General features: G+C 43.1%; 1 protein-coding gene across 1 annotated transcript; it reads right to left on the reverse strand.

Annotated features, from left to right (window-relative positions):
• Nucleotides 1–29,078: 29,078 nt before the first annotated feature.
• On the reverse strand, nucleotides 29,079–99,224 carry LOC311171445 (A disintegrin and metalloproteinase with thrombospondin motifs 12-like; the record flags this gene model as incomplete). Its single annotated transcript, XM_084234297.1, has 3 exons — nucleotides 29,079–29,261; nucleotides 87,728–88,089; nucleotides 99,098–99,224. The coding sequence occupies 3 exons, from the start codon at nucleotides 99,222–99,224 to the stop codon at nucleotides 29,079–29,081; spliced, it is 672 nt and encodes a 223-aa protein (XP_084090423.1).
• Between the last annotated feature and the right edge of the window lie 4,776 nt (nucleotides 99,225–104,000).

Genomic DNA, 104,000 nt, shown 5'->3' on the forward strand with positions numbered 1-104,000 from the left:
GGAGCAAAGGAGGAATGATTTTCTCTAAGTAAGAAGCCAGCCACTCTTCTATGACGGTATGTAGCTGGTAAAGATCAAAACTAAGAGCTACCATTTTCATTAAGGAAGTAGAAAGACATGAACCATAATGAGAGACATTGAACTTATTCAGTCGGATAAACATACTTCCTGTGGCAGAGGAAGGAGCACTGAGTGTGGACAAGTACAAGGCAATCACAGCATCAACCCCATGTGACCATCAAGCATTTGAAATGTGCTGTCCATGTAACATACATGCCTGGATTTCAACAAGCAACTATGAACCAGAGATATACTATGGGAGAGGGGGAGGGGTGGGCAGGGAAGAGGGATTAGGGTCAAAATAAGGGGTTGGGGTATTATATGGGGACTATAACCAAGATGAAAATACATATATTGGGCAAAAATGAAAAATGATGTAAAAATAAATAAAATAAATATATATAAACTATCACATTAGCAATTTACATTGATTATAGGTAAAGATAATCTGGATATCTTGAGTTAAATAAATTATGACAATTAATTTTCATAATTTTTTTGACATAAGGAATGTGGACTGGGAAGAGGATGGTGGGTTATAAAAGAGCAGCATAAGGATCCTTGTGAAATGAACTACTCAGTAACTTATGTGTGGGTTCACACATTCAACTGCCCATGTGATCAAACTCCTTCTTGCTGGGTTGATAGAAACTGAGGATTACATCTATGACTTGCATATCTGACTCACATGATACTTTTATTTTAGGCTCAAGGCCCTTGGCAATGAATTGAGGGTCTCCTAAATATTTGCAGTTTTGCCTAAAGTTTGACTCACAGAATTGCTGGAAGAAATAAATAAGAACAAGGGATGAGTGTCAAGCACAATACCTGCCACCAGCCAGAGTCTCAATTAAGTGTTGTTTTCCTCAAACCTATTTGCAACTAAAGATAAATGTTCCAGTAGGTCAAAACCCCAATTCTTCTCATTATCAGATAAGGTTAATGATAATTAACTTCCACTGATGGAATTCCACTGATCAGATTGGTGATGCCATGACTTCAACCAGCTTGTTGCCTCATCCCTGCCCTACTCTGGTAAAATGTCTTCGTTCTTCACTTCTTTTTATTTTGAGAGGGAGAATCACAAGTTCCAAGCAAGAGGTGACTTGTTTTCTACTGACAGAAGAATAAACAAAATCAGTATATACATACAATGGAGTCTTATTCATCCTTAAAAAGGAAAGAAACTCTCCACTTACCACATGAGTGAAACTTGAGGACATTAAGCTAGGTAAAATAAGCCCATCAGAAAAAGACAACAACTAGATGATTCCACTTACATGAAGCACCTAGAGTACAGCTGATGCTTCAACAACACAGGTTTGAATTCCAAGGGTCCACTTTTGTGCAGATTTTCTTAGAAAAAGATGATGTAAACTTACCATGATGATAACTCCAATAGTACTGTCAATGTCGTTTCTCTTCCTTACCGTTTTCTTAATATTATAACATTTTTGATTTGCATTTCCCTGATTGCAAGTGATGTTGAACATTTTTTCATATGCCTGTTGGCCATTTGTATTTCTTCTTTGGGGAAGTTTCTTTTTAGCTCTTCTGCCCATTTTTTGACTGGATTAATTTCTTTGTTTTTGTTGAGTCTCATCAGCTCTTTGTAGATTTTTGTGATCAGTCCTTTATCATAGTGTTGTGTGCAAAAATTTTCCGCCAGTCGCTGGGATTTCTCTTTGTTTTTGTTATTGTCTCTTTTGCTGTGCAGAAGCTCTTTAATTCGATGTAGTCCCAGCTGTTTATCTTTGCCTTCACTATCACTGCTCTGGGTGATGTGTCTGTAAAGATGTCTTTGAGGTGCAAATCACGTAGTGTTTCGCCTATATTTCCTTCTATATATTTTATGGTTTCAGGTCTTATGTAAAACTACAATGAGACACCATCTCACACCAGTGAGAATGGCACATATTAAAAAAACTAGCAACAACAAATGTTAGCGAGGATGTGGAGAAAAAGGAACTCTCCTCCTGCATTGCTGGTGGGAGTGCAAACTGGTCCAACCACTATGGAAAGCTGTGTGGAGATTCCTCAAACTACTAAAGATAGAGCTTCCATATGATCCAGCAATTCCACTCCTAGGTATTTAACCAAAGGACACAGAAACATTAATTCCAAAGAGCACCTGCACCCCTATGTTTATAGCAGCACTGTTTACAATAACTAACCCAAATGCCCAAAAATAGATGACTGGATCAAGAAGATGTGGTACATATACACCATGGAATATTACTCAGCATTCAAAAAAGATAAACACATGCAGTTTGCAGCAACATGGATGGAGCTGGAAGGGATCATGCTCAGCGAAATAAACCAGAAAGAAAAAGAAAAATACTGGATAGTCTCACTCATAGCAGGAATCTAGAAAACCTAAATAAGGGAGCAGGAAAAAGAATAGCTATAAGAAAGAAAAAAATCAACAAACAACTATGAACCAGAGACACACTAATGGGGGGTCGGGTGGGGAAAGGAGGGATGGGGTCAAAATAAGGGGGTTGCTATTTTATGGGGAATATAAAAATAAAATTAAAAAAATATATTATAACATTTTCTTTTCCCTAGTCTATTTTATCATAAAAATATAGTATATCATACATTTACACATATAAAATACGTGTTAACTGACTGTATATGTCATCAGTAAGATTTCTGGTCAACAGCAGGCTCTAGTAGCTAAGCTTGGAAAGACTCAAAAATTATTGTTGGATTTTTTGACAGTGCACTTGGAATTTAGCATCCTGAATTCAAGTGTTGTCCATAGACAGACATTATAGAATGGTGGTTGCCAAGGGCTGGCAGGGTGAGGGTAAGTTCTAGAAATCACTGTTTCAGTCACTGAAGTGTGCTGGTGGGAATGCAAATTGGAAGAATCGCTCTGAGAAACAACTTGGTAGTTTGTTATAAAATTATGCATGCAATTAACACAATGACCCACTCCTGGGCATTTACCCCACGAAGTAACAATATACCTTCACTTCAAAACCAACAGGAAAATGTCCACTGCAACTTTGTTTATAATAACTAAAAAATGGATATAACCCAGTTGTTCTTCAACAAGTGGATGGTTAAACAAATTCTGGCACATACACACCATGGAATACTACTCGGTGATATAAAAACAAACAAAAAGTCCAAGTTCTCAGTGTACACAACAAACATGGATGAGTATTTAGGAAATTACACCAAGTTAAAAAAAAAAAAGTCAGTCACAGAAGGTTACACATGTATGAGTCCATTTAGATAAAACTTGGAATGAAAAAAATTTTGACATTAGAAATGTGGAACAAGAAGGAGGATGGTGAGTTATAAAAGAGCAGAATGAAGAACCCTTGTGAAATGGAGCTACTCAGTATCTGGAGTGTGTGGGTACATGCATTCAACTGCCCACATGATAAAATTTTGTAGAAGTAATTAGACATGAGTACAAGTAATATTGGGGGTATTTGATTAAGATAAGTGGATAATTTCAAAGGCAATGACCTAATTATACTAGTATTCTGAAGAGGTTACTATCAGAGAAAACTGAGTAAAGGGACACATGATCCCTTTGCATTAGATCTTGCAACTGTTTGTGAATCTATAATCATCTCAATAAACTCTTAATTTTTTAAAGAAATAAATTATTTGTCCAAGCTCACACAGCAGTAACAAACACAAAAACTGACCCTAAATCTCCAAATTCCTAGTCCAGAGTCAGGGTATAAAATTTGAGATACAAACCCCATCTGACTATCAACATAATCTCTCTCCAGAGTCTGCCTAAGACATTTGAAATAAAGATGGAAAATCCCCCACAGCCACAAAATCCAAAACATCCCTGTCATTTTCCTTTCTCAGGTGTCCTATTAATGTCAGCTTAAACAGAGTGACAGCCACTACCAACAACCTTTAAAGGACTTCGGTGGTAGATGCAATGGATCAAATGGATTTTCTAGGTAATTAAAGGTGGTTGAAAACAGACAGATTAAAGTGTCCTATAACCAAGAACACAGAAGAAGTATTATGATTTTCAAGAAGCACAAAGTTGAATCTAAGACATAACTGGGACATTATCCTCCATTTCAACACTCTATTCAAGAGAAAGAGAATTGAGCAAATGATAAAGGCCTGGATCTCAATAATTTATATAAAGCAACTTCCAGGATTTATTCTAGAATCAGGCCAGTTTCACTACAGGATATTCTTTCTTTGACTACAGTATTGCATGGCATTGAGGGGGATCATGAGTCAGTAAAAATCTAAATGTCTTCTCAATTATCAAAGAAATTCTTGTGCCCATCTGAATTTCCTTTGAAACACATTTCATCATCTTCTCTATTTTTAAATATCAGCGATGCATGATGACATTAATAGAGTGTGAGCCAAACAGAAGGAAAAATTTTCCAGAACCCTCTATCACCTAATGGTTCTGTATAAAGAAGAGTCTTCTGTTGTCCAATGAGCTTCAAGGGAATTGGTTCACCCAGGGCAAATGCCAAGCTAAATGCTCTGAGTGGCAAAAGATAATCATGTATTTTTCAACTAATCAGCACAAGGTATTTTCTTCTATGAACTAAATATGCATGTCTTTTTTAATCACAGAGTTTCTGGAGGACCATCTGGTGGTACTTTTGAGATCTGAGAACTTGGTGGTATTGGTGGTAGTTCATAAGAACCAATGTGCTGAAACCACAGTTTCTCAATGATACTGGCATGTGACTTAAGTTTTCCATCTGCGAAAGAAGGCTAACAATAGCCTCAACGTCAAATCTGGGGTTAGCATGGAGCCTAGTCTATAATAAATGCTAAATAAACAGTAACTTTTCCCTCCTTGAAGCCCTTATCATCCTCTTGAAACCACTGCTATCTGTCTTTTTCCCTGCCTAATTTTCCAGTCCATCTCCTTCCTCTATTCATCATTCTCCAAATTCCATCCTATTAGCCTTATTTTGATTTCTTTGACTGTGCCCTGCTCTTTCCCACCTTAGAACCTTGATATATGCCATTTGCTCTGCCTGGAAAGCTCTTCCCTTCCCTTCCCAAGCCCAGCAATTCTGACAAACAATAAAGTTACTTAACCTACAGACCTCATCTCATCTACTCCCAATCTTCCTTCAGATCTCAGTTCAAATATCCCCTCTTCACTGACTTTTATCCAGCCTCCTAAAACTAGAATCAATCTTCCACAAACATATCCCATTATGTACTGCCTTTCGGAGCATTCTTACAGATGTAGTTTCACATGTAGTCAACAGTTTTTATGTTAATGTCAATCCCTACCACTAAAACATTGCAAATGTTATGAAGGAAGGGACTGTATCTGTTTCTAGCTTTTTTAACTTTCTATTTTGAAATAATTTCCGATTTATAAACATCTGCAAAAACAATATGAAGTATTTATTGTATCCCTCCATCGAGTCTCTCCAAATGTTAACATCATACCTAATCGTAATACGACTGTCAAAACCAAGCAATTCCACTGACATAAAATAAAGTTTCTTAACCTCGAGACTTCGTCACTTTCCCAAGGTCCAGAGAGTGCTCTTTATCTCTTCAGGCGTCAAAACAGAATTTCCAACCGAATTAAGTTATCATGTCTCCTTCACATCCTCAAACCTGGCACAGTTCCTCACTTTTTCTGTGTCATTTACAAACATGAAACTTCTGAAGAAATCAAGCCAATTATTTGTGCAAGAAATTCAGGAGACAGCAGTGGGCAATAAAGCTATAGTCTCTGGTCTCTTGGAGCTTGGAATCTAATGATGAAGAACCACCACAAACAAGTGAGGTGATAAAACAATAAAAAAAATTAGAGGTTGTGGGCCTCCCCTGGTGGCGCAGCGGTTGGGCGCTGGGCTGCAAAGCTGCCCGCAGCCTCTGCAGCACCGGTTCGATCCCCGGCTGCTTCCCGGCCACCGGAGGAGGGTCCCACATGGCGCACAGACCTCTCCTGCAGCGCCCGCTGTTCCCCTCAGCAGTGTACTTCGTCAGTCTGTCTGTTCTGTTCCCCGCTCTGGCTCTGGTGAATTCTCTCACCCTCCCGTACTTCTGACTGTACCCATGCTTGTGTAAATAAATAAATAAATAAATAAATAAATAAATAAATAAATAAATCTTTGGGGGAAAAAAATTAGAGGTTGTAATATTCTCTACAAAAGACACGCATAGACTGTTGGGTTCCTCAGCAGCATAGGGGAAGAGTGTATTTTACACAGGGTGGCCTGGACAATACCCTCTTGAGGGAGTGACATTTAATGGAGACTTAGGTGATGAGAAATTGATGTGCAGACAGAGAGAGAGAATACTTCAGACATAAAAAAGATCAAGTGTGAATACTATGACAGTAACAAGCTTAAGGGATGATAGAAATGATCAGAAAGATGGATGGGGACACCTATTCACCTAGTGAATTCACTAGGTGAATAGGTGGCAGGTGGATAAGAGACCCTGACCAGATAGAAGGGCCAGATGATACAAGGCTTTGAGAGAAAACACATGTTAGAAAATATATGCCATTCATTCATTCATTCATTCATTCATTTATTTTGGCTCTTCTCTCTCACCCTGAAGAATCCAATCACTTTTACCTGCACTATTTTCAAATACCATATTTTGCCCCCCCTGGGCTGACTTTCTCCCCAGCTCAGGATCAGACAATGTCCTTACACCCAAATGACAGCTTGGTGAGTAACTGACTTGCCCACTCAGTTCACTGGCAGAGCCAGAACATTCTCCCCCTTCCAGCCCCACCCCGCTCTCCCCATCCAAATTAACATGGAACTTTCCAAGGTACTTTGATTGCCCTCAGGAGGTGACCCTGTTGCTAGATGTCACACAATTTTTACAGCTGACTTAGTGTTTTTGCTTCCTTTTCAATATTATTTTGAAACATGTATGAAATACTTTGGATCCACAAGTGGCTCAGGAAATTCAAAATTCAAGCCCTTGCTGAGTTGCAGCTGGCCCAGCCAGGCCTCCAGGGCCTGGGGTCTGTGCTGCACAAACAGACTTTGGTGCCCTTCCAAACACTCGGCCAACACCACCCCCTCAGTCTCTGAAAGAAGGGATTAGATCAAGACTCACAAGCCATGTCTTCCCACAGAAGCAAAATGCAAAATGAATGTCCATAAGTGAATAGGATCGCTGCCTCCCTCACTGCTCCTCTCATCACCTCTTAGGCAAAGGTCTACAGGACCTCCCCAGGTGGTGCAGTGGTTGAGCGTTGGGCTGAGAAGCTGCCTGCAGCCTCTGCAGCACTGGTTCAATCCCCGGCCACCAGAGAGGGTCCCGCAAGGCACAACAGACCTCTCCTGCCACGCCCACTGCTCCCCTCAGCAGTGTACTTCATCAGTCTGCCTGTTCTGTTCCCCGCTCTGGCTCTGGTGAATCCTCTCACCCTCCCGTGGTTCTGACTGTACCCAGTGCTTGTATAAATAAATAAATAAATAAATCTTTAAAAAAAAAAAAGAAAGAAAAAGTCCTACAGTTAGAACTGCAGTATTTATTATCTTTTCAAATTCAGATGTGCAATGACAAGATGCACATGGAGAATACAATGAACCCGAGCAAGCAGAGTGGTCCTGAGGACATGCGCAGATGAGAGATCAGGATCTTAATCCCACTTTGGGGCACAGAATGATGTCTATGTGCAGTTTTTTTTTTTTAAATTTTATTTTATATATATTTTACATCGTTCTTCCTTTTTGTACAATGCATGCTTTCTCTTCTCAGGTGTAGTCCCTGTGCCAAATAAGCACTACTTCTTATTAACTCCTGAATGACTTTGGATTTTACTTGACTTCTCTCTGTCTCAGTTTCCTCATATATAAGCCGGGAACATAGCAGAATTCATTTTATGGAACTTTTATAAGCATTTAATGAGTAGATGCATACAAACACCTGTGACAATAACTGACACATTGTAAAAATTTAACAAATGTTATCTGTTATTATCAATAAGAGATCCAATAAATAAAAAGATGACTGGAAAAACCAAAAAAACTCAATCTCAATTAATGGCATCAGTGAGCTCAGGGCTTTAGATGGTGAAAGCATGTCTCAATCTACCCAGAGAGTTCAGAAGTTTTCATGTGGTCCTCAAAGGTGGGCTGCAAATATAAATGATGACATAGTGTGTGGGTAGGAAAGAACTACACAGACAGTAGGGAAAGCTAGTTGTGAGAAGAAAATCATAAAATCCTCATCTTTGCAATAAACCTGCCTCTTGCAGGGATGGGATATTGTAACACTGGGTCACAGGACTCAGTTGCGTGTGAGTGAAGAAGTTACTACTAGTTCTAGGGTAACAAAGTGGGGAAAAGAGTCAATGACAAGAAAAAGGAGAGAGGCAAGATCAACTCTAAGATCAGTGAAGTAGATGCAAAGCTATGATTGTTCATTATTCAACTGCAAAGATGAACTAGTTTGGCCTCTCAACCCAAACCTCACTCCCCTTGAACCTACTGAGTTCTTTTTGTAAAAAGAGGTGAATCCAGACAAGATAAGCTAATCAGTATTCTCTGGCTGGACACTGTTACTCTGGCTCACTCAACCCAACATCTGGCCATGGGATTGCCAAGTTGCCTGTGGGCCGCTGGCTGGGTCATGGCCTGGACCCAACCGAAATTAAGTCCATAGCAGAACACAGGGATATGGCAAGACTCCACAGATCTTGGCCTCATTTTAGAATAAATTTGGGGCTCAATTGGGATTCACATTTTGATTTCAAACAAATGCTAGTTGAATGCCCCAAATTTCATGGTGGATTTGTAATTGTGGAAGGTCCATCGTCTGGGGACTTAGGCTCTGAATTGGTAATTTTTGAAACTAAGGAGATGCTTCCCATTCAGTTCACAGAGTTTGATTCACAGTGTGAAATGCAACAAGGGAACAATCAGTATTATCAAAAGGTCCAATCAGGGAGCTATACTTACAGCCCATAGTGTATATTGTTTTATCAAGATTTATTGTATGTGGCTGTGTCCAGTCAGCAGCAGCAGCTAGTGCTATCATCTTGTTGCTGAGGAAACCAAATTCCAGAGAAGCAAAAACAGAACTAATAGGAGTCACCCACATAAAATCTAACATCCTTATTGGTTCTCATAAGAGGTTTTTGAAAAGGGCCTCCCTAGTGGTGCAAGGCGTTAAGCACTGCACTATGAAGCAATCCACAGCTTCTGCAGCCTGAGTTCCATCCCCAGCTGGCCAGAGAACAACCCACATGGCACAGCAGACCTCTCCTGTCTCACCCACTGCTCCCCTCAGCAGTTTATTTCAGTCAGTCTGCCTGTTCTGTTCCCTGCTCTGTCTCTGGTGGATCCTTTCACCCCCCGCATCTCTGGCCTGTACCCCAGCTCTTGAATGCATACATAAATAAATCTTTTTTTTCTAAAGAGCTTTTCAAAAATACAGATTTAAAGCTAGAAAACATTTTTCTTATCTGTTTAGTGTACCTTGATCGCCTAAGCTACACCACCACCACCGACAGGAATTTGGAAAGGGGCCCAGTTTGATTTATATATTGCCTGCTTTATGTCACAAAGGAGTTAATGTGGTTCCAAACTAGGCACTATAGCAAAAGAATTTAAATGAGAAGACAGCAGGAAAAAAGGAAACATAAGCAGAAAAAAGTAAAGGGAATGAAAAATAATGAGACTAATAAAAAAAGGTTACTCTAGTCTGCCTGTTTTCCCTTTGGTTGCACACAAAATTGGCTCCAGTTCTAGCTATTATTGAGAAAAGAGAAACATGATTAGTTAATTCAAGTCAGACTGTCTACATGACAAAAATCCACTGGTTAATAGAGGCAAAGCTATTTCTGTGACCTGAGAAAAGTTCAGGTTTTTATCATTCAGAGTGAGAGTCTTAAAAATCAAACCCTAGGGCCTCCCTGGTGGTGCAAGTGGTTGAGTCTCAGGACTATGAGGCTGTCGGCAGCCACTGCAGCATGAGATCGATCCCCAGCCAAGGAGATGACCCACATGGCACAGCAGACATCTCCTGTCTCATGCACTGCTCCACTTGGGAGTGTATCTCAGTACATCCGCCTGTTCTACTTCCCACTCTGTCTTTGGTGAATCCTCTCACCACCACCACACCCCTCTGGCCTGCACCCCAGCTCTTGTATGCATAAATAAATAAAATAAATCATTTTTTAAAAAACAAACCCGAGGGCATGCCTGGTGGCGCAGGGGGTTAAGACACAACCTATGAAGCTGTCCACAGCCACTGCAGCATGAGTTCAATCCCCAGTCAGGGACCTGCCCACATGGTGCAGCAGACCTCTCCTGACTGCCCGCTGCTTCCCTCAGCAGTGTATTTTGGTCAGTCTGCCTATTCTGTTCCCCACTGTCTCTGGTGAATCCTCTCGCCCCTCACACCTCTGACCTGTACCCCAGATCTTGTATGCATAAATAAATCTTAAAAAAAAAAAAAAAGAAACCGAAAACATCCTTTCCCAAGTGAGCGTGTGGCTATTCACTGGCACACCTGCCCTCCAGGTAGAGCCTAGAGCATTCTTGTGAGTGGTGTGGCTTTTGTGTGAGACTACCTGCTTCTATTGAATGTCTGAACAAGTCACAAAATGGTCTTCGAAGAATTGGTGTTTCTTTTATTTTTAAATTATGTTTATTGAGGTAACCCAGATTTATGACAATGTATGTTCTAAAGGTATGGAATGCACACCTCTAGGAATGCTTGTTTTTCTTTTAAAAACTTCCAGATGTGGTATAGACACATAATGGAATATGACTCAGCTACAAAAAAAAAAAAAAAAGATGAACTGTTGCCATTTGTAACAACATGGATGGAAGTGGACAGGATAATACCAAGTGAAATGTTAGAAGGAGAAAGACCAATGCTGATTATCTCATTCATATGTGGACTGTAAAGAAATAAAACAGAGGAACAGCAGAACGAAACCGAAACAAACCCTAGACATTGGACTGCAGAACTGAGACTACCAAAAGAGGGTGAGGCGAGCAGTGGTGGGAAGGCTAACGGACAACAGTGCAGGACTACGGGTGCTTGGCGGTACGTGTGTGGCGTGCGACCATTCATCTGAAGAGGGGTGAACCTACACCCTTAAATCTTAGTCAGTTTTACAAATTGTAATCTCAATAAAAATAATGCAATTTTTAAAAATTCACAGATTGGGGAACCGTAGATGGTAGATAAAGTAATGGCCCATGGTTGTACATATGTTATGTCTGAACGACAGGAAAAGGTAATTATCTGTCCTCCAGGTCTGCTGACTTGCGGAGGCTCTTATTTTTCTTTTTTTTTAACTTCAGGCAGGAATTGGCTGACAGGCTCGTCTGAATAAGTATGTGCTCTCTATTTGCATTTGAGGCAGCTGTGCATGAGTAAAAGAGATGTACGTGGTTATAGTATGTTTCATTACGTGTGTTCATGAACTTTCCTAGTATTTTATGGGTTTTTTTTGTAGCAAGGAGCTCTTAAATATTACCTCCTAGCTTTCACAGCTAAATAAAAAGGAGTTGCTTAAGTTAAAAGCTGTAAATAAGGTGAGTAGTGAGACTACACTACACATTATCTCAAGATAATGGATTTTTTTTATCAGAAAAAAAGGAAGTAATTCTGCCTTACAGTACAATAATCAGTGGTGTCAGAAGGTAAAAAACCCAACAAAAGCCAAATGCTGCATGGGAACAGGAGCAAAGGGCTTGAGAAAATATTGTATTTGCTTTAGTTTACAAAACCTGTAAATTTAAGACTCTGAAGAGAAAGAAATTATGAAAAACTTAGAAAAAGCTAGTTAAATTTTCATTTTTAAAAAAGCTCATTATTCTTTACTGTCAAATATTACAATAATGCAAAATGAAAATGTGGTCATGTTTCCATTAAAATGAAACATTAGTCTTCAGTTATCCAGTCTGCTCTTAACAAGAGGTTGTATAAGTTATTCTTTATCTTTTGTATAATCTGTACAAAGAACAGAGATCTGGCTTCTCACGAGTAATTTTGAGGCTTGGTGCTGACTTTGTATATCCTTGATTAAAAAATAAAAAAACAAATAACAGTGCGCTGAAAAAGCTAGCACCTAATGTTACTTTGGGCCATATTTATTTTTTGACTATTGGTTTATCATTTCAATAAATAAATAGCAAAGTCTTTCCTTATTATTGGCAGTTAGGCTTCTGTTTGAATAAAGAATCTGGTCTCCTCTGAGTGCTCTGTGAGTAAGACCCTAAATTCAGAGTAAACAATTATTGCCAAATTATTTTTAAGCATCAAATCATCTCTGGCACTGACTATATGGCAGAAATGTCAGTATTTGCTTCTCCAAGACACCCCTCTCCTGCGGGACCCACATCAGCCATGGGGAGGCTTGCTGGCAGGCTGTTTTTCCCAGTGCTTTGTGTTTTCTATTGTAAGAGCTGCCTGACTATGGGAATGTGATCAAATCATAAACACAAAAAACCAAACCAAGAACCCCATCTGTGTTTCTATCACTAGGGACTTGATGGCTCAAGGAGAGAGCTCTTGAGTCAGAGAGCAACTGAGGTGAGTGGCAATAACAGTAGCTCTGCTTTGAAAAGATCGCCTTGTTACCTACTCAAGTAGGATTGTGTGTTCCCTGTTATGTGTGCTGATCCCACTTGTAGTCAGTCTATCATCCTGGCTCTAGAATACAGGGAAACAAAAATTGAATGGAGAGACCCTGGAACTGACTTATGTAATGTATGACCCAAAAATTCCACTCCTCAGTATGAGGAAGAGAGTAAGTGTGTGTGTACATGCACACACACATCCCAAACATGTATGCAAACATATCTATCCCAAATGTGCAGGTGTTCACTGAAAGACATGTACTAGAACATTCATAGCAACACTAGTCATATACCCAGTGGAAAGCACCATATGCCTGGTAGTACTTACACTGCACAATTCTCTACAGCAAAGAATGATCTCCAACTACATGCAACACTGTGGATGCATCTCACCAAAGTCATGCTGAGAGTAAGGTCAGGTACACAAGAGTGCATATTCAACTATTTCATTTACATGAAGGACCAAAAGGGCAAAAGTAATCTGTTCGAAAGCAGAGTACAAGAAAGAGACACGGAAGGCTTTGTGGGGTTGGTCACATTCTGTCTCTTGATGGGGTATGAGATACATGGGTGCGGAATTTGTGAAAATTTACAAACTGTACACACATACTTGATAAGATTTTTTATTTATTTATTTATTTGTTTGTTTATTTATTTATTGCTGCTGAGGGGAGCAGCGGGCAGCAGGAGAGGCCCGCGCGCCATGTGGGACCCTCCTCCCGTGGCCGGGGAGCAGCCAGGGATCGAACCGGTGCTGCAGAGGCCGCGGGCAGCTTCGCAACCCAGCGCTCAACCGCTGCGCCACCGGGGAGGCCCCTTGATAAGATTTTTATGTTGAATTGATTAAAAAGTTTTGAAATTCCATATCCAATTAATTAGTTGAAATACAGTGGGAGGCAGGATGGACCGTGACAGGGATGGGCACCTTTTATCATTTCTGCACTTCCAAGGGAGCTGGAGCCAAAGACTCCGTGGTCTCCCAGTATGGAAATTTCCTCTTCCCTAAATCTGGATTTCCACCTGCAAACTCCTAAGTGTTGCTATTTTAAAGAAAAAGCCTGATAGTAACAGAGAAGAGAAGAGACCAGGAGAGACTGCTGAGATGAGTGAATCCTCGCTGCACCATTCCTGTCAATGCCCGGCAATATTTTAATCCAACATGCTGAGTTGGAATTCTCCCAGCTTTTTTAGGTTGCTTCCATGGCCATCCCTTCACCACCTGCACCTTCCTTTGTTTGTTTTCAAGTGAAACTCAGCCGCGCGGCTTACCATCTCATGAAATTAGTCCACTCTCTTTTCAGTGGTCCTCTGAGCCTCCCAGGGGCTAAACCCCAATGCTGCGGTCACGGCTCACTGTGATCAGAGGCTGAGATTTCTTTATATAAACACGTGGCTGGACCAGAATGTCAAGACTTTTCTTTTCATGCTGATGGCAGTGTGACAAGATTTCCCCCTGATCCTGGCTTCAATAAAAATTTTTCTTCTAACTTGAGATGAAAGGCCTCCTCTGGTCACGGTATTTCCTATGGCCAGGGGATGAAGCTGCCATATGCCGAACACAGCAACTACATTTCCATCAAACTCAGAAAACACATTTTAATATTTGAGCCTAAAAATACTGCTACAATCAAAATAACAATATGATCCACCAGTAATTATGTGCTACTAGAATAAAGCAAAGCAGTGGTAGAAAGTGCAGTGGCTATAAAACCATTCTTATTATTCTTGACCCCATATTGTGTTACTTATGTATTTAATAACAATGATGATGGTAAGCAGTTAGATTATCCATATATTGATCAAAGTGTTTTTCATATAATAACATATTTCAACACCGTTTTACTTATATTAGTACATTTTAGTGATCAAAAGCACCCTATGTGGAGCATCTGTGCACCCACAAATCCTGGGCAAGGCAGAGGTCTTCCGTGCTCACCTAGTGTCTGTGCTCCTGTGATCTGCAGTGCCCCCTGCAGACTGGCGGGTGGGGCAGTCCTGTGCCACCTCCTTTCCCTTCTTCCTCCAGGACATTTTAGAAACCACCACTCCCCTCCCTTTAACATTCTCGTTTAAATTCCAGTCCTGATTTCTCCCGGTGCATCCTCCAGCCTGGTTTTCTGGATACAGTTTATCTGATTATTTAAAATCAAGTATTAAAGGAAAGCATTTGGCACAAGAGCCAGCCCTATATCCCTGACTTGTCTTTTTTTCCAGCATACCTGAAGAATAGGGTTTGGCAGCACCCAGAACTTTCCCCTCTTATGTCAAGTTCTGTTGCCATTCCAAAGGTCAGAAACTGAAATATTTAAAGCCCTGTGTATAGAAGCTTGCCAAGTTAGAGATGGAAACAAAAGGGGCTAAGATGATAAAACATCTGAAAGTAGATCACACCCTTCAAATTAAAAAAAGGAGGAGGAATTGGGCATCATTTAGAGTCCCCAAGGCAATAGGCATATGAACTGCAGCTATGAATGACCTTGCCAAATAGATCAGTGAGGACTCTCACTTTTTGAAATTTGCAGTCACAGCTGTAACTCGGCAAAAGACACCTTACTAATACCATTTTTGAAGTAGACTCCCCGGATTGGCAGCATCAGCATCCCCTGGGAACTTGAGAGAAATGCAAATTCTTGGGCTCCACTCAACATGGATCCAACCAGAAATTCAAGGCAGGAACACCCAGTGATCTGTGCTTCAGCAAGCCGTCCAAGTGAGTCCAAAGCAGGCTCAAGTTCAATAACCACTGCTCTCTTATAAATCACATCCCTAGCTCTTTTTATTTTTTAAAAAGATTTATTTATTTATGCATGCAAGAGCTGAGGTCTAGGCCAGAGGTGCAGTGGGTGAGAGAATTCACCAGAGTCAGAGTGGGGAGCAGAACAGGCAGATCTACTGAGATACACTGCTGAGGGGAGCAGTGGGTGAGAGAGGAAAGGTCTGCTGTGCCCTGTGGGTTAACTCCCTGGTCGGGGATTGAACTCAGGCTGCAATGGCTGCTGATGGTTTCATAGTGCTGAAACTTAAGCCCTTGCACCACCATGGAAACCCCCCAACTCTTTTTATTTTATAGCCAAGGAAACAAAATAGAGGCCCAGAGAAGCCGAGTTACTTTCTCCATTCAACACAGTTCATTAGTGCCAGGTTCAGGCTGAGAACCCAGATAGCCTGTATCCTGTTCTAGATACCCTTCCACTCTATGACCTAAGCAATGGCCACCAAAGAGCCTCAGTGTACAGGAGTCACGAGGAAAGGTCTATAATCAAGGGGCTTAGGCAGCAATGTGGTTGAAGGTGGAGTCTCGGAGACTCATCTTGAGCTCTTTTACTGCCTTGCTTGGTGATACACTGACTTCTCCTACACAGAATGCTGACTTAAAGGAGCCCTGGGCTGTTTATGTGGGCGCTAAAGAAATTCAGTGGCCCCAAGTCTCTGGACTGTTGACCAACTAGAAGTCACTGACTTGTCTTTATGAGCCTACTAAAAATCATCCCTTATGTGAATTGATGCCCACAGTTTATGAAACTCCTTCACACTCTGAAGCCACGTGAATTCACTTTGGGGAAGGTCAGGTCTAGAAAACAACTTGTCAAGATGGTGCTTCCTTAAGATGGATCTTCGACAGCTGCAGTTTGCTGCTCAGTGCGCAGGGCAGCTCCCCAGTGGAATCAAGTGTCTCTCAAGTCAGTCCCCCACCCCCAGGACAGAGAGTCCCCTCTCCTCTCCCCTCCTTGGAGGGGTGTTTCCACCTACCTGCTGCCCATTGAGGAACAGGCTTGCAAAGCATGGGCGCAAGACAGGGGTGGGCTGGGGGCCATGAATCAGGCTGCCCTGGTCCCATAAGTCTGGGTCAAGTCATGCCTCACAGCCCTGAGGTCTGGTCTGGGATTATATCACCTTGGACCTGCGCTGGCTTTTCTGCAGGAATCCTCAGTTGTCCAAGAGTGGGTCACCCAGAGGCTTGGGCCTACTTTCTCTCTTCTTGGAGCCACCGTGCAGTTACTGGAGAAGGAAGTTCAGAGCCGTTTTTCTGACTGGGAGCAGCTCTGCTTTGAAGAGACAACCACCCCAAAGCCCATCAAACATGAATTTTAGAGACTGTCCCAAGCTTGTTTCTTGGCCATTTCCATGCCCAGTCTGTCCAAGGCCTTCGGTTATGACAGATAATTGAGTGTTAGCTGAGATTATTCTTGGGTCTTTCTCCAGGCTCGTTCTCTTAATTGCCTCTCTGGCCACCCTGGCCTCTTTCAGTTTCCCAAACTCATCAAGCTTTTCATGCTCAAGACCACTGTGCATTTGTTCTGGACCACACCCCTTCTTCCTGGGTTCCGAGAGGACGGCGCCTTCACCTTCCGTTTTTTTTTTTAATATATTTTTAGTATTAATTTGTTATATCATTGTTCATTTTTAAACAATATTTGCTTCCCCACCCCCTCAGGTATAGTCCCCATAGAGTTTCCTTCCCCAATGCACCCGTGCACCATCACCTCAGTCCCCTGTGTGCCTACCTCCCTCCCTCCCTGATCCCTCTCCCGCCTCCTCCCCTGCAGGATGTCTCTCATTTATAATTGTCCCTTTTTGCTTTGTTGTGTTTTGTACTGTTATTATTTTTTTTACACTGATGTCTTATTTGGTTCCCCTAGATTCCTGCTATAAGTGAAACCATCCGATATTTTTCTTTTTCCTTCTGGCTTATTTCCCTGAGCATAATTCCTTCTAGCTCCATCTACATTGCTGCAAATGGCATGAGTTTATCTTTTTTGATTGCTGAGTAATATTCCATTGTGTATCTATACCACATCTTCTTGATCCAGTCATCTATTTTTGGGCATTTGGATTGTTTCCAAGTTTTACCTATTGTAAATAGTGCTGCAATAAACATAGGGGTACAGGTGCTCTTTTGAATCAGTGTTTTTGTGTCCTTTGGGTAGATCCCTAGGAGTGGAATTGCTGGGTCGTATGAAAACTCCATTTTTAGCAGGTTGAGCAATCGCCACACAGCTCTCCATAGTAGTTGGACCAGTCACCTTCTGTTTTCAGCCTGAACATCCTCCAGGCTGTTCGATGCTTCTCTTTGTCCTCTGGTGCCTCAGGTAGTTAATTCCATTTCTGGTATTTACTGGTTTGCATTTATTTGTTTGATTTTTTAAAATAAATTTTTAATTATTGAAGCAACATTGGTTTATCACGTTACATGGGTTTTAGGTGTACAGCATTGCATCTGACATCTGAATACACTACATCAAGATCACCACCAAAAGTCTCATCTCTTTTGTCTATTACCTGTTTCTTCATCAGTCTTCCCAGGAGAGTGCAGACTCCCTGGGGCTCAGAGCTGTGTTTACCTTCTACCCGCCACATCTAGAACATGGGCATTTACCACATACCTACAGGCTGAGGGAAAGTACCCTCACTGCAGCCCCTCATGTTTTCTCAGGCAAAGAACAAACATGTAACATGACTCAACAAAAACAAAATAAACAATCCAGTCAAGAAATGGGCAGAAGAACTTGAAAGACATTTCTCCAAAGAGGAAATGCAAATGGCCAACAGGCATATGAAAAAATGTTCAACATCCCTTTTAATCAGGGAAATGCAAATCAAAACCACATTGAGATACCACCTTACACCAGTGAGAATGGCACATATCAAAAAAACAAGCAACAACAAATGTTGGCGAGGATGTGGTGAAAAAGGAACTCTCCTGCACTGCTGGTGGGAGTGCAAACTGGTCCAACCACTACGGAAAGCTGTCTGGAGGTTCCTCAGTCTACTGAAAATGGAGCTACCATACGATCTGGCAATTCCACTCCTAGGCATCTATCCAAAGGACACAAAAACATTGATTCAAAAGACAACCTGCAGCACTATTTACAATAGGTAAAACCTGGAAACAACCCAAATGCCCAAAAATAGATGACTGGATCAAGAAGATGTGGTACATATACACAATGGAATATTACTCAGCAATCAAAAAAGATAAACTCATGCCATTCGCAGCAACGTGGATGGAGCTAGAAGGAATTATGCTCCGGGAAATAAGCCAGAAGAAAAAAGAAAAATATCGGATGGTTTCACTTATTTTTCCTTTATCATTGTTTTCCTTTATGACTTCTGTCAGTTTTTTAATCACGGCAATTTTAAATTCTCTTTCTGGAAGGCTCAGAAGTTCTTCCAAGTTACTGTCGTTGCAATCTGGGGGCTGGTTTTCTTTTTGTGGTGTGCTTTTTCTCTGGAGAGTTGCTAGGTTGCGTGTGGTTCTTCTCCTCCCTACTGTCTGTTTTCTAATTTGCCGTATGCGTTGGGACACTGTGTAGTTGGGACTGGCCGGCATCTTGGGTGGGCTTCTCTGCTCCCCTCTGGTTCCTCCAGGAGTCATCTGTCAGTTTCAAGCAGTCTTTATTGGAGAAAGGTCCCTGTCCTAAAATGTCGATGTGGGGACACACTCCCCTGTGCGCCTGGTCTGCCCCGGCGGTGGGTTCCTGCTCCCCCTCTGGGCTTGGACTGCAGGCCAGAGGGGGTCTGGCGTGGGCGAACTTCCCTCGCTCACCTCTGGCTCCTGAGGAAGCCTTCTGCAGGTAGTCTTTACTGAAGAAATGTCCCTGTTCTAAAATGGTGATGTGGGGCACACTCCCTGCGCGTCCGGTGTCAGGCACACTCTTCTGCGTGCCTGCTCTTAACAATGTCCTTTACCAGCCATCCACCGCTAGAAGGGAGAGCCTCCTAGCAGAGGCTCTAACTGAATCTTTCCATATGAAATGGAATTATACCAGTTTTTGCCAAAAGTTGCAAAAACAGCCTACCTGTGATGTTCTGTAAATACTGATATTGCACAAGGCCACAAGATGGCGTCACGATGCTATCAACGCCGTGTGTGTATGTGTGTGTGTGTGTGTGTGTCTCAATTGTCTAGCAAGAGTTAATCACAAAAAGGTGGGAGGTGAGAAGGGCCACAGAACCTGTCTTTTTCTTGGGTCTCCTTCCCTTAATTTCCTACTCTTGTACTTGCTCATATAAATGGTTAAAAATGTAGCCTTTAAATGCCTATTTTTATTTTTCTTATAGAATTTTGATTCAGTATCTCAACTTCAGAGGATGGATAAAATGTGTAATTTCAATATTTTCAAAAATAACATGAAAATACATTAAAAATTGTCAGTAGTATTCCAAAGGCCAGTCCCCACCACTGATCTACAGGAAGCCAGTGTCAAAAGACAGCAAGGCCCCTCTGCCACCTAATGACTCAGCCAGGATTGTTTCATTGGGCACCCCCTCTTCACACACTGCTCCCCACAGTGGGATGACACCATTAACACCACTGATACACTTTACCAAATCCCTAAGTTGACCATGAAGCACACACAACTCACTGCATGTCCTTTACCTCGGCTCACTCAGCAGAGCCTAATCATTTCCCCGAAGCTCCTCAGCCATGAAGAGGTCTCTGCCTGAGTAGGCCATGGAAGGGTCAAGCATGGTGGATAACAGCTCAAGAGTCAGATAAACGTAGATACAAATCCCAGCTCAACACTTACGAGCTAGATCTCTGCCCTGCTGCAGTTTTCTCACTAGTTAAAAGGGCTTTCAAAATTGCCTGAAAGTATTATTGTAAAAATTAAGTACATGGTGCTTGTAGTATGTTTCCAATGTCCTACACACAACAAATGGAAATTCAATTTTAAGCACTGCCATTCTGCATACATTGCAGTAACAAGAAGAGGAAAACAGTCACTTGCTCAAGCTTAGCCAGTAGTGGGAATTCAAACCCTTGTGCTTTCACTGCTGAGGCTTCATCTTGACACCAGAGTACTGAAGACAAGACATGAGTGACAAATGGTGGAATCTGAAGGTATCCCTGGAAATTCAAATAAAGAATCCCAGAGACTTCATCCCGCTGAAGGTGTGTGAGATGTAGCCATTTGGGGGTTTTGATAATACCCCCCCTCCTTGGAAGGCCATGACCTGCTATCTCTCCAAGGCAGAATCATGAGAAGAGGAAAGCACTGCTCTGTCCCCAGGGACTGGACTTGGCTCTCTTGTTACTCAGGCCTAACATCTCCAATCAGTGAGCGCTGCTTCCCTTCTCCCACTGCCAAGGGTCTGCTTTCAGTTGGGGCTGTTCCCTAGAGATAGAAGGTGTGCAAACTGAAAGTTTGTTTGAGTCCCTCAACCTGACAGCATCCTGCAAATTCCCAGGAGAGATAAGACCAAAAGAGATCTCTGACAGAGCAAAAGGAGCAAAGATTTGGCCCTCACCTCTCCGGATGAGGTTACTGCCCAGTCACTGGTTATCGGCAGGGGGTGCCCCTAGCCTCCACTCCAGACCTGCCTGTCCTCTGCACACCAGCACAGACACTAGGGGAGTCACGGCGGCCAGTTGTGGCATCACCGTGCTGTCTAGCTAAGGAACAGTGGGGCAGGCTCAGAACCTTGGCGTCTGCCGATCTCACTGAAGAAAGAGCAGAAGGGCAAAGGTTTGTGCTTCAGAGGCATTTGGGGAAGGGCTCACACCTAACTAAATGTGTTCTGAGGAGAGGGAGTGAGGGAGGAAATGGCTTCCTAGGAAGTGATCCCCAGCCCCTTTCTGTGAGCCCCTTTCTGTGTGATTCCACAGCCCTGACTCCCTCAGAAGGGCAGCTGAGGTGCTGGCTAGCCACTGGCGGGGCGGCCATCATGCTCTTCTCACCACAGCTTCTCAGCAAGGGAAGGACTTTCTTCTGTGGGATTTGCACTCTCCCTTCCCACTTAAACAAAGAACTCCTCTGTCTCTTGACTGAGAGAATACACTGGGTTTCCAACATGGTATATTTAATGAGAATGAAAGAATTCCCATGAAACCCTGAGTCATCACAGCTGAGCAAACTGCCTCCGGGAGCCAAAAGTAATGCATGTGTTTAAACACACACGTCATACACACAAATACACACCACGCAAACACATACACACGTAAACATATACATAAACACATACCACACGCATAAACATATACTCATAAATATGCACATATACACACCACACAAATATGCATCACACATAACTATAAAGAAACACACACAAATATATACAGGAACACAAATAGATGCATAAATATACATGAATACACACTTATACAACCACAAACACACATACCACATAAACACACACTTATCACACAGTAAACATACACACATAAACACACACACCATATTAACACAAACATATATAATAAACACACAAAAACACAGCAACTCACAGTGCATTACTACACACAAGCATTAACACGTAACACACACACAAACATACACAAAGTCTAACATTTGGTTGAACTGAGAGAAAACATGAGCTTAGAATAACAGCCCACTTATCTGATATTACTCAAAAACGTGAATTCTTTTTAACTAAACACCACATTACAAGACAAATGTGGGGGATATGTCTGAATAAACAGGCTGTCTATTCTTGCTACATCACTCTCTCACCTCTCTCCCTTCTCAGAGATTGGGGATCTGGGTGCAGACTCAGTTGTGAACAGCTACTTCTTCCCTGTGATGCCCCAACTCATGAGGACAGACCACACACACCTGCTAACTCATGACCCTGAAGTTATGCTGCCTCAGTTTGGGGGCCTCAAAATGCTGGACTGGCTGACCCTTCTGGGTCAGATGTGGGTGAATGGCAAGTGGCTTGAGATCCCACATTTGGGGTGTAGCTATAGGGATGGGGGCAAGGGTGTGAAGGAGGCAGAGGCCTAGGAGGAGAACGCACTCGGAGCCATGTCCATCCTGATTCTGGAGTTGTGAGTCACGACCTTCATCTCTGTGTGTGAGACTCCAGTGTGTACAGATGCCCTTGACGGTGTAAAACCACACTGGCATAAATGAAGAATGCTAACACTGCTTTGTTTCCAGACACTACAGAATAAACATGGAAACAGACTTATAACACAGAGAATTAAAGGAATCCAGAAAGAACTTCCAACCCCTTAATCTACTGATGAAGAAACTCTATCCCTTGTCCAAGTCAGAGAATGACAAAGGTGGCACTGGAATGTGGCTCTTCCCATCACCATTCTATTTCTCTCAAAACCATTGTGAAAGAAAAATGCAAAATTTGTTTGCCTACCTACATGTAAAACCAAAAATAATGATTAATAAGAATTGCTTTCCATATTTGACTCATTATACGGCAATCCCATGCACACCATTCATATATAGCAAACTTATTTTAAATTTTCGCAAGCAAAGCAACTTCAAACCCAGGACCCACCATGTGATTTGCAGAGCCCCAACACAGGGGCAGGAAAGCCAGTCTTCCTTCTCAGGGTCTACTACCCCAACTCACAGCATGGAAGGGGACCCTGGAAAACTGCAAACACCACAACAGGATATGCTCAGTGGCTGGGTGGGAGGGAGATGCGCTGTCCCCCTCCAAGGCACCTGTCAAATGCCAGCATGGGGTGGGGAAGACCCATACTACCTTACCCCATGAGGCTGTGGGTCTCCTGAATCTCCCCACATATGCCCAGGCACAAGTTGCTGCCATCTGGATACTGTCCCAATAGTAACAGAAGCAGTGGGGTCAGCATGGAAAGTGGGACAGGGTCCAAGGAGTCAGGGGATTAGTGGGGTAGAATCCATGCGGGAAAGGCAGGAAGGTGGCAAGAGGGGGAGGCCATGTGTAAGGCGTTCCAGGTGCCTCCTGGCATATACCCCACCTCCACCATCCCATCTGATTTCATTTGCAGAGTCAAAGATAAAGCAATTAAGAGCTTCACAACAGCCACTGCACTGTCCCACACTATGTAGTCACCCTGATGATCCCTTAGTGGTGCATGTAGAAACTTCTGTTGCCTGTAGCTTGAAGGAACTAGAGGGTCACTGCACAGGTGGGCAAAGGAATGGACACCATATTATCACAAGAGCAACCACAGCAAAGTCCCACAGGCAGGTGGCTTAAACAATAGAAACTTCTCATAGTTCTACAAGCTGGAAGCACAAGATTAAGATGCCAAACAGGGCTGGTACCATCTGGGGGATGCTGAGGGGAAGGTCTGTTTCAAACCTCCCTTCTTTGCTTGGCCATGTTCTCCCTATGTCTCCACACATCTCCTCTGTTACGAACACCATACTACATCCTAATGAACGTATTTCAATTCAATTCCCTCTTTGAAGATTCTATCCACAATACAGTCACAATCTGGGGCAGATAGTTTGAACTGCAACATTTGCAGGGTGGGGGCGTGGCAGGGGTTACACAATACTGTCCACAACAGACGTCATTCCTCGATGATGGATGTTCTGTGCAGAGATCCCAGGAAAAATGGCTCCCTGTAAGCCTACACCCACACTTATGGCCTATTTCAAACAGGCCCTCTCTAACCCTCATCATTACGTGCAGTTCCTGTTATACACTATGACAGTATTGGTCACAATATTCATACAGACTATTTTTATCATTTTTGGGTAAGTTTTCCTCTCAATAGATCATAACTCCATGAGCTTAGGGTTCAACTTGGCATGTTCTTAGCTGTGTCCCTTAGTATCTGGCCCATAGAAGGCACCAAATTAGTATTTTTTAAGGAAGGAAAGTCAATCAATGACACACAAACTAACATAAATAAAATTCTGGAACTGTCTAGATTTTGGATTATTGCTCAATAAGTATTTGAGGGACCTACTTCTCTGCCTTTGGAGAGAGGATTTAGAACACAAAGTATATTGATGATTTCCTCAAATATTTGATTTCAAATCTAACAAACTTCCTTCCTCAAAAAGAAACAATTTTACAAGTGATTTATGAGACTTTCAGCTGCTGCACAGAAATGGGACTGTGTGGGGGTGGGAATGTTTGTTTTCCCAAACATGGTATTAATCAAGCTGTGGGACAAATACATAGTTAACATTAATTGCTCTCAAAAAGAACACATTTGCCTTGCCTCACTGATTCAGACTTGGAACCCTCAGACCCGGAGGCAGACAGGATGGGTATCTTTGTACATCAGCAAGACCCTAGTGGCTGCAAATACACACCATTCATTTGTTCAGTGAACAAGCATTTGTCAAAGGGGAATTATTACATATCCAATATCAGACTTGATATTTAGGACACAAATATCCTTGGGACTTAGAATACAAAGATGAGTTCAGTGAGAGAATACAAGTTCAGCAGTGTGAGGGCCCTTGCAGACCATGGTGGGATAGAAAGGAGACAGCCTGAAGTCTCTGCAGGTGGTAGGAAGAAGCCAGAAAAATCAACCAGAATAGGATATGCCTCCTTCTATACCACCCAAAGTACATGCAAGCACAGGAATGCCCCAGAGCAAAGCTGGCAGCTGCTACTCGTCAAAACTTCCCTACAGAGCTATGGAAAGTTCAGCAGAACTTAGGTAATAAACATCTCAAAAGTGTTTTTTCAGAATTAGGATTTTCTGTCCTCTAAGAGAACCATCTTTTTGTCAAAAGTGATCCTTTCCTCCTTTTGATCCAAATCTCCTTCCTGGTCTAGAATGATCCGAATTCCCTTCTCAACAAATTCCCCAGTGTTCTCCACCTGTTCAAGTTTCACCCACACTCCAGAACAGTCCTGGCCATTCTGTCAGCACAGAGCGTCCTGGAGCAGGTGAGAAAAACAGATGACAAGTTTCCCTGTGAAGCTGTTTCTGCTGGGACGTGGAAACCTACATACATGAAATGTTGAAGGAACAGGGCAGCAAGTGTCAACTGCTGAGGAAACGCAAAGAAAGGGCTTGCATGGTGCGGCCTGGCTCTGAATGAAGTCCCTTGACCAGATGATGAGTATTTCAGAGCATGAGCAGTTCTGCCTAGGTGTCGGATACTCGAGTTGTCAGGCTATTCAGCTTGCATTTTATTGAGCAAGCAAAACCAACAGGGTGGCCATTTTAACTTCCTGCACATTTACAATTCAAGTAGTATTTCCCCAAATTTTCTCAAAAGTCTTCTCAGCCCTTTCACTGGTATCGACTTGGAAGCACTTTACCAATCCTCCCACCAGTTCTGAAAACTGGTAATCAAAAACAATATGGCACTTCATTAAAATTAAAAAAGAAGCATGGAAGTATGAAACTGTTGTGCCACCTCATAGCAAAGCACAGCACAGAATGTTGCAGAGCTCTCTAATCAGGAGGCAATCAGGTAATCAAGAAACCGAAGCAAATCTCAGGCTGGTTGTTCCAAGAAATTTTGCTATTAGCCAAAGAGAACTAGCAGCACAGCTGAGACTCAATGCAGCTTATAATGGTTGTTGAGAATCTACTTTAGTTTCAATGGGTTTCCATGAAAGCTCCCCAGGTTATATCAGATTAGTGACCTGATCTACTAATTAGTTCTAATGTGCTTCCATTAGCATTATTGTATTTGGCATTTGCTAATATTTAATAATATCTCTGCCTGCCAGTTAAAAAGCAACTCAAAGATTTCCAAATGTCCTAGACAAGGAATCCACTAAAGGCTGAATTCTTACAATATGGTGGACTAAATATTCTGAAAAACTCTCCCAGTGTTAAGCTCCTAAAAACACTCAAAGCACAACAAAAGGGCCAATGCAGGAAATGGGCCAAATGTAGAAAAAAAGAAAACTTAAAAGCAAGTAAACAAAGGGGCGTCCCTGGCCTAGGGGGTTAAGCACTGCACTATGAAGCTATCCGCAGCCTCTGCAGCACAAGTTTGATCCCTGGCCAGCCAAGGAGCTACCCACATGGTGCAGCAGACCTCTCCTGTCTCACCCGCTGCTCCCCTCAGCAGTGTATTTCAGTCAGTCTGCCTGTTCTGCTCCCCACTCTGTCTCTAGTGAATCCTCTCTCACACACACCCCCACACCTCTGGCCTGTACTCCAGCTCTTGTATGCATAAATAAATAAATCTTTAAAAAAAAAAAAAAAAGGAAGTAAGCAGAAATTCAGAGAAAAACAGCAACAGATGCAGGGCAATGATCTTTTTTATGTCAACCAGATATTTAAACACTGATCTGGTTGTTGTTGTGAAGGTTATTTCGTAGCTGTGATGAAAGTCTATCCTTAGTTGACTTTAAGTAAATAAGATTATTAATAATCTGATGGACCTGATTCAAGCAGTTGAAAGACCTTCTTTGCAGCACTGAGGCTTCCCAGAAGTAATTCTGCTTCAGCAGAGCCTGGGAGTTCCAGCCTGCCCCTCCTAACAGCTTCCCCCTGGATTTCCAATTTGCCTAGCCAGCCTCCATGATCACATAAACCAATTCCTTGCACTAAATCTCTTTATATATATATATAATATTTATAATATATTACTAATATATTAGTATATAATAGTATTATATGTAATATTATTACATATAATATATATATTTAGTACAGGTTCTATTTCTCTGGGTGAACCCTGACTGACGCATGGAGCTAGCAGCTGATCTGGGGCATCTGGCTGCTGCCTACTTTTACTCTGGAGAAAGACAAAATTAGGACCCATCTGGGTAGAAAGTCAGATTAAAGACTTATTGAAAAAGTGAACTGGAAAACAAGCAAACACAAACTGGGTAGAGGGTACAGAGAGAAAAACTATCCATGAACAATTCAACAAAATGAGATACCACTTCAGAGCCACCAGATTGGTGACTAAGAATACCAAGTACTTGCACAGAATATGAACACGGGGAATGCTTGTTCACTGCTTTTGAACATCAACTTTGGAAAGCATTTTACCAATGCTTATCTGGTAAAATCATCTGGTAAAGTCACAGAAGTTATATTCTATGAGACATTGATTTCATTCCATTATTAGGTACATAATCTTGAAACCTCTATGAATCTTTGTTTGAAGAAACACATAAAATAATAGTTTTTGCAACACAGTTTATAATAACCCCAAACTGGAAGCAATCCAGATCTACTTACAGAAAACTGGATCAAGTGGAAGAGTCACATAATAGAGCACTATACAGCAGAGAAAATGAATGGATGATATAGTAAAGTACACTATGGCACAAACATAATGTGCAGTTACAAAAATCCCAATGTATGTATTCAGATTCCATTTCTCTTCATGGTCTTAACCACATATCATAAAGATAAAGCCAGAACTGGATCCCTATTATCCATATCCTATAACCAGAATGTCAGCTCTTCAGGCCAAGAATTACATCCTATCCTATCCACACAGCCTTGGAGAGACCCAGGCATAAAGATACCTAGTATATTGTTTGTTGAATGAGTGGTACAGCGGGGTGAACGAAATGTAAACCAGGTAGGGAAAGAAAACAAATATGCATTTTTTTGAGGAAGTATTATTTGTTCATATGTCAGTTGCCATCTCCCTCCCTAAGACAATAAATGTGAGCCAATGCTTAAATGGTAACCAGACAGTCAAGAATAATCTAAATGTGCCTGGGAGACTTCAAGTATATATGATATTTGGAGACTGACATCTTGGTATATTGAAATGTACTGGGTTTGCTGAAACCGGTCAGAGCGCGTTATACCATGTTACTCTGCAGAGATGATGGAATTAACTGACAGGGGCCATGTCATAAGCCAGCACTTAGGTGCACTTCATGCTTAGGTCAGTGGGTGTGATCATAAGCATGCCACAAACTAGACCCAGTGTTTCTAGCTGTGAGTCCTGATGTAGGAAATCCCAAACTCTGACCTTTCCTGTGTAGGCCCCTCTCTGCCATAGCTGACGCCTGTAACTGTTGTCATCTGACCTATCTGACTAGTGTCATCTAAAACCAAAGGCTCCAGGCACTTCCATCAAACAGCCTACTCCTTTTGAAGTCCTTAAGAGATGTAAGTAATATTACAGGTTCCTTTTGTTAACTGTTTCCTCTAGTCATTGTTTTCTTTTTTCCTCTGAAGAAAGGAGAAATTACACAAAAAAGAAAATGTGCCAATTTCCAGCGGCCCTTTGGTATATAGTCTATTATCTCCTACACGTTAAAGAGCATGTGGGAGATGCAAGGAAATAATTCAGGTCATTTTAGTTTTGACAACTACCTAAAACTGTTTTGTACAAGGCAGAAAGGAGCAGTTCAGCTCCTTCCGGGGTACAGAGCTAGGGAACAGGCCTCCAGGAACTAGGAACAGAACGCAGCCAAAAGCAGCTGAGTGCAATTCATCATCTGATATTATGTTGTATTTTTTTTCAGTTTCTCCTTACACATCATTATCATCAAACATTTAAATCTGTCTTCCATATGCAGATACAATGAGCTATCTGGTAATATTTCACACTAGTGAATTATGACACTGCTGATGCTGAAAATCATGTCTTCAATTTAACTTTCTCTAAAGGATTCAGAAGAGGTTAAAACAAATTTGCCACCACAAATGCCATGAGTATCATTGGTATATAATGGTGGCAAGGATACAGATTTTTTTTTTTTTTGCATCCCAGTATGAATACAGGAGACTTGAAGATGGAGAAATACAATGGGGAGGAGATTTGAATAAGAACAGGTCATGTTGTAATGAAACAACAAAAGAACAAAACAAAGCCCTCAATCCAGTGAAGAGATTTGAATCACAATACCTCTTAAACCACATGTTGGCGCCTTCATCTCTGGAACTTCCCGCCTCTGCCTCCTGTAAATGATGTGTGGGTGGTACTCTCCCTCAGCCAGTGGATGCTTTTTGACAGGCTCAATAAAAAAATCTCCATGTGGCAGATGGAAAACTCCAGTCTGTAATGTACGCAATACAAAGGTTAATTTGAATCAATTTTATAGCTATGCAAGGAAAATTAGGAAAGTGAAAACTATATAGATCATGAGTATCCCTGAAACCTGAAGACCTGTGCGCTCAGTGTCTGCCACTGGCTCACACAGGAGAGCTACACAGAAATAATTTCATGAAATATTTTTACAGTCACAGTTATCAAGTGTATGGGGCTCATGTATCTCTTTGAGACTGCAATGAAAAAAAGTGCACATAAGCACGTCTCTCCAAAGGTAATATACAATTTTGCAGGTGCATGGACACTCCCCCAAAGCCCATCACTGGATATCTATGATTCTTAAATTAAAAACCACTGCCTTCCAGTTGCTCTGCTATGGAGCTGGTGTCTATACACCAGAACTCCACTGACAACTTTGGAAACATCTGCCTGTAGCTCTGTAGCCCAGCTCCATGTACACACAGCTGTTTGACTTCAAAAGTTTAATGTCATTCTCCTTTCAAATGTTATCCTAAAATCCTAAAATTAATCTCCACTGCACCAGCATTAGAATTTGCTGCCCTTCCTCCCTGGTGGCGCAAGGGGTTAAGCACTGCACTATGAAGCAATCCACAGCCTCTGCAGCACGAGTTCGATCCCTGGCCAGGCAGCAACCCACATGGAGCAGCTGACCAATCCTGACTCACCTGCTGCTCCCCTCAGCAGTGTATTTCAGATGATCTGCCTGTTCTGTTTCCCACTCTGGTGAATCTTCTCACCTCCCACACCTCTGGCCTGTACCCCAGCTCTTGTATGCATAAATAATCTTTAAAAAAAAAGAAGAAGAAGAATTTGCTGCCCTTGTCCCAGGACAAGGGACATGTTCTCCTGGGTCAGTTCCATCCCAGCATCTGGGAACTTCTCCAGAGGAAAACTTTTGATCAAGGTGGAGGGGAATGATAAAGAAAAGAAAAACAAACATGGAGCCATTCAGAGTCGGGTACCAACCAGACAGATGGGGGAGGCTGTTGAGGGTCAGGTCCATGTAAATACTGTACCCACTATGCTGACAACCATGGTCTATGCTGACAGCCACGGTCCACAAGAAATGAAACTGCACCAGGAAGCCACTTGCAAGATTGAAATTCAACCAATCATTGCTTTATAAACTTTTCACCAATCAAAACTGCACTAACTGAAAATCTCATTGCATAAAGCTTACCTCTTGCCTCTGTAAGCACTCTCCCTTCAGAGCTCCTTGGGCTTTCCGCTCAAGTGCTCCTTGAGTTTGTACTCTCCCCCCCTCCACCCCCGAGAACTGCAGTCCTGAAGCCCCAAATAAACACTTGCTGTAATACTTGAGCTGTGACATTTCTGCTATAATACTCAAGCTGTAAAGTAGAGCTATAACTCCTGCTAAGACACAGGCGCTGTAGTTCTATAGCTACAACCCAATTGCTGTAACTTGACCAGACTTTGTTATCAAAGAAAACAAAGAAACATAAATATAAATCCCTAGCAGGCGACTGAAATGCCAGGAGTCCGCAGGGGAAAGCCCTTGGTTAGTTTCCAGGGAGAGAGGACACTCACTTCACAGCTCTGGGAACCCATCACATGCTAGACAACAGCGGTCAAGGAGATCAGGCCAAGAAGTGGTATCGCCAGCAACTCTCCTTTCCCTCTAGGAAATGTCTTAGTGTCCATTTGAGGTACTTAGCAAACTCCTCTGCCAATGATCTCCTAGGGTGGAAAAAGTGCCCAGGAACTGAATTCTGTACATATCTATGAAACAAAGAAGCAGTCCTAGGTGACCTTGAACTCTGGCATTAAACTGGGTTCAAACCCCAGGTCTTCCATTTATTAGTTTTGTGACCTTCTGCAAATGATAGTTTCAATTCTTTCAGCTGAAAAATGGGGATAACAAAGGGTGCCGTGAGGGTTAAATGAGTTAATAGAAGCAAAGCTCTTAGTAAAGGGTCTGCTTCATGGTTTTACCTAACAGAAGGCTCTTTGCAGCTCTCAGATTTTATGCCATTTCACTGAATTATGATGTGCAGAGTGAATGTGGCAGTTCAATGAGTATTAAGTGTGCAAAAATAAACCTGGAAACTTACTGAGGCTTACAGAGACCATGGAAGGCTTCCAAAGTTTAAGGTCCCCTCACACACCTCAGCATGCCTGGGCTAATCTCCTCTGCAGAGAAGCCTGAAGACTAGCTGTGCAGCCCCCACAGTCAGGAGGCAGAAGGGGCGCAGGAATAGAGGCTGCCAGCTTTTAAGTGGGTGTCTTTCCAGAATGTTTGCTTTGGACCAGTAATATAACCAGATCTTGACATAAATCATATCGCTGCCTTCCTATTTTGATCACTAACCTTAAAATATCATTAATAACAAAGATAATTTTTTAAAAGATTTTATTAATGCATACAAGAACTGGGGTACAGGCCAGATACATGGGAGGGTGAGAGGACTCACCAGAGACAGAGTGGGGAGCAGAACAGGCAGATCTACTGAAATACACTGCTGAGGGGATCAGCGGGCGAGACAAGAGAGGTCTGCCATGCCATGTGGGTATCTCACAGGCCAGCCGGGATCAAACCCGCCCTGCAGAGGCTGCAGACATCTTCACAGCACTGTGCTCAACCGCCTGCGCCACCAAGGAAGGCCCCAAGGATAAGTTTTAAAAAAGAAAAGCAACACTTTACTGCAAGACATAGAGCAGCCATGTGGCCTGGAACAGGCCCCACAAGCTGTAAAGCTGGGTGACACTGATTTCCTCCTAGAGCTATTAAGAGAATCAAGTGAATTCAAGTTTGTAAAAGTGGGGAAACAGGGTAAAAGGGCGACAGAAACTAGGCTCTTAGTGGTGAACCTGATGCAGCATATTAAATGTTTAGTATTAAAATGTTGTGCACCAAAAAAAAATGTTGTAAAAAATTAAAAATTAAATATTAAAAAAAACAAATACAATACAAACCAAAAATAAAAAAATAAAATGTTGTGCACCTGAAACCAATATAATCTTATACCCAATGTCATTCCAGCCTATGCAATCTGCTTTATAAATGCAAGGTGGTAATATTTTAACTGCCAACTCCGAGAGTGGCTACCTTTAACTTCAAATCTGCTTATGTTTCTTAGAAGATATGACATTTTTTGGGCCTCCCCGGTGGTGCAGTGGTTGAGCGCTGGGTTGCGAAGCTGCCTGCAGCCTCTGCAGCGCCAGTTCGATCCCCGGCCACGGGTCGAGGGTCCCACATGGTGCACAGACCTCTCCTGCCGCCCACTGCTCCCCTCAGCAGTGTACTTCATCAGTCTGCCTGCTCTGCTCGCCCCTCTAGTTCTGGTGGATTCTCTCAACTTCCTGCGCTTCTGACTGTACCCAGTGCTTGTATAAATAAAAAATAAATAAATAAATAAATAAAAATGAATTTAAAAAAAAAGAAGATATGAAATTTTTTTCTCAATAGCTTCCTCTGAGGAAAAGCCTCTGGGACAGGAGTCCTGACAAGGCTCATATGACAGTAAAATAGCAGGAGACAGACTCCGTCCAATGCTAAGATTTGGTTCTGTTTTCTACTCTGAGACAAAGACAAGGGGCACAAAGAGAATGTGGGCCTGTTGCTAACGAAGCTCATTTGTTCCATGGAAACAGCAGAATTGAAGGGCTCCTCGGGGATGGCCTGTGGGGGTAGGGGGGCCTTTGTGCAACTGCTATCAGTCAAATACTGACCTCTGAAGGAAAAAAATCACCAGTCAGAAGGTTGATGGTATCTCATCAGCCTCATATTTGGGACCCAGGTGGTGCAGAAGAAGCAGATGGGATTTCAGTTGAGAAGATAATGATGATCTTATGGGCAACATGAATGAGAACACCCAAAAGTGAAAGAAGCACTCTCTTCAAGGCTCACTTCCATTTTGCATTCCTCCACAAGGCCAGCCGGCCTGGAAACACCTATACCACCTAAACATTTCTCAGAAGTTGAATGGAAACCTGGGAGAGCAGGGGGTTCACCAGCTGGGGAGAAGGCAGATCTGCTCACATTCACATAGGCCTGTCAGCCCCAGGACTCCATGTGTGTGCCACAGAGAAGGGACGAGGCAGGATAAGGATGGAGAGACACCTGCTGAGCTACGAGCAATTTCCTAGCTCAGCTCTGCATCTCCGATCTCTACTGAATACAGGCACAGGGCTCAGGTGGCCGTGGTTTATTGGTCTCTGCCTGTGACGGGAGCAAGGCCGCGCTGGAAGAAACAATCCACTTTGCAAAGGAAGAACTGGCTCTATGCTTTCCGAAGCTAACTACCCAAGAGAAGCACCTTCTCCTATTACCAGCTTTGGAGTGGAACCAAAGAAGGCACTTTTCATTCCAATCTTCTCTACAGCCCATCTTTGAAAGAGAATGGGAATGCATTGTGGAAAAAGCATCCAATTCACCAGGAACTTGTATTCTGTATCCAGGAGAACCAGGGCAGAATGAGCTCCAGACAGAAGCTCAAGACAAAATTGCCCTTTTACCTCTTCTGTCGTTACTCTCCCTTCCCCAGTAGTCTCAGCATGATGCTAACTCTCTTTTGGAAATAAACTCACCTTCTGGCTTTAGCTAAGTTATAAATATCTATGAATGCTTCCCAAAGCTATGTTCTAAGAATTGCTTTATATAAACTTCATTTTGAAGCATTATAAACACACAGAAAATGGACAAATCATAACTGTAAAGCCCCACAAATATTTCGCAGTGGGAACTTCCAGAGGGAGAATGGGAACATTCCCAGGAGCCGAGCAATTCCCGTCCCCCTTCCAGGTAATGCTGTCCCCCAAGGGTAAACGTTACTCTGATTTCTAACACCAATAGTTTTCAGTCTACCCTTAATTCATTACAGGATGTATTAATTGACACAAAGAGGAAAAAAAAGTCTACTCGTCATTTAAGGCTGGTGGATTGGGTTCTGTGTTGCTTCCCACTCTTCAGGCAAACCCAGGTGGTGGGGATGAGACAGGTTGAGAAATCTTGGTGTGAGTCAGTTAGCACTGAACTTCTACTGCTCTCTGCTTAGGACAGGTAGGGAAGGACCTTCACAGACTCTTCAGAATGATTTTTTTTTCCTAGTCTCAGACTACTTCTTTTAAAGCATTAATTTAAGGGCCAGTAGGCAATAGGATGCATTTTACAAGGAATTGGTGACTAGAATGTTCTAGATGCACAGAGCCTAGAGTCCTTGAAGAGTCACCTAACCTATGCTGCCATGTCATCAGGAAGACGACAGGTAACACCTTCTATTGTTTCTTTTTTTCCTTTGTAACTTAAGTCCCAACCTCTCTGGGCTTCCCAGATCAAATAAGCTTTCTTTTAGTCTGCATCCACCCGTGTGCCTGATGGACACACTCTAAGGTGTTGTTCATTGGTCAGGAAACATGGGCTATTACTTGTCCCACTTCCCATCCTCTAGAAGGCGGTCAAAATCTCATATCCTAAGATGGCTCCTCTCTTAATGCTCTGATATTGTTAGGAAAGAGAGGAAATCTATTATTACATGTGTCACTTTTGAACTTTCAAATTTTTTGATGGTTTCAGGGACACTGAAAACACAAACAATTAAACATATGTGCATACCCCTATGATTTTCAGCTTAATCACAATAAGTTATTTTGCTACAAATCACAATTATGCCTTACTAATAGTTTTCTTTCAAAGGAGTTCATGTTTGGGAGTGGTGAGTAGTTGCTTTTTTTACAAAGTGATTGTCCATCTGATAAAATCTCTTCTATGTAAAGTAGGAGCTCATGGTTTGAATCAAGTCCTCATTTCAGTGTTCCAAAGAGACCTTCCCAGAACAGTCTGCTTGACCTCTGGGGCATAAAGGAGGAAATGGTTGCACAGGCTGAGCCCTCATTGTTTCCAACTATGAACAGAGTAGAGGAAAATCTGAAATCTTTGGGGAGTAAGAGATCCCATTAGGATCAAGTGTCACCCTTCCTGAGCCAACTGGGAAATTGTGTGGACAAGCTGGCTCCTCTCTCACTGTTTATTAATTTGTGAGTGTACACTGTGTGAGGAGAGAGGAATCTTCAACTGCCTATGATTTAGCTTCCCTCAGGACTTATTAGGAATCCCAAATAGGCCCAGCTCACATTGATTCTGTGTCCACAGCTCTATCTGGGGCTTTAGTGACAATATGCAGATGTTTTAAAAAGTACTTCCCAAAGCTGTCTGATATTAGCATTCAGAAAAAGTTAGGGATCGAAGCAAGCAGCCAGCCTTGCACTAGAGCTAGGCAGGGGTTGGGGATGATTAAATACTCTTTCAGGATCCCTGCCCTCCAATTCTGCCCTCATCTGCTCCCCCCAGACATGTGCACTTCTGACGACATCTTCTAGAAAGTCCTTCCCTGGCTACATAAGCAGAAATGAAAACAGTTCACACCCTGGTAACCGATCGACCTTGCCTCCTTCATTTTTCTTCATAATACTATCACATATAGTATACAGGCATATATTTACTACTTAATCTTATCTAATATCACCCTCAACACTAGAATGTCAATTCCACGATGGGAAGAGTTTTTATCTATTCTGCTCAATGTCAATGAACAGAATCAATTGTAACAACTGTATAATTCTGATGCGGGTGGGGGTGTTGAAAATGGAGAAGATCTGTGTATGGGTAGGGTATATGCGAAATCTCTGATTTTCCTCTTAATTTTGCTATGAAGCTTGAACTTCTCTAAAAAAAAAATCTTAAATAAGAAGGTATAGTTTATTAGGCAGAGTTTCTGTTCTGCAAGATGAGTGCTGTGGATGGATTCTGGGGTAGCACAACATGGGAATGCAAATAATGCTAGAGACCTATACACATAATGATGGTTAAGAGAGTAATTTTATATTGTGTTTTACTCTAATATAAAAATATTACAAAATATAAAAATAAGAAAGAGGCAGTCACTGAGCTGTGCATCAATACACAGTACAATCTTTTTTTTTTTGGCTTCTATATAAATTTGTTTTATTTTGAAGTTTCATCCATAAATTTCACTTTGACAGGTTAGTAGAATTTTGAGATGATCACTAATGCAAAAATTTTGTTTTTAATTTTAATTTTATTTTTATATTCCCCAAACAATTGCAACCCCCTTATTTTGACCCCAGCCCCTACTTTCCCCGCCCCCAGCCCCCCATAGAGTATCTCTGGTTCATAGTTGTTTGTTGATTTTGATTTTTGAAAGAATAACTTTCTTATAGTTATTCTTTTTCCTGGTCTCTTATTTAAGTTTTCTACACAGTACAATCTTAAAGCCAGTGCTGTAGTACTTTAAGAACTGAGCTAGTCCTGGACACTTTTTCACTAGATTCAAATCATTTTAAGCTCCTACTGTTTGAAGTGCATTCAGATAAGCACCATCACACGTGACATATATATAAAAAAATCTTGTGTTTTCCTTCCAGATACACACATGAATAACTCTAATACAAAGAAGGATATGGAAAAGAGCAGACACCACGCTGTGATTTTTCTAAAGAGAAATAAATTAATTCCATCTGAGAAGGGTTCATAAAGGAGGTATCTGTGATCTGGGCCTTGGAGAATGAGCGCTGCTTCCCAGTTTGGGAACAGAATCTTTCAGACAGCTGAAAAAAGACTTTGCACATAGCCCAGCCAGGGAAGGTACAGGGAGAGCCAGGTTGCCTGAATATGGGAGCTGTTCTTGATTGAATCTCCTGCTCCAATTCTTCTTTGTTCTTCTAAGAATAACACTTATTGCTTATCTTTTTACTTAAAGACATTCAGCCTCCAGGGCTTGTATCTCCTTGAAGTTAGACACAACACAGTAACTGTGTGGTCAATTTTCCAATATTCAGTCTGCTTAACTCTTAAAAAGGTCACATTCTTAATATTTTCACTGGAGTTTGGTGGATGGCAGGCAGTTTTCATAGCTTCTCAGGCTTGTTTTGGTTTAGTTTTGTCTGGTTCTTTGTTTTATTTCTCTAAATTCTACGTATGAGTGAAATCATCTGACATTGACGTCTAACTGTAGAACTGGGGGTACCAGAGGAGTAGGGGAGGGTGGGGAGCAGAAGTGAATGAGGTCCAGCAGACTATGGTGGAGGACTCTGGTGCTTGGTGGTGGGTGTGGTGTAGTAACAACATACATCTCAAGAGGTGTGAGCCTATACCTCTAAGTCACATATGATGTAACAAACCAATGTTCCCCCAATAAAAATAATACAATAATAAACAAAAGACCAAATCATTAAGAAAATTAGAAAAGAACCACACTCAGTTTTTAGTATCCTCATTTGGGTACTTCAAAGTGAGAACTGGCTGCTGATGGGTAAACTATGCACTATATCATGGAAATCTGCTGCCAAATAGCTACAGCCTGGGGTGTGCTCTGGGAGTACCTGTATCGTCCACACACCCTCCCTTCATGTCCTGTCCTAGCTCCACCGTGGTGCCATCTATGTGAAGTCTTAGTAACTGGACTCAGAATCATCCTGACCCCTGGAACAGCCCGGACTTATAATTAATATGCACCAACCTGGGAAGGAGAAGAATCATGTATATATCAGTTCTCTTTGGCCACCTCATACGTGTATCTGCCTAACCCCAAAGTATTTTTGATGTTGACTACTTTTTTCCCAGGAGTCCAACACAGCCCCCTACACACTGAGCTACTAAGTTTATTTAGGATGTTAATGATAATTGATTTTTTGGAAGAAGCAGTCCTTTATGTCGAGGAGGAAGAAGCAGGAGCTGAGTTGGCCCTCATGCAGAGAAGCCTGGCTAGGAAGCAGCTGACCATCAAGCATTGCCCTGGGTTCCTCAGAACTCACACTACTGGATTTCTGTTTCACTTCTGAGATCATTACTTTCATCTATCCATTCAAGAAGCATTTATTTGGTACTTCTTATTCAAAGCCCTGAGGATACCACAGTGAACAAAGTAGATACCCCCCACCCTCATGGAGTTTACTGTCTAGTAGAAAACAGAGAATTAAATGAGCCAAATAAATTGGAGTAAAAGTCCTGATAAGGGAAGTACAGGGCTCTATAAGAGTACATCAGAACTTTGGGGTTCCAAGATCCTCAGAGGAATTGACATTTAAGCCAATTTGGCACCAAATAACACATTTTGGGGTTGCTTCTACATGGGCGAACTGTGTAGTGTAGTATAAGCTGGCTGTACATAATGCTAAGAAAAATCATCCAAAACTTTGGATAATGCAAAATGATGACAGCATGTCCTTTGATTTCATACTGGCATCTTGTATAACAGGCCCACTTAAAGGTTGTCTAATTCTCTAATGGAAAGTACTCTTACTTAAGTTGCTATTTATCTTTAATGAGAGTGGTCTTGTGAAGTAAGAAATAATTAGTAGAAAACTGAAAAGCTGAAAATTATTATGGTCCCGTAGAAATGCAAATGGCTATTGTCCAGTAGAGAAGATAAGCCTAAACGTTAATTACTTAGACTTGCATAACATTAACGCATTTTGTATCTGACTTTGCATTCTTTTTCTAACATTCTTTCGATTAATGATAATTCATGTCTTTCTTTGGCTAGAACTTCATTATGTTGCTGGTTCCCTCTTTAATGAATTAATTAAACTTTTACCTACAAATAAGTGTGAGAAAATCAGGCTTGCAACTTCTTAAAAATGATGTTATAACCATGAAAACACTTAGGGAGCAAAGAGAAATGTAAAATACAGATTCTGACTCTCCAGGAAAACCTACTGCATAAGAATCTCTGGTTGAAAGAACCTAGGAATTTTGCCTTTTTAAAAAAGGTTCCCTGATGAGGCTGATGCTAAAAGTCAGTATGACAGTATTTGGAAACCAATAGAAAAAAATTTCCAAGAATGTCCCAATGCCCAGAGAAATGGTCTTTGGCATAAAAGCTGTCATTCCATCAAATGAGCCTCTCCCTTTTAACTCAGAGCATTGATCCTTGCAAAATGCAAACTCCTCTTGAAGAGCATAATTAAAGCTATTATCAGTCATTTATATTTTGAGGTAGAAGAAGAACAGGTCATAAAATGGAAGAATAGAATTTCTGAGGTGAATAAAGGACCCATGGGGTGGGGAGGGTTGAGAATGAGGATGGGGTGGGCAGGTTATTGAACAACAACATCATCATCATCACCACTATTTTTTTTACAACACTACAGAGCATAACTACTCTTAGAAACAAATTTCAATAATACACCACTAGCTACCAAAAATATTCAGGGTTTCCTCTAATCAAAAATACACAAAGGGCCTCCCTGGTGGTGCAAAGGGTTAGGTACAGGACTATGGGGCTGTCCGCAACCTCTGCAGCAAGAGCTTGATCCCCGCCCTGGCCAGGGAATTACCCACATGGCACAACAGACTTCTCCTGTCTTGCCCGCTGCTCCCCTCAGCAGTGTATTTCAGTAGATCCGCCTGTTCTGTTGCCCACTCTGTCTCTGGTGAATCCTCTCACCCCTGCACCTCTGGCCTGTACCCCAGTTCTTATATGCACAAATAAATAAATCTTTAAAAAAAAATACACAAAGCCATTTCATAAGCTAGAGAAGGAAAATCAAACACATGAAGAAGGGTAAAAGGTAAGTATATTAACACAAAGCCTGAATTTGAGCATTATTGTAATTGAAAACTAAATTTGCCCTGAGCTTCCTGTCAGCCAAGGTTAAAAAGAAACCAGATGATTTACATGAAGCTTGTTCTCTGAAAGAAGGAAATGTATGAATTTTCAGTAATGAAAGACTACTTTTGACCCTAGAAATATGCTATTTGCACAGGATATCTGGTGGATGCTTCAAAGATAATGGATACAATAATATTTGTACAGACAGAAAGCACAAATGAGTCACGGGACTACTTTATTTCTGCCATATTGCAATAAAAACTGAGGATGTTTCTGGGTGAGGTGACAGGAAGAGGTGAAAGAAGATGACGCCAAGGTGATTCAGGCAGATCGACGTGAAAAGAAACAGAGTTGAAAAGTTTCCCGTGGAAAGATCTTCTACAAAGGAGTCTCAACTTTTACTTTTACCACCAAATACTGATTCTGGGAATTTATAAGGCTAACATTACACTCAAATTGCTTTCCAAATCACTTCACTTCAAGAGGTGAAGAGTCAACCTCACCTCACTGGGAAGGCACCCTATGCTGCTTAGCTGGCTTTTTTCCTTTTATAGCTATCTACTGAGATGAGTCTAATTAATGTGAAATTAGCCGTTCCACTTCTCACGGTCAGCTACATTTCAGGAGTTACTAGAAGTCATGATCAAGAGCAGTATCATCAGGGAATCTCCTCTAATTGAAACAAACAGCGACTTGGGAGAGGCCTGGGTATCTCTCTCCTTTTGCCCATCCAATAAATAAAAACTAATACCAGGAGAGAAATTCAATTAAATTGGATAATGACTGACTGAAATGATACAGAAATGTATCAAGAATAGAGCACATAAGGTCAGAAGAGGTTGGGAAGGAAGGAGGGAGAAATAAGGGCTATTAGATACATATCAGTTAGAGGGACAGAGAATGAAATGCTGCCTTATTCTTCTTGATGGTCGCAGGGGATTTCATTTTCAGGGGAATTCAGGTGAGTTGGTGGGGAAAGGCATGGGGAGTGATTAGGAGAAAAATCAGCAATCAATGCTCCAGGCAGCCATTTTGAATTTCTTAAGTGGTGAGGGGCCTCATGGATTACAGCCTTAGAGAAAGAGGGTCTACTTAAGAGTAGGGAGAAACTCACCATAAACAAATCCACTACATAAAAACTCCACTACATTTACTGGAACAGTACAGTTTCTGAAGACTCTCCACACACATTCTCCTTTGCCTCCCATACTCTGTTAAGAGGCGGGCACCCCTCTCTTCTACAGATGTAGCAATTGAGTTCCCTCCAAATCCTTTGGCTGCCCCCACAGGGCTCTGCAGGGGATTCTTCACTCCCCAGAGGCCTAGAAACTCCAGTCGCTCAGAGCCATTTTCCCAGCTCAGAGAAAATGTGATTCAGGGCACAGAAATCTGACTCACAAGATCAGGATCTCACGGATCCTGTAAATCAAGGGTGGTTTTGCTTCATGAGTAATGACCTGGATCTGTGGGAACATTGGGAGGCTTAATAAACTGTGGCTATTGTGGAGTTCCCTACAGACTGGCCACACACACTCAGCCAGGGGATGGCCTGGCAGCTGCTTGTCTTGGACCCAGGGCCTCAGATCCCCAGAGGACCAGCTGCTGGGACACTGTGGGCATCAAGGGTCCAATGTGTCAATTGAATGTTCACAGGCTTTGTCCACACATCGGATCCCTCCCTCCCCCAGTGTGGGCCATGACCCAGGAGCCAGGAGAAGGTAATTGTCCCGCTGCCCACTGGCAGCTCGGGAGAGCCCTCCTTTATTCACCAGAGAAATTCAAGGTAAGTTTCTGTGGCTTCCCCCACTGGCCTCTCAGAGAGAAAAATTAAAACTAGTAATCTGGCCCACTGAGGTGGGAAATTGCTGGTGACTAAAGGGAGCACAAATTCCCAGCAGGTTTGAAAATAAATGATGAAGTGTTAGCAACAGCAGGATTTTGATAATTACTTAGAGACAAGGCTCCTGACATCCTGTCATTGGCATTTCAGAGCTATGGTTTACTTCCCCTTGTTCTAAATTACTTGGTGTTCCTGACAAATGGACTGGCTCAGGGGAAAGCACATTTTTCCCATGAGTATTCTCTACTTGGGTCTTGGAGGGACGGTGTGCAGAGCTCTTGTGGCCTTGTCCTGCCTGCTGGACACGTTGGGCCTGCCCATCGGGTCTTCTCTGTGGCTGAGGATATGTCAGCGTTGGCTCCTGAAGTATTTTTAAGCAAATCCCAGGCCTGTCATTTCACCCCAATACCACACTAAATTTATTAAGATTATAGACATTTTCAAACATAACCACAATGCCTTTATCACAACTAATAAGGTTAAGAAGTCAATGCTGCGTGCTATAAAAATACACACTTTGCATTTTTCTCAAAACCATCTCTTCACAGTTCACCTGCTCACATTAGATGCAGAATATGTCCACACTTATCATGAGGTTGTCCTTTCTCTTATGTCCCTTTATTCTAGAGAAGCTCCACCTCTCCTTCCCCCTAGCTGGTTGCAGAAACCAGGTCAGTTGTCCCAAAGAATGTCCCACATTCTAGATTTGTCTATCCTTGTGGTTTCCTTTAATGCCCTGTTGTTCTGTAAAACAGTAAATGGAACTAGAAACTTGATTCAAACTAGATTCAAGTATGCAGTATGTGTGTATGCATAATCATGTGTGGGTGCACAGACATATTATGCATATATATATATATATATATATATATCTGAATCAGATAAGTGATTGTCCAACTCGATATACAATATACTTATACACATACAACTAAGCAGTGGATATATACTGGCAAGATCTATATATAACCATGAGTATCTCCCAGGGGATGCTGTTTTCTTCCTATTCTTTCACATGTACTATCCCTCACAGCGTGTTCTCCCACATTCAGTAATAACACCCTTGTCAGAGGTTACCTGGAGTGTTGGGAGCCTTCTCTTGTAAAGTGTGCCCAGTGAGTGCTGAGTCACTTCAACAGAAACTCTCTAGAGAAAATGCCCACAAGCACTTGTGACTTTGATTCCTGAAATTTCTGAGAAATAGTTGTTTGAGTCATCTATAGTTCTCTGAGACACTTTAGATATCCTTTTAAAAACCCCTATAAATTAACGTGGACTAATGCGGCCCTGATGGAAAAGAGTGTGGCAGTTTCTCAAAAATATTAAAAATGGATTTATCATACAATTCAGTAATTCCACTTCTAGGTATCTATTCAAAGAATACAAAAACACTAATTCTAAGGGATACAAGCACTCCTGTGTTCATTGCAGCACTCTTTACAATAGCCGAGCTAAGGAAACAGACTAAGTACCCAAGGACAGATGAGTATATTAAGAAGCTATGGTAGGGCCTGCGTGGTGGTGCAAGGGGTTAAGTACCACACTATGAAGCAATCCACAGCCTCTGTATCACGAGTTCGATCCCCAGCTGGCCAGAGAGCAACCCACATGGCGCGGCAGACCTCTCCTGTCTTGCCCGCTACTCCCCTCAGTGGTGTATTTCAGTCAGTCTGCCTGTTCTGCTCCCCACTCTGTCTGGTGAATCCTCTCACCTTCCCACACCTCTGGCCTGTACACCAGCTATTGTATAAATAAAAAATAAATCTTTAGAAAAAAAAAGCTATGGTAATTATACACAATGGACTACTACTACTCAGTGATAAGACAAGATAGGCTGGGCTAGCCTACAACTCTTGTCATTTGCAACACCATGGATAGAACAGGAGGGGATTATACTATATGAAGTAAGCCAGAAGGAGAAAAACAAACACTGAATGATTTTACTCACATGTGGAATAAGAGAGGGAAAAAAAACAAAGGGACTAAAAAAACTAAACCAGAACAAACCCTAGAGATATGTCTGCAGAATTAACATTGCCAGAGGAGGAGGGAGTGGGAACAAAGGTGGAGGGGACCAGTGACCTATGGGTGCTTTGATCATGGGGTCAGGTACAGACATCTGAGGAGATCTGTCTGAACCTATTCCCCTAAATCATGCACAGCGTTGTAAACCAATGCCACCTCAATAAAGAAAAAATAATGATTGGAGACACACAATGAGGCCAGAGACGTGAGGGCCTTATTAACTGGTTGATGTAGGTCAGACATTATACGGAGGGCATGGAGCCATTAACGGGTTTTAAATAAGGGAATGACGTGTGCAGACGTACATTTTCAAAATATGAGGCAGGAAGGTAGAGAATGGATTGTGGGTTCAGAGAGCAGAGTAACCCAGAAACTGCAGCAGCTTTCAGTGGCTGCAGAGGGAGGACAGTGACAGGGCTGCATGGCAGTGCTTGTGCAGAGAAGTGTAGACTCAGCGGCACGTGATGACTCACTGGCTGTGGAAGATAACAGGATGGAGATAACAGGATCCTGGCTCCCACCAGACACCTGGCAGTGTTGGTTCCACTCACAGGAAGGAAGATTAGAAAGGAAAATGAATTTCAGTTTTGAACAAACTGAATTTGACAAGCCTGTATGATGACATCTACTGTCATACTGGAGATTATCAGTCTTGGAGACAAAGATTGGGTGCAAATTTAGAAATTAAAATTTTGCTTTATATGAGTGGAAGTGGGAGAAAATGGCATGGAAAAATGAAATGCAAGACATGGGACTAAACCATGAGAAAGAGTAAAACCAGCAGGAGGCGAAGAGATGAACTGACCTGTGTAATAAGAAGCAATGTAAGAAAGCGTGAAACTGGAGACTGCATCCCAGACCTTGCAGATGTATACTCCTCTCCTCCCTGGCCAAGGTCTGCCCCACAACCATGCTCTACAGAGCCTCGGTCAGACCAAGAAACATCCTGGCTTGATCCTCTGCTTTGTACTTAAGAGAGCGGGAGTTCCTGGGGAACAGCACTGTAGTTTCTGTTCAATCCAGATGGCACTTGAGACAGAATAAACCACCCAGAACGCTGGAACTAGCTGGGTCTCAATGATCAACACAAGCTACTCAGTGAATGGAGATCCACAAGCTGAAGAAAGACTGCCCGGACTTGGAAATATTTCGCTACAAAGCTGCTTAAAATGAAGGTCTTCCAGAGCCATCCACAATTTTCCACTTAACCAGGAAAATAGTTCCCATTTAAATAGTTCACATTTAACAAAATCATGTTGGGTGTATTGTGTTGGGGTTTACATGACTAATATCTAAAACTTGAAGGAAAAAAGAGTGTGAAATTACTAGAAATCCAAGGGAAGAGCTTTACAGAAAGGGCAGAGGTGACAGCACCAAGTGCTGTTCTGAGTTTAAGCAGGTTTGGCAATAGAAGATACCCACTGAATTCAACCATCCAGGAGACATGGGTGATCTCGACAAAAGCAGTTTTGCTAAGAGGAGGTGTGGAAGGCAGAAGGCAGCTTGTGGCTGAGCGGCTGGCGCTGGTGACGCAGCATAAACCTGCACAGCCCTGCTCACTTTGGTCTCACTGTGAAAGAGGAGAGAGGTGAGGTGGGGTAAGCTACTTTCTCAGGTGATTAGAATCTTTTAAAATGTCCTTGGGGGGCCTCCCTGGTGGCGCAAGGGGTTAAGCACCGCACTATGAAGCAATCCGCAGCCTCTGCAGCACGAGTTCTATCCCTGGCCGGCCAGGGAGAAATCCACATGGTGCAGCAGACCTCTCCTGACTCGCCCGCTGCTCCCCTCAGCAGTGTATTTCTGTCAGTCTGCCTGTTCTGTTCCCTACTCTGTCTCTGGTGAATCCTCTCACCCCCTGCATCTCTGGCCTGTACCCCAGCTCTTGTATGCATAAATAAATAAATCTTTAAAAAAAAAAAGTAAAATGTCCTTGGGACAGCAGGACAGAGCTAATCAGAGAGAGGACAAGGTGAAGTGCAGGACAGAGAGGTGATAACTGATTCTAGCATGTTCCCAAGGAAGTGAGGCTGACAAGATTTAGTTTATGAAGCTATCCGCAGCCACTGAAGCATGAGTTCGATCCCAGCCAGGAAGCTACCCACATGGCGCAGCAGACCTCTCCTGTCTCACCTGCTGCTCCCCTCAACAGTGTATTTCAATCGATCTGCCTGTTCTTCTCCTCAACTCTGTCTCTGGTGAATCCTCTCACCTCTGGACCTCTGGCCTGTACCCCAGTTCTTGTATGCATAAATAAATAAATCTTTTTTTTAAAAAGCTAGAGTTTAAGAGGAAGGCAAGCGTGAACTTTAGACACAAGAAAGGACTCCTCTTATGTGTAGCCAGAAGGAATTAGAGAAGTGTGTGGCTTTTGTACATAGTGTAGTATTCTGTGGGGAGCTACCAAAAAGCATAGCCTGCAAATGCCATTTCCATTTGAAGCAGAAATGCTTTGGGCTCAGGGCAGTCTCTGCAGCAGTGGTTCTCAAACTTGGCTAAGCCATGAACTCGCTGAGAAGTTTTTAAAAATCCTGACCCTGAGTTACGCATGATACCAATTAAATCTGTACCTCTGAGGTGGCACACAAATATCAGTAGTTGGGAAGAAACAACATCCTAAGAGATTCGAATGTGCAGTCAAGTTTGAGAAGCAGTTCTCAAGAGACATTATATGATTTAATATTTACAGTAAGAACCAATTATAGATGGTTAGAAGCAAAAAGAACACTAGTGAGCCTCCAGCTTTGTCTCTTCTCAAATCAACAGCATACTAGTAAATTTAAAGAGGCAACGGAACAGAAAATATCATTAGCTCAGTGCAAAGGCGCACGGATGGGAAAAGCAGAATTCTGATCAACACTTAAATTGCATAGGTCCATATGAATGGAGTGGGTCAAGATGTAAAATGTACTTCTTGTTGAGGCTCAGGGTCAAAAAAGTTTGAAAACCAATGATCTAAATAAACTCCTTGCATAGATGAGAAAACTGAGGCTCAGAGAAATAGTTTTCTATGAAGTAACACACGAAGATACACTTAAATGACAGCAAATTCCAGACTAGACTCTAGTTTCCCTGACAACTGCTTCCAGGACAACTACTGATCCTCCACTTCCTGTGTCTGCTGGTTTCCCCTCTCACCACTATTGTAAGTTCCTGAGGCTAAGGTTCACCCACATGTGCCAATTTCTTTGCTTCCCACATCCTTCTTCTTTCCTATTGGTTTAATTTTCTTTTATTGAAGTAATTTTGAAGCAATTCTCTTGAATTCTTCCTTTGAAAATGTTCTGAATGACAATTTAGCTCAAGGAGTCTCATATTGTGGTGTACATAAAACACCTGGGGAGCTTGTAAAACTGCTATAACTCAGGCAGTCTGGGGTGGGTTCTGCATTTCTCACATGCTCCCAAGGTAATTCTGGAGCTGCTGGCCCTTGGATCAGATTCAGAATTCTATGTTAACAGCTATTTCCACCCAGTGCTCTGAAGATATTTTACTGTCTTCTGACATCTACTGTCACAAGTGAAAAATTCTTTATCAATTTAATATTTGTTTCAAAGAAACCTCTTCTTTCCCTTGGTTACTTTAATTTTCCCCCCTCTACCTTTGATGTAATACAATGTTATTACAATGCACCAAGGTTTATAGTTATTTTTTCCAACTTGAGCCTTGGGATGCTTCTTTAATCCAAGGACTGAGTCTTCAATTTTGGAAGGATTATGTCATTACTTCTTCCAATAAAGCTTCATGGATCTTACATTCTAACTGAAGGAGACACAAAATAAGCAACAGACATTAATAAGTAAATGGTGACAGTTTTGATAAGAAAAAGGTGTTATTTAGGGATATGCGGGGGTGCAATTTCAAGTCTGACGGATAGCATGGACCCCATGGGGAATGTGACATTTTAATGAAGATGTGGAGAATGTCAAAGGGAGAGTGTGGCAGGCTGAGGGAGAGCCAATACAAATCCTCCTGTGGAGATGGTTTGGGAATGAGGATCATGTAGGACTTGTCCTGACAGACCACTGTAGGCAGGTTTGGGTTCCATTTGGCATGGGATGATAACCCCATGGGTATCAAGCAGAAAATGGCATACAGTGACTTAAATTTTCAAAGGATCATTTTGACAGTCATGTAGCAGAGAAAAGACAGGAGCAAGGAGGAGAATTCAGAAATGTTTTCACAATAATCCTCATAAGAAATTACAGAGGGATGTTAGCATGGAGTGTTAGCGTGGCACTGAAATTGGCAGAGTGAAGTTGAAGTCTGGATATTCCAAATATCAGCAATCCTCCTGAACCAATACAAGCCAGTGGGATTCCCAAAGGGTTGCAGAGAAAAAGAGAAAGACAGAGGTATCAGGGATGGGTCCAAGATTTATGACCTGAGCAACCAAAAGGACAAAGTATTTATCAACTGAGTGGGATAAGCTATGGGTAGAGCCAAGTTTAAGGAGTGGGGAGGAAGTGGTATTGAGTAATCAGAGGTATTGAATAATCAGTTAGATGAACACAGCCTGAAGTCTGAGGGAGAGAAATGTATCAGCCTGATTTGTAATTGGGTGAGTTTCACTATAGGAATGAGTAAGGAGAGGGAATAAAAGTTCACTATGGGACAAACCTACTTTAAGTCAAAGAAGAGTCAGCAAATAAAACTGACACACAGTGACCAATGACAGAGGAAGGAATCTGAGAGAGTTTGATTCCCTGGAAACTATGTGAACACAGGAAAAAGGGATCATTTGTCTCAAAAATGTAGCTGATAGATTAATTAAGACTAAAACTGAAAATTGACCTCCAAATTTATCACAGTGCAGGTCATATAAGATACAGGTTTCCCCTGCTTTCTGAAAGTAGAAACTTCTTATCTAGTATACTTTGATAGGTTATTGTTTGGGCCTGGGAATGTTCAAAAATTTTTTCCATATAAACTAATGATAATAATGTTCCCAGGCTCAAAAAGAAACTTTCCAAATCCTATCACATAGGAACTTCTACTTTCAGATATCAGAGGAAACCGCTGTGAATCACCTTTCCATTCTATGAAAGGGGGAAACTTAGGTTCATGATTTGTAAATGTTGGAGCCAAGAGACAAGCCAAGGTTTCTTGGCTCCAAATATCTTACCCAGAACAATCCTAGCTGAGAATCCAGGATCAAATCTTAACATTGATCTGACTCCACAGTCAAACTCAGTGAAGAGATGCCTGAAGACTCTTGCAACTTTTAAATACCTTGGGTCTGGCACTGAGTGACACATAGAAAGAAATGGAATTTCAACTCATTCAATCTGAAGAAGTTTAAATTTAACTGGGAAGAAGTAATGAAGACAGTGATGTACTAGAAAACATTTAATTATGGGATGCTGACTAAGAGGGCCTAGAATCTGGACTGTCATCCTCACAGTGCAAATCTCTCCTCTCTGAACCTGAGCATTCTAATCTCTAGCAAATGCTACTGAGTAAATGCAACACTGATCTGGTAGCTGAAGAAATGCTGTAAGAATAAAATGCTACAAAAATAGGACCTCCCCGGTGGCACAGCGGTTGAGCGCTGGGTTGCGAAGCTGCCTGCAGCCTCTGCAGCGCCGGTTCGATCCCCGGCTGCTCCCCGGCCACCAGAGGAGGGTCCCACATGGCGCACAGACCTCTCCTGCCGCCCGCTGCTCCCCTCAGCAGTGTACTTCGGTCCTTCTGCCTGCTCTGCTCCCCGCTCTGGCTCTGGTGAATTCTCTCACCCTCCCGCGCTTCTGACTGTACCCAGTGCTTGTATAAATAAATTAAAAAATAAATAAATCTTTTTTAAAAAATAAGATCAACAAATGAATTCAATATCCCTTACACAGGACTTGTGTGATGGACTCCTTAGATTATATCTCCCTAAAAATTCACTGTTGCTGTAACCAACTGTGGAACAAGATTTAATCATTCAATAACTGCTACTTTTCAGTTTCTCTCCAGCTTTCGGAATGATCAAAACCAAATGTTCTTATTGCACTAATTGACTAGTAAGAATCTTTGGCTCGGAACATCCTCACCCCCACATGAGCTGCTTATCTTTCATGTTTATGCTGTCAGCCCTATTGGCTAGTAAGCTGCCCCAAATCTGTTGAGAGCAGTCGGCAGGGAAAAGTATAAAAAACATGAGCAAAATGATCTTTAGAAACATAGACCTGGTCCTCATGTGAAAGCCCTGGAATATCTGAAACTCGTAAGCGGTCTGTGGGCACCAGCTAACCCAAAAGTATAACATCATAATCCAGGAACTTCGTCCTGCATTGAGGATATGGGCGCTAAAGGATCTGCCTTTCTCCTGCTCCACTTCCAGCCTCTGGACATGGAATAAAGCCAGGACTGTCCTTACTTGACTCCACACAGGCCCTGGGGGCGAAGGACTGGTTATCGCCTAGCCGGGCTCTGTCATCTTTACGTCTGTCCGTACACTCCTCACCACAGTCACTCCCCTTGCTCTTTGGCCCACCTCTTGGCTGGGCGCTCTCCCAGGCCTCATCTGCCTTCTAGATACAGCTGTTAGCCATAGGGGACGATGTATTACGGTAGAAAGAACATTGGCCTCACAGTCAATTCCTTGAAGATGAAAGTACAAGTTTTGGCTCTGCCACTTTCTAGCACCCTGATTTTGGTCTGCAAGCCTTAATTTCTTATCTACTAACAGCAACAAAAAGGCAGAAGCAAACAGGACTTGTTCTGCAACTCACAGGGTCAAATCAAATTCAATAATGATGCAAAGAACACTTGGCAAGCAGGAAGATCAAAATGAGAATTTTCAAATTTTAAATGCTTCAAAATCTCCCAGAGGGTGGTGATAAAAGGGAAAGACAAATAATAAATAAGGAAAATATACCGTTTGTTAGAATGTGGTAAGTACAAAGGTAAAATTTGCAGCACAGCAGAGGGTGCAGGGGAAGGGAAAGGCTAAGTCAGTCTCACTGAGAAGCTGGTAACTGGAAAAGGCTTTAAAGAGGTGAGCTCCACGCAGTTATCTGGGGGAGAAGTGCCTGGAAAGAGGGAATGGGAAGTACAAAGGTCCTGGGGCAAAGGTGTGCAGACTGTGTTCAAGGCCCAGCAAGGAGGCCAGAGTGTCTGGGAGAGAAAAGAGGCAAGAGAAACAGATTGAAAAGTGTCACACCCCCAGAGCCCCACTAGCTAGTTAGGGTCTTTGACTTTTACTCTGTGTCAGTCGGGAGCCCTGAAGGAATGCTGGATAGTGACCAATGTACTAGTGGGTGACCGGGCCGTGGTGTTGGGAACAGAGCCTTCCTTCCTCTCAAATCCCTGCTCCTCAAGGAGCTTGACCTCCTCCTCTTCCCAGGATTTTTTTTTAAGATTTTTATTTATTTATTTTTATAAGAACTGGGGTATAGGCCAGATGCGCAGGAGGGTGAGTGGATTCACCAGAGACAGAGTGGGGAACAGAACAGGCAGACTGATGAAATACACTGCTGAGGGGAGCAGCGGACGCGACAGGAGAGGTCTGCTGCACCATGTAGGACCCTCGCTGGCCAGCCAGGATCAACCAGCACTGCAGAGGCTACGGACAGCTTCACAGTGCACCACTCAACCGCCTGCGCCACAAGGGGAGGCCCTCTTCCCAGGATTCTAACAGGGATTCTTTAACTTGTTATGGGAACTATCAAACCTAACAAAATGCAACAACATAATGAACCCCCACATACTCATCACCCACTTTCAACAATTACCAATTTGTGGACTATTCTAATTAATCTACTCTCTAGCCACGTCTCCCACCCCCTGGATTATTTGGTACAAACACTAGACACCAGAAAACTTCACCAGTAAATATTACAGTATGCATTTGTAAAAATACAGATTTTATGAAAAAATAGAACTATGATACTGCCATCACATGTAAAGAAAGAAATCAGAATTCTTTAATGTTATCAACTACTCATTTGGTCTTCAGATACCCTTGGCTGTCTCATTAGTTTTTAGTGAGACTCCCCTTGTTGCTTTGTTTTCAGTTATCATCACATCACGGATATCAGTCCATGGTACTATGTAGAGATGTTTTAAAGCTCTGATAATAGAATAAAACACCATTTTACCCCATGAAAGAAAGTCGTGTTAGCAAGAGGGATTTATTTGTCTCATAGATGTTCCACTAAAAAGCATCTGAGCACCCCATAGTGGGGCCATTAGTGATGTCCTCCTATTCTCCACCTGGATAGGAAGGGTAGAGGGGCCAAAAAGAGAAGCAGGAGGGAAGCCAGAGAAAGAATAAGCAACCAATGCTTTTAGAAAGATAAAAGTGGCCCAGCTGGGAAGGAAAAGGGACTATTGACCATTCCCCAACTTCCATTTTGTGTTTGTGATTATCTAGTAAAATTATCACATCCTTTCTGTTGGTGAGCAAACACGCAGGCTCCTCAAAATGTGGTTGGGCCCACATTTAGGTATCTGGTTGGGCTGAAATTTAGGTATCTCTGATACTGACTATGACCTTGAGAAAATCATTTATATCTCTGGGTCTCAGCTGTATTATCTGTGAATGCTGAGAATCGGTTATATAATCTCAAATGTTCCTTCAAACTCTAGCATGGTGTCTTCTTTAAAAAAAAAAAAAGAAAGAAAAGAGGGAAAAAATTGAAATCACTAGAATTATTTGTGGATATTTAAAGTAGAAAAATTAGGACTTCGCTCTTTACAGGGAAAACTTCACTCCTGGAAACCAGCAGCAGTACGTTTAGATTAATCATAGTGCAGACGGCTAATAACAAGCCTGCTGTTATCATGGGGCAACATAATGAAAGAACCACAAGGACTGTCTGCTTCTAAGATGCTTTACATGTGACCTGTCCCGGACCCCTGAGAGACAGACTTTATAAAAGCTTTTAAAATCTAAGTAGTAGATCATTGTAGCATTTGTACAAGATCTTAAAGATAACTGCAGAACAGTTAATGAGTAGAGGAGAGACATTATAATAGAGCCAGTAGAATCAAAGCCAATTTCAACTGAGAGGAAATTTCAGTTCTGTTATAGGTTTAGGCTTTGTTTTTATTACTAGTCTATAAATTTTTATTGCTAAAGTATAAAGAAAATTTGGAATCTGTAGGTTAAAGCATGATGTCCACGGGTTATAGCACCAGCAATGACGACTGATGGGATTCTCACATCTGTGCTAACAGCTGTAATCGTCACCCTTTAAATTTCTGAATCAAGTTATGTGTTGTTTTCTACATTTAGTGGCATTGTGTATATTTCTCTTTGTCATCAAATAATCTTCCAGAATATGGAGAATGCCTATATAATTTTCCATTGTATGAAGAAACTGAGTATTTCCAGACTCTTAGGCGTTTGGCTTGTTTCCAGTTTCTGTTCTTTGTGGCCAGTGTTTCTGTAAACCTTGTGAGTATGGCTGCATTTTTGAGAATATACAGAAATAAAATCCTGGAAATGGAATCACTGGGTCATAAGTCATACAAAGGTTTGTTCTGATCTGTAGTAACATCCTCCCTTCAGAATGCCTATGCCATAATCCATTCCAACCCATCACTCCCAGGCATGCCCTCTCCCTTCCATAGCCAACAGCCCTTTAACTTCAAAGTAATCGAAATCTGACAGGCAACAAATATATTTTACTTAAAATTTCAAATGAAAAAAGACTTAGCTACTTTGTCATAGTGTTATGAAACCCATCAAGATGCTTCCTTCCTGGGCCTCCCCACGTGGCGCAGCAGTTGAGCGCTGGGTTGCGAAGCTGCCCGCAGCCTCTGCAGCACTGGTTAGATCCCCAGCCACCGGTGAGGGTCCCACATGGTGCGCAGACCTCTCCTGCCACCCACTGCGCCCCTCAGCACTGTATTTCATCAGTCTGCCTGTTCTGTTCCCTGCTCTGGCTCTGGTGAATTCTCTCATCCTCCCGCGCTTCTGGCTGTACCCAGTGCTTGTATAAATGAATAAATAAATCTTAAAAAAAAAAAAATGCTTCCTTCCTTTCTCTAGTCTGAATTTACCCTGTGGATTCTAATTTCCCAACTGCATCCCATGAATCCCTTTATTGAAAAGTCTCCAGTATAATAATCAAATAAGACAACCAAATCATTGATTACTCACTTCCCGCGCTTCACTAGGATTTGCTCAGTTTTGCATTTTGTAAGCTCTAACGTTTATTCATTTTTTTAATTCAATATACTTTAAACTATATCATATATAATAGGGAATTAATGGGCATTTTGTACAATAATTCTAAGAAATAGGCATAGTCAAAATAATGACCAAAAAATTAGATGTTAAAAAAGTTGTGATATATTCAGTTGTTTTGACCTTTTTTTCCAAATTATATTTATTGAGGTAAACTGTGTTGGGGTTTATAGGTTTTTTAAACCTCTACAAATGTGTATTTTCACACCTTGCCCACCACCCGTGCCCCATTTGCTGAAACCATCTACTTCCTGTCTAGACTGAAATAGTAAAAGTTTCTATTCCAAATGTGTTTGATCAAGATTTAGGAGTCCTCACGCCATGTTCTGTTTTGTTTTTGCAAATGTCTCGGATACTGTCTATGAAAAATAAGTATAATATATTTTCCTTCACCCCGGCCCCCTCTGCTCCTGGAATCTGTATTTATGATGAAATGTTCCATCTCCCACAATTACAGAGCTTGTGTTTCTCTCTCCCAGGGCTGACTGGGGAAATGCCCTAACCCTTGATCTCTTTCAGTTTAATGCCTGGACAATGAAAAGCCATGAGATGCTCCACATGATCTCTAACCCTGTGTAGCAAATCCACTTCTGGAAACTCTCCAAGTGACAAACCTCATCCGGGGAGCTGCTACTTGAAAAGCCAGAACAAGAGGCAGATCTGAGTTGTGTGATATTACTCATACGCACTTGCTCTCTACGCCTCAGTTTTTCTCATGTGAAAATGAGGGAACAAGAATATATACGTGTGGACACACACACGTAAGACCTCCTTTATCTCTCTCCAGTCTTCCCCTGAAGTCCCAATGAAAAGGGAATTTCTAGACATCAATAATTAAGAAATGTTACTGCCTAGCAATTAAATTCAATCAAAAAAAATGCAATGCCCTCCTTCAGACTACCCACAATAATTACTGCACTATCTATTCTGTCAGTTAATTATATTCAATTAAGAGCTTTTCTCCCCAGTGGCAAGCTCAATTGCTTTCAGCGGCCAAAGCGGTCATCTAAGCAAGTGGAACATACCGGGCTGTATTCTGTCAGAACTGCGGTGGCCTGGACAGGACCCCCCTGGGGAAAGAGAATGACTCAGACCCCGGCCCCCACCTCCCTTGACTCGGGCCTCACTGGCAAGTAGGGGCATCCTATCACTGAGAGAGCTTCAGGTCTTTTGAGAAATAGGAACTTCACATTTTGGGCAGAAACTCCTGCTATTTTACCTATCAGTTTTGGTTTCTTTATAGTATTATGCGAGCCCGATAGAATAGGTTATGTATCTTTGTGCAGTCAGACCAGGTCATACCTTCCCCAAAAAAACAATCAGAAGGAACCTCTGATGAGACGAAGGTCACATTGTAGAATGGAAAAAAAAAAAAAAAAAAAAAAACGGAGGGAATTGAGGTATAAAGGGAGGAGAATGGAAAAAACCAATCTCTAAAGTTGGCAATTATGCAAGATTGCAAAGCACATCATGGAGAGGGGCCTCTTCCTTCTCAATAATAATAGAAAATAATAACATGGCCTATGATATACTAAGAGCCATATTCCAGATACTGTGCTAGAGCTTTATATGATTAAATTCACTGAACCCTCAAGATCCCAGAGCTTTAAATGTTGAACCCAAGATACTACCCCAGGACCATGTTCTTACCATCTCTGCCTCACCCCATGAAGCTGCTTGCCATGGAAGGGGGCAGTGTGGGGAGACCCGTGGGTTGTAGCAGCCCCATTATAACTATGGACCTCAACTGCCCCAGAAGGCATGCCCCTCTACAGTAAAAGACCACTTGTCCCTTCATTGTAAAAGAGGAAACTGCCCCCCAAGTCAGTTTTACAAGCTTTATCAGGCAGTTTAATCCACATAAAAATAAAAATAAAGAACAATAACAACATAATCATTATTGAAAAAAACTGATTTCTCCACTCCAAGTTATTCAGTCTTCAACCAGAGGAGCAGTAAATGAGGAGGGAGAGAGCTCTGCGAGTTGCCTAAGAGTGGCATCCGTCAGCGAGGTCTCTTTGAATTGATCCAACAAGAAGGCTGTCGGACTAAGAAGGCTCTAAATGCAAAGGTGACTGACCTAAGCAAACTGATATCTAAGTCAATGTAGAAGGAAAATGAAGGGAAAGCTCCTGTGACAGCAGCTGTAGCTGAATCCATCTAGATGTCCACCAATCCCAATTTCTGTTTCTGGGCACACAAGTCACTCTTAGTTCCCAGCATCACTTGCCCTGTGAAGTTATGCAATTATGGCTAGGCTGATAACTTCCTGACCTGTCCCTACAAATCTAGGAGATCCTCGGCTCGCTCTTGATAGCTTTGCATGGGCTGGGAAGTGAAGGACTCCAACCTGGCAAAGCCACATGATGGACTGGAACCTGGGCCATGGAGCCAGTACTGGAGGGAACTATTACTTAGAGGACAGCCACCCACAAGAGAGGCCAACCCAGACGGGCCATCATGTGAACGAGAAACGTTTATGGTGATTGGCCACGGAGATGTGGGAGTTATGTGTTAAAGTCACAAGCAAGCATATCTTAATAGAGTTCCCTGGAAAACTTGAGGGCTTTCTAGGGCTAACCAAGAATCCACTCTGCACAACTTCTACCACCCTTCAAGTGATTGGGGAGCTTACGCTTTAGGAGATCCCCAGAGATGACCTCCCAGAGCCTGCTGAAGATCTCCCCATGTGTGTGAAGAGTGGCACAGATACAATCTCCCGGCCACACTTAAGAGCAACAGAGAATCTGAAGGAAATGAGTAGGAGGCCAGAAGGGCAGAGATACCTGTGGATAAACTGGGCCCAAACTCTTCAGGGAGGGAAACTGGGGTGGACATTATCATTTCACTGGTCAAAGCTTAATGACTTCCTGCTGATAGACCAACAAGTGTGGCAGGATTTCCTGCTAAGAGGAACATCTGCTCACCAAGAATTTGTGTTTCAAATGCCTCACAAAACCAAAAAGAGTTTACAAGAAAAATAAACACGGGAAGCTCTTACCTAGTTTTTTAAAACCACATGATCGGAATTGTTTTAAATTTTACAAAGAAAGGATTCATTTCCAGTGGACGATTCTAAAATGTATGGATTTCACTCATCAAATTGTGATTGAGAAGGAGCACTGATTACATGAAAATTCTCTGCAAATGGGAGATAAAGTTGGATCAAACTGCAAGCAATTCTCCACCCTAGTTTTTGCTCAACACTTCTGGCGTGCTGTCCTTAATGACACGCTCCCCTCTAGAAGCAGGCTCAGGCTGCTCCAGAGAATGTGGCTCTCCAAGTCCCTTCTGTAAACTGAATTTAAAAATTGCACCCTGGGGTTAATCCTTCCCTTGCACGGATGTATGGGCAGCTGTGGCGTGTCTTTTATTCAGTTGTCTGACTTCTGTTCAGGGTGGGTGTTAAAAAAAAAAAAAACACCCTCTTAAGAACAAAGAAGATGAAAATACATGATATTTCCAGCTGTATATTCCTAGATGAGTTGATGGTGTTAAGAGTTAGCAACATTTCCAAAGGGAGTCAAGAAATAAAATTGGTTCTTCTATTTCTTCTTTTCTTGAAGTTCCTTTTCAATTTATGCCTTTTGATAGAGTCCATAATAGTGTGCTCTGAAATGAAGAACTTTTCCTCTTTAGTCACGGAATTGAAACTTTTTTTTAAATGTCAGTCTACTCTGTGGTGACAAAAAAAGTCATAGCTCATGAATCACACATTTTAAAAACTCATTAATGGAAAAATAGTGAGAAGAGCACTAGCAAATTTGGGAGAGATCACACACAAAGGTTGGAACAATAGGGTTGTATATCGACATATACATACATATGTAGACACACAAATATATGCAAATGTGTCCTACATGCATTATTTGATTAGCTATGTAACAAATAACAAATTAAATTGATAGAAATAAGCATAATGTGTATTTAAAAAGCAAGGGTGGTAGCAAATACACAAAATCAGTTAAAAAATACCTGGGTGGTAAACTTGTAAGAGTTTTTGTCCAAAACCTGCAGAGCTATGGTCACCCATGTGTTTGGATGGCAGTGGGCATTACAGGAAAACAGGGCTACCTAGTAAATTACCAAGTTGTAAAAAAAATTTAAAAAATTAAAAAATTTAATTTAATTTAAAAAAATTTTAAAATTTTAAAAAATTTTAAAAAATAAAATAAAATAAAATCACCAAGTTGGAGTCCCTCATAAGCTCATATAACATGCACTATTTTTGGTTCGTGGATGCTAGCATGTAATAACCCCTAGTAACTCATATGATTGTTGCCGTTAAATAGCTCTCGTCAAGCACAGAAATTAAAGTCTGTGGACCTGGCTTTCCTCTCAGAAAGGCCAGGCCCCTTATCAGCCCATCAGGAGGCTGCTCAAGGCTAACAAGTAAATCAGGCAGCACGTTCTGAATCAACCCTGAGGAGTCCCCAGCCTTGACCACCATCAACCAGGATTAAGTCAGGAGCAGAGAGGGTCAGAATTGTTTGTTTTGATGAAATGGAGGAAAAGATAATGGTAAAACTTTGTGCAGGTAGCTCAGGAAGATTACATTTTCTTGTCAATGCCCATGACAGAACATGAGACCCAAGTGTTTTTTGCTGTATTATTTTTTAGTGGTAGGCAGGAGAATTGATAACTCAAGGAATAAGTGCTGAGTCCTGAATCACACTGAAAAAGCCAATCCTAGCTTTGCTGTGTGATATTAGACATATTAACTCTTCTGTAAAGTGGGGGAAAGAACACTATTTTCTACCCAACCGGATCTTAGGAGGATTGAACTATATAATTCCTAAGTTGGCATAGCATGGTCCACGAGACAAACTCAGCCCACTTGTTTTTCATAATAAAGTTTCGCAGTCATGCCCAGGCATTCACCTACCTTGTGTGGTTGCCTTCACGCCTGATAGGAGAACTGAGTAGCTGTGATGAAGACTGCATGACTGCAAGGACAGCAATATTTTCTAGTTGACCCTTACAAAAAATTGTATGACCCCTGACACCATTTTGCACAATGCTTAGCATATAAACACTTAGTTATTGTTTTATGTTTAGTGTTTTGCATATCACCACTTAGAAAAATTAACTTGTAAATTTTAAGCTGCTACGAAGCAAAAGAGAACACTTAAAGATGAAGAGTAGATCTGGCAGCAGATCCTCAGAACATGTGATTTCAAGGGAAAGTCACCCAGACACATAAAATAGTTAAACCCAGAGGGGCTGTGATGGAAGCCATGGGAAGGGCCCTGGGAAAATGTTATGTCGCACACACAGAGTGACGTGGGCTTTCCTTAAAAACTACAGAAATTAATTTAAAAATGTGAGGTCCAAAGTCTGAATAGCAAAGGGCTTTTCTTTGATTCTCATGCATTCTCATGCACTTTGTTCTCATTTATTACTCAAGAAGGTGCAAAAGCAACTCACAGCAACAGCATAAGGTAACTAAATTCCTGATACTCCTCCTAGAATATCTGGAAGGAACGCTGGCACTCTGGCTGCATCAGTCATCCATCCTTACTTCTCATTTTCTACTCTGCATTTCCAAAGGGATTGTTCTGCAGAAAAAGATAAGCAGGTGTTGCACTCGGTTGACTACTTTTGAGAGTGGACTTAAGAGGAAACCTTGACATTTCAGGCAAATCTCTCTTTCACACAGCCATTTCTCACACCAAGCCAAGCAGAGCACTAGGAGAAGATGGTGTAGAAAAGGCCCAGGGAGACAGAAGAACATCCCAGGTGAGAAAGACCTGGAACTCCAAAGCTATTCTTGAAAGCCTGTGGGGAAGAACATCACTCCCCAGCTCAAGGGGATGCACCTGCTCCACTTGGCAGGCTGCTGGGAACAGATGAGGCAGCGTGACCAAGTCAAATCTCTCACAAGAACATGGTGTTTTTATGGTATTTGGAACACTGACTTAAGCTAGATAAGCCTAAATTGGCTTCCTTTACTGCAAGACTGCACGCAGCTCATTATATCCATGCCAGATGATGTCCCTGTGGTGCACTGCATGATACGCTCACTCCCAGACCAAGATTTCAGATGAGGATGAGGTCTTTGCAGGCTACATATTGTTAAATGAACAAATTAATAAACAAATAAATATGACGCTCTTTCCTGGAGATTAAGAGCCCTGAAGGGAAGAAATCTGATCCCTGGGTCAATGCAGCAGGCAGAGCCAGCCCTGGACCCAGTCACTGTTGCAAGCACAGCTTCTCAGAGTCAGAGAATGACTGCTGTGCTGGGTTTTGTTGATGTAATTAAGGCCCAAATCAGATGACCTTAAAATTGTGAGATTATCAGAGCAGCCATGATGGAATCACATGAACCCTTTAAAAGCAGATTTTCCTGGCTCATCAAAGGGGAAGACAGAGATTGGAAACACAAGAGGATCTATGCGGGGCTGCTGGCTTGAAGATGGAGGGCAGCCAGGTGGCAAGGAATGCAAGAAGTGGATCCTGCTGGCGGTGACCCTGGTTTATGGCCGGGAAGGAAACAGAAACCTCAGTCCTACAACCAGGAGGAGCCTGGTTTAAGCCTCTAGGACTTAAGACTAGGGGCCTGTAAGACAAGAGGGCTTAAAGAGAGACTTTTCTCCAGAGCCTCCAGAGGGGGGTTCAACCTAGTGACACCTTGTTTTCAGTCCTTGCTGCCCCCAGCAGAGAACCCAGCCCTGCTGTCACAGACATCTCCCCTACAGAACTGTGGACATTACAATACATGGGTATTGCTCCAAAGTCATTTCATTTACAGCAGAAAGCCAATATCTCTGCAAATCTCCTTTTAAATCTACTCCTCTCCTTATCACCCTCTATCTCCAGGCAAACTGCTCTGCTTGTGGTTGACAAATATCCTTGAATTTGTATCTGACTCTGAAAAATGTAATTTTTTAGTACATAATTTAATCTACATCAACAGTATTGCACCACGTGTACGAAATGTTATTTACTGATTTTTTTTTTTTTACACTCATCTATCTCCTCAGGATTCCCTAGCTGCTGTGGCTCTAACACATTTCTTTGCACTGCTGCAAGGCATTCCATAATGTGTCTCTACTACATTTTTCTTTGCACATATTTCTCAGCAGGCTTCAATTTCCTCCGATCAGCACCATAAGCATCCCTCACAAATGTTTCCTTATGATCTTATCTAAGAATTCCTCCAATGTGTATATTCAGAACTGGGAGGGGCAGCCCCAGGGTATATGAACACTTCATTAAGAGCTTTCAGATGGTTCTCTCGAATAGTCACACCAGGCAAGCGTTCCTGCTTTCTGTCTCTTTTAAGACACATTTGACATTATTTACTAACATCCACATCTTTGATAGGCATAACCATGTCCTCCAGTTCTTTAAAATTGCACTTCAAGGACTCTGAAGGTCACTTCATACACATTAAACTTGGGTTTCTCCTTTTGTGAGTTGCCTGCTCATAGGCACTGCCAATATTTCTACTAGGTTTCCTGTCTTTTTCTTATTTATTTCTGGACAGTCCTATTAGATTCTTCTGATATCTCCCAATGTGGTATTTTTCTGTTAATGCAAAATCTGTCATTTGCTGTGATCAAATTCATCAATATTTTGCTTTGTAATTTGCATTTTATTTCTTTAAGAAATATTTTCCACTATAAAGTAACTAAGTTATTATCCACTTTTCCCCCAATGACATCTTTACACTTACTTTTCTCACTTCAGTCCTTACTCTATGTGAAGTTCAGATATGGATGGCACTGTCTGGTTTTATTTTTCTAATATTGTGAGCCACTTTTCTTAACACCATCTCTCCAGCAGTTTACCCTGTAGTGAGAAACATGGGGGTGGGCTGGGAAGGAGGCCACAGTGACCCCAATTAGTCTGGAGGAGGGAAGATGCAGTGACTCAAGATGTTACTGACGGGAAGGGTCAGAGGAAGGGTCTGTCTCAGCAGAACTGTCCTGAACATTGGCCTGGGTTTACTGTGACTAATCTTAATTTATCTGCTTCTTTTAAAACCCAGAGTCCATTTTCCCTTGGGAGATGGCAGGGAAAAGCCTGGTGACCTCAGCAGCTGGAATTGACCACACTGCTCTGAATGTGTTCTCTTCCAACATATGCCAGTTCCCTCTTAAAATCTTTTTCATCACAAAACTGTCCAGTGAGATAAACAAATGGCTCCTCAGCCTAGAGCACTCCAGGGGAAGAACCCGCTAAAAGAATCAGACTCATGAGCGGTGCCTCCTCCTCAATGGCCCCCCCTTGAGCATAACCAGGGAAGACCCCCCAGGCCTGCTGCAGAAACCGGCCTCAGGAATCAGGCATCCGCATCTGCCTGGCTAACACAGCCTTAGCCGGTTACAATCTCTCACTACATACTTCAAATTCAGCCACTCTTTTCTAAAACTTTGAGGGCTAATTTTCCATCCCTCGTCTCATTAGCCAGAACCTCCCTTCCCCAACGTTCCAAAGCAACCCACAACTAACTTTCTGCTATGTCTGCTCTCCTCCCGATGCACAGCCTGGAAGTTCAGCAGTGGTTTCCCAGGCATTGCATGGAAGGATGGTCTGACCCCTGACCTTCGGGCTGCCCTGCCTCCTTCAACCCCCATGAGCCTTAATAATTAATTCCTCCCAGGGCCTCTCTGTTGTCATGAACTCATTCCCTGGAAACAATTCCCCTATACAACTATGAGCACATTCCGCTAAGCAACTATGGTCAGTAAATACAAAGCCTCCCTTAAGAATGGCCCTTCCAGTCCTGCTCTAATGTCAACCAGCTTTTCTCAAAGAATTCAGCCTTGCTTTGGCACCAGTGATGGATAGGGAAGACCAACAGCCTCACGTCCTCAGGGGCATTCAAAGAGCCCCTTCATAACCTTCCTGGTCAACTTAAACTTCTGATGCTGTAAAATAATTGAGTCCTGAGCACCACCATAAGAAGGAATACAGGCAAGATATCCCAGACTGGAAGAGGGGCCAGGGGCCAGGAAGCAGAGGCAATCGGGAAAAATTGTCCCATAGCCAATGTTTCTGCGGGAGCTAGAAGCAGAAAGAAAGGTCTTCTCAAGTAGCTCCTGAACCCAGGGGAGTCTTGCCAAGCGGGATAAAACAAGGTCCCCATTAGAAGGGGAGCCACAGGCCCGGCGTGGGACCGAACACAGTGGCTCCCCTTCTGGAGAATGCAGCCCTTTGCTGGTTTCAGCTTCATGGTGATCACCAAGACTGCCACGTGTAACCTGTTGCCAAAAATTATCTGGAAAAGTTCCAGTGGAAGAGGGAGAAACAGTAGGAGCAATTCGTTTTTTATAGGCAAAGTCTGGGCCTCTGTGGGAGAGCATGTAGGCTGGTGGCTAGAGTAATTAAAGAGGAAACAGAGTCTTTTATTCATTTCTAAACTGTGCCTCTGAGTCACTGCAGGAGCTTCATCAAAATCCAACCTACCCTGCCTTAGTTTCCTCATTTGTACTGTAGGAACGGGTCCCATCTGACTGTTTTTCAAAGTCAGTGACCTAACGAATAAATGAACATTTAACAAAAAGAAGAGTGGGGGGGGAACCTTTGGGCAAGGATACTGTATATGTTTTGCAGTTACAATATGAAAACCAAAAATAATCAATGCATTTGGGAATTTTCTCAAATACAACAGAATTTCGTTGTTTCAATTAAGGTCTGTTCAACTGATATGCAGGCAAATGTGTCATACATGAACAATTCTGCAATACACATAGTATGCACAATTTCTCCCACTTGGCACATGCTTGGGAAGAAAATTTCCACTAGCATTTGGGGAGTTTCCTCTTGGTCTATTTTGATTTGGGGGACAATGATATCCTGTTTGTTCATGTGAAGTAATGATTTATGAAAGAGCTAGACTTACTCCTTCTTTAAATATATTCCATGTTCTGCCTTCATTCTTTCTAATATAAATATAAGACTCACTCCTGACTCTCCCACATGCACCAGAGACAACAGTGGGAAGCAGAGACTGTGGGACAATTGGCTTGACATCAAAAAGTAAAGGGGGAAAAGCTACTTGCTTACTCTCCGTCATCCTTTGATGAACCTTTTCCTCTTCCTTTCTTTAAATTCAGTCAATATAATCCTCACATCAGCACAGGTTCCAGGAACACATTTGCTTCTCTCTAATAATAGACCTCCCAAGAGTACAACATCTGTGAATAAGTCACCACAAAAAAGACATGAGTCACTGTCCCCATAATTTATAAAGACACACAGTAATTAGTGTGAGATGATAAAGATGAATAACCAGGTTGCGGGTGGAATGGGGGATGAGAGAAAATAAATTTCCACTCAAATTTCTCTACTTGTTCCAGAAAGTTCCAAGTATGTCTCTGACACATAGCAGTGTTTGCTTTTATAGTTCATGCATCGATGCACAAATTAGCTTCACTGGGCTTAAAATGAAAAGGTTAAGCTCTGATAAATGTTTCTGGATCCATGGCACTAACAAGCGCACACACAAGATCACAGGCATTGTACTGTGGGTTCTCCCAGATGTCTCATTAGAGGAGCCCAGGAATTTTGTCCTCTGTATCATTCCTCTTTTCTTTTCAGAAACAAAGAGTGAGTGGTTCATCTTTCAAGGACCAGCCCCAAATCTGACTTATTTTATCTCCTAAAGGTTCCTGATTACATTCCCTCTTCTGCTTCCATTGTCATTGCCTTGGTTCAAACCTAAAAATTCCTTTCCTAAACTACCACAATAGGCTCCCAGTTTGTGTCACTGAGTCTGGTCTCCTAGGACACCAGTCCAATTGGCTTAAGGCTCCCTTCAGGGCTCATTTTAACTCAACTCTAAAAGGATTCTACCTCTAAATGCAGTCATATTGTGAAGGGGGTTAGGTCTGGGGGTTAGGTCTTCAACATATGAATATGGGGGAGGGGCACAGGCAACCCCACCTAGACATTACCTAAATACACAATAGTGCCTGAGTGATGGGATCAGCAGCAAATTTCATTTTTCTCCTTAGTAATCTTATGAAAATTTCAAATATTATACAATAAGATGTTAATTTTATATTTAGAAAAAATAATAAAGGTTATTTTTAAAACACGTTCTTAGCATTCTTGAGAAACACAAGACTTTCCTGCAAAGCTGCATACTTAACAATGAACCAGCTGCCAGGCATGTGTCAAGCATGGCTTACCCCTCATTCAGGAACCCCTGACCACCTTTGCACTCCTGGCTTTCATTCCTGGAGGCCAGTAGCCCTGCCCTACTCCACAAGCCCCATTGGAGGAGCACAAAAGGCAAAGACCACCCACCAAAGTCAGATCAGCCCCTCCTAACCATCTTCCTCCTTCACACATATATGTGTCACCCATATTGCCAGAGAGAAATTTAAGACAGATGTCACCAGGTCCCTGGAGGATTAAGGCACTGCTCCAGCTGTGCACACGCACGACACTGTTGGCTAAGGATGCTTCTTTCAAATGCCTGCTTCAAGCACATATGTAGGTCACAAGTGAAAGGCTGAGTCTTTACTGAGATGCAGGAAGACCAGACAAATTCCAACCCAGCTAACATCCTTGGCAACAGTTAAGTCCCAGGTGGTATTTGGCACAGAGAGAGGCAAGAAGCAAAAAAAAAGCAGCTGCACCTGTGGGGACACCTGTGCAGGCCATCAATGAGTTACAAGTATCAGTCACCCTCTCACAGGACCCCTCATTACCCATGAACACTCTAAAGGGCTTCAAATGTTATCCCCATAATTCTCAGAACAGTCTATGATGTCCATTCTGATGTCCATATTCCTTTTTGCCAATGAGGAAGCTGAAACTTAGAGAAGTTACCTTTCCTAGGGCTGCACTGTTAATACATGGCTGAGTCAGGATTGGCCATCTCCAAAGCCCCCACTCATCACCCTCAGGAGCACGGGCTCCACAAAGGCAGACCTTGTCTAGTCTGTTATATGCACAGTAGAAGCCACAATAAGTACTCAACGAGGAAGACAATACACCCTGGCCCCCAAGTTAGCGTCCTCTGCTGAGAACCTCCAGTACCAGTCAAGGGCTTGTCAAACATTTTCCCTCATCCTTACAGCATCTTTGGAAAAGCAGCATTATTATCTCCATGCTGGAGCTGAGGTAACTGAGACTTGGAGAAATTAAATGCGTGATATTCTCAGGACTGGAAAATACAGAGCAGTACAAGATTCTCTCCTGCCTAAACAGACTGAAGAATCAAGTTGAGGATAACATCCATCCACTGTCTTGACTGCCCATAGACAATTTCCACTGAGACCCAAATGAGAGTTAAGTGCTGCACAAGCTCTGTTCACCTATCAGTATCCCTGGTTTTCTTTTTGTTTTCTTGACATCTACATGCTCAGCACATTAAGTTATCACAAAGCATTCTCCCAAGTAAGCAAGCCGAGTGAATGTGAGTGCAGAATCTGGAAGCCATTTGGCCAGGCCCACTGTGGTTTGGTTGGGTGGAGGGAGAAGGGGGTTCACCAGTCACAAAAAAATTCCCTCCGCCTAGAGGAACAGGTGGTGCCAATTTGGAAAGGCTTGAAAGAAGCCAGGCAGTCCCTCCACCCCTGGAAAAATGTCCCTCCCCCAAGCCCGACATTCTCCAATGGGTGACTCACTCCCTGTATTGGCACCAGCCTTTTCCAAATATCCTCTTTTAAAATGCAAATGCCAAGACGGGGTGCACATTAAATTTCTGGAAGGGGAGGATACAAGTCAGCTAGACAACCTGGGACACTAAAAACAAATTCACTCAATAAAATTTTCCTTCCTATTCATGAAATATAAAGAATAGAGAACAAGAATGAACAAAATGGGAATCCTCTACTCTTGAGGGAGGCTCCATTCCAGTGGAGGAGGCAGATAATGGGTTTAAGGCAACATAGAACACAAATTATGTTTTGTGGAAATTGCTGGGAAGCAAAGAAATGGGTAAACAGTGATGAATAATGAAGTGGGGCAGAGACTGAGTTGGCGCATTCTGCGGACTCTGAGAGGAGGTGATGAGTGAGCTAAGAACTAAAAGACCAAATACAGAAGGAAGCAGATGCAGGTAAAGAATGTTCTGGCCAAAAACAGCAGCGTGTTCACAGTTCTGGGGAGAGGAAGAGCTTGAGGCATCCAGAAACACCAAAAGCAGGCAATGGCCTCAAGGACCAACAAGTAGAATGAAAGACCAAAGTTGGTAAAGAGAAATCACTCCTGGTTTCTGCAGGAGTCTACACTGGAGCCCAAGAATAATGGGTAACCATTGAAACGGCTTAAATGTTCCAGGTCAGACCCAATTTATGTTCTAGAACGGTCACTCTAGCTATTCTCTGTAGAACAAAACACACACAGGCAAGAAAAACAGGAATGAGACTAGATAAGGAATGAAGGGCCTAGAATGGAGCAGAGTGAGAGTGGACATGGGGAGAAGAGAAGGACTTCAAAGATACTCTGGAATCAGAATCAGCAGACTGTGGATGGGTAGATGTGATGGTGGACTAGTGAGTAGGGATCACATTTCCTTTGTGTCAGATTTAATAAGTACTGTAAGAAATCATCTTAAGAGTTCCACTCAGAAAAAAAAAGGGGGGGGGGATTCCACTCACATACTCCCACATATAAACAAAAGTCTTTCAACAGTCAACAATTTGGGCCCACCAGGAAATTCTTGAAAAGCATCCATTTCATAGGAATCTGAGCCTGTAAGACAAGGAAGGTCTTTGTTTTCAGCTGAATGGGATTCCTGGGCTTAGGTAAGAGCAGTTTCTATTACCTCCCCAGAGGCTTTCCTGCTTGAGGAATATGATCATATCTTCTTGAAGGGAAGGATTATTTTGTGAAAGAAAGTTGAAAGAAAGTGTGGAATATGATAAAAACACAGCCAAGGAGACAGGTCAATGGCACTGAATATTTGGATTCAATCACCCCGTTACTCAACAAGCACACCCTGCAGTTAGAAGACAGCTGATAATTATTTAAAGAAATCTCAATTGTAACTTTTTACCAAGAAATAAGTTTCCTATTGAGCATAACCTGCCTTTTCAAAGAGCTTACTCTCAAGAAATTTTAAATTTGTATACAATGGAAAGTACAATATAATAGAAACTATAATTCATTAGAACATTAAAGTGTCACAATTAAATTAGATCAGTATGAATGGTTCAACTTAAAATCCCTCGCATTTTTTAAAAGAAGAACCATCATGAAGAATCACATTGGATTTTAATTATGCTCCACAACATCACCACAGAAATGCTTACATAGAAATTCCTCCCATGCCTCATGTGGCCTCACATCCATGTCTAGACCTCCGTACGAACACAGGGTATACAAATTTAGACACTATGAAGCAGTGGGGTGATCTTTCAAGAGTTTAAAGGACTAAAGATGTTCAATAAGAAGAACCATGTCAATAACATAGTTTCTCAGAACCCAACAGCCAGACTCAATGGAGTCAAAGATAAAAAAAGGAAAAGGAAATGATAATATTCGAGAAGAGAAGGGAAACTAAAGAGAATTGCAGCACAGCAAGGTATCTGAGAAGTAGAAGTTAACAGGAGAGAGAGAGAGAGAGAAAGACAGACAGACACAGGGTAAGGCAGGGAAGGAGAGGCATAATGGGAAGGAGGTGATGGGGCACACATGTGTAGGAGGAAAAAAGAGAAAAGGCAAAACTTACTATCGACAAAGGGGGGTGATTTCTAAGAGAAAATGTGTCCCTAGGCTAGACAATTGACGAAAAACACTTGAAAACAATAAAAGCATGATTATAGTAACTTCCTCTTCTGACTGGAAAAACAACTTGATCTGGGATGTCCCAGCTCCAATCTGAGGTGTGTCCAACTTCCCTCCATGCCAAGTCCTGTCTATAAAGTGAAGTTTCCCAAACAAGTCTTTTCAAACTTGACCCATCTGTGATTTGGAGGTAGAAAAAAAAAAAAGCAGAACAGTATTGACATTAAAGCAGAGAAACAGGAGGTAAGATTCTTTCATCTCCTCCCCAGGTCTGTCCTTTAACTGTTTTTGTAGCTCAAGTTCCTTTACAAATGGGAGTTGATTGTCCTTCCCTTGTAGGGTTCTGCTAAGGACTGAATGAGTCAGAATGGTGCCTGGTTATATATGACTGTCAACTATTTTTTTAGCAGAGACCTCTTATCCCAAATTCCAATCACCCTTTTACTATTGAGGGGTAGGGGTAAGGGGTTGTATCTACCCCCATTTTTTATCAGAATGTTGCCATGTACCGTTAGATATTTTGCAGACACCAAATGACAAGTGTCTGCCCCAGTAAATGCATAATGAGTCACACTGGAGCAAAGCGCTTCCTTTAATTTAGAGGATCCCTTTTCAATCTCCCTTTCCAGCCTGATGTGCAGTTGGCCTCCTGGCTCCCAACACTGGGAGGGAACCAGAGGACACAGGTCTGCGGTCCATGCTGAGGAAAGCAGACTTAACAGGGGGCACCCTTGCTAGAGTCGCATCAAGTCAAGTTCTTACCTCCTAGGTTTTTTTCTTTTTTTACCATTTATCTGACCACTTTTCAAAACTCTTTCTACAAATACTGTGCTCTCCCCACTCCTATCTCCAGACATCTTGCCCATTCAGAAAGGTTTCACAGAGTTCTTAGCTGAAACAAAAGCAATAAAAACATAACTTAGCCCTGCTTCCCGGGATTTATCTACACTACCATTGTGCAACAGTGTAATCCGAAACAGGGTGGTTCCATGTTCCCTGTCCCACCTAGTAAGGGTGGAGCTGAGCATCCTAGTCCTAAAAAGGACTAGGAGAAGGAAGAAGACTTGAGGCATATGGAGCAGAGACATGTGAAGAAGCCGCTGCGCTTGCTTCTCAGCCTTGAACTTGTACCACGGACTTAGGGGACCTGGAAAGAGACACCTGGAAAAGACTTGGGTGAAAACCCTGTGGGTGAGGCTGATGATGGTAGCCTTAATTGTGACTGTATTTTGATTTTGCTCTTTTCCTTCCAGACTTTCCTGGCCCTTTCTGTCCCTTTCCTATGGTTCCCCATGAGGAGATGCCTTAGACTGTGGCAAGCTTTCCAGAATCAGGGGCCCTGCTTTGACCAACCTGCTTGGCTGGGCATTTACCCATGAGGAGATGGGTAACTTTAGGTGCTTTGTTTGAACATTCTTCCTCTTCTTTCTATTGCACACTAATTCTATTAAAGTTCCTTTCTGATTGAAGGTCTTATGCACGAAGAACATGTCTTTGTGTGGTGGATAACAGAACCTACTCAAGGTATGCAAAGTTGGGGGATCCTGCCACTAACAATTCTGCCTCATTCTGCCACTAACAATTTATGCTCACTATAAATAATCTATAGTACTTTGCTTGGTAGTTTCATCCAGTGAAAATAAGGAAACTCTACTGAGTTTTAATAGGTTCGAAAAAGATGACTAGCTAAAGGGTGAAAGATACAAGACAAAGACGACTTTGGCATCAAAGAAATCAAAGCTATTTTTCTAAATGTATTTTGATAAAAAGATGGAAAAAATTTATAAATGGGAGTAGACAGTACCTCCCTTGTAGGGTTTTTTTCTCAGCAAACCCCTAACTCCCCATTCACTGACATTCCTTGGCAAAGCTTAAGCAGGCTCCATTTGCAGAAAGATGCCAAACTTCAATGAAGGAATCAGTGCCTAAGAGGAGTTCATGTGTACCTGTATTTTCTCTAAGGCTTTACAAAGGCAGCGTGATCGAGGTTCAGGACTCAAAAGATTAGCACGGCCTATTTCATGCCTCTTATTTCTTCACCTCCTCTTTGTAAGGTTAAGTAAAGCCACAAACATACTTGCCTCCAAGTTCCCACTGCGTGTGTTCAAATTCTTCCCCCGCCCCCACCAGCTGTGACTGGGCAGGTTTCCTGACTCCTCCCTTGCCTCAGTTTCTTTCCTCATACCCTTAAATTGACCTTGGTCTCTTTGACATTCTAAGAGCTAAAATCAGGACTGGAATAGCCTGAGTTTAACCCAGGGCTCAGCTGCTTGCCAGATGTGCAAACTTGAGCAACTTACTTATCTCCCCTGTGCCTCAGTTTCTTCTGAAGAGAGATCATAACTGTTCCATGGGACAGATTTGTGGCAGGGGTCAAATAGAACAAAGGAAGATGCCAATGACAGTACCTACCACATACAGTTCAAGCTGGTAATCATCATAACAGCATTCAGTTTTATGCTCAAGCTCACAGGAGTGCTGCAGCCTTACCAGAGTCCAGCTCATTCCCTCCCTGGGCTCCGCTCCTCACAACCTGGAACTCAAAAACTCAGCGTCTGTTTAATTCCCGATCCAGCCAGTGTATCAGCCTAGGTCTCTAGCTACCAAGGTCCATAGTTTAATGCACGGGTTCATGAGACTAGAACTTCCCAGGCTTCCTAAGCTAAGCTGCCGCCAAGCCCAGCCCTGTTGTGTTCATCCATCTTCCTATCTGACCTTCAGCACAGCTTCTTGGCTCACACACTGAATTTTCACCCCTGACTCCAGACTCAGTTAAGGTCTGAAAGCTACAACCCTTTGCAGTTCTGACCAGTGTTCAGAAGCTCCGGACTTGCTAGAGCTCCCCTCACCTCCTGCCCTGCATCCCCACACTTCTACCGTCACTCACATTCACTTCTACCCTCCTGTGTTAGCAGAAAGGGTTCAGGGAGTGGTGCCAGGTATGCCACAGGCTACCCACGGCCAGGCCTTACCCCCTGCCCTTGTCCTGGACGCCCTCTGCCTGCTCCTGAACATCCTCGTGCCCAAGCTGCGCCCAGTGGGCACACTGATGTTCAGAGCAGCAGCTGGCCTGCCTGGTGGGCACCACGCTGGCCTCCAGCCTCAATCCTGCAAGAAGCACATGCCTAGCCAGCTGGAACCCATGTGAAAGAGACCATCGCTGCCCAATGTCCGAGCAGCCCGCCTGCAAACCCCTCACCTACAGGCCGAGCAGCTCATCGCTCTGGAGATCAAAGTGGAGAAGATGCGGTGGGCAGAAGCCTTGGCCTGGGCTGTGGGCTGCCCTTGGGAGGATATGGGTCGCCCCTGGGGGCCGAGAGGCCACTGGAGGATGTTACAGAGAAAAGGACACAGCTGAGTAACTCGTGGAGCACATCCTTGAAGAGAGGGCCCTGGAGGAGCAGCCAGAAAAATCGTGGGATGGTCAGCAGAGCCGAGGCAGAGTGTGGAGGACACGATTGAGGTGGAGCAGCACATGGGCATTGTGGCCGGCAGGTCCCACCGTGAGCAGGGGCCTCAGAATGTGAGTGGAGACCCAACACGGAGCACAAACGGGACCTACTAAAATCCAGGCCCGCAACAGAGGCCAAGGGGGCTCGCTGAACACCCAGTGACTCACACCACAGGCCCTGGGGTTACACCAGCCAACCCTCCCAATCCCAGGGCCCCTGCCAGACACCCTCGCATTTATTTCTCTCTAATAGAAAAGCACAAACATACTCAAAAAGTCTTTATAAATGCCACACCTTTAAAAAAAAAAGATTCCATCCAAGGTCAAGTCTAATCACTGCCCTGTGGGTCTAGGGTCTTCTTGCTTCCTCACTGTGCTGCTTTCAACAACTAGGTTCTCGGCATGGTTGACGGCCATACCCATGGCTTCTCAAGTCTCTCCCAGCTTCTCAAAAGAAAATGTCAACCCAAAACAGTGCTTTATTTCTCTCTCTCTCAACCTATTGTCCTTTTTCTCCCCTTCGAAAAGAGTGGCCTCTATTTGGAGCTTAATTTCCCCCCTGTAATACTCTGTGGTTTCTGCCTCTCTTCTTCACATTCACCATGGCATTCCACACCCTGGCACCGCCTCAGTTTCTATCCCCTTTCTGATTGCACATGCTCCCTGCATACCTGGATACCTGCGTGAAGGGAATTAACCCCATACACCTGAGAAGCCTCAGTCGTGCCTCCTTAGCCATCCCTCAGAAATGCCTCCTCAATCTCCAGAACAAAAAAGGATTATGGGCTTACTCTGTGGATATCTGTGTTTGTAGGCCCAAGAAGTGACTGGAAATGTTGATCTATAGCTCAAAGAGAAAGAAAATATCCCTCACCTAGAAGTGACATGGGTTCTCCCCTGCTTTTTCAGTAACTCTTCCATCTCCCTTTCTTGATTTCTATTCTTCCTTTCTAATGCTACACAAATGTAAGGGGCATTACTTAGAGATATTTTAAATTACACAGCAGTGGATGATAAAATAGAATCTGCTTGGGGGATGGCGCCACTGCGAGTAATGTGTCCACAGAGGGCTAACAAAAAGATGTCTCCAGGGCCTCCCTGGTGGTGCAAGGGGTTGTCTCAGCACCATGAAGCTATCCGCAGCCACTGCAGCACAGAGTTCTATCCCCAGGCAGGGAGCAGGGAGCTACCCACATGGCACAGCAGACCTCTCCTGTCTTACCAGCTGCTCCCCTCAGCAGTGTATTTCAGTCACTCTTCCTCTTCTGCTCCCCACTCTGTCTCTGGTGAATCCTCTCACTGCCCTCACCTCTGGCCTACACCCCAGCTCTTGTATGCATAAATAAATAAATCTTAAAAAAAAAAATGTCTCCAGCTCACAAAAAACTTTTTAGAGCAAAGGGAATTGAAGACAGCATTGTCCATGTGGCAACTTTTAAGCAGATCTTTTCATGATGAAACTAGCATAAAGTTTACTTACTATCCACAGTGCTGCATAAAGAACTATTGAGAAAACTCCAAGGGCAGCTGGGAAAACACAGGGAAATTGGAAGCAGGCATGGTGCCAGGGACTGGGGCAGCCTCTCCAGCTCAAGCCCTCTAACAGTTGATGCAGAGGCCCCGCAGATGAGACACAGGGGGACAGAAGACGCTAGAACACCAGGACAGTGGGCATCACAGCAAGTGCCAGGGTTAACAGTAAGGTGCGAACACCAAAGCCAGGAGCAAAGGCAAGGCAGGAAGCAATCAGACCTTGTGGGCACACAGAAAACACCAAGGGAGAGCTGGTGACCAGCATGAGGTCACAGAGTATCTGGACTGGAAGGACATATGGTGACCTTTTAGATGCTGCAATATGTGAATATATTCACTGCTAAAAAGAAAAAAGATGTTATTATAAATGTAGGATAAATCTGGAGTCCTCTCCTGTGATGATTTGTTCTCTAAATTATTTTTTTTCTTACCCTGGACCAGTGAAAAAAAAGAATATGGACAGAGAGGGTAAACACTTTAAATGGCCAAGCTCAAGGTAGAAACAATTAAATTTTAACTAATTTTGTCCAAAAGACAAAACAACAAAGTATATAATAATTCTAGAACATTGCAGATAAATGTGAATAAATGAAATTATTCAATGAACATCAGAAGACATTTTCTGCAGGACACTAAAATTCCTGGTTATGCTGTAATTGTTACAGTAACATTAATAATATCAATAATAGCAACAATAATAATGACTGCACTTTCTAGGACATTTACTCTGTGCACGATTCAGGGTTGCATATATACAGTATTTCATTTGATCCTCACAACCAACCAATAGAATAAGTATTATTAGTTTAGCCACAGTTTATAATCTCAGAGATAATTTGCCCAAAGTTACGGAGGCAATGACCAAAATCTACCTGACTCAGGAGCCTACCAGCCTTGCTAATCACCCAGGTGGGCTTGGGAAATCTCCAGGGTAAGTTCTCACAAGTAAAGCTTTGATATCATCGTCTTTCTGCTGCCCATCCATTCTTGACAGCTCAGGAAATACCAATGCCCACCCTGGTAAACAATAGGGTAGAACATTGTTTCCCACTCTAACATTTTTTGCCTTTTTAGTTTTTCTGGTTCAGTTGTCAGTTTTACTCACCCACCAAATTTTGTTTAAATCCTTCTGTTTCTGCACACATTATCACATAGTGGTATATGCCTCAGCCACAGATTGATCTATAATATCGGAATTCCTAAATTCAATAAAATCATGGGGAGTGCTCATCCTTCATTTCACAGACCAGGAAGCTGAGACCTTGGTGTTAAAGGACTTGCCTTAAGGCTCCCTGCGAGCTAGAAGCAGAGCAGACAAAAAGTACAGGCCTCTCAACTCCTTGTCCAATGTCTTTGATTAATAAAATAGTTTTGTTAGCTTAAATCGTGAAGGACAGAGCTAGAGATGAAAGTAAAGGGAAGAAAATTCTGCCTATCAAACTTGTATCTTTCTAAAACAGTTGAATGCAAACAGAATTAACTAATAAAAGAGTAAATCCTTTCCAGAGGAAGGATGTAAAGCCTTTATCAGTAGATCTCAACCCTTTCCTACTCATTTCCAGGCAACTGCCATCTCAGCCTTCCAGGCAGAAAACATCTTTATCTCCCATCGTCCACCACGTTCAGAAGTGCCCCCTGCCCCAGCGCCATTTCAAATAAATGTTGATCAAAAAAGTTTTGTATCTGTAATTCTAACTGCAAGTATAACTGTGATTCATCCAGTTCATCTCAACTAGAGCTTCAGGTGAAAACCTCTTTCTGTGGACTTACTCTGAATTTGCTATCTATCTCCTTTCCCCACTGTGAATGCACGCACATGCACACATACACACACACACACCCTGCTCCTCTACCTGGAATAAACTCCAGTTTATCTGGAAACTCTGTAATCAGTAGCCTATTTCCAATGTTCTTTCCAAAATAAGCTCTGCAGAGGCTGGAGAAGAGCTAAGAAATTATTGACTATGGACCTCCCTGTTGGCACAAGGGGTTAAGTCTCAGCCCTATGAAGTTATCCGCAGCCACTACAGCACGAGTTCGATCCCCAAGGAGGTGACCCACATGGCTCAGTAGACCTCTCCTGTACCGCCCGCTGTTCCCCTCAGCAGCGTATTTCAGTCATCTGCCTGTTCTGCTCCCCACTCTGTCTCTGGTGAATCCTTTCACCCACCTGCACTTCTGGCCTACACCCCAGCTCTTGTAGGCATAAATAAAATAAATCTTTAAAGAAAAAAAATTACTGACTACTCCTTAAACTTTATTTTAGCAAACAGCTCAACCTGTTGTGTTTCTTCTGCAGGTGTTACTAAGATTGACAAACAAGAAAAAGGAAGCAGAGCTAAAACACAAGAGTGAAAAGGAGAAAGGAAAGCCAAACAGAAAACCTATGGGGGGGGGGAGCAGGAGTTGGGGCTCAGTCATTAGCCATAAGTTAAGAATGTTGAATGATCAAAAGAGAAATTAGATTGCAAACTTTAAATAAGACTTTCTAGAAAAAGTCTGCTAGGAAGAAAGGCAGTGATATCTGAGGACCCAGTGAGAAACTGCAGAGACTGTTTTTTAAAGGGGTGACTCATTCCTCAGGGCCAAAGCAGAAATCAAGTGAGCAAGTAATTTCCAGAGAAAAATCTGTCTATAAACAGGGTGGCGAGTAGGGAGAGGAGGGTGGATTGTAAAGAGGGGGATCAATGTTATCAAATGGGAGCAAGCAGATTTTAGCAGTCCGATAGATCTGTTTCTCAGAACAGTTGACTGTCCGCTCCACCCACTCCACCTCCGACCCTTGAAGGAATGTGTCACTGGGGAGGTGTGGTGTGACAGCTAGAGAAGCTGGCTCTGTAGGGAGCACCATTGTGTGAGAGTCACTCTTTCAAAATGAAAGCCCTGAAAATTTCTCACCCAGGAAATAAGCAAATGCAACATTAGGAAAAACCAGGAGGTCATTTTTAGGCATTTATTTAAAGGAACATGTTCTGTGTTTCACTACTTGAAAAGCCCCGAAAGCAAATAACCAGGCATGATCAATGATGAAGACAATTCATCAGGATGACTGCAGAGTAAACCGATGGTTTATGGGGAAGGAGACACCTCTTTGAACTCCCCAATTTATTTAGTCAAGGATATGGAACTTAACAGAAGCCAGGTGGCCCTGGCCAGGAGCAGAGGCCGTGTGTCCTGGCCCTATTCCCAAGAAATAAACAGCCACCAGCGGCCCTCCCTGCATGGATCTGTCCCCCCAGAGCTGAGGAGGAAGACTCATTCTTCTTTGGCAACTTCCCTTTTATACCCAGACATTCATTAACATCCTGCACAACTCGACACTGACAGTCCCTTAAGGAATATTGATAAGCATTGAAGTCTCTTCATTCTTTTTCTTTTCAAGAATGAGGTTATCACTGGTTTATGTCATTGTATTTTAGATGTGCAGGATTCCCCCCTTCAGGTGTTGCTGCCACGGTGCTTCCCCCATCAAAGCACCCAGAGTGCTCCACCACAGTCTGTTGTGCTCCCTCCCCACTTCGTTCTCACCCCAGCCCCCCTTGCTTCCTTTCTATAGTCTCCTCATTCATTTTTTTTGTTTGTTTTATTTATTTATGCATACAAGAGCGGGGGTACAGGCCAGAGGTTCAGGGGTGGTGAGAGGATTCACCAGAGACAGACTGGGGAGCAGAACAGGCAGATCTACTCAGATACACTGCTGAGGGGAGCAGCGGGTGAAACAGGAGAGGTCTGCTGTGCCACGTGGGTCAGCTGCCTGGCCAGGGATCGAACTCGTACTGCAGAGGCTGTGGATTGCTTCATAGGTTGCATCTTAACCCCTTGTGCCATCAGGGAGACCTTAGTCTCCTCATTCTTAACCCAAATTTAGCCTCCACAATCCCCATATCCTGTGGGAGGAAGGCAAAGGCTAAACAGTGCCCCATGTTTTTGTCAGTCCCAACCTTGGGGGTATAGACAGGGACAGAAAGTTTGTCTCTTCTCAAGCACTTAGATGAAGACACCAAGAGACTGTCACTTTGCACACTCCACTGGAGAGAGGAGATAAAGAGCCTGAGAAGAACTGGCATCTGCCCTGGTGAGAGAGCTGTCCATGCCAGGGACACGGGTTCCAACGCAACAAAACCCCACAGGGCCCAGAGAGCAGCAAAGGCAGAACATATGAAGCTATCCACAGTCACCGCAGCATGAGTTCGATCCCTGGCCAGATATCTACCCACATGGCGCAGCAGACCTCTCCTGTCTCACCCGCTGCTCCTCTCAGCAGTGTGTTTCAGTCAATCTGCCTGCTCTGCTGCCTTCTCTGTCACTGGTGAATCCTCTCACCCGCATACCTCTGGCCTGCACCCCAGTTCTTCTATGCAAAAATAAATCTTTAAAAAAAAATGAACAAAATCCCAAGTATGTATCTTAGTCTTTTTCTGAATATTAGCTGATTCCTCTTCTACCCCTTCACCCATCACACTAATTACAGCAGCAGCATTCTCCCCTACTGCTTCCAAGTATCATTAATTAGACTTTCAGCCAAACAATTTGCCAAAAGGATGCAACACATAAAAGGGTGAACTCAAGTGCAATATTTGTCTCTGGGTTTAATGGGCTAATACTTGTCAAATTTTAATGTACCTACAAATCACCTGGGGATCTTGCTAAAATGTAGGTTCAGACTATGAGCTGAGACTCTGTGGTTCTAATAAGCTCCCACATGATGTTCATGTTGCTGGCCCAGGGGCCAACTACGCACTTAGTAACAAAGGCCCAGTTCACACAAATAACCAACCCAAAGAGGCAAAGGATCTCGTTGAAGGCAAAGGATCTCGTTGAAGGTCACACAGGAACTAGGACTTGGTCTCAGATCCTCTGACTCCCAAAGCCAGCGGGATCATTCCATGTGAAAAACATGCCTCTGTCTCCACAGACCTGGCAATGTCTCTGACATAGGTTGTCTGCTTAAAACGCATCAGTCAGGTCATACCAAAAGTTCATCTCCCGCAACTAAGTAAAACAATTTTTCATTATAAAACTCAAGATCCGAGTCTCTTGCTTTCTCATTTTTTAAAGTACTTATTTTTATTTTTTTATTTTTTTTTTAGCGGGTGCGACAGGAGAGGCCTGAGCGCCATGTGGGACCCTTATCAGCGGCCAGGGATATAACTGGCACTGCAGAGGCTGCAGGCAGCTTCGCAGCCCAGCACTCAACTGCTGCGCCACCAGGGGAGGCCCAGTACTTATTAATATTTGTCAGCCAAGGGGCCTCCCTGATGGAGCACAGGGTTAAGCACAGCACTGTGAAGCTGTCTGCAGCCTCTGTAACACGAGTTTGATCCCTGGCCAGCCAGGGAGCTACCCACATGGTGCAGCAGACCTCTCCTGTCTCGCCCACTGCTCCCCTCAGCAGTGTATTTCAGTCTACCTGTTCTGTTCCCCACTTTGTCTTTGGTGAATCCTCTAACCCTCCCACCCCCTCTACCTCTGGCCTGTACCCCAGTTCTTGTATGCATAAATAAATCTTTATGCATACAGGACTTGGGGTGTAAGCCAGAGGTGAGGGAGGTGAGAAGATTCACCAGAGACAGAGTGGGGAACAGAACAGGCAGACTGGCTGAAGCGAGACAGGAGAGGTCTGCTTCACCATGTGGTTGCTCTCTGGCCGGCTGGGGATTGAACTCATGCTGCAGAGGCTTCAGATTGCTTCATAGTGTGGTGCTTAACCCCTTGCACCACCAGGGGGGCCCAATAAATCTTTAAAAATATATATATTTGTCAGCCAATAGAGACTTTTTTTAAAAGTAAATTTCTCTGAAAGCTAGTGTTGCAGTTCCCTGGACCTATAATTCATGCTGGCTCCCAAAAAAAAAAGAAAATACAACAGAAATATTTAATACACAAACACCATGGAGACGCTGGACATCTAGTCTCAGTCTGTAATGAAAACAGAAATGAGATTCAAAGAAAAGTCAAGAGACACACAGGGGAAGGGAGTGACACCTCTCTGCTGCATTGGGGTGGCCCCATAAGCTAAGTAACTGACAGGGCAATACGCAGAGCATGTGACCTCTCCCTCCCCCCCCCACCGCCCACTCTCCAAAATGGTGGGGGGTCAGCACCATCCCTAGACCTACAGGCAAGTCCCTAACTTCAGACTCAGAAAAGGAAGAAAACCACGGTTTTTTCTTGAAGTCCAATGCTTCAGTCTTCCACTCCCACTGCCACACCATCACACTGCGAGCTCTCCAAACAAACCTGATGAACTCACTAGAAGTAAGCAGCAAGACAAAAAGACAGAAACAAAGACCACTTGTGTTTACAAGCCGGCCACACCACGCCTTGTGAGGAGAGGAACCCCTCCAGTCAGAGGCCCCATTCCCAAGTCTCAGGTCTGAATAAGAAGGGTATTGCCAGGTGCCCCCCAGAGGTCAAGGGTCAAAGAGAATACATCATCAGGAGAGCAGGGTTAGGGGATACACAGAGCATTTCTGCCCTCCCTGGGTGAGAAACAACAAACCCTGACATGCAGGCTTCTCAAAAGGCCAATGAGCCTTGTCTGCAAAGGAGCTGGGAGTTCCAGATCAAGGGGCCAGGCAAGAAGCCACCCCGGGAAACTTTTCCCACACAACGCTGCCAGGGGTCTCATTCCTCAGCGACATTACTCCGGACTGCAGTTGGAGATCAGGAACAAGAGGGCAGAAGTGGTTACATTCTTTGATTGTTGGGGAAGGAGCCGGCAGGACCTTCCATTTGAGCCAAGAGCTGAGCTGCACTTGAAGGATGAATGCTCATTTGAAGGAGCGAGCACAGCACAGCTCTCTCAACAGAGAAGCCACGGAATGGCACAGATATTTAAATGTTGCTGATCTCACTTGTAGCATTCACACAGCAAAATGAAGAGACTACCTAATTCAATCATTCCTTGAAATTAGAATATAACAAAGATTAGGGAAACCAGTACATGAAGTTAAGCAGAGGAGCTCAACTGATCTACAAATATGTTTTAAAGTATAGTCTGGCAACTACACCAGAAAAGACTCACAGAGAATTAAGAGCAAAAACGGAGGAACCACTTGGGAGGACAATGCAGTGATTCAGTGGAGAAAAGAGGGTGACCAAGACCAGGGCAGGGTATCTCAACCCCAAATACTGACACGTTGGACCATATAACTCTGTGGTGGGGCCTGTTCCATGCCCTGTAGGAAGTTTAACGGCATCCTTGGCCTCCACTGCCTGGACGCCAGAAGCAATCCTTATGCCCCAGATGTAACAACCAAAAATATCTCCAGGCTTTGCCAAATATCCCCTAGAGGGCAAAACTGTCCCTGCTGAGAATGACTGGACTAGGGTGTTAGCTGTGGAAGTGACAAGAGTGGGAAATTCTGAACATATTTTGAAGGAAATGTTAACAGGTTCACTGCTAAGAATAGGCATTGAGTGTGAGAGAGTCACTGGTGGAACTGAGAGGAGTAAGTGGCAGGATGATTCCATGGTTTCTGGCCTGGCAACTGAGAGAATAAAGCTGACGTGTACAGCAATGGGAAGACTGCAAGAGAAGGACTCAAGAATGTTGTTTTGAACGTGTTAAATGTAATATTCCAATCAGACATCCATGTGGTTAGCAGATAGTGAAGTTCCAAGAAAACAGCAGAGCCAGATCTATAAATTTATCATTTATTCAATCCATATACAGAGTTAGAGATATATGATAGTGATTATAGCTCACACCTGCAGACAGCTTTAGCGCCACTGGTGTGGGGTTCACAAAGGTAGCATACTGGCTTAATTCAGTGCCTATATTTCTAATAAATGAAACAGAAACCAAAATCACAATACAAAAGATCCATGAGACTAAGAGTTGGTTCTTCGAAAACACAACCAAAACCAACAAACATTTAGCTAGACTCACAAAGAAAAGAATAGCGAAAACTCTTATAAATAGGATCAGGAATGAAAGAGGAGAAATCACAACAGAAAACAGAAATAAAACATAGAAAAAGATAATAAGTAACTACTATGAACAACTATCTGCCAATAAATCTGATAATATAGAAGAAAAGGATAAATTTGTGTAAGAATACAGCCTAATAAGACAGAACCAGCAAGACTCAAATAGATTGATAACAAATATGGAAATTAACAGATCACAAGTATGGAAATTAAAATAACCATCAAAAAGTTTTCAAAAAACAAAAGTCCAGGACTGAGTGGCTTTACTAGTGAATTCCTTCAAAGAATTTACACCTATTCTCACACTCTTCCCAAAACTGAAGGTGAGCACTACCAAATACATTTAATGAAGTCAAAATTGCATACCAAAACCAGACAAGGATATCACAAAAAAAAAGAAAGAAAATTATAGGTCAATATCTCTAAATGAACATACAAGAATTTTTACAATTCTTAACAAAACACTAGCAGATTGAATTCATCAAAAGACTAAATTGATGCAACTATTTTGGAAAATGGTATGAAAGTTCCACAAAAACTGAAAAATATGACCATTAATTCCACTTCTGGTATCTATCCAAAGAATGTGAAAAATGTAACATTAGTTATAAGTATCACAATGTTTACTGCAGTATTATCTATAATAACTAAGATATGGAAACAATCTAAGTGCTCACTGATAGATGATTAGCTAAAGAAGATGTAATATATATACACAATGGAATACTCGTCAGCTATTAAAAAAAAAGATGAAATTTTGCCATTTTCCAGAAAACAGAAGGAACAGTAGGGAATTATGCAAAGCAAAATTAGGCAGAAGAAAGATAAAATTATTTACCCATTTGTGCAATATAAGGAAAAAGGAGATAAACAGACAAAACAAAACAAACCAATAGACATTGACAAGAGAACAAGATTCTGTTGGATGAGGGTGGGAACAAGAATGAAGTGGACCTAATGGATGATGGATTATTGTTTTATTTTTCAATTAATTCAAAACAGGCTATGAACTGCAGTGCAAAATATAAAGATAAGGGGTGGGAAAAGAAGAAGGGTGTGGTGATAAAAAGACAGCATGACTCTTGTGATGGAATTGATGGGCATCTTGCCCATCGATGTCAAAATCCTGCCAATGATGTGATATAATAAATTGGTAAGATGTTACCAATGGGGGAAAACTGTGGAAAGTGTACCTGGGGCAGCTCTGAATTAGGTCTCAGAATTCCACATGAATCTACAACTGTCTTAAAATAAAAAGGTTTCAGACACTAAAAATAATAACCCTCAAAATGTTAATTCATACGTGAGCTCAAAACAAGGAAATCTCAATGTGCCATTGAGAAAAGGGAAAGAGAACTGAGAGCAAGTTGAAGCTGAAAGACCCTCATCTCATAATAAGCTTTTCGTGTTGAGTTAGGAATGACTTTCCCAGCAGGGACTGGAATTTGGGGACTGGGGATTAGGATAGAGGCAAGAACTGTGCTCACTTTAATAAAGTCTGAGTCGAGAAATACTGTCCCTGACAATAAACAGGAATTACAAATATTTCTTTACTGACCTAGCTATATAGTCCAGGAAATAGGTGTCTAGACCAGGCTCTTGGTGAAAGTGAAGAATCAGAATCCCAACCCTGTGTCATGCATACCTGTGGAGTCTATTTTGCTCTGTGCTCCCAGTGCAGAAATCTTAATGAAATAGGGGCTTCCCTGGTGGCACCAGGGGTTAAGTCTCAGCACTATGAAGCTATCTGTAGCCACTGTAGCACAAGTTCGATCCCCGGCCAGGGAGCTGACCCACCTGGCACAGCAGACCTCTCCTGTCTCACTCACTGCTCCCCTCAGCAGTGTATTTCAGTCAGTCTGCCTGTTCTGTTCCCCGCTCTGTCTCTGGTGAATCCTCTCACTCCCACCCCTGCACTTCTGGCCTACACCCCAGCTCTTGTATGCATAATAAGATAAATTTTTTTAAAGAAATCTAAATGAAATACTAATAAACTAAACTACCCAGGGACAAATCCTGCAGGGCTTCTGGCATTAACAACCCCCAAACCACCCCATCAGGATACAGCTCCTGCTGAGATGAACTCAGAGTCAAATTGATTGAAAATACACTTCCTCCATTGAAGAACTGACACTGTACCAAATCTACTACACTGTGCAAATGCAACAAATTCTGTAACATTAAAGTCCTGAAAGCACCGAGGGGAGAAAGACAGTGAAAATGGTGGGGATAACACAGCGAGCTGCTGGGCTGGGTGCTGGGGCTGAGAGTTAGAAACAGCCTCCAGGAAAATGGGTCAGAACATGGAAGGAAGAGGTTGTCTCAGAGCGACCTTTCTTGTGTCTTCAGTTTTCAACTCTCCGAGTCTGCTCCAAGGAAGTCAAAATGAACTTCAAATTACAGACAACTGTGGGAACACAGCCTCCAACATTAGGACAACCACATCTGAGGCCAAGCATACGCCAGCCCGTAGCCGTGGGAATGAAAGGCAGATGTCCTGCTTCTCATGGCAATTCCTTCCCAAGTAAGTCTTCCCAGATGGGACTGTGTCCTAGGAGTGGTGGAGGCTTAGAGCCAGCTCATCCTAAATCTGCCATCCTGTGAATCTGAGTGTGGGGTCATCCCTGGGTGAAAAGGAAAATAAACGTACTAAAGGTCAGTCTCCAGACAAGTGATGAGGAAAGATCAACTACAAATCCAAGCACAGCCTTTTGACTACTGAGGATCACTCTAAGTGGGCACTGGTTATGATGCATGTGAGCAAATGAACTTGGAGCCAGACAACTTGCGGACTCGCAGAAAGGAAAGAAATTCACTTGGCTTTGGTGCCATTTGTATTACCATCCATTCATTGGGTAGTTATATATGTGAAAGGCTCCAAAATAATTCCAATGAATTGTTTCTTTGGGAGAAATCGACGCGGATCTAACAATTTTCTATCATATTGGCTATGGCATAAATCCATTGCTTAATATTTGCTTCTTCATATTCTTGTACTTAGTATGGACCTGAAATCTGCATCTGAAAATGCCCATATGGAGTTACTCACTGCTCCCTAGGGTCATTTGAGATGCAATTTCCCAGTATTCTATTCCCAAGCTCAGAATAATGCTAACCAGTATGTAATTTTCCTTAGAAGCCATAAATGAAAGCAGGGGACAACTGAGAGAACACTTCTCATTGGGCTTCTTGTGTCTTCCCAACCTTGGTGCTGTTCTCAACTCTGGCTGCACGACAGAATCACCCGGGAGAACTGTCACTTTGGAGTAACATTGACTAATACAGCCAACACCCCCTCATGCTAATTCGGTGCTTCATAGCACTTATTACATATTAGAATCTTCTGAGAAGCTTTAACAAATACTGATGCTTGGACTCCATCTTCAAATCAGTTACATCAGAACATCTAGGCCATGGATACTTTTAAAAAACTCCCCAGCTGATCCTCATGTTCAGCCAGGGATAAGAGTGACTGCTCTAAATCCTAGCTTCTCAGGCTTCAGTGACATCAGAATGTGCTGCAGTGTTAAAACAAAAAGTGTGAATAAGCAGCAAATAGAGACTGGAGGGAGATTTGTGGTTCCCAAGGATTAGGTGCTAAGACATTTCTTGGGGGACTAATGAGAATACTCTAAAATTTATTGTGACAGTTATACACCTCTGTGAATATATTAAAGTCACTGAATTGTACACTTGATATGGGTCAGGGTAGGTATGTCAATTATATCTCAATAAGGCTGTTAAAACACACGCAGGTAGGTTTTTGCCCACCCCCGAGACTCTGATGCTCTTGGTCTGGAGGTGCGGTCCATGAACTTGCCTTTTTTAATGAGTTCTCAGGGGATACTGATTCTATGGGGCCACAGGCCACACTCTGGCCCACAGGAAGGCCCATGTTTAAACTTTTTTATGAGCATGATAATGATTTCAAGGTCAAATAAATAAATGTGAGCCCACAGCAATTTACCCTGGAGCACTGTGGCCTCTGTATGTTTGTCTCATGGCTCCCCTCATCCCTGTTTGCTTGTCCTTCTAGAACAGGGGCTCTTTCTTCTGTTTCCCTAGTCATGCAGGATCAGGAGTCACTGATACTTCCAGGGCTATCCCAGAGAAATGAAAGCCAGGATTTCAAAGGGAAAATGTGGTGCAAACTCAGAGCAAGCCCAAAGAATGAGGCCCATGGAGCCAGAGCTGTTCCCCAGTTCAACGGCACGATGGGTGAGGCCCAAGAAGAAGAAAGAGAATAGGGCATCATTCTTGATTTCACATAGTGTGGCCAATTAGGGGCGGAACGATAAATGCCAATACATGAAAATCCAGACTTACAGAAAAAGCAAAGGAAGTCTTTTCAGTGATTGCACAAAACGACTCATCCCCAGAGATCCTTCATAAAATTCAACATTCTTGGTACATTTAAACTGGCACATTTTACATTAATTTTCTCCTGATTTCCTAGCAAAGTCAAGCTACACAAACGGGATAAACAGAATCCTAAATTATAAAGAACAGGATTTGTACCATACTAGCAGTATCACTGGCAGGATTTGCAATGAGTACCTGTGGTAGAAATGCAAATGCCACCCTAAGGCTGGTTCTGCTCAGCAAACCAGCCCTGCCTCAGGGTAAAGAGCAGTCCTCCTGGCCAGCAAAGAGCGCCCTTCAGGACTCTGGAATCTCTCCCCCTAAGGCCACGCCCGAAACACACCCTTAGGCTGCTGCCAGCCTCCTACTCAAGTCAAAAACCTCCTACCCCTAAATCCCAAAGCATTGTCTGCCATGCAGTTACCATGGGGCTGATACTCTTTGGGGGAACAAAAGGATCAAAGTTTTTTAAAATAGTTTTAAATTAAAAAAATAAGGCTGGCCACATTTTGAGATGTGGTGTGGGTATAATCTAAAAAGAGGAGGTTCCATGTTCCCTGCCCACCTAACAAAGGGTGAGGGGATGCTCAAGAGGACTTGGGAGAGATTTAGAGAGGAGACTGGAGGAGGCTTGTGGAGCAGAGACATGTGAAGAAGCTACACTTGTTTCTCAGCCTTGGAGTTGCACCTGGGACTTGGGGGATATGGAAGGAGATACTTGAAAGAGACATAGTTGAGAGACCAGTGGGGAGGCGGAAAATGGCAGCCTTTATCTTGGCTTGTGGTTTGATTTTACTACTTTTCTTCCAGACTTGTCTGGCCCCTTCTGACCCTTTCCTGTGGTTCCCCTCCAAAAGGTGCCTCAGATTTGTGACAAGCTTACAGGTCTCAGTGGCCCACTTTGGGCCAACCCTATATGGCTGGTCACTTACCCACTAGGGGATGGGTGACAGTTTCATTGGGAAACTATTACCTTTTCTTCTTGCTCCTCATTCTATGCACACTAATTATAGTAAAGTTTTTTTCTGTTGAAGGTCTTAGGCACCAAGAGTAACTGTCTTTATGTGGCAGATGACAGAACACAATTAGAGTGTGCAATTTTGGGGGTCTTGGGGCACCCCTCTGCCTGCCCGCTAACAATAGCATCAGTAAACTTTTTCTGTGAAGGCCAGATAATAAATAATTTTGGCAACTTCTCTGCTGTTGTAATTCAAAAGCAGTCATGGACAATATTAAGCACAATGACGTGTCTGTGTTTCAATAAAATTTATAAAACAAGGGATGGTCCAGATCTGGCCTGTGTGCTATAGTTTGCCAACCTCTCCTCTATCTGATGGGCACTATCCTGATCTCCGTTTTACAGATGAGAAAACAGAGGCACAAAGGCACAGCCCCCATCCTACAGGAAGCCTGCTCACCAAGAACACACACTCAACTATGAGAACGTAAAGGCTGCTCGCAGCACCATTGTCACAGGAAGCCTCTCACTCCATCCAAATCCAATTCAAAAGGGGGTGGGCAGTCGGTCAGTCAGCAATGCCCCTCAGAGCTGCCTCAGAGACTGAAACCCAACTCCAGTCCTCCCTCTTCTTCCCCTGGTGTCCCTGGTTGAAATTCTCCCTGCCTCCTCTGAATCCCCAGTGTCCTTACTCTCTGTACCTCCCGACTAATTGATCATGTTTTATTTATTATATACTTTCTACCCAACACGTTTGGAGTCCAGAACCATGCACATCACCGGTTCATTTCGCTTGTGCGGGAGCACTGGTGGGCCATTGGTCATTGGCATGCTGGCCAAGACACATGAGTTTGGGGGCAGAGGAAGGAGGTGGTAGTTGTGGGCACTCACCAGTCCATGGCAGGCACTGAGGGCTGCAGTCCCAATCCTCGTACCTTGCTGCAGAACTGTACCCTGGAGATGGCAGGGGGGTGCCGAGGAAGTCACTATCTTCACATGGGAGAGGTTCCCGTATCTTCTCTCCACAATGTAGTTTTTGGAAAGAAATCCCTGATTGATCGTCAAGTTAAAAAACAGATCCTTCTCCTCATGTGAAATTCGGTAGTACACCCGGTCTTCTGGGCCATCCACATCTCTCTTCCGCCTGCTGTTGGTGATGAGATGGTGCAAACCGTATGATAGAAAATGCCCACTCGCGTCTACTCGAACAGGACCCACCACGTGGTATTCTGGCAGGGCATTGATGAAATGCTCTAGAAGAAAAGGAGACATAGAGTAACACCAAGAAGATCCCTGCTGGGCAGGTCTATAAGCAAGGCAAATGCACTTCTGTTTAGAACTTGGATTTTTTTAAATTGTATTATTTTTATTGTGGTAACAATGTTTTACATGTATATGATTTGATTATTGGTTCACACCTCTTTAGAGATATGTTAGCACACAGGTCCACCATCAGAGGAGCCACGATTCTCTATCATAGTTCATTGGGCTCCCTCCATTGTTCATGCCCCCCTAACCCCCAGACTCAATTGTAAGTCAGGTTTCTGGGGTTTGCATTGGTTTGTTTTGTCTGTGAAACTTAGATTTTAATTGATCGATTGCAAAATTCCAAGGCTGACTTGCCGGCAGAGGTCCCGTCCACCACACAATTACTGGACGCTGCCCACAGAAAACACCCAGCACAACTCACAGCTGAGACAGGGCCCTCCTGGACATCATGTGGCAGCCTGAGCAGACAGGCAGAACAGGGATGCCAGATGTTTCACCAGAGACCAATTAAGATAGAATTACTTCATGACAAATACTGTGAGGGACCGGGCAAGGTCACCATGATGAACAGGAACATTTCAAGTCCAGAGCCACTTAGTACATATCACAGAGCTTCACTGTTTATTACAGGACTTTAATTGTGTCCAGAACTTCCCATTGAGGCAGGGTAGTGGAAAAACACAACATCACAGTGAGCCCAGCATATCCACTTGCCAGGCTGCACCAGCTACAGCCTAAGTGTTCCATAAGGTAGCCAGAGTGCACAAAGGACTTGGGGGTTCCTTTTTTATAGTTTCACAAACTATGCAAAATAAACACAAAATATACAAATAAAGTGGTAGGGGAACACAGTAGGATCTGAGACTTAGTCTTAAAATATGAAAACTGCCATCTTACAAATGCAAGGCAGAAGCAGTCACTCCTTCCACCTGAAAAAAATACATCCACCTTTTAACTTCCTCAAATTTACATCCCCGCCACTGCCTCCTCATTTTGACATTTGAGAATAACAAGGGATCTAACTAGCTGGAACTAATCATCACTCTGGATTACAGGTTAGTTAAAGCAAACCATGTACCACTTAGCAAGATAAACTAATCAGAAAAGGCAAGGATGGGAGGTAGGGAAGGAGAGGACGGTGGGAGGGAGAGGGAGGGATTGAAGGGGAAAATTCTACTTGCCACCTCCCAGCTGCAGTCCTTGCACTAACTTGCATTGCTTTGCTGATGTCCTTCCCCGGCTACTTAGTATGTCCTTTGCAATCGCTAGCAATATCCTGTTTAGTCCTGGTTTGGTTTATTTTTTAATGCAAATTTCTGAATTTTTTTTATTTTTTACATCAGTGTTCATTTCATTTTTATTATTTTTTTAAAGATTTATTTATCTATTTATACAAGCACTGGGTACAGTCAGAAGTGCGGGAGGGTGAGAGGATTCACCAGAGCCAGAGCGGGGAGCAGAGCAGGCAGAAGGACCGAAGTACACTGCTGAGGGGAGCAGCAGGCGGCAGGAGAGGTGCGCACCATGTGGGACCCTCCTCCAGTGGCCAAGGAGCAGCCGGGGATCGAACCGGTATTGCAGAGGCTGCGGGCAGCTTTGCAACCCAGCGTTCAACCGCTGCGCCACCGGGGAGGCCCAACAATATTTTTAAAGCCCCAACTCTGATGCTTTCTCTTCTTTCTCCCAATGTCCCTGGTTGAAGTTTTGAAGTTCTCTCTTTCTCCTCTGAACCTCCAGTAGATATCAGACAGCCTTATTTTACAGTGCTTTTCTGTTCATTACACTATTTCTCCTCAAACTCTTTGGAGCACAGAATGTTGCATATTTGCATAACGTCTATGCCTGATTCATACGCATGGATGTAACTGTGAAAACATTTGTAGCTAGATAATTAAAAGATTTGCACTTTATCAGATACAATTAAAAAAGACCTCCCCTTTCCCCAGGCAACTGCCTTCAAACACACTCTGTAGAATTCTTCCTTTCTGCCTCAGAAACATGACAGAGAACAGCTTTCACTCTTAGGAAACTAACAGTCTCCATCTTTAGGAGTAAAAAGCCCAGACCCATTGCTTCCTCTGCAGCAGTTAGGAGCAACAGACCACCAGCAATGTGAATAAATCTTGAGAAACAATGCTCCTTGAAAATAAAAACAAGTTCATACAGAGTCATTTACATTAATAGCAAATACACACACACTGAAACAATACAATGTTTGCCAGAATATAAGCAAACAACAAAAAGATACAAATGGAACCCATTAAAATAGAACAGTTTTCTATGAGGAATGGGGGAATGGGGATTTAAAAATGCATAAATAAAACACAAAAAAAGGGTTTTACGCAAATTAATAATACTAGAGCCATGACTAGGGGTCAACTTGACCAGTCCTCTGTACCACCTGCTTTCCAAGGAATATCTGGACCTATTACGATCAGATATTCTGTTTCAAGGTCAGAACCTTAGGAGAGGACTGGCCAGCATAGTGGGGTGCATATAGTTCAGCTTTGCAGTATTTCTCCTATGTCCCCTGTCCTTTTACTTGCAGTGATATCTCTGCGTCCTGCAGAGTTGGAACAGTATGGGGAAGTCAGGGGCAGGAAAAGTCTTGCTCCACTGGGTATAACTGTCATCTTGTAATGGTGCCCCTTATAAGGTCAATGTCCAGATGTTGATTCCTTTTCTCCAGATGTTGATTCCTTTTCTCCTACCCCTGATTAGCCTGCCTGTGAAGATAAAGCTCAAAGAGTTAAACACAGTTTGTCAAAGTATAAAAAACTAAAGCTTACCTAAGCCCAGCACATTTTGCCCAAAAAATATAAAGGCAAACAAATTTACAGCTTCTGAATCCACTGCTTTTGATCTGATGGGTTTTTGAGAGAATCAGTATAAGCTGTTTGAGTAATGATATGATGATAAAAATTTGTTATTAAGCCATTTTGTGGATTAAAAAACTGATAAGAGATCACAGTGCTGATCAATATGCATCATTACTTGGATTACAGAGCTAATTCATATGTGCCATTATTTGGATTAAAATCAGGAGCTTCTTATTTCAAAATCACCTTCTTAGTGATTTCAAAATCACCTTCTTACTTCCATGAGCTGTTGTTCTTGGGAGAGTATAACAGAGTAGGAGAATGAGCATTGCCTCCTGGGGATGATGACTTGACAAGAAAAGCACTGCTTGGCTTTTTTTAAGAAGCTTTAATTAGCTCAGCAATAAGTGGAGATAATTGCCTCTTTATTGGGCAGAGTGCTGGGACATAAAACCAATTTGCCTCTTGATGTCATTGCAAAGAACGCAGCTAAGCCATGTCAGCACAGAGGTGTGGATGGAGAGAGATTACTTAGAGTGTGGTTTAAGCTGGTGACCCAGCTGCAGCTGCCTCATCTATACTACAGACATAATGTAACAGGGTGGTCCCCAGGAAAGGGGGAGGTTCCCTGCCCCACCCAAGGGAGGGTGAAGCTGAGCAGGAAGAGGAGAAGCTGCAGAAGAGACTGAGGAAGGAAGGAAGCAGGATGGAGCCAGAAGACCTGGAGGAGGCGCATGGAGCCTAGAGACACGTGAAGAAACCGCGCTTGTCTTTTGATCGTGGACTGGGTGACACAGATGTGGGTGAGACCCGTGGGGAGGTGACAATGGCAGCTTTTATATTGATGTTGATTTTGCTCTTTTCCTTCCGGGCTTGTCTGGTTGTTTCTGACCCTTTTCTGTGGGTCCCCACTGGAAGGTGCTTCAGACTTGTGGCAGGCTTTGGGGCCTTGCTCTGGGCAGATCCCATTTGGATGGAGTTTTACCCGCGAGGGGACGGGTAACTTTGGGTGCTTGATTTAGAAACTAGATTCTTTGCCTTTCCTGTATTGTTTCCTAATTAAAGTTCCTTCCCATTAAAGTCTCCTATGTTTTTGTGTTAATGCGGCGGATGGCAGAACCCATTTAGAATAGGCAATAGGCAGGTTTGCGGGGTTTTGGGCTACCCCTCTCCCTGTCCTATAACAATAACAACAGTAGCCACCTCCTACGGTGGCTGTTAGGCGCCAAAACATTGCTCTCTGTAATAGATTGTGAACAGTGTTTGACAAGTAATGTCCACTAAACATTAGCTATTGTTGATATTAGAGATAGAAGCGTGGCTCCCAGAGATCACTGTAGTTAAGTTTTGGGGGAGTCAAGAATTATGCAAGGTTTGACTTCCCTTGAACATGGGGGATAGGGAAGCCAAGACCCACATAACTTGATCCCCCCCAAAACTTAACCACAGTCCCTCAGTCTCCCAGGAGAATGGGTTTCAGGACCCAACCTGCCCACATCAAAATCCACAGACGCTCAGGTCCCTTCTAGTCAGTCTTCTGTATCCATAGATTCAACCAACAGACATCTACAGTTGGTCAAATGAGGGAATGTGGAGCCCCCATAGAAAAAAATCTGAATTGTACAGTTCAAACCCCTTTGTTCAAGGGGTGACTGTATATATAACCTTCAAGAGATAGGGCACACACCTTGGTCTCCTCTCAGTAGGAGCTCAGTTTGAAAAATGAGCTGGCTATCACTTGGGGCAAACAGAAAACAGAGCTCAGAGGGGATAAAATAGCAGTGGGGAAACAATAACAGCTCCTGGTTTTTACTATTACTCCGGCTAAGCATCAAGACTGTACCAACTTGGTCTTGTCTCATCCTGGCAGTTCTCTTGGGCATTAGTAACAGTGTCCCTCAGGTTACTTTCACTCCCTCTGGGAATCAGGCAATAAAAACAGATGAGTTGTACTCGGGCAAGTTGACCCCAGAGACAATCACTCTAACATCTGCCCTTGAAGCAGGAAGTTGCTAAGTCTACTGCTTGGAATCTGCTGCTTGGATCCTGCTGCTGGCTGGAGCAGAAAGTGACTGGGTGTGCTGCCCACAGTAGTAGCAGTGGTTACCTTGACCCCCTTCCTAAACAATCAGGAAAGTCCATGATGGATGGGGTGACAGGCTTCCGCATACAAATTGTATAAACCCTGCCATTTCTGCTCTTCAGGGCTCAGACTTTTGGGAGCTATTCCAGTGGGCCTGCCGGTGTGCCAAATAAATCTCTCTCTCTACCTCTCTGAGTGCCACCTGATTTCTCTGGGAAAATTGCCATAACACCCTCATTGCCCCTGAAGTTTCGAGAACCAGATTCCATAGTGGGCTGTCAACAAAGTTGGTTGAGTCACACTGTAATTACTCATGATCTACACTAAGATTTATGGAAATACATTTAAGTCCTGAAGAGTTTGACTTGTTGTATTTAAAATTAGATTTGAAATCCTTGACCACAAACTTTAATGATACCTCATGAGAAACTTTGCATGAAGCCTGTTGGTACAAGTATTTTTGGAAATACAACATACCAAGTGATCTTTTGCCCTCTGTCTAGAAAGGAGAGATACTTACCTGCCAGGTTTTATAAAGTTTAGATTAAATCTGTCTGAGAAAACTTTCACTTTGTTAGCCCACTTACTAAAAGGAGCAGGGAATTCCTGTAATGGTCAAGAGCTTATTTTCATAATTGGCTTCCATGGGCTATTGTAACTTTCAAGTATAGTTTTTGTTTGTTTGTTTGTTTTAAAGATTTATTTATTTATGCATACAAGAACTGGGATACAGGCCAGAGGTGCAGGGAGTAGAAGAATCCACCAGAGTGAGGAGCAGAACAGGCAAATTTACTGAGATAGACTGCTAAGGGGAGCATCAGGCGAGTCAGGAGAGGTCAGCTGAGCCATGTGGGTAGCTCCCTGGCCGGGGATTGAACTCGTGCTGCAGTGGCTGCAGATAACTTCATAGTGCTGAGAATTAAACCCTAGGCGCCACCAGGGAGGACCTCAAGTATAGTTTTAATATGGAAAATTAACATATTGAAATGTTGTGGAGGATGGTGCTGAACCCCTTGCAGTTGTAAAATATGCCACAGGAGATTGGATTTGTTTATCAGTAACTAAATGCAATATGAGAGCCACATTGTGGGAGAACCAGTGAAATTCAAACTAGGCCTGTAGTGAACTGACAGTAATTAATAACATTAATAGTAATATTCATAGCATTGATATTAATTTCGTATACTGTACTATGGTTATGTTACCATGAACATTCAAGGGAGCTGAGTGATGGGTACTTTTTTCAACTTTTCTGTAAGTCAAAATGCATTTCAAAATAAAAACATTTTAAAAAGGAAAAACAGAATTTTCAACTCTACATGTGACCAACCTAGAATTGCCTAATTAACATAAATAATCTCATAATTCACAAAATAAAATATCAAAACTGTGAAGTCTCTTTTTACATTATGAAAACACCTGAAATCATTTCCTCCTGGCGGGATTTATTTTTTGCAAGTAGCATAAATGCACAATTTTAACACTGATCTTGAAATGTGCTGTAACACTCGCTGTGTTCCAGCATAACAAGCCTGTGTGACCCAATGCACATCTGGAACATCTGGAGGAGTACCTGCCCTGGTGATCTTACAGGTAACCAGCCCCAAATGAGACCACTGAAGTGACTGGTAACTGGTAAACCAAGAAACAAAGAACCTAAGGGTACTGCACTCTGCAGAAGAGAAGATTAATATTTCCCGCTATTCTGGTACTTCCTTCTGAAAGTCAGGGCAGATTCATCCATCAGAAAGGAATGATGTGGAAAGAGCACTGGGCAGAGTTGATCAAATCTGCCCTTTTGGTTCCAGAAAATATTGAATTTATCTCAATATTCCTTTGTAGGTCTAAAATCTTTTTTTTTTAAAGATTTATTTATTTTTGCATACAAGAGCTGGGGCACAGGCCAGAGGTGTGGGGGGTGAGAGGATTCACCAGAGACAGAGCGGGGAGCAGAACAGGTAGACTTGTTATAGAGCAACCCCGATACAAAATGGGGTGCCTGACTGTGGGTCCTCACCCGCGCACTTAAAAAGACTTACCAATGCTCTACTGCAGGCACACGTGAAAGGTTAATAAAAGGTTTATTGACAAGGGAAGGGGAAATGAGGAAATGTACAGCTCAGGGAGAAAAGTGGGAGACAAAGTTTTAAATGACTCCTACCTGATCCGCCGATCAGGAATCCCAAAATGGCACTCTGAGAGCTGGCCGCGAGCCAGGAGCCGTGAAGCCAGGAGACAAGCGATAGGGAGCCCCCCAAGGCCCACATGTTTGGTTTTTATATCCAACCTGGCTGCCCAACTCCACCCTCAGGTCCCAGCTACCCTCCCTTTGGTGGTGACGGGATTTGTCTTTCCCAATGTCTTGATGGCTTTAGTCTGGAATGGGGGTGGGGTCCACAAAGCCTGTATGGGATTAGCTCAGGACATCATTTCCCCCTAACAGACTAACTGAAATACACTGCTGAGGGGAGCAGCAGGCAAGTCAGGAGAGGTCTGCTGCACCATGTGGGTAGCTCCCTGGCTGCCTTAACCCCTTGAGTGACCAGGGAGGCCATAGGTCTAAAATCTTAATGAAGATACAAAATCCTAATTAAGACTGACCCTTAGAACTAGAAACAGTTGGGGTTCATTCTAAGGTTAAAAACTAAACCCCCATTCCTTGCCCAGCAGGCAAGTTTGGGAGCCTAGAATAGATAAGGGGAAATCACCAAGGCTGCTATGGGAACCAGGCCACAAGGTCGATCACCTTGACCATGAATGCAGAAGCAGGGCCAGGACACATTCTCTGTCAAAGGTCAACACCCAAGAACAGACAGCAGAGCAGATAACAGGTCATAAAAGAAAGGTTTAAGCCCTCTTGGAGCACAGACTCCTCCCTACCAGCCCCCAGCTCTCTTGCAGGGTATTTCAATAAATTCACCTTTTCCTGTTCTCCACTCCATCTCTGGTGAATTCTTTCACCCCCACGGCTTTGGCCTCAGCCCTATTTCTCCCACTGCGGAAACCTTAATGGTTACCTAGGTTGTGAATATATTTCCAGCTGTGGGTCCCTGTACAATCACTTTCACCCAGAGTGTTCAGTAGGAGCGGCCTCAAGATAGCTGGGCTAACAGAGGGATGAGCTGCCTAGGCCTCTCCTTCCTCAGCTATAAAGGGAAGAAGGATGGGCGAGATGATAGCTGAAGTAATTTGCAAATTTAAATATTTGGAATTTGGAAACGATTCAAAAATGTTGTCAGAGTGGAAATAGAAGTCTAGGGAGATTGATTATTGTGAAGCAGCGGCTGGCAGGGCACTTGGAAGCAAAGCCCAGGTCATCCTATTCCCAGGAAGCCTTCGAATTTCCTGCTCACTAGTTTGCCCTTATATTCTCTATTCTCTCTCTCTCTCTCTCTCTCTCTCTCTCTCTCTCTCTCCACTGTGTCTCTTTCTTCTTCCTTCCCTCCCTCCTTAGTTCTCAGTGGAAGTCTGCTCAGAAATTTCTCCTTTGCACAAAATGTGAATTAATTCTAAATCCACTGGTGAGTTTATTAAGAACTATTGCATTTTAATATTTAATAAAAGTTTACCAAATAAAGGTTTGTATACAATAGTTGCCATTTAATACATTGCCAAAGCAACCTTTCTCCTTCTTGCCTATTAAAGTCTGGCTAAACGTTCAAAAAAAAAGACTAATATTTGGGTGAAAAAGCTTTTAAATCTGCAATTGTTACAGGGCAGGGATAGGGACAGCCTGGAACCTCCCCCTTTCCTGGGGACCACCCTGCTACAATATATTTAAAACCTAAATATATGCATGGCTAATAAGCTAGGAGCTCTTTGCATCTATTTTCAGCATGGCAGACCCTCAGCCCATAACACTCCAAGTGACAGGGAAAGCAACCATCTCACTTTCCAGAGAGGAGAAAGCAAAGCCCAGTGGTGTCTACTCCACACGGAGCTGAATTTGCTCACAAAGATGTGGAGCAAGCAGAACTGAAAATCAACCCAGGAGAATGTGTGTCTTTGAACCGAATCGCCTCCAAATGCCCTGGGAAGTGCTGGCCAGCTTTGTGCTGCCCCAGAGGAGAGACTTTTCACAAAGGGGCTGTTTTTCAAAGAACAACAAACACTGCTATTTTAAACTTGGGGGAGGGAGATTGTATCTGGACCGTTTACACAAGCAGTGCGGCTGACTGACATCTAACCCCAGTGTTTGTGGGCGCCAGCTTCCAAGTAAAGCAAAGGGGTTTATTTCTGACAGCTCTCACAGCCGCGAGCTCTCCAGCAGCATTCAAACTTTGCAACGTAGGCAGAAAACCCTGAGTGGAAATCCTCTACAAGCACAGGCTGGGGGTGCCTGCCACCCAAGTAGTCTTGAGGATTAAAGGGGGTCAAAAGTTATGGAAGCTTCCCAAGTCTTGAGCACACACAGCAGACACAGGACTTAATCCTCGGGTATCCTCCTGAATATTGCTCAGGGCAATTTCTGCTTGATTAAAGGAGTCAGGCGACCAGAGTTTACAGTGGCCTCCCATGCTCCACTATCAGCCAGGCCCATCAGTTTCTGGGTTTCAGCTTCTACATCTGTCTGGCTGCGCTGGTCACAGTGGTCCCTGCACCGGCCACCAGGCTGTTGTCTTGGTCAGTGGATGGACCTGACAGGGTATTGATAAGATGTAGGGTTCAGATGAGCGGAGGTCCTTGGTTTTTACAATCTGAAATATTTAAAACCTAAATATATGCATGGCTAATAAGCTCTGAGCACTTTACTTCTGAGAAAAATGTCAGCAGAGTTCCTCTTTCAGTGGCACGTGGTGAGTTTGGCAAGGAGACGAAGACTTTTTCACAGATGCAAGCATACAAAGGTTACCTCCAAAAGGACATGTTCATTAGAGAAAAAAGAAAGGAGAGGAAGCCTGCAGAGGCAGGCTGGGAAGAGAGCTGCCCTTCCCTGGGGCAGTTGTTTTTCTGACGGGTTCCTTTTGGGGGAGGGCTTCATTCCTGTGTGGAATTGTTATCTATTGTTAAATTAATCACTTCTAGGATATTTTGTCCTTTTGTAATGACTGACAACTTCCATACCCCATCTCCTGAAAGGTGGTGAATGGTTCTAGAGTTGGTTTAATGAAGATATTAAACTTCTCTACCCCCACCTCCAGTTTCTGGTCTTGTGATGCCTCCAGCCCAAATTTTCTACTCTAAGCCTCCATCAGACCCACACAGAGTGCCTGAGCAGTCTTTACCTGAGGAACCTGCTCCAGCCACCACCAGGCCCATCACACTGGGGCCATCGAGCTGTGGCGTCCATCACTACGGCTCTGGCCCATGCTCTCCCCACCAAACAGGAAACTGATCCTACTCTTCCCAGTTCAATTAAAAAAAAAAAAAAAAAAAAAAATAGAGGCAACAGGAGCACCCTGCTCAGAGTGTGGGGTTTAAAATAAATTAATAAAAAGTTGCCCATCTTGAGCTTCATGAGTCCAGGAAATTCACAAAGAGCAGCAGGCAACTGTGATCAGGAAAACAGGACAGGCAAAGGTGAGTCCCCCCAGGGACAAATTACTCCTCTCACCTCCCCCCTACCCTTCCCAAGGGCTGCTATTTAAAAAACACAGCCCTTAATCTTTCCAGGAAACCAAAACAGAGGCAAGTTCACTCAGCATGGGGGCAGAACCACATTTCCCCTGCCCTGAGCAGTTAAAACTAACTAGAAACACTGCAATGACTGCTAGTGGCCAGTTGGAATTTTTGTTGAAAAAAAGTCATTTTTCCTGTTCAGAATCTGCAAAGCAGAGGATTGAGACAGTGCAGCATTCACAGTGGAGACAAAACAAGAGAAGGAGGAGGTTTGCCCGCTACCTCTAGGCTGTGGGCTGCAGCCCCATCAGGGCTAGAGATCAGGATCCTCACCTTCCGGTAAGACTCAAGGTGTCATCACCTTCGACACTGAATTTTGGGAATCCCTGCATTTCCCAGACTAAGCTTCTTGCAACTGGGCCAAAAGGCTTTGCAGAGTTCAGCCGAGTGGGGGAAGGGAAGAGAGCGCAACCAACTTTTCACACGTCTCACCACCAAGGCTTTCAAAGGAAATAAAGAGAAGCCACTAACCTTGCCTCCGGTCGGGGAAGCGCACGGGGCCCGGCTGAGCTGGCCTCCCATAGCCAAGGATCCCCACATTAAGAAGCTGAGCCACAATGGAGAGGTTTGCAAGCCAGCTCCTCTGGGCACATGGCATGATTCGGTTGTTGGGGAGAAGCAGCAAGTTTTAGCTCAGCTCAGAACATCAAGTCCTCGCCCGTGGCCGAGCAGGAAGAGGCGGGGGGGGGCATGGTCCAGGAGTGGGCCGGGAGCGGCTGCGGAGTTGCCACGATCTCCCTTTGCTTTTTTGAAATAGAGAGGGGCTCGTTACCCCTCTGTCCCCTCCCTCCGTCCGAAAGGGGAGTGATTCGGCGGACAGTGTCTGCTTTCCGCGGGGTGTGGAGTGGGCCAGGGAGGGAGGGTGCAGCCCACCCCAGATCCCCACCCCTCGTCCTGCCGCGCGCCTCGCAGCCGCTTGGCTCATCTTCCCCCCAAACACACACCCACCCCCCTCCTCAGCCCCGCCCAGAGCCGGGCCTGCCGGCCAAATAGGGGAGACCCGGGAGAGCCACCCTGGGCGGGACTCCCTGAGAGGCCCCGGGCCAGCCCCTCACCCGGCCCTAGAGCTGGAGAATGCGGAGCGCAGGGAAGGGGCGAGGGACCCGCTCCCTGACTCCGGCTCAGTGCTGCCGCCTTGCTTCCCCCAGCTCCAGAACTTTTCCTAAGGTTGCGCTCCCCAGAGCCCTCACCTCACCAGACTTCAGGGATTATCCTCCAGGGAAGATGAGGACGGACGTCCTTTGGCAAAAAAGAAAAACAATGGGCAAGTTTCCTCCTGGTCAAGTCACACAACGGGGAAACCTTCTGAGCTAAACTGGGAGCCCCTCCCACCCCCTTAGTCTGTAGGTGAGATGGTGACACCCTAGCACTGTGAGCCCCGCATCTGCAGGCCTCTCAGGTGCCTGCCTTCTTTTATAACCACCATCCCCTTTCCTGACCCACCTCGGCTCATCCAGAAGGAAAGCAGGAGGGAGCGGGAAGGGACCAGCCCAGGAGTGTGAAGGTATTTTCTGCAGTACATCTGCCCAGGCTGCGCATGGAGGGGACATCCCGCCAGAGCAGCTTTACATCACAGAGAGAATGCCACAAACCAAGGAGCTTGCCAGGCATCCTGACAATTTACTGGGCTATCCAGCCAGAGTTTTGCACCTCTAAGCTGAAACAGGCCTCCTTACTCCATCCAGGAGGAATTTGGCCCTGGTATTGGTTCTCCACGGCCTCCAGCCAACCACCAGCCCTCCCAGGGAAGAGGGCAAAACCAGCTGTCTGCATCTGACCCTGCACTGGCAGCACAGCCTAGCCAAAGCAGTGGGGGGTCCTCAAATGCATGGGGGCCCTCACAGGCCTGGGTAGATCGTCTGAAGGACTTCAGACTGGATACACGTACACATGAAGTTTCAAGGGGTACCTATTAGTTTCCTCTAGTGGCTCTTAAAATTACCATAAACTAGGGGACCTAACACCAATTAATTATCTTATGATTCTGGAGGTCAGAAGTCTGAGACAGGTCTCCCTGAGTGAAAAATCAAGGTGTTAACACAGCTGCAGTCCACTTAAAAGTTGTGCAGGTGAATCTGTTTTCTAGTCTTTGTCAGCTTCCACAGGTTGCCCGCATTCCTTGGCTCATATCCCTCTTGCACCGTTTTCAAAGTCAGGGGTGGCCAGCCAAGTCCCTAAGCCACACCATCCCATCACTATCTCACCTGTTTTCCCCTTTTCCGTTTATAAGGACCCTTGTGATTGCAATGGACTCACCCAGGTCTTTCAGGCTAATCTCTTTTAAAGTCAGGTGGTCAGCAACCTTAATTTCCTCTACATCCTTTATCTCCTTTTTCATGCAACATGGTATGTTATGTCCTTATGGACCAGTCAAAGATAGAACAATTAGACATTCGAAAGAAAATGCCAAGTAGACCATTGGCTAGACAAATCCAGAAAGAGCATCATATGGGAGGTATACATTCGAAAATCATCATAGGTTTGTGGATAATACTGACAATCATGAAAACCTATTGAGTGACTGGAGCCGAGAAGACACTTCTTTAAAGTGTACACCTGTTATATGCATACACATATATAGAGTATGAAACCATCGGGGGCCTCCCTGGTGGCGCAGGGGGTTGAACACAGCACTGTGAAGCTGTCCACAGCCTTTACAGTGCAGGTTCAATTCCCGGCTGGCCAAGGAGATTCCCACATGGCGCAGCAGACCTCTCCTGTCATGCCCACTGCTCCCCTCAGCAGTGCTTTTGGTCTGTCTGCCTGTTGTGCTCCCCACTCTGTCTCTGGTGAATCCTCTCAGCCTCCTGCACCTCTGGCCTGTACCCCAGCTATTGTATGAATAAAAAAATAAATCTTTAAAAAAAAAAGAAACAATCACCATGATAAAGTCTTTTTTTTTAAAAGATTTATTTATCTATATATATAAGAACTGGGGTATAGGCCAGAGGTGTGGAGGGTGAGAGGGTTTACCAGAGGGTTTACCAGATTAGGGAGCAAAACAGGTAGATTGACTGAAAACACTGTTGAAGGGAGCAGCAGGCAAGACAGGAGAGGTCTGCTGCACCATGTGGGTAGCTCCCTAGTGAGCTGGGGATTGAACTCCTGCTGAAGAGGCTGTGATAGCTTCCTAGTGCTGTGCTTAATCCCTTGCACCACTAGGGAGGCCTACCACGATAAAGTCTTGATATGTGGCTGTGTATGTGTAACCTGAAGCTTCCTTCTACCTCTTGGTAATCCCTTTCTCTTGCAGCATGTGCAACCACAGGGAGCCACCATCCTGCTTTACATCATTGGAGATAAGTTAGCATTTCTAGAATTTTACTTAAGTTATACAATATTTGTGCTCATTTTTGTCTGTGTTCTTTCACTCAACATAGTTGAGATTCTTATTACATTTTCTATCCCTATACTCCTTTTGTAATCTGCATAGTATTTCACTGTATGCATCTACTGCAATTGGTCTATTCACTAGTTTACCTGTTAAACATTGAAAAAATAGTGGAGGGAAACTTGGTGACAGATACCTAGCCTAAAATCAGACAGATGCATGAATCCTATGAATTCAAGTTAAAGATCTTTCTTGGCAATGATACAGCAAGGCCCCCAAAATTCCAACAGTTGTTTTTCAGTGGATAGTATGTGTCTCTCCTCAGGATAAAGTAATTTTAAAAGATGCACATCAAAATAAGGAAAAAATCAGCTTTGAAGTGAACCCTGGATTAAGATAAAAGAGCTCTTTATGGTTTTGCAGTCTCAATAGAGCTCGTCCACACTGTCAGACAGGGTTAGGTTATCTGCACAGCCACGAGATGGGTATTTGCAGCACTTTGATTCTTCAGAACACAGAAAGCCAGGCTGTGCTGTCAGCAACTCTTTCATGAGGCCCAGGGGACAGCCAGCAGAGGGCTGGATGTCTCTGCTAACCCCTTTATCCATCTCTGCCACGCTCTCCAATTGGTGCCTGCTAGGATCACCTTCTTAGTAATAAGAAGCTCCTGTTTGTTGCCTCGTAATTCCTCTGAGTTTTGCAGATACTGACTCACACTATTACTTATTTGTTTTGCCTTCCCGCTCAATCTGTAGCAAGTCTCCTGAGAGCTGAAAGAGCAAAGTGTTGTATTGATTCAGTCGATACTTCCTGCAGTAGAGGGATGCTCATGATCAGATTAAGGTGTTTGTGATTCATCTTTTGAAGGTGAGAAGGGAGATACATGCATAGAAAGACAGATGGAGTCTTTGAAAGCTCGTGTGAGAAAATAAGGTACATAGGATGTATTTATTGAATGCATGGATTAGAATGTAAGGCAAAGAGAAATCTTTGAAAGATTCATAGAAAGACATGATGTTATCACAAGTAGTGAATTAGAAAATAGCTGCATCTCATGCAATGAGGTTCAAGTTAATTAATATTATGTTCTTCACGATTAATTTTCCATTTGATTATAACCTAGGTATAAGGACTATGTTTTATTCATTTCTGCATTTTACCAAAAGATAAAAATGGCGAATATTTGATTAAAGAATGAGTGTATGGGTGGAGTGACTTAGTGCGGAATGTTCTACTTTGAGACCCATTGAGTCTCTCCTATTTTAAAGAGCTGACTTCCTCTCCTAACTCCCACTAGACTTTAGGAAATAGATTCTCATTTAGTATTAGACTATCCCCTCTTCCTTTGACCTCAGGGATAAATATCTCCCACAGTTTTGATAAATATTCACCTAAAGGACATTTGTTCCAAAGAAAGACAACATGTACCCCAGCAGAAGGTGGGGTGTTGGCCACTACTTGGAGCTCTATGACAGTGTTCCAAGCATCCTCTCTCATAGAACTTTAGGAAAAAATTAAGAAAAATTCTTATGAAGCTTGGGTTAGACAACCCCAAATATAAATTCTAAATCAATTCATTGAACTTCCTCAAATATCAAAAACTTTTGATATTTATTGTTATATTTATGTGATATTGGCTTATACCACCGTATGTGATTCAGAGGTTGAGGATCACACCTGTTCAGATGTATGTCACTATATCACACACACCAACAAGTCACCCAGAGTCCTCCACAGTATCTGTTGGGCCTCCTTCACACTTTGCTCTTCACCTTCCCTGTCCCTTCTATACATTTAATTCTACCAACGTATTTCTAAGGTTTGTTATTGGTTTGGTTTTGACTGGCCATTTGTATTGTTTCGTATTGTTTCTTTATATTGTACATATATATATAAGTGAAACCATATGCTATTTTTCTTTCACTTTCTCACTTAATTCACTTAGCATAATTCCCTCCAGTTCTATCAATGTTGTTGTGAACAGCAAGAGTTCATCATTTTTCATTACTGAGTTGTATTTCACTGTGCATATATACCACATTT

This window comes from Talpa europaea, assembly GCF_964194135.1.
Source record: "Talpa europaea genome assembly, chromosome: 5".
NCBI classification, from domain to species: domain Eukaryota; kingdom Metazoa; phylum Chordata; class Mammalia; order Eulipotyphla; family Talpidae; genus Talpa; species Talpa europaea.